The sequence below is a fragment of the Phragmites australis genome, chromosome 3, assembly GCF_958298935.1.
Source record: "Phragmites australis chromosome 3, lpPhrAust1.1, whole genome shotgun sequence".
NCBI lineage: Eukaryota > Viridiplantae > Streptophyta > Magnoliopsida > Poales > Poaceae > Phragmites > Phragmites australis.
This window is the reverse complement of record NC_084923.1, coordinates 35,144,596-35,288,774: the sequence shown is the minus strand read 5'-3', so window position 1 is coordinate 35,288,774 and position 144,179 is coordinate 35,144,596. Positions and strand designations below refer to the sequence as shown.

The 144,179-nt window shown below is 41.7% G+C and overlaps 7 protein-coding genes and 1 pseudogene across 17 annotated transcripts; 3 read left to right on the top strand and 5 right to left on the bottom strand.

The window, feature by feature from the left end:
• Positions 1 to 17,176: 17,176 nt before the first annotated feature.
• On the bottom strand, positions 17,177 to 19,330 carry LOC133910674 (probable 1-deoxy-D-xylulose-5-phosphate synthase 2, chloroplastic; annotated as a pseudogene).
• A 4,259-nt stretch (positions 19,331 to 23,589) lies between these two features.
• On the bottom strand, positions 23,590 to 28,328 carry LOC133911160 (B3 domain-containing protein Os03g0619600-like). 2 transcript variants are annotated; one of them, XM_062353367.1, is made up of 7 exons: positions 28,288 to 28,328; positions 27,700 to 27,855; positions 26,384 to 26,831; positions 26,095 to 26,303; positions 25,492 to 25,852; positions 24,313 to 24,536; positions 23,590 to 23,986 (listed from the first exon to the last, which is right to left on the bottom strand). In XM_062353367.1, the coding sequence occupies exons 2-7, from the start codon at positions 27,841 to 27,843 to the stop codon at positions 23,735 to 23,737; spliced, it is 1,638 nt and encodes a 545-aa protein (XP_062209351.1). In that variant the 5' UTR covers positions 27,844 to 27,855; positions 28,288 to 28,328; the 3' UTR covers positions 23,590 to 23,734. The 2 variants fall into 2 exon arrangements, with proteins under 2 accessions (XP_062209351.1, XP_062209352.1); XM_062353368.1 differs by having other exon boundaries at positions 27,700 to 27,848; positions 28,288 to 28,313.
• An 18,254-nt stretch (positions 28,329 to 46,582) lies between these two features.
• On the bottom strand, positions 46,583 to 52,046 carry LOC133912877 (uncharacterized). Its single transcript, XM_062355830.1, has 7 exons — positions 51,627 to 52,046; positions 50,334 to 50,419; positions 48,829 to 50,147; positions 48,535 to 48,743; positions 47,945 to 48,290; positions 47,636 to 47,868; positions 46,583 to 47,324 (listed from the first exon to the last, which is right to left on the bottom strand). The coding sequence occupies exons 1-7, from the start codon at positions 51,627 to 51,629 to the stop codon at positions 47,067 to 47,069; spliced, it is 2,454 nt and encodes an 817-aa protein (XP_062211814.1). The 5' UTR covers positions 51,630 to 52,046; the 3' UTR covers positions 46,583 to 47,066.
• Positions 52,047 to 70,591: 18,545 nt separating this feature from the next.
• On the bottom strand, positions 70,592 to 77,984 carry LOC133912878 (B3 domain-containing protein Os03g0619600-like). Its single transcript, XM_062355831.1, has 6 exons — positions 77,852 to 77,984; positions 75,250 to 75,697; positions 74,956 to 75,164; positions 74,335 to 74,695; positions 74,036 to 74,262; positions 70,592 to 70,942 (listed from the first exon to the last, which is right to left on the bottom strand). Exons 1-6 carry the CDS (start codon positions 77,981 to 77,983, stop codon positions 70,688 to 70,690), a joined length of 1,632 nt encoding a protein of 543 aa, XP_062211815.1. The 5' UTR covers position 77,984; the 3' UTR covers positions 70,592 to 70,687.
• A 1,604-nt stretch (positions 77,985 to 79,588) lies between these two features.
• On the bottom strand, positions 79,589 to 83,105 carry LOC133911159 (uncharacterized). Of its 10 annotated transcripts, XR_009908608.1 has the most exons (6): positions 82,888 to 83,105; positions 82,466 to 82,527; positions 82,088 to 82,125; positions 81,509 to 81,593; positions 80,494 to 80,758; positions 79,589 to 79,937 (listed from the first exon to the last, which is right to left on the bottom strand). XR_009908608.1 is itself a non-coding variant. In XM_062353365.1 (4 exons), exons 1-4 carry the CDS (start codon positions 82,942 to 82,944, stop codon positions 79,866 to 79,868), a joined length of 252 nt encoding a protein of 83 aa, XP_062209349.1. In that variant the 5' UTR covers positions 82,945 to 83,105; the 3' UTR covers positions 79,589 to 79,865. The 10 variants fall into 10 exon arrangements, 5 of the variants coding, with proteins under 5 accessions (XP_062209349.1, XP_062209344.1, XP_062209348.1 ...); XR_009908609.1 differs by lacking the exon at positions 79,589 to 79,937 and having other exon boundaries at positions 80,304 to 80,758; positions 81,509 to 81,635; XR_009908611.1 differs by lacking the exon at positions 79,589 to 79,937 and having other exon boundaries at positions 80,304 to 80,758; positions 81,509 to 81,632.
• Positions 83,106 to 109,213: 26,108 nt separating this feature from the next.
• On the top strand, positions 109,214 to 110,105 carry LOC133911158 (dof zinc finger protein DOF1.6-like). The gene has a single exon (XM_062353359.1). It carries the CDS (start codon positions 109,290 to 109,292, stop codon positions 110,103 to 110,105), a length of 816 nt encoding a protein of 271 aa, XP_062209343.1. The 5' UTR covers positions 109,214 to 109,289.
• A 720-nt stretch (positions 110,106 to 110,825) lies between these two features.
• LOC133912876 (jasmonate-induced oxygenase 2) lies at positions 110,826 to 113,292 on the top strand. The gene is made up of 3 exons (XM_062355829.1): positions 110,826 to 111,399; positions 112,352 to 112,679; positions 112,815 to 113,292. Exons 1-3 carry the CDS (start codon positions 110,945 to 110,947, stop codon positions 113,079 to 113,081), a joined length of 1,050 nt encoding a protein of 349 aa, XP_062211813.1. The 5' UTR covers positions 110,826 to 110,944; the 3' UTR covers positions 113,082 to 113,292.
• On the top strand, positions 113,118 to 122,224 carry LOC133910673 (probable N-acetyl-gamma-glutamyl-phosphate reductase, chloroplastic). Its single transcript, XM_062352987.1, has 17 exons — positions 113,118 to 113,157; positions 113,250 to 113,390; positions 118,147 to 118,346; positions 118,438 to 118,500; positions 118,585 to 118,668; positions 119,105 to 119,212; positions 119,384 to 119,470; positions 119,603 to 119,653; positions 119,730 to 119,801; positions 119,871 to 119,938; positions 120,057 to 120,132; positions 120,343 to 120,403; positions 120,484 to 120,564; positions 121,136 to 121,215; positions 121,313 to 121,402; positions 121,560 to 121,688; positions 121,793 to 122,224. Exons 1-17 carry the CDS (start codon positions 113,118 to 113,120, stop codon positions 121,898 to 121,900), a joined length of 1,539 nt encoding a protein of 512 aa, XP_062208971.1. The 3' UTR covers positions 121,901 to 122,224.
• The last annotated feature ends 21,955 nt before the right edge of the window (positions 122,225 to 144,179 follow it).

Here is a 144,179-nt window from a genome sequence, read left to right as displayed (position 1 = left end):
AAGATGAAGTGGAACCGACACCACCGTGTCCCCCCATTGAATACCTGGGGGGGGGCGTGGCCATATCTGGGTTTCCTCCAACACGTGGCAGCGCTCCATGACGAATGCCTCGTTTTCTCGTAGGGATGTCCCATCACATTAATAACCCAAACCACTTTCGGCGTATGATAGAGGCATGGGCACAAGACCCTAAACGACCCCCTGCATTGTCCAGTCAGAGCACGGCAGTGGCACGTCTTGTCCCGCCAGGCAAACGCGTGGGATTCTCCAATCCCACACGTAACCTCTACTCTAGCAACCTCAAGGGGCAAGAAAAGCCATATCGAAGGAATTCAGATAACCCAAATCAGTCCCAACACGGACCCAAGAAGTACACCACATCCATCGATGTCCCTCTAACCCGGGGTCCCTACGCCACGCATGATGGCTCCAACAAGCTCCGGGGCAGATCGCCACCACCAGTACGCCATCAGCCTTGGGCTCGCCATCGACGTCCAGGGTCTCTAAAAAACAAAAAAAAAACTTCTTAAAAGACAGAGAATTGCCACCAGACATCCTTGATGCTATAACAGGCTGGGGTTGATTTTTCCTCTACATCCTCTCCCCCCTCCGAAATATCAGGGCCTAAGAATGAGGGGGTACTGTTGGGGGGAAAATAAGCCAGCCTGAGGATAATGGTTGAAGATTACCATCTAGGTCCCTCTTGAGCCTTGGTCTCTAGACCCTTAGTTAAAGGCTCGATCTCCGAAGTCATCAGATCCCTTCGCGGTGCTCCTTCGTACCTGCGAAGCCTTCCCTTGGCTCAGCCGACTCGGTCTCCCGAGGCCTCCCAAAAACCCGACCTCCCGAAGCCTCGGTCCCCCGAAGCCTCAGCCTTCCGGAGTCCTTCTTTTCGAAACTTTCACCTCCCGGTTCCATGCCTCCCGAGGCCCCCGCCTCTGGCTGCTCGGGTTGCCTTCCCGAAGGCAGCAAGGTGAGTCAGCAGGCCTTAGGAAAGATCTACCGGAAGGAGAGCACCGGTCATGCTTTTCCTGCAAGGAAGTGACCAGCATTAAAGGCCTAGGCTAATGGACGCCGCTCTGACACCCCGGCGTGATGGAGGCTATCCTGACACCCCTGATAGTGCGGCGCCGGGCCGCAATCGGCGACCAGCTCGCCTCACTCTATGGGGCAGGCACCACGATAGTTACCATGGTGGATATTTATCTCCACCGATCGGGTAGAAAGTAGTTATCCGGGATAAGGCCCAGTAATTCGATTAGATCCCAGATATTTGTACATTATGATAACTTGTACGCCAAGCTACGCATGGCCCTATAAATAGAGGGCCATGGTCCTCTGGGCAAAAAGGAGGACGAGTAAGACAACAAAAAAAAGACACAAAGGTGAAAACACACCACAAGTCACGTTGTGATACTCCTCCCAGAGTGATCTATTTTTCCACCATCAATACATTCATGGTGTTTATTCCTCTTAAACTTCGTCTCCAAGCTTGAGTCTCCTCCTTAGAAGAAACTCTCACCGTACTTGCTAGGGCAAGATGAACTCTTGCTCCAACAATAGTTTTACAATCATTCCAAGCTCTATGAAATGATGAAGACCGCGATTGGTGGAGAATTGGTGAGGTGGAATGCCACAAGGTTTGGCACAAACTATCTATTTCTTGAAAGCTTTCTACGCTGAAAAGATAGGTTCATGCAATGGATGGTATCTAGTGAGCTGCAGCAGTCTCGCTACATTGTTTATGATATTGAAAGATATGCACATGGTTGCCTATATGGCTTACCATGGTGGGTGTACGTAACTGTCCAAACAATATTCTAATTAATCATTAAATCAATCATTCACCTATCACAATTTCAATGATTAATCAGAATACCGCTCCGGTAGTCCCGGCACATGTTTTGTGCCCAAGATTGAAACACGTGTCTTTCCAACATACCACATCACAACAAAGCTTAATAAAGAGTGAGTAATTGAATTATATTACAAGTTCTTAAGCATCCATAATTTCTTACAATTTACAACAAAAGAGAGCTTGAGGAGACTGAAATTAACCAACTCCTAGACAAAAGAGAATTACGTAGCGAAAGCTAAAACTATAAAGAACTATCTCAACCCAACAACCACCTCAAACCAAACTTATAACTCTACGACTGCTGCAAATAGACAAAAGCAGCCCATGACCAAGAGCGTGACATTTCAAAATGTTTTTACACCCTGTAGGGGGTACAACTTTACCTAGAAGACTCGAGTACCATACGGCTTGAGTGTCCACACAGGTCCACTCAAGGGGTACTCGTGTCAACCTTTCTCAATAAGCCCCAACCATTTGAATCAGACATCTCTCGATGCGGAGCCCACTTAAGTTAACTCCCAGAGCAATCTCAATTGTCTCTTACAAGCTCGCCTGCTCGCACTGTCAATATGCAAGCACAAATGATTACAGTTAAAGAGGTATTTGGCTTATCTTACCATTAGATCGACATGTGGTAACTACGGTAAGTGCTAGAGCTAACTGTAACAACGATCGGTGCTTAAGCGACACAAACGGTCTACAGTGTTCGGATTCCTCTCCCGACCTACCCTCGGGAGCTTCACATCGGAGCAGGAAAAACACGCATAACACCACCCACATCTCGCCTCATCCTCACTACTCATCCAACCCACACCGTCAACCCAACATGGTTATCAATGTGACAGTAATTAAAGCTTATAACTTGCGAACGGGGGTTGAACCACCGCTCGACTTCCGAAGAATCTATACATGGCTAAGCATTTCGGTTAACTTTTAAACTAGACCATTATCAAGTTAAACCTCAGTTCCAAGGAGATGAATCACCAATAACTCAAGATAGGGTATAATGCATCAACATAGGTTCTACCCATATAAAACCCGACGTCGACTCAATAACTTGCATAACGTACACAAAACATATTTTATCACATTAGACACATATGACCCAAATTAATGGGAGAAACATGCTTAGATGCTTGCTTTCCTGCTCAGGCGACTGCTTGATGCTACCCACACAGAATTCACAGAACCCGTGTAGCTCAGTATCACCTTCAACCACACTCGCGGTCACGCTCCGGATTCTCATTCACTAAAGAAGAACACATGCAATGATGAGCATGAATAAGGTGTAATAATGTATGCTACAATATGCATAACAACAAGCTAAAAGTGCAAGACATGGACAACCGCGGTTCCTCGTGCTTCAATCAAAAACACCAAGACGTCAAGAACAGCTCAAATCTTTTGGGAAAATGCAAATGAATTGGATGGATGGGAAGCTTAAGAGCTAGTAATCGTGTGAATACCACATGCGTACCTCGATTCGGCTTCTAGAGGGAGGATTCGATGGAGAAAGAGAGATGGCTTGAGATGGAGGGGGCTGCTTTTCTCCTTGGCCAGTTAGAAACGGGAGGGAGTGAGAGAGAGCACGGTGGGGGGTGAGAGAGACCTGGAAGAGTCAGAGAGAGAGATAGAGGGAGTTGGTGGGGGCTGCTTCCTCGAGAAGAGATGGGGTGGTTGGCCATCCATGTGGGCCCCGTATGCTAGAGAAAGAAGCCTGTTTCAACTGTGAATTCTTTTCTTTCTCTCTCGAATTTCTTTCTCTCATCCAATTGACTTCAAACCAAGTGCTCTAATGCTCTGAAACAAAATTTCTCAAAATTAAATCTAATGCTTATGAAGCATGATTAGGCTTAATTACATAATTATAGCTTTGGGACGTGATAAACCTCCCCCCTCCCCTTAAAAGAATCTCGCCCTAAGATTTGGTATGAGTCAGGGAAGAGTATGGTGACTGGAGGGATCTGTTGATTTGTGCAGTAACGAAAACATTCAGGGAACATCAATATGTCACGCTATGAAGAATAATACTTAAGTAACACTCACAGGTTGGAGAAGAACTCAGAATACGGCACAAAGCCGATCTTCTCATTCCCACGTTGCTTCATCTTTAGAGTGATTGCTCTATCGAACCTTGAGGAACTTAATTAATTGACGACGCATCTTCCATTTGGCTTCATCAAGAATGCGAATTGGATGCTCGCAATAAGATAGATCCGGTTGCAATTCTTGAACTACCACTTCAATGACTTCAGTTGGGACTCGAAGGCATTTCTTAAATTGACATGGAAAATGTAGTGCACAACGGAGAGGGATGGAGGTAGCTCCAGCTGATAAGCCACCTCATGACACTGGCCAATAATCCGAAAAGGTCCAACATAATGGGGCGCTAATTTTCCTTCATTTGGAAGCGTTGTGTTCCTCGGAGAGGAGAGACCTTAAGATAGACAAAATCTCTAATTTTGAACTCTAGCTTACGCCAACAACGATCAGCATAGCTCTTCGAGACATGTTCTTCTGCTTCTTTGACCAAATCCGGGCCTAGCAAAGCTCTTTCACCAAACTCGAACCAATTCAACGATGTTCGGCACTTTTGGCCATAGAGAGCTTCGAACGGCGACATTCTAATGCTCATCTAATAACTGTTATTGTAGAAGAATTCTGCGAACAGTAAGTAAATCTCCCACTTCTTCCTATATGTGAGAACACAAGCCCGCAACATATATTTGAGGATTTGGTTTACACTCTCGGTTTGACTGTCAGTTTGGGGATAGTATACGATGCTATGGAAGAGCTCAGTTACCATAGCTTCATGCAGGCTCTCCTAGAAATAAGAGTTGAATTGAGTGTCTCGATCAGAGATGATATTCTTTAGAATTCTATGAAGGAAAATAATTTGAGTGAGGTACAACTCCGCATATTGCTTGACTAAGTATGTGGTCTTGACGGGTAAGAAATGAGCTAACTTGGTTAACCAGTCCACAATGACTCAAATCGAGTCACACCCGTGAGATGTTTTAGACAATCCAATAATGAAGTCCATACCGATCTCCTCCCACTTACAAGAGGGAATAGGTAATGGTTGGAGTGTACCGGTTGGCTTGATGTGTTCGGCTGTCACTCTCCGGAAAACATCACATTCAGCAATATATTCAGCGATTTCACGTTTCATGCGAGTCCACCAGAATCTGGACTTGAGGTCTTGGTATATCTTAGTACTCCCGGGATTGATAGACAGCAAAGAATCATGAGATTTCTCCGTAATCTTCCTTCTTAACTCTGGGACCTTAGGGACCACTTGCCTTTTCTTGAACCACAAGCCACCTTCATCATCCAAGGTAAAGCAATTGGCTTGCCCCTCCTTGATCTTGTCACGGATCTTCTCCATGCCTTTGTCTGTCTTCTAAGCATCCTTAATCTGGTCGAAGAGGGTGGATTTGATGTCCAAGTTGGCAAGAAATCCCTTCGCACCCATCTTGAGTCCAAGCCTCCTAAAATCATTACAAAGCGTGGTGACTCTAGGCTGGAGCAAGAGACAATTGCATTGGGCCTTTTGACTCACTACATCGGCGACGACGTTCGCCTTACTGGGATGATAATGAGCTTCCAATTCATAATCTTTGATCAGCTCGAGCCATCTTTGTTGTCTCATGTTCAGATCATCATGAGTGAAAATGTATTTGAGGCTCTTGTGATCCATATAAATATGGCAAGGATTTCCCAACAGATAATGTCACTAAATTTTCAAGGCGCGTACTATTGCCGCAAGTTCTAAATCGTGAGTTAGATAATTCTCTTCATGCCACTTCAACTCGTGCCCGTGCTGGCCTGACCCGAAGGGGCCGACGTGCTATTGGGCCGTGCCTGGGCCTCGCAGGAGATGAGTTGTGCGGCACGGTACGACGCGGCAAGCGTGGCCCGAGGCACGGGCCGGACCCAAGTCCCACCTGTAGTTGGTGCTAGTCTAGACATAGGGGGAAAATAGATAATAGATATTTATATTTGATTAATATAAATATAGTAAAAAATTATATAAAATATAAATATGAGTAATATAAAGTTTTATTTTTAAATTTTATTCTCTTACTTAATTTTTTAATGTACCTATTATTTTATTATTTGGTATTATATCACGTATACTGTAGCGATAAATCTGATTCTTTCATCTCGCATCTAACGAAATCTTCTAAAGTTATAATATTGTATTAAAAGTATCTCTTTGCTTTAAGGTATAGGATCAATTCACTAAAAATGAAGTTTTTTTATGTTGAATTATCATCGTGCATGTGTCAAATAAATTTATATTTCATAATTTGTCATTACATCTGTAAAATATTCGCATACAACTAAACCTAGTATGTATTTAGATGCGGATATGTATTTGAATAATCCGATTTATATTCGAATAATTCAATTTGTATTCGCATTCGAGAATATTCAGATTTGTATTGGTATTAAAATATAGATAACAATGTAAAAAATAGATTATTCGATTCATATCTGATCTTTTTACACCCCTAGGAGAGCAAGACTAGCACCGCGCTGCAACCTCCTGGAACCCACATGGGCTTTTAAAAAACTATAGTAAAGGTGTTTGTGTAAGGAGCAGTGGAACAGACTTCATGGTGCCAAATTTTGAAAACGATTTGATCAAATTTCTAAAACTTTGATTAACAATAGTTTTTAAAATATCTAGTTTGGAAATCTTAAAATCATATACGTAGATTTGTTTAGAAAAATACTTTCATAATATCATAAATTCAATAATTTTTATAAATATATTCTAATAAAAAACAGAAATTAAATTTATGTATTGAAGATCGTGTCTTATCCAAAATAAAATACAGTTATGACCCGATGGAGTATTTTAGAAGTACCTCCTACACAAATCTAGGCTTATTGTTATTGTATTTTTCCTACAAAATAAAACTACATGTATCCTAAAACATCACTCACTTGTAACAGGTACGTGCAGTAAATATGGGTGTCGATAATCTAGGCGAAGAGGACATGTTGGCATGCTATCACTGTAGATGGTAGATGGTCAGCGCAAAAAAATGGGTGGATCGCAGATTATTACCCACCTCATCCGAAATAGGTGCCATTTTAGGAGGTTCCTTAGGTCTTAAGATACATGTATTTTGGACTTGGGGCAATATACCATCAAAGTCACATATGAATTGCTTATGATAGTGACGTTGGAGAATACTTCATCCTCTTAAAATAAATGATATTTTAAATTCTTCTACAATATTCAAAATATATGACGTTTTAAGATTTTGAGGTAATTTTAACCTATGTTTTTCAATCTTATCCTCCTTCACAAGTAACGTCCTTTCTAATATAAATCTTATTTCCCGCACAATAAATGATATTAAAAAAGAGTAAGATATTCACTTTATCTTTAATTTATGCTTAATTCTAAAACATTATCCGTTTTGAGATAGGAGAGTATTACTTATTATGTCAATAAATGTTGCTACAACTACAATCCTGGATCTACCATCCAAAAAGTGTTCACTTCCCTTGTCATTGCTTTTAAAATCTTAGACATATATATTTGACAATTTTACCATTCTAACTTTGATGTCAAGTGGCTTATAAAAGTGGTTTGCAAAGGGGTTAGTGGTGGGCATGGTCGGAGGTTGCTAGAGAAAAGCGGGCGTCATGCAAAGAGATGTTACCAGAGGGAAAACAGAGAAGATTAGAGAAAACAATGGGCGTAAGAGAGAGAAGAAAAACACTTTACGTGGGTAAAATTTTTAGATAATAAAGATAATTCTAGCCTTTTACATCTTTCAATACATACAACTTTTGTTTATTCTTATATACTCTCATCCTGGAACATTCCAGAAATCAGAAGATAAGAAAAAAACAAAAGGTCGACAAAATAATTAGCCACATATTCTACGTGGGTAAAATGGACAATATAATCAGAGTAAATTGCATTGTAAACCCCTAAACTTGCACAGTTGCACCACTTAGGGCAGTTCCAATGATAACTCTAATCATTAGAGCTGCTCTTTACTCCACGTACTTGCATTTTACTTTGATAGGTACTTAAACCTACGCGATTGTAGCACTCAATTCCATGTACTCGTATTTTACTTTGGTAGGTCCCTAAACTTGCTTCCGTTTGTCGAAGCATCGATATTTTCTTCTAGGATTCTTTGTTTGAATTTCCGTCACCTCCGCAACTGCTGCTAGACAGCACTACTCCTCCCACGGAGCTAGGACGACGCCGACGCATGCCCCGACACGGTGGTGGCCGTGCACCCTGGCTGAGCCCATTATGGTTGCTCGCATGAATAGCCTCACCATGCTCTCTCTGCTCGCTCACCGCTGGTAGGTTCTGTTTGTTTTCTATTTTTAGTTATGTTTATGCCGCTGTCAGAAGCTAAAAGTTAGAAGTTAAAATAAATGGGATTTTAAAAAAGTGGTTTTTGAAAAAAATCAGAAATTTTTTTCTAAGAAAAATAAACTAAAGTTGAAAAACTCGTTGAGAGACGTTCTTGTAAGAAGTTATATGCTGAAGTCAAAAATTTATTATAAAAACTAATAACTTATTTTTAAAAGTAAATTTTTAGACAAACCAAAAACATAACTTTTTTAAAAAAAACTAAAAAATAAAAACCTAAACAAACAAATCCTTAATATGCTCATCCTCAGCGTCGCCCTACGGTGCGTTGAGTCGGATGGGTTCGGAAACTTCTCTTCTTCTCTTTTTTTTTTTTAACTGGCCCATCACTTGGGCATGTGGAGAAGCTTTATGTTACTGTCTCGTACATTTGGATCGTGAGAATTGTTGGGATGTTCTCATGCATGTTTATGAAAAATTATGGAGCAAATTTTAAAAATTTATAACTATTTAGATATATATTGTAAAAAACTATAATTTTTAGTACTCATTTTAAAAACATATAACTATTTTGATACGTATTGTAAAAAACTATAATTTTCTCGCAGTAGACCCACTTGTCATCCTCTAACAATAGGTGGACCCACGGCAAGAGGATGACCTATTGTCAGAGGATGACAGGTAGAGAAAGTTGCAGTTTTTTTAACATGTATCAAAATAGTTATATGTTTTTGAAATGAACACTAGAAGTTATAGTTTTCTGTAACATATATCAAAATAGTTGTAGATTTTTAAAATGTACTCAAACTTATGTTTGTGCTTTGAGATGAATACTTCAAAGAAATCTAAACTAATTGCTAGTTTGAATGTCCTGATCTGAAATGGGGCTTCCATGTTATGGTCTGTCACCTAGTTGGCATGGCTTTACCGAGGTCGTTTCCATGCAAAAAATTGTAAATAGATTCTCTTGTATACTTTTAGGGTCACTCTATTGCTACAATATTTTAGATATTAATTAGATAGTCACGTAGGATAAAAGATAATGTGATAAGAATTAAATGAAAAAAGAGAATGAGCTAGTGTCTTTCATAAGACATCAGCTTGGCTCAAAAACCAAGAGATGTATATAGCATAAATATACATTGGGGTAACTTATGTCTTATATGATGTGAGGTGAGGAAAGAGAATACATATTAATTATATAAACCATATTTTAAATACAATACATTAGAGTAGTTTATGTCTACTTTACGTCTATACAATGTGACAACCTTTTAGATATTAACTCGTGATGTCGTATTATGAGTGACCTAAGTACTTACTTGGGATTACATGGAATATTAATTTACTATAACTAATCAGGCGCTAGAGAGAAAGAAAAAAAAAAGAGAAACCTCAGGCTACAGCAGATTTTCAATGAGAAATCTAGTTACCATTAAAACACATTCTCTTAATACAATGAACCTTCCCTTGTGCCTGGAGATGGTCTTTCATGCAATGTACTGAACTACTGATGTGTAGTTCTGCAGAACGTTCATTGATCCATACATTCGCATCTCTATGCACTGACTCAGCTCATCCGTTGTGTATTCATGTGTGCATCACTTTCTCACGCTTCACATGACACATAATAACTGTAAATGTTCAACCTTTTGTAAAAATTAATTTTATGCAACAACACCTTGTGCTTGTGGAGAATAGATTATGGGGGCTGCAAATGATGCTCAAGTGACCCTTATAGCGAATTTCTGAAATCCCGGAATCTTTTGACAAGCAAGTTAATGGCTTCACCATACGACATTAGACACCGAAACATACATATGCATCACAAGCTCAGCAATACATGTTACAGTAGCTAATTCTTTCGTAACAGAAACAAAAATATAGATGGTCTAACAAGCAAAGCACTCTGAACTTGGGCACTACAAGATCATGAAATGGATAGACCATAGACAATGTATCACTAGAGTAAGCTGGACACTTATCAAACCTAAAAGCTCTACTACCACCATTGCAAAAGTTGGCGCCAAAGGCTGAAAAGATTGTCGGTCGTAGATAGCGTATCGTCAGAGTAAGCTAGACGGTTTACCAAACCTTAAAGCAGCACTACCGCCATTGCAAAAGTTCGCATCAATAGCAGAAGAGACCCGTCAATCTTCACTTGGCCCGAATGATGTGTAGATTCATCGTGTACTTCCTGGTTTTCAGTAGCTCGAAGAGGCAGAGATCTCCGAGCTGTAAATTGTTGTCGCGTGCACACCGTGCCCACCCTTTAAAAAGCCTTCTGAATTTACATTGGCCATCCGGAACCTGAACGCGACATGCCACTTCCCAACTCTTGCCATGGCGATGAAGCATCAACGTTCGCTCGTTCAATGGAAGATATGCATCAGCATATTGTACGGAAAAGTCCTGATGATAGAGGGAGATGGTTTTCATTATTGACAAGTCAAAAAGCTACTTTCATCGAGATTGTATATTTCTTCAAGGCATCTGGGAAGCTAAACAACCTGCTCGCCAAAGGACGTGCATTTGCAATAGAATATCAGTCCAGGAACAAAATTCCTAACTCACCATAGTTTGAGGTTTTCCAGAAATATTGGTCTTCTTCATAACACACCCGTAGATCGGGATTTCAGAACGAATAGCTCGGACTTTCTCTTTCAGTTTCTTCTTTTGCACACCAGTAAGACAGGTGCGTTGTGGGAGGATGTAACTCGGAACAGAATGCGCTTCATGATCTTCTGGAGATGTCAAATCTCCTATAAGCCAAAAAAAGAGACAAACTTCATGATCTTGTATATGTACATCGTTGCTACTAGGTTTGGCATTGCGACTCTTAACCTGATGACTCGGATGGGGAGCTTGATGAACTTATATTGGTAATCTTACTCCCGTCCATTTGCTTCCATGCTTTCTTTATTGTTCCTTGTGTTTTCATGGGAAGATTAGCACAATTGCTTGAAATGTCAATGGGTTCTTCTCTCCTTTGTCCACTAATAAAATCATTTTCTGTGGCAAAACATGGTGGTACTTTCTCGCAGCCACTAGGATCAAAGATTAGAACCTTCAGTCGAGAGATCCCATCATACTTGAATACCAAGAAGTCCAACATCTTCAAGTCATGGGCTCTAAGAAACGACTTCCATCCAGATTGAAACACTAATCTGCCCAAGTTCTTTGCAACCTGAACGTCAAAAGTGTAACCACCGCGTGATTCAAGTTTAATACTTCTTGCTATTTTGCCTTTGTAAAGTTGCACAAATTTATCTGGTATGACCTGCAGCAACAAGATTAATTCAGAACAAAGCTCATACGAGGTGAGGGAGCAGTATGAAGGCTATTTCTGTATCAAGAGTTTGGTTAATATGACCACAGCTCATTATCTTCAAAGAAAATGACGCACACCATCGCATAGCGAAACACTAAATTAATTCCAGATGCAAAACAGTTAGTAACCAAATAATGCAAAGAGTTGTTCAAATCTAGCTTGATTAATTCAGTTTCATTCCTAGAAGCCTTTTTACTATATTAATGCTGTCAATATATTCGAGAACCAATAAATACTTCTCATCTCATGGTGGAGAGGCGTTCCTGTAAAAATAACAACCCATTTGTCTTGTAACTTGTAAGTGATGTTATTAGCTTTCATGGTTACCAAAATAGAACTTTGATCAGTGGTCTTAGTAACAATATGCATGTTAATATCTAAGGCTAAAAAACAATATGCTAATAGTCATTGGAACACTACAATAGTATGAAGGAATATTCTTGAATCACTAACACAAATTACTCCACTTCTGAGCAGGGGATGGACTCGTCTGACATAATGTCAGATGACAGTTGTCGCTGACATGTGGTCCTAGATATGAGGGCTCATATGTCAGTGACAACTGTCCTCTAACGTTTATATCAGAGGAACCGATTTCCTAAGTAGGTAGTGACTCCACATTCCACAAGCTGGAGAAAGGATACCACCCGAGAACATAGTACACAAGAAAATTGCTCACCAATCTTTTATGAAAATCACCAATCAAAACCTTGAAGAAATGCTTGTCTTGGTCATCGGTGTGATCATTCCAGTCGTAATATGCAGCATCCCTCTCTTTGCATCCCTTACGAGGCTTTCTCATCTTGGGACCACACCTACATCAAAAACGAAAATGTTACTATCCCACTAGAAGTTGGACAAGTCACTACTCGAGAAAATAAATTGGACAGGTTATAGCTAACAGAGAAAGGGTAAAAATAGACCAACTTTTATCTTGTCACACTTCAGGGTACATGTTGGTATGTCCTGTTTACAATTTCACATTCCACTTATTTTTGGAACTTGACCGCATTTTACAGTGAGAAATAAGAGTGCGTGAATGGTCTCAGATCTTTAAAAAAACCTCATTGAAATTAAGAAAGGGTAAAGACAGGGGAAGATATAGAAATCACATAATTCAAACGATGCTTGATCACACGGACTTTCTCAAGACTAGCTATCGTAAGGAGACATCAATGGAGGAGGAGAGCTTACAGTGAATTTTCTGCAGAGCCCGAGTGCGGAAATGTTTTCTGCAGGAGAACAAGTGCTCCTCCAGGCTCCAGCTTCTTGCGCCTGCTGATCTTCAGAGGTCGAGATTACTTGATGGAAGAAAGGAGGAGACCCAGCAGCTGCTCAGTGTGTGCATTAAATATCACCTACAACCCAAGTCCATTTAACGCAGACTGCATCCAGTAGCGTATTTTAAGAGTTCTTTCTTACTCCTTAGAGCAACTCGAATCCATTCTTTATTTTTAATTCCTTATTTCTTAATAGAGAATTCTCTATCTAAATTTTTTCTCTATTTTTCAACACGCTCCAACAAATTCTCTAAATTTATCTCCTATAATCTACTCACCTCTATTTTATTAATATCTTGTAACTAACAAATAAACATTTCATATTTAAATGGTGCTATTTTTGATAGTTATATTTTCAGCTACTCTTACAATGTGTGTACTTGTGTGATAACTGCTCTTATAAATTCTTACAATATGTGTACTTATGTGGTAACTGTTCTTACAATGTGTGTACTTATGTGGTAACTGTTCTTACAACACATGTGCTTGTGTGTCAACTGCTCTTACAAATTCTTACAACGTGAGTACATGTGTGATAACTACTCTTATAACATGTGTGTTTGTGTGATAACTGCTCTTTTAAAGCGTATGTTTGTGTGGTAACTACTCTTACAAATTCTTACAACTCGTGTGTTTATGAGGTAACTGCTTTTTACAACGTGTGTGCTTATGTGGTAACTATTCTTACAACACATATTTACATGTCAGCCCTTACCTTCTCTCTCCCCCCCCCCCCCCCCCTCTCATCTCCTCACCTACGCAAGAGCAAGTGGATAGGGAACTTATCTCATTTGCTAGATATGGGGAGCAAGAGAGGGTAAATAGTGAGCCTCCAAAAATAGGGAGTTGAATAGGGAACTGGTTGGAGAGGTTTTTTTGTCGTTTTTTGCTAAAATTTAAAATAGGGAGGGGGTAGGTAGGCAGTTGGAGTTGCTCTTAAGATCAAATTTTTTACATTTTGACCTTTTTAAAAAATTCTACAAATAGATCCCTATGAAAGTAATTTTTGAAAATAGACTCTTTTGCACGGTGCACAATTTTTGATGTCTTGGTTGAATAGCACGGCACCGTAATAGTTATCTTCTATTTTGACTTGAAAGATCATACGTGCTAACTATCACAACATCAATTGTCACGGCGTCGTGCTATTTAACCATAACACCAAATGTCACGATGTCATAAAAATTGTCTATTTTATGACATTGTTTCCCCATAGATTTATTTTATGACATTGTTTCCTTATAGATCTATAGGTACAAAAAAGTTTTTAAAAAGGCCCAAAATCTAAAAATTCCACCTCCTTAAACATCTTCAAAGTAGCCTTCCTTTATCGGAGATACAAGTCGTTTAGGATAGCGAAACGTGAACATTGACCATTAATTAATAAATAAATATTATATCAAAAATAAAAAGATTATATGTTATGAAGTGGTCTTGCGTTGTCGAACTACCTAATTCTTATGTGTTAATGGTCAAAGTTTAAAAAGTTTGACCGATAATAATCCTGAAACAACTTATTTTTGGATCGAAGGGACTGTTTGTCTAGTTTATTACCAAGTGTTGTCTTAGAATTTTCATCCATTGACAAATTAAAGAGTGCATTAATTTAAGAGTGCAGGTCTTTTTGCGCAACTTTCATGCACATGAATAAAATTTTATCATTTCCTAACCAATGTTCTCATTTGACCCAACTCTAAGCTAATCCCCTTGATAGATACACACTAGACTTAAACTAGTACTAATCAAGTTCTTAATATTTTCTAATTGCCTTGATCTTCACTATCATCATTTCGGTGGCAGAGCCCTTAAATATGTGTAGCAGCACTCCCTTTAGCTCTAGCACACTTCAAATGGTCGGGTGGTGCAGTATTTATAGCCCCAACTTCAAAAGCTAGCCATTAAAAAAAGATGCTCATAATTTGTTAACAAGGGATAATTCGGTGTCATTGTTCATTTCCACTGAGTACAACTCCAACAGTCCCGAAACTAGCCGTTACTTGTATTGCCTTCTTATCAAATGTTCTATTGATTTTTTCATCCTAAGCATGGGAATATGCAGTGTGTATAGTATCCAAACTCATAGCCAAATAATGTCTTTGCGTAAAAAATTATCCTTTCGTCATAACTTTCGATGTGTATAAATTCAGAAACTTGCAATTCGTAATTTTGCTATAACTTTTTGTTCTGAACTCCAATTTCTATGATCTTGATCTCTATGAAAAGCTTATAAAGTGCTCTACAACTTTATATTGATCAATTGAGCTGGAAACCTTTTTTTTTAAAGTGAAAACATTTTTTTAACACCAGAATATCCGATGAATCATGTGCACATTAGAATATCCAATGGGTTATTTTCACTTGCCATCCGTATTTCGGCTATAACTTTTCGCTCTAAACTTCGATTTTGATGTTCTTAGACTCTATGGAAAGCTTGTGAATAGATCTACATGTATCTACTGAAAACTTGAGCTCAAAACCATTTGATTAAAATAAAATTCATGGGACAAGTCTAATTCAATCATCTCTTTGTCCCGACTTCGCTTATTTTTGTTACTGCTTCGATACTTGATGTCTTGGATCTTCCTCGTCTATTAGGACTAGATAACCCTAGTGTACATCACTACTAGACTATTATCCTAAAGATACTAAATCAAACTACTAAACTCAAATCCCTCTTTACAGTACAGTCAAAGGTAACAAACTTATCTACACAAGTGATGCTCTCAACTATATGATTACTTGTCTAAGAAATATTTTTCTTATATGTTCGTGAAGCTCTACTCTAACCTTGCTATTGAATTATTTGAGATGTTTGATTCCCCAGGTACATCACATAGCATCTATAATTTTTTCACACTAGCAAAATGTTAGTTCCATTGATTATGTTGACATTAATCATCAAAACGTACAAGCCCTATGCTAGAATCATCGTCTATCATTGTATCAAATCAAATCAGGCCTTAAAAAATCAGACCAAAATTGTACTCCCTCCAATTACAAATACTTCACATTTTGGACGATGACACCGTCTTCAAAGTATAGCTTGTAGCACCATTTTTTGTATTTATGAGTGCATGAGATGAGCTCTCACTCTTTCCCATTCTTCAATGTAAATGTTACATTCTGAATAAAAATGATCAGGAAACTGGAAGGAGACCAGGTTAAACTTTATAGTGACAACAACAAATGACCATGTTACATACCAAACCATAATTCCATATAAACCATGGTACACCACATCTTCTGCCAGATTCACCAGACTGCAAGCAAAGCATACTGTTGACCTATAAATTACAATCTAACTATGGATGGGTATCATATCTACATTCCACAGAGTACACCAAAAGACTACCGACATTTCAAGACAGATAGGCCTACAAAAGAAATTCACTACTTTCGAATGATATGGACGATCATTGTGAGCCTCTTTTTGTTCTTCAGTTGTTCAAAGAGGCAGATATCACCTATCTGCAGCTTATTGTCCCTTACAAATTATTTCCACCCTTGAGAAAGCCATTGAATTTCTCTTAGTAATACGAAAGCGCACTTGCCACCGCTTGCCATTTCTCTGAAGCCTTAGAATTTGGTCCTCACTTGGAAGATACTGATCGGCATATTTTCTACAGAAGCCCTGATACAGAATTTGAGAAATGTTTTAGACTTGTAGTCAAAAGTCGAAACAAACAATGGCAGAAGATGGCCTCTGCTTCCATCTGATAATTGCAAGGCTCATAAATTATATGGTTATGAATTTACAGACTACATGCAGGTAATTACAACACATTCAAGCATGAAAAAATCAAACTCACCAGATAGAATGGGACTCGAGTAATGTTGGTTTTTACCATGACAGACCCAAATATTGGAATGTCGGAACGAAGAGTTTGGACTTTCTTTTCCACTTTCATCCTTTGCATTTGAGTTAGATGTGCCCAAGATGAAAAGATGCAACTAGACACAGGAGGTATTTCTTGATCATCCTCTGAGGAAGAATCATCTGCAGACTCGGTAGTCCCAAAATAAAAAGAGTAAGCATGATGTAGGGAAGGTAACTGCAAATGAGTTATGCACAATTGCACACAATAGTGTTAGTTTTGTCATTGCTGTTGCCAGATACACCGAGGTGACTGGTTGATGAAGTTAAATCCATCTTCTTGTTGTACTTGTTTGAGCCATTCTTTTGAGAGGACTTTTACGGTACATAATACTTAGTAGAGGGGTACTAGTATGAATATCTAATGGTCCAGATTAGTTAATACTAGCGTTTCTTCCCACCACTAGTATGAGTAGTATTGGAGACTTGTATGACTAGTATAAGGATATTACGGGAAAGAAATTGAATGCCAATGTCATTGCAGGAAGCGGAAGCAGCTGGGGCGGTCGTCGAAGAACCGCTCCGGGAACCGCTTCTGGAAGTAGTTGAGCCCCATGTTGCCACCCATGGCCGCATGGATGACCACCACCTTGTTGTCAACCTCCGCCTCCTGGATCAGCGACTCGGTAAAGTACTACGTGTACAATAGCATTGGGGCCTTTGCCTTGAATTGCTTCCCCGTCGACGGGTCGAACCGGACCACACCGTCAATCCTGTCCGCCGCCACCTCCGCCAGCGGGTACCCCTTCCCCTTCTCCGTCACGATGTGGATGAGCATGAGCCCTGGCGCTGGCATCGATTTCACCTTCACGAAGATGGTGATGAGGTCCTCCACGTGGTGGCTGCTGACAGGGCTGATGTAGTAGAGCCCGAGCTCCTCGAACAGCGATGAGCCCGAGGCGCTAATCATGCCACACGCGTACTCGTCCACCTTGGCGGCGACCTCATGAGTCTACCCACCGATGTGCTTGGTGACGGACTTGGCGGCCTCACGAAGGCGGCGGGGCTTGGTGCTTGACTGGAGCTTGGTGAGCTCACGACAGAGTGCGCCAACGGGCTTGGAGGGTCCGTCGAGGGTGGCGGTGAGGAGGGACACCTGCTTGTTGTCATTGAGCACGATGATCATGTTGGCGTCGAGGTAGCCGGAGTTGTTCATGGCCTCGTAGGCCTGACTGGCGGTCATGGCACCATCGCCAATGACGGAGATGACGTGGTTCTTGCGGCAAAGGAGGTCACGCGCCGCAGCCATGCCTAGTGCTGCCGAGGTGTTGGTAGAGCTATGTCCAGCCCCGAACGTGTCGTGCGCGCTCGCGCTTCGGGAAGCCCGTCAGCCCGGAGGTCTGCGATGGTGTGCATCCATGACCGCCGCCCCGTCAGGATCTTGTGCGGGTACGCCTAGTGCCCCACGTCCCAGATGATCTTGTCCTCCGGCATGTCAAATACGTGGTGCAGCGCCACGGCAAGCTCCACCACGCCTAGGCTCGAGCTCAGGTGACCGCCGGTCTTGGACACCGTGTGCACGATCTCTTGGATCAGAGACTCGGCGAAGTACTGCATAATTACAAAAGTACCCTACCAAATCAATGGTAGGATTAGATTAATACTAGTGCCCCTCTATTGCTAATATTGTGTGCCGTAAAAGTCCTCTCTTTTGAATTCGAGTTGGCCACTGACTCCTTTGCAAAGGATCTCTGTGCATTTGTTGGACATGATCGCAAACATTACCATCAGCATTTGAGGATGCTTTCACGCAACAGCTCGAATCAAATATCAGAACGTCAAATTGAAAGTTTCCATTGTATCTGAATACGAGGAAGTCACCCAGCCTCATGTCATTTAGTACTGACAAATGCCTCCCATCCCTCTTCGAGGACTAACTTATTCGAGTATTTTGCAACCACAGCAGTGCAAGTGTGACCATTACACGCTTTCAGTTTGATTGTTTCCTTGGATCATGTACCTAAAACGTCGTGCAAATTTAAGAATAAAAAAGCATTGATTAAAAGCACAACTCTTCAAGTCTTACGACTTTCTTTTAGACCACGAGCATTCTATTCATTCTGAAGTCTTACTGTACAAAGGAGAATTTTATTCGTCAAGGTATTGTTACCCAAAAATTGAAAAAAAAGTGGACTTTTGGTAAATTTGGTCAGACTTTACAGTGTGTTCAAGAAAACGGGCTACATTACAGTGGAACTACCAAACTTAAATACTGAATCTCAAGTACCGAACTGGGAGCAACTGAGGAGTACAGAAAATTCTACTTGAGATGCGATCTATTAGTAAGAAGCGGTGAAATTTGAGAATGGCTTACCATTCGACGTCGAACATCACCCAGCATAACCTTGAAGAAATATTCGCCCATATCCAAAAAATCCCACCCTCTGCATCTTTCGCAAGAGTCGCTCATCTTATGGTCGAGTCTCACCTACTGAAATGCCGATGGAACCGCTCGGTCGCCAGTCCTGAGAGGAGGCACCGAGGCAGCGACCGTGGCGAGGCACGCGTGGCCGTCTATGGCAGTGGAGCCCATGGCGACCACCGGCCGCAGCCCGCGGAATGCTGCACGCACGGCCGCCGTGCAGCTCAGGAAACAGAGGGGCCGCACCATCTGAGACGCTGGATTCATGCGTAAACGCCATCGGATGGCTCATGGCTGGCACCTGGCACGTGGCAAGCGCTGATAAACTAGTATTCCATTTCTACAAGGCCTTTACAATTTATATATCAAATGGCTCAAATAATCAACATATCAATCATAGTTTCCACTACAGTGATTTCAAACCGACCAAACTATCTCGTTCTAATCATGTGAGGTTTTTCTCGCTGCTCTTGATAATGAGCATAGCTGAATATCCAGTTTTACATTCTACAGAGGCTCTGCATTTTACCCATAAGACATGTTCCATATTTGCCAAGCATACGTTGACTAACGGAAAACACTTAGACACTTCTAAGGTATACGTTAGAAATCCATAACAAAGCCTTTAGAAAGCTTCTCTCAACATACGCATACCTGCTAAGTTTTCACTGCTGCATGAATACTCAACAATGAAAACCCCCTCTTACGTCTTACGGAAGCCCCCATAAAGTACACTCTTCTATTGCATACAACCAAATGGTCTACACCATGTTGAGAGTAAATCAAATTAATCGGTTAGGCTCATCTCATACTAGACTTATGGTTAGGGATGGCAATTTGCCACGTCGGGTCGGGTCCTCGTGGGTTTCAGACCTGACGGGGCTAGGTTTGGGTGGTAAAATGGTCCTGTGGGGCCTGGTTCGGGTTCGGGTTTGGGGAGTTGGGTTTGGGGCCGTAGCAGATATTGCACCCGCAGGTTCCTCGCGCGCCCCGAAGGCTGTCCAAAAAATGGTCCAACCAAATACCTTCACCAACTGCCCGACTCCCCCTGCACGACCCAACTCACCTGCTCAGTCGCTCGCCCCCTGCGGCTCCGCCTCGCCCGCACTCCCTCCACTCGTCCGTGTCGCCTCAACCACGCACGCTTCACCATCGGGCTGCCACGCCGCTTTGCCCTCTGCTGCTCCGCCTTGTCAGCCTGTCTGTTGGCGTCACCGCTCTGCTTAGCCCGTGCGCCCTCTGCTGCCGCGTCGCCTCACCTGCATAGCTCCGTGACCACCGCCTCGCCCACGCCCGTCCGCCGCCACCGCTCTGCCTCACTCGCTCGTCCTCTGCCTCGCCCACGCGTCTTCATGACCGCAACCTCATCCAAGCCCTCCACGGCTCCACCGCTACACCGCCTACCCGCCTCGCCTGAGCCCTTTGCCGCCCTCCCGCTCTGTTGCAGTACACCGACGGGTCCCCCACCGGGTCCCGTCACCCAAGCCCTCCGCCACCCTCCCGCTCCTCTGCTGCCTCTACAGTACGCCGTCAGGTCCCCACCGGGTCCAGGGTCAAGGGGAGTTTTGCACCCGGTAGTCATTTCGGGCCGGGTCGGATTTGAGGTCTTGGGTTCCAGGTCGGGTGTGGTCAGGCTAAACCCGACGGGGGTATACATATTGCCACCCCTACTTGTGGTTGTACTGTTAGCTCGGAATGATTGATCCATGAATCGGTACTTAGATTTGAGCAATACTACCATAAACCCAACTGTACAACATGTACTGACCTTATCCAAATCATTGACTCAAATCCTAATTTCATGTTGTTACAAAAATTAGATCGTCATCTTTTATCATAATTGTATATGACCATTATCATATTCGGTTGAGCCATTATCTTTATCACCATTCCAAAGCAAGGTTAAGCATGACATACCCTTACATAGCTAAAATCATAATTATGACGACAAGGATGCTAAAGGAAAAGGGAAATTAGGGTAAAATATAACTTGGGATTTGGTAAATATTATTAACACGAATGTTTATAAAATAAAACATTATAAAAACTGAGATCAATATAGTTAATAACACAACTTGCCTTAACAATACTCGCTTGAGTCTTCAAAGTCTTGATCATGAAGTCCTTCTAGCTCATCCAGAACGTTAACATCTACTCGCGAAAATAAGCAAAAAGGTAATAAATAAACATCAAGATCAAAAACGAACCAAATCGCACACAACAAGCAATATCACTCCACATATTAGGTTTTTCTAGAAATTTTGGCAAAATAACATGTCAAATTAGAGCTATAGGTGATAAGTTATGGTTTCTGAAAGATTAAAACATGACAAAAAGATTAGATAAAATTATATGATTAGGAATTTTCGGAAGAAATTCTAATTGCAATTTTAACTTTGTCAAACACAACCTTCATGGATCTTGTTTTTGTTAAGCATATTTTTTCGAACAAAATGCTTTAAACGGATCGGCAATCAGACTTACAATTCAAAAGAAATCACATTTTACATATTGAGAGAAAGAAAAGATTCCTTGCATGCATGGCTTGTAGAATGATAGGAAGGTCAGGTGACATGCTTGAGTTGGTTTTGTTGTTTGACTTTGGCTCCGTGAAAGCGTTTTGGTGCATGAAACATCTTAGGCGTATCGTAAGTTTGCTATGCGCTAGAGTAGAATAGACTATATATATATAGTTTCAAACAATTCAAACAAGTATAAGTCAACAATTGCAAATAAAATTAAAATCTTTTGTATATACACCTTTATGCATATATCCTATCTAGGCTTTTAATTACTTTATTCATTTATTTTCTTTGTATAAAAATAAATTTTCATTTATGCTGAAATTGGGCTGTTACATTGCTTCCCTCGTCCCTACTGGTCCGATGCTCCGTGTCTTAGAGCTCGTCCTCGCGCCGCTATGTTTCGTCGCCGCTAGCTTCCTCCCGTCCACATTCCTGGCCATCAAACCCTCAAAACGGATTCTCCATGATTTGAGCCATCCTTGTGTCTCCTTGATTTCAACCGTTGAGCCATTGCCACCGGAATCCCCTTCCTCGCTGCGCATGGCATGTGATCGGATACGACAGGGTATGCTTTCCTTTTTATCGATCTGTTCATGTACGGTTTGTGTATCAACCATGGACTTCTAAACGCAGGGGATTTTTAGGCGTTTCTGTGTTCTTTTTACATCATGTGCACGCGTAGGAGTCTCTTCCTTTTTTTTCCTCTCTCGGCATCACGTTTTCACGCGCAGGGAGTCTAGGCTTTTTTTTTATTTCTTGGCATCACGTGAAAGACAACTCCATAGATAGAATTGTAACTTTGTAAAGTTTTTAAACATTGACTTTTGTTTTTCCATATTTGGCTTAATTAGAATTCTATCAATACACACGATCAATCTCCACTGTTATAATCAAGCCCCACCAATTACAGTTGGTTAGGGTTCTTGTGGTGGAACCTCCTCACTCGAGTTTGAGTCATAGACTCGGAACATGTGCTCATATTTTCTTAAGATTAAATCCAAAGAGGAATAATACATGTACACATAGGTACGTTCAGTGGTGAAAGCGCGTATACCCGTGCTATTTGAGATTATGTCTCCAATCATATTTAGACATGTGCTATGACACATCCATATGGATATGTGTGAGCATAACTGTGATGTGTATGGATGAGTATGTCCAACTTATACTTAAAAAAGCCCCGACAAATTAAATGATCTAGGTAGAGGTGGGTAATAGAGAAGTAAATGTAGAGGTATTTTGGGTTTATTTTTTTTTAATGGCAATGACGAGTAATTTATAAATATATATAGGGATATTTTGCTTTCTTTTTTCTTTGATTAAAGTAATTATTTTGAGGTCTCGAGAGCAAATGAGAAGACTTCTTTTATTAGCCAATTACTAATGTAATAGATTCATCCGGAACACCAATTCTGTTAGAAACCAAAGTGATCCATCTTCTTTCTTGCTGAATTCTGTTATGTATCTTCTATGAAAATTGAGCTTCTGCAATGGCTAGGCCCAAACCCAAAACTGGGCCTAGCCGTTTTAGGAGCCCAGTTTACTTAAAGTGTCATAAAAATCCCAATGAAAAAAAGATACTGTAACTACAATTTTTTCGGGAAGCTTCCTTCACTAGTGAAAACTGGGCAAGGGCCACTGAGTTATCATCCCGTATCTCACAATACTTTTCTAAATATTCTTTCAAGTAAGAATAGTTTTTTTTCTAGGTTCATTGTTCTCCAATAAATTTGTACAACATGCAAAGCATACATGCAGCTGTCCACTAAATATTCTTAAGCACAGGCACTACCATTCTTTCAGCATATATATATTTAGTGGACAGATGCATGTATGCTTTGCAGATTCCTGCACGGATGTATGCCCCACAAGTCTTATTTAGCACATGCTAATGTAACAGATACTAGCTAGCAAAAGATGTTGCATTTGTCAACCTGAGAAACAGTTCATCACGAAGACAAAGCAATCATCAAACATAGAAATTTCTAGGGTCTGTCAGGACTGATGGAACATCATGAGAAACTGTCTTTAACTCCTTCGGGAGATCAGCCACAACCATGGATTAATTTGAGACTACAAAACAAGAACAATAAGCCATGGAGTACCAGCACAAAGAGCAGGGGACACCACTTTCTTCTAATGCAAACTAAAACTGCTCACTGAGAATGATATGGATCGTCATCGTAAGCTTCCTCTCGTTCTTCTTCAGTTCGAATAGACAGATATCGCCGACTTGCAGACTGTTGTCACGAACAAATGTGGACCAACCTCCAGAAAGGAACCATCTGCTGCCGTTACGAATCACCATCTGGGTTTTCCATGTCTTCGACCTGCAGCGTAGTACTACAGTTTGCCTTCTATATGGAAGATTTGCAGCAGCATATCGTGCACCCAATTCCTGATGTTTTACAGATATGAAGTTAGAAACACACCATGGTGGCAGGTCGACTAACTTTGCCATTGAAATAAACTGATTTATCGGGCTCGTATTGGTTAACTCTATATAGTTGATTGTATCAGGGAAATATGTCATTTCCATGATGTAGTAACAAATAATTTACTGATATGAAGGTGAATAGTTTGACATCCAGACGACAAAAAACCATGTCTACTTCAACAAACCAGATGTTAAGATGAGTAGATAGCAAGCACCACAACCTAAAGAATAATACATAATAATTCAAGAAAAAATTAAGCCTTTATCGAAAAAAAAACAAAGCTTACTAGCTCGTGGCGATGATTGACACTGCTCTTGTTCATGATTGCTACATAAATGGGAACTTCACATTTGATAGCTCGTACTTTCTCTTCAACTATCTTCTTTTGGGATTGAGATAGACGGCTCTTGCATGGTAAAATGTAGGGAGGCTCAGAAGGACCACCGAAGTCCTTGTTCTCCAGAGATTTGTGAGATCCATGCTTGTCACTTTCTGAGGAAACATGTTCTTCTGCAGATAGTTTTAAGCCATAAAAAAAGGAAGAGTGAATTGCAAAAAACTACAAGTATTGTACCATTTGTAACACAAAATTACACGTATTATGCCTAGTAACACAAAATTACACGTATTATGCCTAGTAACACAAAACTACTACCAATTTCACATAAAATCTGATTTTAATTAGATTTATCAAAAAATAGTCTTACGTTTCTCCAAAAATCCTAGAACGTTTTTTTACATGTTTCATAATCCATGAGCAACTTATTTTAATTAGATTCAACCAAAAATCATGTGTATAATTTAAACTAAAATTCTACAAAAAGGCTACTTCTATAACTCCTACACAATTGTTAGGGTCTCAAATAAAATCTCAAAAATATGAGAAAATTCAATAATATTCTTATTATATGATGGAATAATTTATAAAATTATCTCTAGCCCTAGGTTATATGATGAAAAAATGAGTTTCTTTGTTAGTATATAAATGGAGCATATAAATAGAGCATTACAAAGGAACTCACTTTTTTACTGTATAACCTAGGGCTGAAAATAATTTTAGAAAATAATAAATCATATAAGAAGAATATTAGTGAATTTTTCCATATTTTTAGGATTTTATTTGAGGCTCTAATAATTTTTAGGGGTTACAAAAATAGTCTTTTTGGAGAATTTTAGATTAAATTCTACATAGTCTTTTTAGGTGAATCTAATTAAAATAGGTTGCACATGGATTATGAAACACGTACAAAAAGTATTAGGATATTTGAAGAAACATAAGACCATTTTTAGGTCAATCTAATTAAAATGGAGTTTTGTGTGTGCATAATATTTGTAGTTTTGTGTGACTAGACATAATACTTATAGTTTTATGTTACAAACGACAAAATACTTATAGTTTTGTGCAATTCACTCAAAAAGGAATAATAAAATATGCTAAGATTGTGGTCATGTTTATCTATGATACCATCGGTTGGTTCCTCCTTAATATGGACTGCTGAAGCCATCTTTGTACTTGATCGACCATGCCATGACCCAGTCCTATGATAACCAATTCCATTCCTGGCATGAGATGCTGTTGCGCGAAGTAGATAGACCACAAATGTGAATCTTCTCCCACCTTTTGTCGGTAAAAGGAGGCAGATATCTTCCTCCTGCACATGATTGTCATGGACAAAGTCTAACCACTGTCCCCTAAGCATGTACATACTTATATCTTTTCGTTTGTAGAATTCGGGATGCCACTTCTTGCTCTTGCCTGGTCTCTGAAGTGTGACATTCGTGCTTTCATGTGGAAAATGTGCAAATGCATATTCCTTGGAAATAGCCTGATTGCACATGGAACATGATGTGGCGCTGTTAACAAACAACCAATAAAACTAAACAAAATCGTTTCAATCATCAAGCAAAATAAAATGTCATTTGTCCACACGTGTTCAGAAGGTTCATGACAACTTAAAGATAGCTGAACTTCCTTTGTAAAATTGGGAGCATGTAGAGCATCAGCTATAACTAAAATATTAATATTGAAAGCAGTGATTTGCCAATTCAACAGGAGTTGTGATCTTACCAGACAAGGACTAGGTGGTTGAACATGGCTCTTCCGCATGATTGCTACAAAAACAGTACTTTCAGGTTGAATTTCCTGTATAAGCGCAATTACTCTCGCCTTTTGTGCTTTCGATAGATAACTTCTTTGTGACAAAACATAATCAGCCCCTAGGGGTATCTGAAGATCATCCGACTCAAAATATTTGTTTTCAGATGGAATATCTTCTCCTTTGCAAAATTACAAAGAGAACTATAAGAATAACATAAAATTCGAGGTAAACATGTAAATAGCTTAATTAACAGTATACCTGACTCCTCGGATGACGAGGATGTTGCACCCATCTTTGCAGTTTTTCCATGAGGACAGGAGCTACCCTTCTGATACCTAGAAAATCTTTCACTTTCTGATGAGTCTGTGGTCTTATGATGAGAGCTGCTTGAAATATCAACAGAATCCACACTTCTTTCCTTAAAACATGAAGTGTTTTGTATGCCAGTACAGGAAAACACTTTCTCACATCCATCAGAATCTAGGATCAAAACCTCAAAACAAGATTTCTCAATGTGACGGAACAGCAAGAAGTCATTCTCTTCTATATGATGAGCATCAACAAATGCCTCCCATCCATGTCGGAGCACCACTTTATTAAAGCGCTCCGTAATTTCAACATCATATAGACTACCATTAGGGGATTTTAACTTGATGGTTCCTGACAACTTTCCAGCGAAATGATTCAGAAATCTGTTCGGCACGATCTGTTGTAACAACAGCAAAAAGTATTGATGTAAATAGAGCAATTCCAGTAACGGTACCTTTGATATTAATATATGATGTAATGAGAAACATATTTGCTATAGTCAGGAAATGCATTCATGAAAGGAAACTGCTTGCACGTTTAGTGTTTAATAGTAGCAGACTTAACAAAATTCATAATAGTAAAGATTGTGGAACAGACCAATGTCTATAACATCACTTAGATATGAATAAATTAGTTTTTTTGTCGAAAGCAAACTGGACGCAGCACTCAATCTTATGAACGATCTGAAATCGGTACAGCAATAGGTGAGCTCTCTATACTATTCTGATTGACAGGTTTTTTTCATTTGTCAGCGTGGGATGTTTGTAAGGTTAAAATTATTTTGAAGAGCATTGCTTGCATGGGATTGATGCAGATGTTATTATCTTTATCAAGCATTTATCAATGGTTTGTGCAAGAAGGGTAAGATACATGAAAAAAATTAAATTCTGTCAAGGGGGGAAAGTGGGTTTTGCCTAATGTCTACACTAATTGTTTTTTTACCGTTTATACTGCTCCTGTTTTAAGGCTTGGAGATGTCATACTTGTTAGATGTTTTTTGAAATGAAACAGTCAGGAGAGCTGAAACTTGTTAGATATTTGTTTAACTGATCAGTCCTGTACGAAATGGTTAGGGGTTACGATGTGGACATTTTCCAAACATTTCCACATGGGTTGTGTGCATTTTTTTGGTAGCTCAATCAAGTTCATCAAAGTACTAAAGCCACCATCCGCATGCTAATGCAAAAGATAATTCATGTCAGACCGAATGGAAAATACAAGATCTGTAGGCACACAAGCAAGATATTGAACTTGTGAAGGCTTACCATGCTACATTTAGAATTGACAGTCATACGCCTAAGGAAATAGTTCATATTTTGATTCTTCTCGTCCAAATGGTCCAAGTATCTTTTGCAACAGTCACAAGATTTCTTCTTCGTTCGGGAACCACCGGTTCTAGTTCTAGCCATGGCACCTGGAATCTGAAGCTCATATCAGACCGATATTCAAAAAGAAGACTCTTCCCTACTGTACAGCAAGTTCCAGCAAACCAAATCTTAACACACACCAAAATAGGCAGTTTAACTCCAAAATATGAGTTACTCGTTAAAATGAGTTTTTCTTCGCCTTGAAATCATTATGTGACTTATAGCAATACTGCATGTCACTTCATATACTTAATTTACAGAGTTAGCATTCTCGCTTATGATTTTTTCAACATAATCTAGCACCCTAAACATAATCTGTTTTTGAGGCAGCACAACAGAAATGGTGCGCTCAGCCACTACCACTCTAAAGTTCCCACCAAAAATCAACCAGAACCAGCACGAAAACACTAAACAACTGAAGAAATCAAAGCTGTTCTTGGCTCTCTTACTTTCTAGCTGCGGATCAGAGAGAAAAGACGCCCTTACCTTTGCAGAGAAGTTCCACCAGATAATGGTGATGCAGAGAAGAAACCTCCAAGCTACTGATACCTATATATACACAAGCCAGCCTTATTTACATGAATATTAAACGCCTAATTAAAGGGTGAAGCATTTTACCAAACAAGGCAATAACTAAGTGCAGAGCTAATCACAATCTCTTCTGAAAAGAATCTCATGGAAAGACGGTTCAGTAGACGCAGGTCCTGGCCCTATACGAGCGGTCTACTTTGACGAGAAGATGGCAGGGAATCTGCACAAGTTATCATGATTTTGTCTTCTAGCACTAGCATTTCTAAGATACACAAGTACATTTAATTTTTTAATAATTGCTAAGAGACAAAAAATTAAGGGTGTACGAATGGGAGTATACTGTGTCGCAGCAGATGAAAAGCATGCATGCCTGCATCAGATCGCTGCTTCAGAGTTGCAACCAGTCACTCCTTGCAAATGCAGTACTAACCATTTGTATGGAGAGAAAAGAAAAAAAAACCTGACGAAAAACAATTTTGGGACTTAGATCAACAATTTCTGAAACATGTCATTTTTTTAATACTAATTCAGCAATATTTGAACCTAGTTCAACAATTTTTAGCTACACAAGGGAAGTTCTCTCAAATAGCCAAAAAAGGAAATTTTCTGTTAGCCAATTCTCACGGAGACCTAACACATGAGCACAAGTTGATGCAACTCAAATTGTTAATCCTTTCCAGAGAACCGGCCAGCAGGCGTCCGTGGCCCGAATACCGTAACGGGCCGTGCCGTGCCGGCCCGCGTGCCGCGCCCTCAGCCCACGGCACGGCCCGTGAAGCACAGTACCGTGCCGGACCGGGTCGGGCACGGTTACGGCACGAGGAGTCGTGCCGGGCCGCTGGGCGGTGGGACTAAGCGGTGGAGCTAGGCCGGCGCGACCGAGCGGCGGGGCAGGGCTGGCGGCCGGGGCGGGGCGGGGCCGGCAGGCGGTCAAGCAACGAGGCAGGGCCGACGGCCGAGGCGGGGTGGGGCGGTGAGGGGACGCAGCGGCGCACGGGCGGGCGGCGAGCGAGGCGGGGCTGGCAGGCGACCGGGCTGGGGCGCGGGCGGCGTGGCGAGGCAGCGCGGGGGCGTGCAGCTAGGGCGGGGGCAGGCTACCGGGGCGGAGGCGGGCTCCGCGGGGAGGCGCGTGGCGCGGGACGGAGGTGGGCGGCGCAGGGCGGTGTAGGGGCAGGCGCCCGGTGCGAGCCATTTTCCGTGCCTGGACCGTGTCCGTGCCGTGTCGGCACAGGTACGGCCCGGCCTGTCTACCCTCGTGCTTGGGTCGTGCCTACAGTGCCGTGCCTCGGGCCGACCCAGTAAGCACGGCCCAGTTGGCCATCTTTACTCCCCATCGAGTACTAACGAGTATTGTTCTGTCAAGGGTAACTTCGTAAATGCGCCTGGCCTGCTACGTCACTGGAGGGCGAGCACGAGCGGCGGCGGGAGATATGACCACGTGATTGGTGTGCTAATAAGGTTTAGGCAAAAATAAAAGTCCACATTATCTCCACCAAAAATATTAATCCGGAGAAACAATATATTATGCCCCTACAAAATCAATGGTTGGATCTGATTTCTACTCCCACCCTCTGTAGGAGAAGAAGCTGTGAAAGTTCTCTTAAAGTGTAATCGCAATATATATATATATATATATATATATATATATGAAAAACCCTTTCTCAATGTACTCGTGTAAATTTGTACAACAAGCAAAGCACACGAGCTGCCTGCTAAATGTACTTAGCTGTCTTATCACAAGCAATACCATTCTTTGAGCATATAAGATAATCGGAAGCATTTCCTCTGATGTAATGTCAGACAGTGGTCACTGCGTGTGGGCTCAGGCGTATGGAACTCACGCGTCAGTGACCACTGCACAACTTCAAAGGATCCCGTCGCAAGGTAACCACCGTTCCTGCACAACTGTAGCAAGTACTAGCTAGCAAAAGAAAAGGTTTTTATGTGCAAGATTGGTACCTATCCTTAAAAATATGGTACTGATCCACAACTTAACCATTTAATTGGTACTGGCTCACCATTTTATGTACCATTCCATGACTTAAGAACTTTTCAATAAATAACTTTCATTATTGATTATTGAATTTGAACAAATAAACAGCCATCATGATTTTCAAGCATTTGTCAACCTGAGAAAAATATCACATACACAAAACAATCACCAAACATAGAAATTACTAGGTTCTCTCAGGATGGATAATGTGCATCAAAGAGTTGCCCACAGAAGTAGGGTTTCTAACTCCTTCCGGAGATCGGCCACAGCCATGGTTTGATTTTCAGAGTACAAAACAAGCAAAAATAAGCTGCGAGGTACCAGTAGAAAGAACAGGAGGGGCACCATTTTCTTTTGCTACAAACTAAAACTGCTCCCTAGAAATGATATGGACCATCATGGTTAGCTTCCTCTCATTCTTTTTCAGTTCGAATAGACAGATATCACCAACGCGCAGACCATTGTCACGAACAAATTTGGGCCAACCTCCATTAAGAATCCACCTTCTGCCACTATGAATCATCATGGTAGCCTCCCATATCTTCCTCCTGCACTGGAGCACCACAGTTTGCCCTCTAGCTGCAAGATGTACCGAAGCATATCTTGAACCTAATTCCTGACGTATTAGGGATAAAAAGTTAGCAGCACATTACAATGTCAGGTTGAATAACTTTGTGATTCACCTAGCCAATTTCTAGGGTTTATACTGGTGGACTCTATATAGTTGAATGTTTTAAGGGTGCAGTACCGAGAACGGTGATTAGACGGGGTGAATAGTCACTTTATAAATTTCTTGCGAAATAGATAACCTATTTCTTATTCACCTAACGCTCCTAAAAAACGCACAAACGAAAGCATAAATTTTAGAGAGACAAAACAAGAAAGAAAATTTCAAGACAACATGACTCTACGGATGGAATATAAACCATATACTATATCTAAGACTATTTTATGTGTCTTTAAGCAGCTTGAAATTTAAATGAAGAACAAAGCAAAAAGACAGTTACCAAAAGAAGCAACTCCCCAAGTTGATGGTACAGAGACAAGAAGATTCAAGACCCTCTCAAATACATGAGTATATGAATATTTATATCTCTAGCAATAAGAAGAATAACTTTTCAAGGTTGAAAAATCACAGCTCAAAGATAAAAACGAAAATCAACAAAAAAAATCACAACTAAAAAAGAAAACTTACAAACTTGCAAGACAACCAATAGAGAGAGACTAGAAGGAGAGGGATTCAAGCATATGGAAAAACACATATAAATTTCATTACTCAAAGAGATCAGCCATATTTTAGACAGATAACAAGGATTTTTCTCTCAAAAACTCTAGCCTATTATATAGTCTAAGCACTCATTTTCCTCTTCTCTAAAACTCAAACACTAGGCTCTAAAATGGGTGGCGCAAGGAGCTCAAATGGCTTGTTCAAAGTCTCTCATAATCCTACCTCTCTATTTATAGGCATAGAAAACTTAATCTTTAAGTTTTATAACTTGTTATCAAAATACTCCTCTTGTAGTACACCGAGGGTATTTTGGTCTATTTCTTGTCCCGTCCATCGAACGGGCGTGACATTTTCACAACTTAGCTTCGCCTCAACGCAAGCTTTATGATGCTGCTACATACTCATCCAATCCTCTCACGGTTTTGAGACCCAACCATGAAACCCTCTGCACGTTTCTCAAAGCGTGACTCGCCACTTGCTTACACCTTAAGCAAGCGCTCTGATATCGACACGTGTACTCCGTCTTGCGATTCTGACTGCTGGCAAGTCTCTCCCGCTCACGATTCCTCGAGCCGCCTTGTCACTTGCACTAGCATCCCTTTCGCTTGACTTTGTCAATATGTTGTCTTCCTCCTTCGTTTCATACTTTCCTTAACATCCACGTGTATAACTAGGATCACTCTTGACTCCGCTCGGCCTCCTTGATCGTCCGACACCAAGCACCCGCTTAGCCTCGATCACCCGCCGTCGACCGCCAAGTTGTATCTGTCACCTGCACATCATAAGACAAGCAAATATATTTCTCCAACTCTAACTCCAGTTAGTTCATAATCAAAATACTCAAACCAAGTTCGAGCAATCCAAAACTCGACAAACAAAATCGAAAACCTTATCAATCATTCATCACATATAAATCAAGACACATTTCAACTTAGTTTCTAAAAGGGAAATATGACATTTTCATGACTTAGATCCGAAGGCGAGCAGATAGGTTATCACTCAGATGACAAAAACATGCCCACTTTAACAAACCAGGCTAAGATTGAGCTTACTAGCATCCGACGAAAATTGTTGTTCTTCGTTACTGCTACACAAATGGGAACTTCGGATTAGATGGCTCGCACTCTCTCTTCAACTATCTTCTTTTGGGATTTAGATAGACGGTTCTTGCATGGTATAATGTAGGAAGGCTGAGATGGACCACCAGAGGCTTCGCTCTCCAGAGTTTCGTGAGAAATCTCATGCATGTCACTTTCCAAGGAAACATGTTCTTCTGCAGACAGTTCTAGGCCATGAGAAAGGAATAATCTAAAATACTACTAATTTTAATGTTTTGCTATGATACCATCCTCCTTAATATGGAATTCTGAAGCCATCTTTGCACTAGAACCACCAGGGCATGGGGCAACCCTTTGAAAACCAGCTCCACCTCTGGAATGAGTTGCTGTTGCGCGAAGTAGATAGACCATAAACGTGGATCTTCTGCCACCCTTTGTCGGAAAAAAAGAGGCAGATATCTCCCTCCTGCACATGATTGTCACAGACAAAGTCTAACCACTGACCCATAAGCATGTACTTTCTACTCTCGTTTCTTTTGTAGAATAAGGGATGCCACTTCTTGCTCTTTCCAGGCCTCTGAAGTGTGTGACATTTGTGCTTTTATGTGGGAAATGTGCAAATGCATATTCCTTGGAAATAGCCTGATCACAGATGGAACATCATGTGATGCTGTTAAAAAACAACAAAGAATACTAAACAAAATTGTTTCAATCGTCAAGGAAAAAAAGTCAGTTGTCCACACACGTGTTCAGAAGATCCATGACAACTTGAAGATCATAGCCAAATTTCCAATATAATATTGGCAGCATGTACAGCATCAGTTATCAACAAAAAGTTTATGTTAAGAGAAGTGAGTTGCATATTCAACATGAGTGAAAGACGAGAAAAGGACCCGGGGGATGAACATTGCTCTTCCGCATGATTGCTACAAAAACAGTTATTTCAGGTTGAGTCTCCTGGATAAACGCCATTACTCTCTCCTTTTGTGCTTCAGACAGATAACTTCTATGTGATAAAACATAATCAGCCACTGGTGGTGCCTGAAGAACATCCGACTCCAAAGGTACGTTTTCAAGGGGGATGCCTTCTCCTGTAAAAAATTACGCAACAAAATATAATAATAAGTGATGCAGAATTCTAGGCAAATAAGCAAATAACTTGAATAACGGTATAACCTGACTCCTCAGATGACGAGGATGTTGCGGCTATCTTTACAGTTTTCCCACGATAACAGGAGCTACCCTTCTGACACTCAGCGAATCTTTCACTGCTTTCTGATGATTCTGTGGTATAATGTTGAGAGCTGCTTGAAATATCAACGGAATCTACACTTCTTTCAACACTTGGGGTGTTTTTCATGCCAGCACAGGAAAACACTTTCTCACAACCATCGTTCGGGGAATATGGCATGACTTTGTCCAAAGCATCGTTTAGACGGCTGTGGTACATTGGCAGCCATGCTTCTCTGCGACAACTCATTGCTAGCCCTATAATCCAGTTGAAATCCGACCTCTTCCTTTTCTCTTTCCAGCGTCAATCGATCTATGGCATTGCTATTATTGCCACATGTGCTTCAGACTTGTCCTTGTTGTTTCTCAGCACCACAGCCCAAGACTTTACAGACTCGACTTTCATATTCTTGCCGCCAACTGAAGCATGTTGATTTCTCTGATTGTAATGATCGATGTGTTTGGAAGACAAGCTTGCACCACTGTTCTTTCATGCTATTTCTCCATGGCCCTGCATGCCTTGCCGACTCCACTCTCTTGGTAATTGGCTGATGTACTGTAGAACCAGAATGAGCATGACATGGTGGCCTTTCACTTGACACCTTCTCTAGAGATATGCGGCAAGTAACTTCACCACGCCTTTGTAGGCATTCATAACACAACCAGTCTGCTAATGATGCATCATAGACAACTTTGTCGAAACAGTATCTACACAATGACGAATCATAAGAAAAGGCCAATCATCATTAAATAAGCCCTATCAACATAATTGCACTATGGTGGCGCACTTGGTGTGAATCATAGTTTTTTTTATAAGGAACAAATTTATTGTTTACCATGCCCATTAACAAGCATAACATAAAATCGAATTTAATAAAATAAAGCATCATTAGGGTGAAAAGAAAACATACTGGTGCGCAGCAGAACACTTGCACTCTCTGCAACATACCAGAAGACGTTTGTAACCAATATCTCCGCACACTTCACACACAGTGTTCTGCATAAATGCCAAAGGTTTGCTGTTATCAAATTATCAATTATACAAGTAACTCACAATACAATCATCAAATTGTTTTGACGATATTCCCATACTGGCTGATAGAGTATCTGTGCGTTACATCAATTGATTACTGAAAAGTATAAGGCTGCCTACAAACAGTAACACAAGGTTCAAATATTGCTCATTGACAATTCTCTTAATACATCCATCTCTTGTGTTGCCACTTAGACTTCGTATATGCCTTTCTTACATCTGATCCACCTAACTACACCTAAGTGGCAATGCTGCCCATAAATTAATATAATTGCCATCATCCTTGACTCTCTTTTTTTGACGAAATTGGCAAGAGTGCTGCCCTTCATTAAGATTTAGGGGGGAAAAATAAAGTGCATGTTACAGGAAGAGCCTGGCAAAGAGCAAAGACAGAAGAAGGTTAACCAACTATGAAGTACTACTAAAAGTCAATGCAGACAACTGAAACCGGTTCAACATGCATATGGTCGAGGCTTTCATGCTGGAAAATTCTCCAGTTTCTCTCCTTCCACAACATGTTCCACCACACGCACAGGATGGCTCCTGCAGTCCTTGTCCTTTGCTCCTTGGGCATTATCGACATGGCTTCATGTGATCATTTCACAGTTGCACCAGATCACACCCAACAACTGAACAATTGGAAAAGGACGGAGCCGAAAGCGAATTTCATCCAGATTGAAAACCAGAGTGCCAGAACCAAACAAACGAACAATGCGCTTCACAACACTAATGCCCCAATCTTCTTGCACAATACCAAAAAACAAAAGAATGTTGTTGCACAATGGGAGCAATCAATACCATCATGATTAACATTTCAATGGCCCGAACGCGAATTCCATCCTGATTGAGTACTGGAGCACCGAAACCAAACGAACGGAAAAGATATTGGAAAAAAACCACGATCACAATCTGAACCACCCAAATGAAAAGCACAATCGGGAGCCCCAAATGGAAAGCACAATCGAAAGAGAAAAAAAAGAAGAACACAAACACAAAATCCATCCATGGAGGGCTCGACCGCACGTACTAACTGATACTATATTAAAATCAGACAAAGAAGATATGAAATTAGTGATAGGTCGTAATATGATCTGTTACTTATATTAAAAGTGATGAGTCGTAGTTGTGTAACCTATCACTTATGACTCTTCATCAGCGACGAATCATCCTAGACTAGTTATAAGTGACGGATCAAATTGTGATCCGTTACTAATGATTAACTCATCAGTGATTGGTCATCCAAGAGAGTCATTAGTGATGGATCAAGTTGTGACTCATCACTAATGACTAACTCATCAATAACGGGTCATCTAAAAGAGTCATTAGTGACGGATCAAGTTTTAACCCGTCACTAATGACCTGTTTTGACCCGTGAGAATAAATGAAGGAATCTTAATTAATCAATCATTAGATATATTAGTCAATCATTTTGATAAAATATTAAATATATTAGCCCATCAACTCTTCAATTTTTTTTTACGTAGTTGTGACATGTCTAATATATGCTTCATAATGTATCGATTATAAATCTAGCTAGTATTAATTAAAAATAATAACTATATAATTTCTTGTATCTAATAGTAAAATTTGCATTGATTTGTAAACCATAAAATATGTAGTAAAATGGTAAAAGCAAATATCATTTTTCTAAAGCAATTTGATTTATAGTAGTGTAATCATAAATATTTTTTATTTTTATTTTATTTTTCTCTTATTTTTTGTCACATTACAAACATTAGAATAGGAACCATTGCATAATTCTGCTCAAGTTTGATATAAGGGATGACGACTATAAACACAAATGCAAGTTTAAAAAATTGTGCAGAAACTTTCTGGGGCGAGAACTCAATCTTCATTTTTGGCCTCGAAAAATTCATCGAACCCAGAAAAGTCAGGGAAAACCAGATGTAACTTTTTTTAGATGTTCGTAGAATAAAAAACATCGAAATCGAAGTCTGTATGCAAAACTTATACCCGTTTAACCAAAGACACTTTGGATCAACCGGTTTGTGTATCTATTGTACAAAGCTCAAAAGTGACGGGTCATAACTGTGACTCACTTATTACACGTTAAAAGTGACAGGTCACAGTTATGACCTATCACTTATAACCTTCAGTAAAAAAGTTAAAATGATAAAATATTATGTTTCCTTCAGAACGCAAGTAAGGATGAAGTGGTAAGACGAAGATGCACGTGAGGGTAGGTCGTGAGTTTGATTTCTACGGTACGCACATTATGAAAACAACTTAAAAAATAACAAGGGACACGTGACGAGTGATAATGGCTCTGAGTTAGGTTAGATTAGGGGAAATATATATATTTTTATTTTTTTTATTAAAAAACATAAAAACCGTTCATCAATTATAAGTGACGAATCATAACTGTGAATCGTCACTTATAACCTTCATAAGTGGTGGGTCATAACTTATGAAGGTTATAAGTAACAGGTTAAATTTTAACTTATGACTGATCATCAGCGATATATTTAAAGTGACGAGTACATGATTCGTCTGTCACTCATGTCAATTATGATCCATCATTTTTGGTGTGGTCGAGCGTCACTGACGTCGTTATCCCCGCCTCCTCCTCCGTCAACAGCATACGGCTCGGGGGACGCAGACGCCAGCGTCGACGAGGTGGTGGCGCCAGCATTGAAGACGACGACATGAGCCGCACCATTCGCCAATGGTTAGGCCACAGCGCCACTGCTCCAGGCTCCAGCTCCAATAGGTGCTAGTTAATGGCTCGATTACAGAATTCAAGTGGAGGATGGATTTTTTCATGTGTCCGTCATCTTGTAAGCCCGTTTGTTTTAGCTTAATTTTTAAAAGTAGTTTTTAAAAGTTGAAGCTAAAAAAAAAATTATACGGTCTATTTTTTTTAAATCTAATATCTTTTTCTACCACAATTCACAAGCTATCTTCTATCAACTTTTTACAGATTGTGACTGTAGAAAAAAATAAAAATGCACATATAAACCTAACGTAATTAACAACAAATGCCATTACTATTTCTGAACCGTTCATTTTCCACCTATCCTTCTATCCTATTCGGTCTCCTCCGAGCTACTGCCCCATCCCAAGCATCACTTGCCCCCTCCCTCCCCCCCCCCCCCACCATCGGTGCCCCTCCGCTCATCGGTCACTGCCGTCACCCTATCCCTACCACCCCCTCTCCGTCGCCACCACCCCTCTGCCCATCGGTCGCTGCCCCCATCCCCTCCCCGCCCCTACACCCACCCACGTTGCGACCCCCTCAGCCATCACCCACGCCACCGCCCAGCATTGCAATTAGCATGGTACGCCTCACATGGGATATTACAGATATTACGCAACTGAAGCAAAGATTCAACCCACCCTAGAATCCATGATGCCAAACTACCCTTAACTTTTTACAATCCAACATTTTAAAATACACAATCTAGAAGCTATTTTTTTTCAAAATCCTGAGCTAAAACAAACAAGCCCTAAGTTGCCTTCGTATTTTTTTTGAACACTAGTACAACTCGTATACCATACTCACACCACCACATGCACGTACACTACTGCAAAAGGGCACATCAATGCCGGTTGAAAAACGGCTCCATCGCCGATTTTTTTAACCGGCACTCTTTACTCGGCACTGATAGTCGACTAGTATCAGTACCGGTTGTGCACTGACATAGTTTCCGTTTTCAGAGAATAAAAAAGAGGAAAATTTAGCGGCGGTGGGAGCAGCATCCGAGCCGCCGGGCACTGCCGGCACACTTGCAAACACAGCAGATCGAAGGCCGCCACCATAGCACATGCACAACACATCCTACTTGGCCGCCGCTCCCACTCGGCTACCGCTCCCACTTACCCGCCTGTCCCGCTCGGACTCGGCCGCATATTGGGCAGAGCAGTGCTGAAGCATGCTATCGGTGTCGAGCTTCTTAGTGGCGGTCAGCAGAGACCGACGGGGGAGGAAATGGTGGGCACGATGTGTTCTATCGAGGGAACTAATGAAGAAGGGTCAAGATGATGTACTGGCTCAATGGAAACACCTGGACAGATGGAATTGATAAGTAACTCACCATGCTCCAAGGATTTAGGAGTGGACTCAAGCTCAATGTGGCCGTCCATGGCAAAAATGAACCGCTCTCTCTGGTTTGGCCTCAAGAGAGAAGATGAGAGTGGACAGAGCCTGCAAAGGAGCACCTGGAGGTCCCAATACGGTAGATCTAGACAAGAAAGAGGCTCATATCAGCCATAGCTAGTTGTCTTGCTCTAGCTAAGATGGAAATGGGGATAGATAGGGCGACAATGTGGTGCCCTAGGCAGTGGGAAGGCCAGCAAATCGGTGGAATTGAAGAGATAAGGTTGGGAACAACTGAAGGAGAAGGAGAAGGCCAGTGGGGAATTGCGAGGGGAGGAGGCCGATGGGTAGGGGTGAGAGAGAGAATGGAGAGAGCCGGCGGGGAGCAAGAGAGGTAATGGAGAGAGCCAACGGAGAGCAAAGAGATAAGGGAGAGAGAGATCGGCGGACGTGAACAGGAGATTCGTGAGCCAAAATGGCAGTGAAATCAGATTTTGGGTCCTGGAGTAGTATCAGTACTGGTTAGTATTATTAATAACCAGCACTGATACTATCAATTCCAGTTTTTAATACTAACTGACATTGATACTACTTATCAGTACTGGCTTTTGTCTGAGTAAATAGTTGGTTGTCTAATGCTATGAACTGGTACTAATATCCTACCAATGTCAGTTTTGACTGAACCGACACTGATGACTAGTTCTGTAGTAGTGGTATTCACATAGTGCCTAGAGAAGGCGGAGATGCAGAGCTTAAAAATTGACGAAGTCACTACATGCACCTCACTGTTGATTGATACTTCACCTACCACCGAAAGAAAATTTCACATTGATAAGACACAAAAAGAGTAAACATGGGTTTGACCCCTCATGGGCAAGGAGTATAATCACCTCCACTAATCATCCAAGCCAAGGCTTGGTTCTCAAGTTGCCCTCACATATTAAGGTTTACCTTAGGCCATCCAAAAGTGGCTCTAGTTTCTCCTCTGGGTGAACTTATGATCAGGTTTCGCTTCAGTGAAACTACAAGCATACTATGTTTTGCAACAAACTTGGAGGATATGAAGGAATGTGAAGTTCCATAATCAAAAAGTACTAAGGCGGAGTGGTGTTGACCAGAACATACCAAACATGATGTCGGGTGTGTTGTGGGCTTCCTCGGTGGTGGCATGGTTCACACGTTCCCTGGCGTAGTTCTGCTAAGCTCAAGGGGTAGATGTTGGGTTCTGCTAGTGACTGGGTGTTGGAGTAGGGGTCTTGGCAGGAGTCTGGTTTTGTCGCTTCTTCGGATAATCCTTGGCATAATGGCATATTTCTTGGCAGTTGAAGCATGGCCAATCTGACAGGGTCTACTGAGCATTGTTCTGAGTTGGGATAGGGGCATTGTTACTGGGGTACTACTACTTCTGGTTTGGTAGGCGAGGAGCAGGTGCTGGAGTCTTGTGTTGGTGCTGTTGTTTGTGACGATGAGGACAGGAGCTACTTCCAAAGTGTTGTCCTTGGGTGGTCATCTTTCGCTTGCGGGAGTCTTCGTGCAAACAACGCCTTCTTCTAGGGCCAAGGCTTTGTTCATGAGGTGTTGGAAGTCAAGGTAGTCGTGGGTGCTCAGCTGCTTCTGGAGCCCATAGATAAGTCCATCTAAGAAGCCCTCCGGCTTCTTCTCGTATGTGTCCACATCTTCAGGGGCGTAACGGGATAGCTGGATGAACTGACTCACGCACTCGTTCACCGACATGGCTCCTTGGGTAAAGCTGCGAAATTCCTTCTTCATCATCGCTATTGTTCCTGCAGGCACATGATGTCTGCAGAACGCGCCTCTGAATTCTCCAAGCGATGGCCTCCAGGTTCCCATGGGCATTGTGGAAAGTGTCCCACCACCCGATGCAGGTCCAGTAAGCTAGTGCACAACATTGTAACACCTTCTTGTGATCGTTATATTGTGAGATGAGAAGCTTCTTTTCCATGTTCTTCAGCCAATCATCGACATCCAATGGCTTAGAGGTGTGCGAGAAAGTTGGAGGCTTGGTCGTCATAAATTTTTGAGGAACTGTCTAAATAATATTGTAATTAATTACTAAGTCGATCATTTACATAATCATGACTTCAATGATTAACCAAAATATTATGCCGGTAGTTCTGGCACGTGTTTTGTGCCCAATATTGAAACACATATCTTTCCAACATTTAACATCACAACACAGCTTAATAAAGAGCGAGTAATTAAACTTATATTACAAGTTCTTAAGTATTTGTAAATTCTCACAATTTACAGCAAAAGAGCTAGGAGGATACTAAAGCTAATCTACCCCTAGACAAAAAAGAAACTATACAGCGAAAGCTAAAACTATAAACAATAAAAGGAGGATGGAGCCATATGCCCTTAGGCTCCATCACAAAAGTACGATCTTTAAGTAGTTGCATACTCATGCCCGTCACCACCATCGATGGGTGTGAAGTAGCCAAAGACCAACTCCTCCTTGCTAGTAGCACCTGAAATAACAGCATGAGTACGAAGATACTCGCAAGACTTAATATATAATGAGTACTTATAGATAATCCGACTTCAAGGATTATGCATTTGGACATTAGCAAGAATACGACCACATGGTTAAGTAAATTGATGCAAAACATAATTTGACATAAACATTCTAAACCACGCTTATGATTGAGAGCAACTATACTGTACCCAAAAGTATCATTCTAAACCATAACCACCAACATAAACATAGATATAACTGAAACTATAATATACATAGGTGTGAATAGAACCATCTCAACATATCCACCACATCATCCCAAATTCGAAACTCTATGACCAATGCGAATGGACAAAACCATACTCATGACTGAGAGAGTGACATTTTAAAATATTTTTACATCCTGTAAGAGGATGCTCGTTTACCCACACGACTTGAGGATCATATGACTCATATGACCACACAGGTCCACACAAGGTGGTACTCATGTCAATCTTTCTCATACTCGAAACTACCCACTTGCACATACCCCTATAGCACCAGTGTTACCGCGAGTGTATTCCGGACACTTCCGGCTCCCCACCACCTTGTTTCTCTTATTCTTTTTCTCTTACACATCATAGGGATACACGATAAGTGTTAGCACGGCGTATGATATTCAGCTTACCTTGCCTTTAGATCGACATGTGGTGAGCACAAAAAGTGCTAACGCCAATAGCACTGACGAACGGTGCTTAAACGATGCAAGCGGTCTATGACATCCAGATTCCTCTCCCGACCTACCCCAAGGAACTCCATATTAGGGAAGGAGAAAACACCCCTAACACTATCAACATCTCGCCTCATCCTCACTACTCATCCAACCAACATCATAAACCCAATATTGTTATCATTATGATAGTAATTAAAGTCTATGCTTGTGAACGATGAAATTATTTCACCGCTCGACTTCTACCGAAGAACCTAAGCATGGCTAAGCAATTTGGTTAACTTTTGAATAAGACAACATTAAGTTAAATCCCAATTATAAAGATATGGATTATCAATATCTCAAAATAAGAGATGTAATGCATCAATATAGGTTCTACCCATACTAAAACCCGATGCCGACTCGATAACATACAAACATACATAAATCATATGTTATCATATTAGACATATATGATCCAAATTAATAGGAGAAATATACTTAGATGCTTGTTTTGTTGTTCACGTGAACGCCTAATGCTACCCACGCAACACTCATAAAATTCTGGTAGATTGGCATCACCTTCACCCACGCTCGCGTCACGCCCTCAGTTGGGCCAGAGGGAGAGGGAGCATGCCACTGGGCTAAGAGAGAGGGAAAGGGAGAGAGAGAGCCCAAGAGGGATTTTTCCTTCTTTTTTCTTTTCTTTTTATTTTGATTCCTTTTCTTTCCTCTTTTCTTATTTCCTTGTATTTTCTTTATTCCATTTATTGAATTATGCAAAAGGGCATTTTATTTATTATTTCATTGAAGATAATTTTGGGCTACAAATTAGGGGTGTTACACCCTAATCCTCAAATTCAATTCAAATTTAGGTGACCGATAGATTTACAAGATCTTAGTCACATGGGATCAAGCAAAATTGTTTTTTATATGGAACTTTCTTTTTTGATATTTAAATTTATTTTTTTCAATCATTTGAGTTCAAAGTCAATGATTCTACTTCAGTGTTTCTTAATATTTGTGTCCAAAATTTCAAGTCGAATTCCGGTGATATGGAGTTGATTATTTATATGTTTGAGTTCAAAGTTCTTCACCTGTTGAGGTAAAAATCTAACAAATATAGTTCAAAGTTGGTGCCATGTTTGAGTTGAAAGTTGCCTGTATCAAATGCATGTTTGGATTAGTTGTGTGGGGTTGCCCGTTGCAAACCTATTTATTATGAGAGGTGCATGACATGTCAACAGAATCTACAATTCTTTCTTGAAAACTTGGGGTGTTTTTTATGCCAGCACAGGAAAACACTTTCTCACAACCATCAGAATCGAAGATCAAAACCTCAAAACAACATTTCTCAATGTGACGGAACAGCAAGGAGTCATTCCCTTCTATGTGATGGGCATCAACAATGCCTTCCATCCATGTCTAAGCACCATCTTATTGTAACGCTCAACTTCAACATAATATAGACTACCATTTAGGGGATTCTAATTTGATGGTTCCTGACAACTAATCTGTTGGGCACGATCTGTGGTAACAACAAGAAGAAGTATTGATGTAAACAGAGCAAGTCCTGTAACTGTACCTTTTGAGATAAATATATGACGTAATGTAAGACATATTTGCTTTAGTCAGGAAATGTATTCATAAATGGAAATTGCTTACATGTTTAGTTTAATAGTAGCAGACCCAACATCGGAAATACATATAATCATGTCATGTACAAAATTCACAACAGTAAAGATTATAGAACAGACCAATGTCAATACCATCACTAAGAAACTAATATGAATAAATTAGTTTTTTTGTCGAATACGAACTGGGAGCAGCACTCGATCTTATGAATGGTCTGAAATAATGAAAAACGACAAGCAGTGAGATCTGTATACTATTCCGATTAACAGTTTTTGTCAAGTGTCAGCCGTGGGAGGTTTGTAGAGTATGGCGTGCATGGATTTATGCAGATGCTATTAACTTTATTCAGCATTTATCAATGGTGTATGCAAGAAGGGTAAGATACATGAAAGAAATTAAATTTTGCCAAGGGTGGAAACTTGGCCTGCCTAATGTCTATACTGCTCCTGTTTTAAGCTTGGACATGTCACATAAACACTCAAGTACTTGTTAGATATTGGTTTAAGGAGATTAGTAGCTGACCGATCCTGTATCAGGGTATGGTCATTTTCCAAACATTTCCACACGGGGTGTGTGAACTTTCTTACTAGCGGGAATCAAGTTCGTCAAAGTACTAAATCCACTATCCACATACTAATGTATCCGTGAAAACCGAATGGAAAAGACAAGATGTGTAGGCAACTAGGCACACAAGCATGATAGTTGAACTTGTGATCGGTAAGCATTACAGCACCAGGAAGAGTTAGAAACTTTGTTCTTTTATGTAAAAATAAACTTTGTTTTCCTTTTTGTTTTCTCTTCTTCTTTGTTCTTTTATGTAAAAATAAACTTTTTTATTATGTATATGATAATCAAGAGGGGCTAGTCCTCCTATTCTCTTTTTTTAAGATTTTATATAATTTGTTTATCCTAATATATAAAGAGATACTTAACAGGGTGGTAGAGTAGTTGTTTTTCATGTATGAGATCGTGAGTTTGATCCCAACATTTGGCAGTTTTGTGATGTTTTTTTTCGATTTTCACGTGTTAACGGGGCCGACAGGTAAAAAAACATTATTGGACCTACCGTGCTGCGGGTCGGCACGGCACGGCCCAATCTTAAATGGGCCGTGCCTGGGCTGCAGCCACGACACGTGGGCCGGCACGGCACGACCCGTTTACCTAACGAGCTGTAACGGGCCGTGCCTAAACGGGCCGTACCTGACCGGGCCCGTGTCGTGCCGGGCTGCCCATTTGGACGCCTCTGGTTACTAAGGCTAGCTCCAGTAGCGTCTGCAAAATCGAGTCTGCAACACTATGCTCATTACCGTGCTGTACTTTTGCCAATCCTGGCTCCCGTATCGGTCTCCAACAGATGCTGTATCACCTGTAGCTGTAGCAATCCTCAATACTGTTCATAGAGTATGATTGTGGAGTCGAAAAGAAGAGGAGAGTAATGGAAGGTAAGAAATATGGTAGCTGTTGGAGATAAAAAAATAGAGAATATTGTAATAGTGTTAGAAAATTTTGTAATAGTATTATAGATAATGATTTTTTAAGTATCTGTTGAAAATGGTTTAATATGAAAAAAGTGGGTGAAAATAAAGATAAGAAAATATGCTCATGTGAACTCAGCCAGAGTTCAGAGAAAATACTGAACGCTTCTGAATCTTTTGGGAGATTTCCTATGCAGATAAGTAAGATATGACCGATCAGGCCTGACACTAGCCAGTGCCTTCTGCATCCCAAATTTGTACTATCTTAATCTCAGACCCGCATTTCCACAAGGCGATTTTATATAGCGCTCATATTTATTTTCTATAGAAAAGTAACTTATTCTTTTATATAAAAGAAGAATATTTGTTTTAATCATCCTTGTTGCACTTGACTTGAGTTCTTGGTACTTGTATAGCAATTTGGGTTAAAAGAACCCCATCCTGTAGTATTAAACTCCACTGAAAAATCGTTAGGCCATTAATATGTGAGGCATAGGAGGAGAAAAGATCAGAAATAAGATCAGGTGAAAGGCACCTTCTAGAGATTTCCTGCATCTCTCGCTGGGAGTTCTCCCATAAGATACTGTAATAAGAAAATAAATGTGCCGCTGAATTTGGACAGAGCATTTAGAATCACTAAATTTATTTTGTTTTCTATAGCCGTACACTATGTTTGAACTTCTCAGCTTTGAAGAAAAGATATCTGATCTAAAAAGTACCAAAGCAGGATCTGATGGCTCGTTTTGTACAGTTAGATCGCACAAAAGTAATTTTGTTTTCTAAAACCTGATGGTATGCATTATGTTTGAACTTCTCATCTTTTCGGAAAAGATATCTAATCTAAAAGGTACCAAAGCAGGATCTGATGTCTCATTTTCTATTGGCCATTTGACCTTGAGATGTTTTTTTTATTTTAATTGACAATATTTAAAGAGCAGCTGTAAAAAGAATTTTCAGAAATTGCTTCAAAAATATTATCACATTTGTTTGCCTAATAATAAGTTTGCATTAAAATATATTGCAACTTCTCCCCTTTTATTTTCTTGTTAGAAAGTTCAAATAAATAAATAAAAACTTAGAGCAGTACAGGTTTCATGGAAACGGATCTTTCACAGAACTCCTCCAGTACCGCCAATTTACTGCACTCCAGGCTCCTAGTTTCCATTGTTTAGACCTCTCGTCCTCTTGTCAACGAGATATAATTATCTAGTCCGTCTAAATTAGCTAGGTTAATTTTAACTGGGATTTGAAAAAAATGTTAAATCTATGCGTAACAGATAATTTAACTCATTAGTAACTTTTTTCGACTATAGTATAAAGTTTATGACAGGCATAGCCTACTGTACATAATATTTACAATGGTCGTTACCGAATAAAACTAGATAACAAAGTATAAATATCATGTGAACTGTCAAAGTATGTACGGAACACAACTAGATAAGTGTATAATGAACTTTCAGAAGATACACCAATATAGCATAAAGTGACTTTTTAGAGTTTCCAAACTGCAGTCTGGGATAATGGCGTTAGAGTTATCCTGAAAATTCTTCTGTGACATCGTCCATCACTACAGTGATAAATCGAAAACACAACTCAAAAAATGTAACATATACTAGCTAGCAAAAATGTTACATTTTTCAGCCAGATAAACTCTTCATCACGTACACAAAGGAATCACCAAACATAGAAATTACTAGGTTCTCTTAGGATGGATAACTAAACATCAGAGAGCTGGCCAGACAACTTGGTTTCTAACATCTTCCGCAGATCAGCGGCCACAACCATGGATTAATTTCAGAGTACAAAACAAGCAAAATAACCCACAAGGTGCCAGCAGAAAGAAGAGGGGCCACATTTTCTTCTACAAACTAAACTGCTCCCTGGAAATGATATGGACCGTCATTGTAAGCTTCCTCTCGTTCTTCTTCAGTTCGAATAGACATATATCACCGACTCGAAGACCATTGTCACGAGCAAATTTGGTCCAACCTCCATTAAGAAACCACCTTCTACCATTGTGAATCACCATCTGGGTTTTCCATGTCTTCCCCATGCAGTGGAGCATCACAGTTTGCCCACTAGCTGGAAGATATAAAGCAGCATATCGTACACCTAATTCCTAATGTAATATGGATATAAAGTTAGCAACACATTATAATGTCAGGTTGAATAACTTGGTGATTAAGAAGTCAATTTCTAGGTTATATATTGGTGGCTGTACAGTTGATTGTTTCAGGTAAAATATGACATTTCTATGGTGCAACAGCAAATAGTTTGATATGAAGGCGACTGAAAAGGTTGGCAACTTTGGTGTTCAGATGACAAAAACATGTCCACTTCAACAAATCAGGTTAAGATGACAGGAACCGCAACCTTGAGAATAAAAATAATAATAATTCAAGACCAAAAAAAAAAAAGAATTGAGCTTACTAGCATCCAACGCTGAGCGACGCCAGCGTTGTTATTCTTCATTACTGCTACATAAATGGGAACTTTGGATTGGATGGCTCGCACTCTCTCTTCAACAATCTTCTTTTGGGATTTAGATAGATCACTCTTGCATGGTACAATGTAGGGAGGCTGAGATGGACCACCATAGTCTTCGCTCTCCAGAGATTCGTGAGAAATTTCATGCATGTCTCTTTCCGAGGAAACATGTGCTTCTGCAGAGAAAGTATTATGCCATAAGAAAGGAATAATATAAAATGCTACTCATTTTCTAATATTTTGCTATAATACCATCGGTTGGTTCCTCAATATGGACTTCTGCACTAGAACCACCAGGGCATGGACCAACCCTTTGAAAACCAGCTCCTCCTCTGGAATGAGTTGCTGTTGCACGAAGTAGATAGACTGTAAACGTGGATCTTCCCCCACCCTTTGTCGGTACAAGGAGGCAGATATCTCCCTCCTGCAAATGATTGTCATGGACAAAGTCTAACCACCGTCCCATAAGCATGTACTTCCTACTCTCATTTCTTTTGTAGAATAAGGGATGCCACTTCTTGCTCTTGCCAGGCCTCTGAAGTGTGACAGTTGAGCTTTCATGTGGGAAATGTGCAACTGCATATTCCTTGGAAATAGCCTGATAACAGATGGAATATGATGAGATGCGGTTAAAAAAACAACCAAGAATACTAAACAAAATCGTTTCAATCATCAAGATAAAAAAGGTAGAAGTGTTCAGAAGATTCATGACAACTCGAACATCATAGCTAATTTTCCCATATAATATATTAATATATTGGCAGCATGTCCGGAATCAGCTATCAACAAAAAAGTTAATATTTGAGAAAAGTGAGTTATCTATTCAACAGTAGTGAACTTACCAGAAAAGGACCCGGGGGTTCAACACTGCTCTTCCGCATGATTGCTACAAAAACAGTGATTTCAGGTTGAGTTTCCTGGATAAATGCCATTACTCTCTCCTTCTGTGCTTCAGATAGATAACTTGTACGTGATAGAACATAATCAGCCCCTGGGGGTGCCTGAAGATCATCCGACTCCAAACATTCCTTTTCAGAGGGAATGTCTTCTCCTGTACAAAATTTCACAACAAACTATAATAATAAGTGATGTAGAATTTGAGGCACATATGCAAGTAACTTGAATAATGGTATAACCTGACTCCTCAGATGACAAGGATGTTGTGGCAACCATTACAGTTTTCCCACGATGACAAGAGCTACCCTTCTGACACTCAGCGAATCTTTCACTGCTTTCTGATGATTGTGTGGTATCTTGTTGAGAGCTGCTTGAAATATCAACGGAATCTATACTTCTTTCTCGAACACTTGGGATGTTTTTTATGCCAGCACAGGGAAACACTTTCTCACAACCATCATTTGGTGAATATGGCATGACTTTGTCCACAACATCATTTTGCAGAGTGGACAAGAGTGGTACATTGGCAGCCATGCTTCTCTGCGGCCACTCATTGCTAGCCCTATAATCCAGTTGGAATCTGACCTCTTCCTTATCTCTTTCCAGCGTCAAGCTATCTATGACGTTGCTACTACTATCACCATGTGCTTCAGACTTGTCCTTGCTGTTTCTCAGTGAGGCCGCTGCCCAGTGTTTGTTTTGATGTGCATCAGCCACAGTTCTATTATCCTTTTCAGACTTGACTTTTGTATTCTTGCAGCCAACTGAAGCGTGTTGATTTGTCTGATTGTCATGATCGGTGTATTTGCATGACAAGTTTGCACCACTGTCCTTCATGCTATTCGATTTGTCTCCACTTTTTTCAAGAATCGAGTTTCCATGATCAGCTGTGGGACTTGATGACTTTAATTTATTTGATCCTAAAACCACATTCTTTGTCTTCATAACTAATTTGAATGGCGCTGTTAGCGATTGTGGGGCTTCCTTCGAACTACAAGCCAACCCTTCCATTGCTTTCAAGAGGTGAGACTGGTCAGTATCTCCCAATGTATAACCCAAGCAATTCACAATCAAGGGGCTAGGCTGCTTAATGTTCAATGCAACAGAGTTTTCATTGTCAACCTGCTGGTTCTCACCATTGTTGCTCTTAGATGTTTCTGTCCCAATGGTTTCACAAGAATGTAATGCCTTCGCACTTGTGTGGGCAGTACTTGTAGCAATTCGTCCTTTTCTATTGGTGCAGTTGCCCATTGGTCGCATATTTGGCTTCTTTTTAGTGTGCTTCTTTCGTGAAGAATAAATTTTATTGAGAGATGCATGTTTAATCATGTATGATTTACTTTTTCTATTTCTCCATGGCCCTGCATGCCTTGCTGACTCCACTCTCTTGGTAATTGGCTGATGTACTGTAGAACCAAAATGAGCATGACTTGGTGGCCTTTCACTTGACACCTTCTCTAGAGATCTGCTGCAAGAAGCTTCACCACACCTTTGTAGGCATTCATAACACAACCAGTCTGCTAATGATGCATCAAAGACAACTTTGTCCAAACAGTATCTACACAATGACAAATCATAATAAGAAAAGGCCAATCATAATTAAACTACAGAAGGTAGCACACTTGGCGTGATTTATCATAGATTTTTCATAAGGAACAAATTTATTGTTGACTATGCCCATTAAGAATAACATAAAATCAAATTTACTAAAATAAAGCATCATTAGGGTGAAAAGAAAACATACTGGTGCGCAGCAGAACACATGCAGTCTCTGCAACATACCAGAAGATGCTTGTAACCAATATCTCCACACACTTCACACACCGTGCTCTGCATAAATGACAAAAGGTTTGCTGTTATCAAATTTATCAATTATACAAGTAACTCACAATATCCGGGTGTTACATCAATTGATTACTCAAAAGTATTAGACTGACTACAAACAGTAACAGAAGCTTCAAATATTAGTCATTGATATGCGCGAGCATAATATGTTTCTCTTAATACATCCATCTCTTGCATTGCCACATAAACTTCTTATTTGCCTTTCTTACATCTGATCCACCTAAGTGACAATGCTGCCCATACATTAACATAATTGCCACCATCCTTGACATTGCCAAATCGAAATCCCTGCCACACCCTGCACCAAGCGCAGGTGCCCGGCCGTCATCCGGTTATGACACGCACCCACCAGTGATGTGCAAACAAAAGGCACTAAGGGCCTGTTTGTTTCAGTTTTGAATTGTGGCTTTCAGCTTTTACAATTCGAAGCTGAAACAAACAGTCAGCTTTTGGTTATAGCTTTTTAAAATTTGTTGGTTGGATTGTGGAAATCTGAGAAGCTGTTTTTTCTCAGATTTTGATAGATTGTGAAAGTCCATTTTACTAAACTATCCATCAAATTTTTTTAGAATCTAAAATCTAAAAGATTTTCACAGTCCAGCTTCTATAAGCTGCTTTTCAGAATCTCTAGCTGAAACAAACAGACTCTAAAACAAATGGACCATAATGGTAGGTTACTGTCCCATGTAATTGGTATATTTGCAGCCATGTCAAATTGTCAAACATCAACTTGGAAAAGGACCCCTTCAGTGCACCACAACAAACCCGAATTTCATCCAGATTGAATGCCAGAGTACCAGAACAAAAAAAAAAACGAACAGTGCAAAACAACAATGCGCTTCACAACCCTATTGCCCCAATCTTCTTGCACAATACCACAAAAAAAAAATATTGTTGCACAATGGGAGCAATCAATACCATCATGATTAACATTTCATGGCCCCAACGTGAATTCCATCCTGATTAAATACCCAAGCGAACGGTACACCAATAATGCGCCTCACAACAGTAATGCCCTAATCTTGCTGCACAATGGGAGCATTCAGATCAAGCCCGGTCTATTGATCCGCTGTCCACGCGCAATCGGTCGCCAAGAAACCATCTTTTTGTGGGCACATGGCCAACCGAACTCACTCCTCCAAAAAAGACAGGAAATCACAACAGCACAAGAGGAGAAATCGAGTACACATACCATGTTCCAACTGCCACCACCTTTCGGTTACAAGAAACAAGAACCGCCTCCGCCTCAAGAACTCCAACCGATCCCAGCTTCGGAATCGAATCTCCAAGAAACCGATTTTTTTTTTTCAAACCAATCCAAGAAACCGAATCCGCCCCTCTCTTTCTCTCTCTCTCAGGAGAAGAGGACTACATGAATGGAGATGGGAAACCACGGCAATGGCTTCCTCCTGTGGCGATTAAACTCTGTTCGGGGGGCTTCGGGCAATCGGGCCGCGCATTTACAAGGGCTTGACGGAGGGAAGCGGCGCTACGGCAGGGGAACAAGGCGGTGGAGAGCAGTCGCGGCGCGCCGTTGGATTCGGCTTTCGACGACCGGGTGAGCAGGAAGAGCTTCTAGGGACTTGTCAAATAATCGGGTCAAGTGGGGCCCACCACGCGCCCGGCGGTTTTGCTGCGGTTACGCGTCGGTTTGAGGTTGGGACGGTTTCTGAGTGAGCTTGTTTGCTTCGAGCCCAAATTAGTTTCGTCAAAATTTTGGTGTCATCTAAACGCAGACAATGTTAAATACAGATGAAAAAATGTTATTTATATTGCAGTCTTGTCAATTTACAGTCAATGCAAAAAAATAAAAGAAAAAATGATTTCAAGCTTACTAATTACATATGACATCTATCGTTGTTTTTTCCTAACAAAACATATTCATGTGCGATCTTTAAAAAATATAATGGTGTAAACAGATCGGAAATTAAATATTCTGTTTAGTAGATAAAATAATTTAAAATTTATTAATATATGTGTTTTGGAATCCATGCAACATTTAGCTAATGTCACTTACCTTTAGCTTCCATCAGGTGGGCTTGCTAGCCTTTGGGCGAGGGTTTTCTAAGCTCTCAAGCCTGCCAATGTTTTTGCAAGGAATTAACGGGCTAGCCAAATTTTCTATTAGCATGCTAAAGTTTGAAAGTACTTCAAACCATAGCCAAATTGCAAGGGTGTGCTCGAATATTGGCAGGGCTAGCGAATTTTTTTTAATAATATTATTTTACTGAAAAATTATAAAAATAATAGCTAAATTAAAAAAATTATAAGAATAAATATATGTTGGCATACGGAATACCGACAAGGGACCTATCGGTATTCTGTATATCGACAATCTACGTGGCAGTATGCTCAGGAGCCTGTCAGCATTCCGAAAGCCGACAGGTTGTGGATCCAACTAAAGAGTGGTGCCACGTAGGCAGTTCGTGCAGGTGGCGGCACATCGGCATTCGGAATGCCGACAGGCGAGCCTGTCGGCACATGGAATACCGACACGCCTGTCGGCGTTCCGAGTGCCGACAGACCTTTATATATTTCACGGCTGCTTATTCGTCTCCCATGCGCGACCGTACATAAAGAGCGGGCGGCGACGAGTGACGACGGCGAGCGAGCGGTGTGAGGCGTCATGCGGTGGGAGGCAGCAGGGTGGCGTGCGGCAGGCGAAGGCGTGCGGTGTGCCGCCGGCGGCGATGTCCGGTGAGAGCGGCGGCAGCGAGCAGGCGGGCGGCTTCAGCCGACGTGTAGCGGAGTCGGTAAGTGTTATTTATTTTTTAATTAGTTATAATTAATTACAAATTTAGAGTAGTTAGAAAATTAGAAAAAAAAATAGTAGCAGTTAGAAAAATTGTAGGTGATTTAAGAAAAATAGTAGAAAAATAGTTTGAAACTAGGAATAGTTAGAAAGTTAGAAATACTTATGAAAACAATAGAAAAATAGTTAGAGACTATTAAAGAAATATCCAGTATAGTACATAATTTAGAAAAATACGGATATGAAATTTAGAGTAGAGTAGAGTAGATATGGTTTGGAATTAGCTATAACTAGAAAATATAGTATAGTTAGTTAGAAAATGTGGAATAGTTGAAATGTTTTAAAATTTTGGTAATGTAGAATTAAAATAGGTTATTTAATATCATTTTGAAAATTAGATATTATTAGATGTATATATTTTTTGTCGATGAAAGAATTGTACATTTGAATTGTTGTGAATTTTCAATAGTTAGACAATATAGGCTAGTTTGATGTTGAATTGTTATGAATATGTAGTATAAATATTTAATAGCCGCAGGATATTTAGAATAGAAATGTAGTAATTATTTTTTAAAGCAATATATTTAGAATGGTATAGTGCGAACTGAAAGAGTAAATTAGCGGTGATTTTGATGGTTATGTAGAATACAAGTGATGAGGTTGAATAGATTTTGTGATTGTAGCCGTTGTATATTGGTTACGATTATTTAACTTGACTTAGTATAGTATGGTTGTTGAATCAGGTATGTCGATCGTAGTGGGGTTTAGGATTTTTACAGCCCTGGATATGTCATCTATTGTGACAGTGGGGTAGATCTGAGTAACTTTTAGTATATGGACACAAATTTGCGTAGTCCGAGAGAGATTCAGCGGTCCCAAGTGTTAGGATGGCTGTATAATTTGCTGCAACTTAGTCCGATATATCAGCGATTGACGGTGAAGGTTCTGATTCCTAGACGTTGAGGAACTGGCTAGCAGCGGGAGCTCTTGGAGGTTACATGTTCGAAGTAATGGTAGCAATTTGTGTCACTGGGGTTAAGACGGTGTTTTTCTCAACACATCCTTGTAGAAGCGAGCGATGTTGCATCGACAAAAGCCGGACCTAGCACCGTAGAAGCTATTGATGAAAATATTATCCTTGAGGAGGTGCAGGAGAGTGTGGTTCTAGAGGTACCCCTATAGACTAGTGCACCGGTTGAGATACAGACTGCGAGAGAAGAACTTAATGACGGGGAAGAAAATCGGGCCGCAATGCATGCTGATCAGGGAGTGGGACGAGGCACTAGCGGATCAGACGGAGGCAGATAACAACGAGTTCTGCACATTTGTGGACTCTGGTGTATGAATTCTGGAAGAACGGAAGAATTTTGCATTGGAGAAGTTGACGGTGAACGATGGACACGAATCGGTATGGGAGTATGATTCCATCGTGGTGATCAAAAGCCAAATATTTCATGACAAGATCCATCCGCAGCATGTAGTGAAGAGATGGTGTTTCTCGGAGAAGAGAGAGTTTAAGGTAGTAATATCTAATCCTTAGACATACGATGTCAAATGTTTAGTTGAAGGTTGCACTTGGCGAGTTCATGGATTCTTGCCAAGGTGTGACACAATATGGGTAGCGTTTATTGTTGAGCTGTATACTTGCAACTTGAGCTGACCTCTGCACCCGCACAGGAATATGAGCACTGATTATGTTGCAAATGTGATGTACCCAATGATTATGAAGAATACTAATTATGCATACTATCAACAATAGATTTGGGTACGAGATTCATATGACATGACATGGAGAGCGAAATAGAAGGTGTTAGAGAAGATGTTTGGCACGTATAAGGACTCATACAACAACTTACCTTACCTGCTAGAGGTTATTCAGGGGAGGAACCCGGGCACTTATATTGCTATTCACGATTTTGTCAATCAGGATGGAGATCAAGTCCTTCAGCGGGCGTTCTGGTCGTTCGGCTGTATGAACGAGGCATTCCGATATTGCCAGCTGGTGATGTGTGTGGACGAGACATTACTCACAGGCAAATAAAGGGGGCAGATACTCACAGCTATCGGCGTAGATGGTGAGAACCAGGTTGTACCTTTGGCATTTGCATTCGTTGAATGCGAATCTATGGATAGTTGGCTGTGGTTCTTGCAATGGGTTAAGAGAGGTGTTGTTGGTAACAGGCCTAACGTGTGTGTACTCCACGATCGTCATGCAGACTTGTTGAACGCTATCAACATATTACAGAGTGGTGCAGATGGGGTATTGCAGTGACCAGATTTGCATAGCCGTTGGTGCATGCAGCATCTCAGAGCAAACTTCTACAAACAATTCAGGAGCAAGAGGTTGATGAATCTTTTTAAGAAGCTATGAAAATAGAATCAAAGGAGGAAGTTTGATGCACTGTGGGAAGAGCTAGATAAACTAACTGCTAAGCATATGGACGAAGTATTGAAGAAGCCTGTTGTACCAAGGGAGGAAGAGCCCAAGGGCCTAGAGCCTTTACCACATGAGCTGCAAAGTGTGACCAGGAGAAGGAAGGGTGAAAGAGAGTTAAGTGTTTCTCCGGCTGGATCAGACACGAACCACTAAAGAAATAGGCCCTCATTAGAGGATTGTTGCACCATATTTACACTAGACTATCCATCGCCTCCTTTGTTATGCATATCCTAAGCTCGAGCTTTCTTCTCAACATCAAGAGAAAAGATTAGACTCTCAACAGAAGTAAGACCCCAAACCCCGAGATCACTTATGCCTCTTGTATCAGTCCCTGGATTAAGTAGCTGATACGCATAATATAATAGTTGTAGTATCATAGCCAAACTTCATACATAAATACTAAGATTTAGAGCACAAAATTACAAACCATACAGTATATGATAAACTATGTTTATTTGCTTATCTATATGTTCTAACTTTATTGGATGTCTTGAGGAAAATGTTCTTAAGTGATATATTGATTTTGGTGATCTTATTGATTATATTGATCATATCTCATAAACTCAATCATTTTTTTAATCTATAACATGTGCCATTTTTCTTCTCTTTAATCTTATGGGCACATGTGTACGGAGAGATTACCTTAACATGAGTTTTTATAGCAAATTATCTTTATTTAATTTCATTCTTGCTATAGAAACTCACCTTCGAGTCTTCATTTTGCTAATGGCTAAAAGTGGACTCAAAACTTAAATCATATCACTTAGTGTTATTGTCATCAATTACCAAAAAGGGGGAGATTGAAGCATCTAGATTCCTAATTCGTGTTTTGGTAATTAATGACAATATGTCTTTTGTGGACTAACATGTTTGAATAAGTTATGAAAAGGTTAATCACAAAGATGTTGCGGAGCTAGAAAATGCATGAGGAAAAACATGAAGAATGGCTAGCTCAAGGCAAAGGTATAATTGTAGGGCATTTTCTTTTACCCGTCAAAAGGAGATTAGAGAAGAGAAATTGACCAGATTGATAGGATATGTGCTGTACTATAAAGAGGGGTTGATGTGCGTCTACTTGAGGTATTTATAGTGCCACAATTGCTCAAACTTGCATTTTATATAGAGTGAAAAATTTAGTTTGAGAGAAACCAAGGAAATTCTCATCTTTGGGATGTTTCTGAGTTCTGGCGGTCTGACCGCAAGAGAAGCCGGTCTGACCGCTGTATAAAACCTCCTCAATGCTGAGTAGAACCCAGTCCCAGTCTGACCACCGGAGATGCCGGTCTGACCGCTGTATAAAACCTCCTCGATGCTGAGTAGAACCCAGTCCCGGTCTGATCGAAGGTTGTGCCGGTCTGACAACCAAACGAACAGAGGAATTTGGACCCTCTGGTCTCTTTAGCGGTCTGACCGCCCTCGGAATAGAGTGCCAGCTCGTGGTCTGACCGTGAGGGGTTGCGGTCTGACCGCCGACCGTGTGTCAGGGTCATCATGACACTTTCTATAGCCATTGTAAAGGCAGTGGTCTGACCGCTATGTGACCTGCAGTCAGACCGCCAGAGTGGCTGAGCTGTCTTTTCAACGGCAACGACCACATTCATGAGTGTGGGCTATAAATAAGAGCTTGGCTGGTTCAAGAAATATAAGCTAGCATTTCATTACAACCATTTAAGCTCTTGCCTTCCTCGTCTCCCTCTCTTGGCTTAGTGATAGCATCTTTGAGAGTGTGAGAGCATCTAGTCCATAATTTTTCAAGAGTTTGAGCATTGAGGCACTAGTGATCCTTCAAGTAAGCTTCATCAACTTGTTACTCTTAGAGGTTGCGGCCTCCTAGACGGCTTAGAGGTTATCGCGCTGTTGAGCCCTTCAAAGAAGATTATGAAGGAGCCACAGCTGTGATTGTGAGAGGCTTGAGCACGCCTTGCTGGAGCGACAAAGTGATACACTAGAGGAATCAAGGTATTGAGTAGTTCTTGTTCTATTTTGGCTTAAGATCAAGTTGCTCGGTATGAGCCCTTTCTCATGTGAGAATTGGATACTTGATAAAGAAATAGTTTGAAATTTGAACTCACCTCAACGTGGATTAGAGGTGATCGGCAAATCACCGATACCACGAGATAAATTTCGTGTGTCATCCGTTAAGCAATTTACTTTCATGCAATTTACTTTATCAATTTATCTTTCTAGAATATAAATTGTTGCATGTCACCCTAGGATCGCAATCCTTGACATAGCTCTTAGTTGTTTTCATATTGCTCTTGTGATCTTTAGTTTGTTTCCTCAAGTTTCGTTGATCGCTTAGCAATTAGTTTAAAAACCGCCTATTCACCCCCCTCTAGTCGGTATCCTAGATCCTATAGTAACACCTAACACTTGGGATTTCCAACATATTATTAGCATGCATGTTTATAAAATAAAATTTTTTATAAAACTGGGATAAATATGATCAAGAACACAACTTGCCTTCTCGACTCAGTTGGGTCTTTAGTGAAGTCCTGGTCTTGAAGTCCATCTAGCTCCTTTGGAACATCGGCGTCTACTCACAAAAATAAGCAAAAAGGCAACACATAAATACCAAGGTCTAAAAAAACCAAATATCACACAACAAATATCATCACATACAAGATCACGCTTTTCCGGATAATCCAGCGAAAGAACTAGTCAAAATGGAGCTACAGTTAACAAGTTATGATTTTCTAAAGATCAAAACATGACTAAAAATATTAACTACAGATGAAATTATGTTTCTAAGAAGTTTCTAAAATTTTCCAAAGTCATCTATGATTTTCTAGAATTTATTAGCATTAACTTTAAATATTAAGCTATATAAAAACGTTAAACATAACTAAAGACATTATTTAAAAAATTATTAAACATTATCATAAATTAATTCCCTATTTATTATTATTTGTAGAATTATTTCATACTAGAAATCTATTTATTGCCCAATAATTAAGTATTGTGACATCATCACAGTAATAAAAGAAAAACAAAGCTGACTGGGCTGTTTGGCTGATGTGTCATGACACATCAGCAGATTTGCTGGCGTGGCAGGATGACGTGGCTTGCTGACTTGGTTGAGAGCGCTGACTGGATTAAATATGAACACGTGACGAATTCTGATTGGTTGCCGAAAGGGTATGGGTTAGATCTAATCGTGGTCGTTGAACTCGAATCGGATGACTGTGAAGGTCAGATGGCTGGAGCAAGAGCAACCGGCGATGGAGGGAGCTCAGGTGTAGTGGCGATCTCATCAGAGCTTCACTAGAGTGGCACTCCACTCAAATATGGTTGACGGTGAGCCGCGCAAAAGAATCAGGAGAGGATGAGCATCTCACCTCGGGCAACCATGAGGTTGGGAAGTGGCGAGGCAGCATGGTGATGGCGTACCGCAACGGTGACCTTCGAGACTTGTTAGCGATGGCGCTCTGGCAGCCAGGAAGCAAGGGCAAGGGCAGAAGAAATTGTTTCGGGTCTTGGCAGAGCTCTAGGACGCTTCGGTGATGGCAAAGCGGCACAAAGGCAGCAAGCTTGGTGAGATTGACTGAGGAGCATCAATGGTGGCTCGTCGGCAAAGCTAGGGCTCTACAGAGCCGCCCTAGCATCAGTGAGTGAGGGAAAAAGTTTGGGATGAACTAGGGACATCGTAGGAATTGCTATATATAGGTGGGGAGGGCTAGAGAGGCCGAGGAAAGCTCGGTTAGAGTTTAGGGTAGCAGCGGCCAAATCCAAGTCGATCTCCTCATTTAAACACGTTTTGTTGTAGATAAAGCCGATAATAGGTCACGGGGCTCTCATGAACTCGATTCGGGAGTCTCTAGATGGTCTATCGTTCGGGCGAGGCGTGGATTAGCGCGGTCGGCTCGGTCTCGTGAAGGAAGCAGACTTCGGCGTGAGGCAGAAGATGGGCACGATAGGCCGGACCGGCTGGTCAACGGCTCAGAGCGGAGGCGGATCAGCACGGTGCGCTTTCAGTAGGAAGAAGCAGCAAGTGGGGGTGGCTAGGCTGAGGCGCGCGCTGAGCAGCCCAGGAGAGGGAAGTGCTGGGATTGCTCCAACGCAGGTGAGGAGAGAGCAGAGAGAGCCAGCTGGCCCGACTTGGTCCAGGCTGAGGGAAGGAGAGGGAAGAGAGAGAGGTGGCGGGCTGGGCTAATTTGGTCAAGTGGGCCGAGAGAGAAGATAGAAAAATAGAGGAAGAGCGATGGGCTTCCACCTTTTCACACAAAAGGATTTTCTATTTTCCTCTCATGTATATACACATGTATATTTATACATGCAACATATATATCACATATATAGCCTTATATTGGCTCACAAAAACAAAATCAATCAAGCAATCAAATATATACACATATATACATTTATATATCTATAATTATTCTTTTATAGGAAAATAGTCCTAAATGTATATATGTATTTATACACATAACACACATACTCGCATATTTGTGTATATGCATAAAGGCACACATACACACTTAAGAATTTAATTTAGTTTTTGCAAGACTCTTTTATTTTCTTGGAAAAGTTTTTAATTTTCTTGGTTTTGAAATTTTGGGCTGTTACAAAACCTACTCCCCCTTAAATGAATCTTGTCCCTGAGATTCGGGCTGATCTCCAACAGGTGAGGATACTCTACCTTTAGCTCTTCGTCTTATTTTCTAAGATTGCCTTGACTTGTTCCTCTGCTTCCTTGAGTATATTTGGTCCAGACATTTGATCTTCTCCAGTCTCACTCTAATGCAGAGATGTTCTACACTTCCTTTCATATAATGCCTTGAATGACTTCCGATCATATAATGCCTCGAATGACTTTCGATCATATAATGCCTCGAATGGGGTCCTCAATAAACTAGACTGATAACTGTTGTTATACCAAAATTTTGCATATGGCACGTTCTTGTCCCAACTATTGTGATTTTGAAGGGCACATGCTCGCAGCATATCCTCAAGTAACTGGTTTATTCTTTCTCTCTGTCCATTTGTTTGTGGGTAATATGCTAAGCTAAAATTCAACTTCATGTGTAGCAACTCATTAAGTTGCTGTCAAAATCTTGGGGGTAAATTGGGTCCCTCGATCCGACACTATTCTCCTTAGAACTTCATGTAAGCACAAAATCCTTAATGTATATAGCTCCGCTAACTTATCTCCTTTATAGATTGTTTTAACCAAAATGAAATGAGCTACCTTCGTGAGACAATCTATAATATCCCATATTGAATCATAGCTCTGACTGGGTACGAGGTAATCTGACTATGAAATCCATCCAAATTTCTTCTCACTTCCATTCAGGTATCTTCGGAGGCTGTATCAATCCAGTTGGTTACTCATATTCTTCTTTCATATGCTGACATATGTCACATACTGCCGCATACTGGGCTATTTCTCGCTTCAAACTAGGCCACCAATAACAGTCCTTCAGATCCTGGTACATCTTCGTACTGCCTGGGTGAATAGTGTAAGCTGACTCATGAGTCTCCTCTTAAGATTATCTCCTTAAGCTCCTTTCTGGTCTAGTACACAGATGTGTTTGCCAAATTATAATATGCCTTTCTCGTCCTTTGAGAACTTTGGGCCTTGCCTACCTTGATGCATTGCTTAACTCCTTGATTTGTTCATTTTATGCAAGTTCTTTCCAAATGTTCTCCTCCAGAGTGGGTTCTATTTCCATAGACAATGCTTCCATATCTACGACAAATTCTAGGTTAATGCGTCGAAACTCCTTACATAGAGTCGGTTGCACTTCTTGTAACGTAGCTATAGTGATGTATACTTTCTGTCTTAACGCGTCTGCAACCACTTTTTCCCTTCTAGGGTGATAATGGATTCCCTCAACCATCTGCATTCTCTTAAGCTAAGATCTGTTTGTGTGAGTATATACTTCAAACTCTTATAAGGGTATATATCTCACATCTTTTCCCAAGGAGATAATGCCTCCATATATTTAAAGTATGTACCATTTTTGCTACTTCCAAGTCATAAGTCGGATATTTCTTCTCATGAGTCCTTAGCTGTCTCAAAGCATACGCTACCACTTGTCTTTCTTGCATCAAAACTTACTCAAATCCTTATCGGGATGCATCACAATTTATGTCAAAATTCTTCTGGGTATCCAGCAACACTAGTACTGGGGCTATGGCTAACTCTTTCTTAAGGTCATTGAAACTTGCCTCACAAGCAACAATCCATACATACTCCTTTTCCTTCTTTAAGTAACCCTATGAATAGTTTTGGCTATCTTAGAGAATCCTTTTATGAGCCAACAATAGTATTCAGCTAAACCAACAAAACTTCATACTTCTATGACACTTGTAGGTGATTTTTAATTTAGCACATCTTTCACCTTACTTGTGTCTACTGTAACTCCTTTGACGGATGGTATGTGTCCACGACATGGCACCTCTGTTAACTTTACTCACACTGGCTGCTTAGCATATAGTTGATGTGCTCTAAGCTTTCCCAAGATTTTTTTTTAGGTGATCCTCCTGTTCTTCTCCACTCTTAGAGTAAATAAATATGTCATCAATGAATATTACCCCAAAATTATTCAAATACTCAATGAAAACTCTATTCATGAGGTACGTGAAAATAAGACATGACGTTAGTCAATCCATATGACATGAATACAAGCTCATATAATCCATATCGAGTGATAAGTGTTGTCTTTGGTATATCTGATGCTCCAATCTTCAACTGATGATAACTTGACCATAGATCTATCGTTGAGAAAGTCAAGCTCCCGTGAGTTGATCAAATGGATCCTCAATCCTTGGCATATGACACTTGTTCTTCATGGTAATGCTTTGAAATCTATGTGCAATCTTTGGCTTCCATCTTTCTTCAAGCAATACATCAGGGAATTCTTAGTCTATTTAAATCTTCTCCAATGTTGATCCTTCCATTTGTATTTGTATTGTCCTCACTATTTTTTATCTGTCTACCATAAGCTCATCCTTAACTCCTTCTCTGTTAACCAGGGTGATTGCCCTTCTAGTACATTCAAACTCTCTTTTGAACTTTGCTTCTGAATCCTTTCCAAAGATAATAGGTTCTTGCATAACCAGATTTGCGAAGAAATCTACACCCCTTATTTAAGATTTTCCTTAAGGCAAAAAGTCTGGTTCTCATTTCTCCACCCATTGAACTTATTATGTAGTCATTGACTAACTTAACTCCTTGCCTCCAATTATGGAACTTCTTCCTTATCATAGTGTTCGCTTCTTCTCAATAGTTCTTGCTCCAAGCATTTGTAGCTAATGACTCAGTGGTGTAGGAGGACATTAGTGGCTTTGTCCCCATGAATTCCTCCAATTTGGACTTATCGTGATGGTCGTGTGACCGTGGCTAGGGTTGAGACTGCGACGGTTCTCAATTGTTGGTCATTGTCCGTGACACTCCTTGAGGGTTCTGAATCTGCATCAGCATAAGTTGCCCCATGCTCATTAGAGGTGAAGCACGGTTGTTGTTGTTCCTAGAGTTGCTCCTTGTGTTTGCCATTTGGTTTAGGGGGGTTATGGGCTTGGTATAGGGACATGAAATTTTGAAGAGGGAAGGATTGGATAAACTTGATTTTCAAAACTTCACTTGATTCATTTATTATCTTTGTTTTTCCTAACTTCTAAGATGCAATTGCGGACAGAGTGCCCACAAGCGGTCCTGCAACCCACATCTAACACTCACAGACAAGAGACCAAGAGAAACCAAAAGCCACAAAATGACCCTAAGTGCTCACTACTCGATCATTGGCTTAAGGGTCAAACCTAACCTCCTAAAAGTACGGCTATCTAAGGCGTAACCCAAGGGTGAGTTGCTTTAAAACCTGAGGTGATAAAGCTAGAAGCGAAGAAGGCTTGACTTCAGATCCTTGTTGCTCTGGATAGAGATTAGTGGCGATGGATCTCCTTGATGTCCTTGTATTTGTCTCTTCTATGCGGTTGCTCCTCGTAATTGTGTAAGTTGACATTGGAATCCCATAGAGTGGCATCTCCTTGAATCTTTACGATGTTCTTACTTCCCAAAAGCAGCATCAACAGCTTAGCTCCAGCTTCCCATGTGTAAAGAGAGTTATGAAAGTGAAAAAAGACTGGGATGAGGAATCTTCAAGCATGTCTTTTAAGATTCCATGTTTCTACTCAACTCCTTGAAGTAGTGTTAGGACTTATTGAGTACCTTTCGTACTCAGTCTTGTTGCTTTCAGATTGTTGAGATGAAGATCAACCTCGACCCAGATGAAGTTAAAGAGAAGAAGTCTAAGGTCAAGTCCGAACCCAAGTTGATTGTGGCATTTGGTTGTTCCACTTTGCGCTACTTCGTTCCATTGTAGGCTCTTCTGCCTGGCTGGTCTATTGTGGATCCTAGTCCACGAGATCATCGTTCGCTCTATTCAGGTAATTATTTTACTCGAAGTATGTATTTGATATCATTATGTTGAATTTTGTGCGTATCAGCTACTTGATCCAGGGGCTGATATAGGAGGCACGAGAGAACCCAAGGTCGGGATCCTTACAATGATAGGCGACGCGCATGGCCTGGATTATATGCATGAAGGAGTGCCAGAAGTTCAAGTTTCCTTGAATGCATTGCTCTTTCTGAACCAAGTAGAACATGATAGTGGACGCGACAGCAAGGAGTAGCAGCACGCCAGCCCTAAGCCGGTCGACCAGCTGTAGCTCATGTCGAGACTAGCTCAAGAAACAAACCCATCTCATCTATGTCCTGAGCCCAAGAACCTTCCCAAACACATATTGACTTCATTGATTATAATCATTACAATATCCATACCTTAATTGATAAATCATCTTGCAAAAGACCTTCAGGGATCGAAGAACCAAATAAAACTCTACGGCGGATCCTAAGCGTAGTCTTCATCTTCACTGAATAGTATGCATATGAAGGCTTTAACAAGAATATGGCTAAATGACTCTTTTGCATAAAATAGCATTTAAGTAAAACAATTTGAAAAGAGATAATAATTAAGTGAATAGCAAACCACCTCAAGATTCCATCCATCTTGACCTAACCAATTGACCACCTCAATCAAGGTTCTAGCCACCAAGATTGAACAACCAACACCTCAACCATAGCTCCCATTGCCAAAGTTGAACTACAGACAAACTACCTCAATCATGATTCCCTACCATCGTGATTAACCCACACCTCAACTATGGTTTCCACCGCTACAGTTGACCACACTAACTAAACCATCAAGTTATAATCATGGTAGGTTTTCTATATCGCTCATGACCGTGAGCACTACTGAATATTCAGTTTAACTCTGTAGAGGTTATACATTACCCACAAGTCATGATTTCATCACTCGCAAGCGAGTGACTAAGTCTCTATTTTGCCTGTGCTGATCAGGCACACTGCACACTATCGAAGTGTGTGGCCAGGAGATCACTACAAAGCCTTTACAATGCCCCTCTCCGCACATGTCTACGCCTTTCGGAAGCCCACTCTTACGCCTTTCGGATCTCAAGACATCGTCCATTCACCACTTTTCTGTCTGATCTACACTATGTTGAGAGTAAGAAAATTACTTGGCTAGGCTCATTCCATACCAGGCTTGTGGTTGTACTGTAAACACAGAAAGGTCACCTCACAAACCGATCTTTAGATTTGAGCAAGAATACCACTTTTCCAACCATACATTTCATCATACCACCTGCTCAAATCCCTATACCATGTTGTTACAAAAATTATTCTATCATATTTTATCATTATTGCATAGGACCATTATCAAGTTCATGGAACAATTATCATGATTACCTTCCCAAAGCAAGGCTAAGCATCATCTACCCTTCCATAACCCAAATTCATACTAAAGTGATAAGGATGATAAAGGAAAAATAGGGTAACACCTAACACTTAGGATTCCCAACATATTATTAGCATGCATATTTGTAAAATAAAATATTTGTAAAAATAGGATAAATATGATCAAGAACACAACTTGCCTTCACTCGACTCAGTTAGGTCTTCAGCAAAGTCCTGGTCTTGAAGTCCGTCTAGCTCCTTCAGAGCGTTGGTGTCTACTCGTGAAAATAAGTGAAAACGCAACAGATAAACACCAAGATCCAAAAAACCAAATATCACACAACAAACATCAACACATACAATTTCCTAACAATCTGGCGAAAGAATGGGTCAAAATAGAGATACGATTAACAAGTTAAGATTTTCTAAAGATCAAAACATGACTAAAAAGATTAACTACAGATGAAATTATGTTGCTAAGAAGTTACTAGAATTTTTCAAAGTCATGTATGATTTTCTAGAATTTATTAGCATTTACTTTAATGTCTAAGCTATATAAAAACATTAAACATAGCTAAAGACATTATAAAAACATTATTAAACATTATCATAAATTAATTTCCTATTTATTATTATTTTAGAATTTTTGTACTGAAAATCTATTTATTACGCAATAATTAAGCATTATGACATTATCACAGTAATAAAAGAAAAAGAAAGTTCACTGGGCTATTTGGCTGATGTGGCATGACACATCAGCAGATTTGCTAGCGTAGCAGGATGAAGTGTCTTGCTGACTTGGCTGAGAGCGCTGACAGGATTAAATATGGACACATGGCAAATTCTAATTGGTTGCCGAAAGGGTATGGGTTAGATCTAATCGTGGTTGTTGAACTCAGATCGGATGGTTGAAAAGGTCAGATGGCCGAAGCAAGAGCGATCGGCAGTGGAGGGAGCTCAGGCGCGGCAACGATCTCGTCGGTGCTTCCCCGAAATGGCGCTTGCTAGAATATGGTCGACAACGAGCGACACAAAAGCATCAGGAGAGGATGAGCATCTCACCTCAGGCTACCGTGAGGTCAAGGAAGTGGTGAGGCGTCCTGGCAACGATGTACCACCGTGGTGACCTTCGGGTCTTGTTGGCGATGGCGTTCCGGCAGTCGAGAAGCAAGGGCGAGGGCATATGAAGTTGTCTGAGGTGATGCCGATGATGGCAAAGTGGCACGAAGGCAGTGAGCTCGATGAGATTGACCGAGGAGCATCAATGGTGGCTCGTCGGCGAAGCTAGGGTGCTACAGGGTTGCCCTCATGTCGGCGAGTTTAGGTAAAACTTTGGGATGATCTAGGGATGATATAGGGACCGCTATATATAGGCGGGGAGGGCTAGAGAGGCTGGGGCAAGCTCGGTTAGAGTTTAGGGCGACAACGACCAAATCCGAGTTGATCTCCTCATTTAAACTCGTTTTGTTGTAGATAAAGCCGATAATAGGTCATTGGGCTCTCATGGACTCGATTCAAGGAGCCTCTAGATGGTCTATCGTCCAGGTGAGGTGTAGGTTAGTGTTGCTGGCTCGGTCTCATGAATGAAGCGAACTCTGGCGTGATGTGGAAGATGGATATGACAGGCAGGACCAGCTGGTCAGCAGCTCAGAGCGGAGGTGGATCCACGTGGTGCGCTTTCGGTAGGAAGTGGCAGGCGGGGCAGCTAGGTTGAGGCATGCGCCGAGTAGCCCAGGAGAGGGAGCCGCTGGCCTGGCTCCAGCCTAGGTGGGGAGAGAGTAGAGAGAGCCAAGTGGCCCGGCTTGGTCCAGGCCGAGGGAAGGAGAGGGAAGAGAGAGAGGTGGTGGGCTGGGCTAATTTGGTCAAGTGGGCTGAGAGAGAAGAGAGAAAAAGAGAGGAAGAGAGATGGGCTTCGGCCTTTTCACACAAAAGGGCTTTCTATTTTCCTCTTATGTCTATACACATGTATATTTATACATACAGCATATATACCACATATATAACCTTATATTGGCTCACGAAAACAAAAATCAATCAAGCAATCAAATATATACACATATATACATTTATATATCTATAAATATTCTTTTATAGGAAAATAGTCCTAAATGCATATATGTACTTATACGCATAACACACATACTCATATATATGTATATATGCATAAAGGCACACATACACACTTAGGAATTTAATTTAGTTTTTGCAAGACTCTTTTATTTTCTTTGAAAAAGTTCTTAATTTTTGGTTTTGAAAATTTGGGCTGTTACAGCACGCGGTGCAGCAGTTGAATCCACTCCTTCCTCCCCCACAACCGGAGCCGTTGCACGCGACGGATGCGAGGGAGCCGTAGCTCCCAAACTGTAGCCCCAGAGATGCTGCTGAGCCGCTCATCGTCGGCACCCACTCTCGTACCAATCCCCAGATCGTGCCCATGCCTACCTAAGGAGTTAGATCCGCACCGCGAGCACGAGATTCAGCGATGATAGCCTCGGTGTCAGCGAGAGGCAGCTAGGTGTGGGGGAATCAAATCAGAGGGGAGCTGATACAAATATGTGTAGGAGGGATGCGACACATGGGATCAGAGGTGGGTGGGGATTAGAAGTGTGGCGGGTGGCGACACAATTTTGCTGGTTCGGAATTGGAGCTAAGGAAAGGGGAAGTGCCTCGGTATGACATGGGCACAAATACGTCGTTTACACTACTACTTAACAGCATCTTGGGGCCAAATAGATGGTAATGGCATGTAAGGGATGAAAATTAGAAGAAATGACAAAGAAGGAAACTCAAATTTATTTGTGATGAGTCCTTGGCAATATTGTCAATGGGCTTAACATGTTTGTCAAATATATGCTTTAGTAGGTCTCATGGATGTAACACATGAAGAAATCATAAAAGTCGAGACAAAGATTGGATTGATTTAGACAAGTTCCAAAAAATATGTACACGCTGGATGGTATGAAGCAAAGGCGTTTGTACACGTCGAATGATCCAACAATGAGAAATTATGCACACCGGAGCATGCCAGAAGTCGGGGTTTAAGTGTTCTACATGTCGGATGGTCTAGTGCTTGCAGTTGTGCACGCCAGAGCATTTTCTAGAAGTGTTCATTTGGTTCGATCAAAGGAATGGAGTTGTACACGCCAGATGTTCTGGTGCTTTTTACTACTGCTAATGCCGGAGCATCCGTTGTTCATGATTTTTTTATGTGCTTTGGATAGAGAATTTTGATTATGACTAACTGGAGATAGAGAGAAATTGGATGCAACTTGACAGTCGACAGTGAGATGATCGGGCTAAGTGGGGTGCTTGGTGCTGGACGATCAGGGAGGGTAGGGCGGAGTCAAAGGTGATCCTAGTTGTACATATGGAGAGCAAGAAAGCGTGAGAAGATAGATGAAGACGTCATGTTGAAAAAGTCAAGCGAAAGGGATACCAATACAAATGATAAGGCGGCCTGAGGGATCGGGAGCGGGAGGAGACTTGCTGGCGATGGAGATCGCAAGATAGAGTACACGTTTATCATCAGAAAAGTTACTTAGGGAGCAAGAAATCTAGATTACTTGGGGGGCAAGAAATAGGAAATTTGGTATCCAATGAAGCTTCCAAGGTCTATAAATATGGGGGAAGGGCTGTGAGTCCTCCTTGAGCTAGCCTTTTTGAGAGTGATGTGCTAGGGTTAGAAGAGAGAAAGAGGAGAGCTTAGACTATAGTTTAGGTGAGAGCTGCGTATCTAAAAATATTTTGCAATCCATCGAAAATAAGGTGTTCCTTTGTAAGTAATGAATATTGTATTTTCTCTTACGCTCGTGTTCATCTCATTCTAGTTTTCCTATCTTGACTCTCTCGTATGATTGCAAGTTTTTCGGTTTGGTTGTGATTTTCGTTTGGTTAGAGAGCTGAATTTTCGTATTGTGTTAAAGTTATTGTTCTTGCTGCTAGAGTGGTAAGAATTAGCTATAAGTTGATCTTAAATCTTCTCTTACCTCTAGATCCATCATCTTGAAGAATTTTTTCATCCGTTGTCTAGTTCTTTGGATCTAAGTGTTTCTTCTTCTATTTGCAAGTTTGTTTGAGCTATAACACTCAGAATGATTTTTTATGAAACCTAGAGTTCAGATTCATCTATTAGAGCTATGTTATTTATGAAGTTTTTTTTGTATGATTTATTGTTGCTTCTCTCGGTTTTTAGCTTCCGCGTTTTTGATTTGAGACGTGTTATGTGAAGATTAAAATAAATCATAGTGAGACACTTATTCACCGTCGCTCTTAGTGTTGCGTGAAGGTTTTTAGTACGTACTTCCATGAAATCAAATCCTATCTTTGTTTCTATCTGTTGAGGTAATCAGCTACGAGAGATTTATTTGTTTGCCGCATCGCCCTGCTACTCTATCCATATCGATCCATGCCGCCGCGCCGACGTTGGTTAAATTGAACCATACTACTTCACCGGTACCGTACCCCGGCCTCCGCTTCCCTCGCCGTACGTCCTTCTCAACGCCGGCGATAACGACAGCCACGCGGTCCTCTCTGACTCAACGTCCGCGAAGCGGCGGCGCTTTGCAGCCGTGTCGACGTATGGCGCGAGGGCGTGGTACCGAGGCCAGATATGAAGAGCGCGGATGCAATCATGCAACATTCTCCACAATCAGCGCTGCAAATTGACTTGTGTGTATGAATCACGATTGTATCCACAGTTTTACTTCTGTTTTGGACAGGAACTTCCCCACATTGCAAACATGTCCTAAATTTTGAGGGTGCTCAAAGTGAAGAACGGGCTAATAGTATAAGTATAAAACATCGTAGGTTTAGTGAATTGTGATGATCTGTTATCACGTTTGATATAATGAGAATGCTTTTCCACTGACGAAAACAGGGCAAGAGCCACTGAGTTATCATCCTGGTTCCTCAATACTTTTCCAAAAATTCTGTAAGGTAAGAATAGTTTTCTATGTATACTCCTGCAGCTGTTTGCAAAATTGAACTAAAGCTCAAGCAATACCATTCTTTCAGCATATAAGAATGTAACACGCAACAGGTAACATGCTAATGCAACAAATACTAGCTTGCAATAGATGTTTCATTTGTCAACATGAGAAATTGTTCATCAAAGCAATCACCATACCTTGGGATTACTAGGGCCTCTCAAGATGGATAGCGCATCAGAGAGTTGCCCAGACAAATTGGTTTCTAACTCCTTCCGGAGATAGCCACAACATGGATCGATTTCAGAGTACAAAACAAGCAAAATAACCCACGAGGTATCAGCAGAAAGAACAGCAAGGCACCATTTTCTTCCACTACAAATTAGAACTGCTCCCTTAAAATGGTATGGACCTTCATGGTAATCTTCCTCTCGTTCTTCTTCAGTTCGAACAGACAGACATCACCAACTCGCAGACCATTGTCAAGAACAAATGTGGGCCAACCTCCACATAGGAACCACCTTCTTCTACCTTTACGAATCACCATTTTGGTCTTCCATATCTTCTTCCCGCACTGCAGCACCACTGTTTGCTCTCTAACTGGAAGATGTGGAGCAGCAAATCGTCTACCAAATTCCTGAAGAATTACAGGCAAAACGTTAGAAACACATAAGTACATAACAATGATAGGTTGACTAGCATTGCTATTGAAACAAACCAATTTTAAGGATTTATACTGGTGGACTCTATATAGTTCATTGTTTCAGAGAAAATATGAAATCTCTATGATGTAATAGCAAATATTTTGCTGATACGAAAGCGGGTGAATAGGTTGTGGCATTCACATGACAAAAGTCATGTCTACTTCAACAAACTAGAGGTTAATGTTAGATATAATATAATCGGGAAAACTACATATCAGCCCCTAAACTTTGGCCTAATCTTTAAATTTTACCATGAAGTATGAAATCAGATATATTTTACTCTGAACTTTACAATACCACTCAAATTTCATCCTGAACTATAAAACCAGATATATTTCACCCTAAATTTTACAATACAACTCAAATTTCACCTTGAACAATACAACTCAAATTTCACCTTGAAACACATAAGTACTCAAATTCCTCGATCTCGGGACCGATGCTAGTGGAGGGGTACCCACCGGAAGTCATCGTTGAAGACCAGAGGGCACCTGACCTCCTGTGGTTCATCGATGATCAATAGTATTATGAACAAATTGGGCTCCAGCCACAGAAGTTCCTGGCAGTATATCTCCGATGAAGCCAGTACCATGGGCGGTGGCGACCGCTGCTGGGTCCTCGGGAATCTCGGCACCATTGTTCTCTGTAGCGTTTTGATCTACCGTCATCAGGTCATTGGGTGGGGCTTCGACTCCTCAAGCCATGAACACGAATCGATCTGTTCAGCTACTCTAACTGTCGACCGAGTTGTCATTGCCACTCTCCTGATCCTCGTCCTCATTGTCGGTGTCTATACACTGGAGAACATTAGATTCCTTAGGATCCCAGTCGAGATGTCCCACCTCACAGCATGCGTCCAATGGGCTAAACTCAAAAAAAACCAGTGTGGCCCAGTCTACCTTGATCATTCCAACAGAAAACCATAGCTCCAAAGAGGATCTCAGATCCAGCGGGAGGTGATGAGTAGATGGCTTCCGTTGGCCCGAAGTGGTTGTAGAAACCGTCATTAGAAAAACTAGCGTGGATGTGAACTCAAGACATGATCAGTCCTAAAAAGCAGAAGAAGGCCCCTACCTGGTGCACCAACTGTCGAAGATTAGTTCCTGACAATATGTTCGTAATTAACTGGAGTATCTTTGAAATCAGGGATTAAACACGAAGCAAGACACGCGATGTAGACAGGTTCGGGCCCCCAGTTAGAGTAATACCCTACGTCTTGTATGGATGATGACGTATATGTATTCTCTCGAGTACAAGCAGTGTGTCTAGACCTATTACAAGAAGCAAAATTGGATCTAATCTAAACTAAGGATGACGTCGCTGAGTATCTCCTATGGTCTTGGTCCTTGCGTTAAGTTGCAGATGTGTGTGTTCCGTTCTCCCTCCAGGGGTCTAGGTTCCCGCTTTATATAGAGCTGATATGCCACCTTCTATACAGCCGTAGTCGATAGCAAGTCCTTCATCTTGTCCACCAAGACAAAGTAGATGAATCTGACTTGGATATTAATTGTTCTTGAGTTGGGCAACCAATCGAGACCTTCCTAGTATATGTCTTCTAGATTTTCGAGTGTATCAGATACCACAGATTCAAATATTGTCCAAAGTTGTTAGACATGCACACGATATATCTTATTTATATACGGTATACTCCTTATACGTATATACCCTATAGTTAGATATTCGACAATTGTCCACATTATCAAAGAGAAGCTTAACCAGAACAAAAGCTTTGTTCCTGGTATTGGAATGTCAGTGGATTAATTTCCCAAACTGAGCATAGACTTGATACAGAAAACTCAAGTGCATATAGCCAAAAGGGTATCCGAGCAAAAGAAACCATACAATTCTAGTGTAAGAAGAGTTCCTAAAGTTCGTAGCTGCATCATGCTTGACATGATACACTCAATGACATGAAGGATCTCACGAACCATATGATCGCGTTGAAAGACATCACACATTTGAAAAAGACCAACTCCATGAGGATGAGGACAGCAGAACTAGACATGCAAGTGTCTGTGCTCAACAAGATATTGACGGATTTGATGCATGAAAACTGGAAAATCATCAACATCAACATCATTATCAATAGCAACAGCGATCGCCCACTCTTCATGCTTCCTGATCGGATTACCCACAAGAGAGGTAGATGCCTGAGCCAGCCTATCTTCTGTGCCTTCTTCAACCACCATCTCCAACGGAATGAACATCAGGGGGTCGACGGCGAAGTTCGCCATGGGCCACCTTGCAAGAACAATGTCAGCACTTGGATGAGAGGCGGTGGTGCTTGGGGATGCAATGCCAGGAACTGGAGGAACTCGAGGAAGGAGGAGTGGGGTTTTTCCTTCTTGAAGAGGCTAAGGGGGTGGGCAAGGGGCAAGCAAAGCGGCATGAGAAGGAGAACCGCTTCGATGAGTAGTCATATGAGTAGAACTACCTTAGGGAACCCATCTGAACCGTTTATTGCGCCCAAGTTTGAGACACACCCTCTCAAAGTGACCATATACAAAGCAACAGAGCTCAGTTGATTATAGTGGTTATTTGAGGATTTTGGTCTTTCTTCTACTGCACCTACTCCTCTTTACTCAGACAGTACATGTGCTATCAATTTGCTTGAGATCCGATGAAGCATGAGCTCACCAAGCATATTGGTATTGATGCTTCTTACACACAAATACATGTACATGATGAGGTGATTTCTCTTCCATATGTTCCTTCAGAGCTTTAGTTAGTTGATTTCTTCAGAAAGGCAAAGAGTACAACTCAACACATGTTCTATCTCTCAAAACTCAATGTGGTTGATTCCCCATGTGTTTGAAGAGGGTGTTAGATATAATATAGTCATTTGTGTAATATCCCCATCATATAAGGGGTTATTTATATATTGTCATATGTACATGTACAGGTATATATGTTGGTTCAAGATCTCCCAGGAATACAAGTTGTTATTTCTAACAGTTAAGATGACAAAAAACATAATGCAAAGAACAACAAATATTCAAGATAAAAAAGGAAGAAAGATAACTTACTATCGTGCCATGAGTGACACCAACATTGCTCTTATTCATGATTGCTACAAAAATGGGGACATCGGATTGGATGGCTCGCACTTTCTCTTCAACAATCTTCTTTTGGGATTGAGATAGACAACTATTGCATGGTACAATGTAGGGAGGCTCAGAAGGACCACCAGAGTCGCTCTCTAGATCTTCGTGCAAAGTTTCATGCATGTCAGTTTCCAAGTAAACATTTTCTCCTGCAGAAAATTTTAGGCCATAAGAAAGGAATAATCTAAAATGCTACAGATTGTTATGTTTTTCTATGATACCATCGGTTGATTCCTCCTTAACATGAACTGCTGAAGCCATCTTTGTGGTTGATCTACCATGGCATGAGCCAACCCTTCGAAAACCAGCTCCACCGCTGGAATGAGTTGTTGTTGTGCGAACTAGATGGACTGTAAATGTGAATCTTCTGCCATACTTTGTCGGAAAAAAGAGGCAGATATCTCCCTCCTGCACATGATTGTCACGGACAAAGTTTAACCACTGCCCCTTAAGCATGTACAGTCTTTTATCTTTTCTTTTGTAGAATTTGGGATGCCACTTCTTGCTCTTTCCTGGCCTTTGAAGTGTGACATTCGTGCTTTCATGTGGAAAATGTGCAAATGCATATTCCTTGGAAATAGCCTGATTATAGATGACATGATGTGAGGCTCTTAACAGACAACCAAGAATACAAAAACAAAAATCGTTTCAGTTATCAAGGAAAAAAAACAAAAATCATTTGTCCACAAGTGTTCAGAAGGATCGTGAGAACTTTTAGATACCTGAATTTCCCTTATAATATTTGGATGATAAATTTACAGCAGTACAGCATCAGTTATCAACAAAAAGTTAATATTGAGAGAAGTAAGTTGCCATTCAACAGGAAGGTGTTGTGATCTTACCAGATAAGGACTAGGTGGTTGAACATGGCTCTTCCTCATGACTGCTACAAAAACAGTACTTTCAGGTTGAATTTCCTGGATAAGCGCAATTACTCTCTCCTTTTGTGCTTCAGATAGATAACTTCTTTGTGATAAAACATAACCAGACCCTAGGGGTGTCTGAAGATCGTCCGGCTCAGAAGATTCGTTTTCAGATGGAATGTCTTCGCCTGTACAAAATTACACAACAGATTATAGAAATAAGTAACGTAAAATTCTAGGCAAATATGCATGTAACTTAATTAACATTATAACCTAACTCCTCAGATGACAAGGATATTGCAGCCATCTTTTTAGTTTTCCCACGATGACAGGAGCTACCCTTTTGATACCTAGAGAATCTTTCACTTCCTGATGATTCTGTGGCATCGTGCTGAGAGCTGCTTAAAATACCAACAGTATCTACACTTGTTTCTTGAAAACTTGGGGTGTTTTTTATGCCAGCACAGGAAAACACTTTCTCACAACCATCAGAATCGAAGATTAAAACCTCAAAACAACATTTCTCAATGTGTTGAAACAGCAAGGAGTCATTCTCCTCTATGTGATGGGCATCAACAAATGCCTCCCATCCATGTCTTAGCACCATCTTATTAAAACGCTCTGTAACTTCAACATCATATAGACTACCATTAGGGGATTCTAATTTGATGGTTCCTGACAACTTTCCTGCGAAATGCTTCAGAAATCTGTTCGGTACCATCTGTAGTAACAACAGCAAAAGGTGAAGATGTAAATAGAGCAACTCCTGTAACGACCAGAGCAACAGAAAAGGCGAAAGCATATAATGTAATATAAGGCGTATTTGCTATAGTAGTTTCATGCATTCATAATTGGATATTGCTTACATGGATAGATTCAATAACGACCAGAGCAACAGAAAAGGCGAAAGCATATAATGTACCAACCAGGGAACGGAAAACCGGTGATAGCCAGCCACCGGCTGCCAGATGTAACGTCCTGGACTGTTAAATATTGTCCCAGACGGTAAGAGATGATTTCATAACAATTTTAATGCAACCATAGTGCTAGTGGTTATGAAAGTTCAAAGTAACACAATATTTTGAAGAAACAATGTGTCAGAAGAACAAGGTAAGAATTGCCAACCGGATAGACTGGATAAATACTGCCAACCGGATAGACTGGATAAATACTGCCAACCTGATAGACTGGAAAAATACAGGTGACCGGCTGTATCGGCCGGGACCTGTAAATCTTAGTAAACCGGTTCTTGGATCCTTGGACCGAACACCACAAAACATTATTCATTACACGCACAAAATTCCGACTAGCAGAAGATTGTGGAACAGAGAAATGTCAAAAACATCATTCGGAACTAAAATAAATAGATTAGTTTTTGCTGAAAACAAGCTGGGAACATAGCTCAATCTTATCGACTATCTAAAATCATGAGGCGTAACTATCAATAAGCTGTTTACTTTCGATAGACAGGTTTTGTCAACCATGGTAGGTTTCGTAAAATAAACATGTAGCAATGCATTTTTCTGTAGCATCGCGCTTACTGTAGCAGCAGGTTAGAGATAAGATTAGTTGTTAGGGATCATATTAGATTAGTTATAGATAAGATCTATTAGTTAGTCTTAGAGATAATATTGATTAGTTAGTCTTAGAGATAATGTTGATTAGTTTAGATTGTTAGGACCAGCTCCTATATAAAAAAGAACATAACATCTATTATAATCAAACAAGATAAATCAATCTAAGTTTATAATCCCTTTTTTCTATGTCTCCCTCAATATTCTATCTTCCCAATCTATGGTCTAGTCCCTCCCTTAATAGCCGACATCGTCTGGCTATCCTCTGGCAGATGTTATTCCTGATTGTTATTTCAGATTCTATGCCTAGGTGGTATCTTCTTATTCAACCTTTTCGAGCAAACGTTGTCACTTCCTTTATTTGAAAAAAAGGGGTCTAGAACTACAGTGATATGATACCTTCTTCCCTTGGTCTGGGTAGGTAGGTTATGTAGGCTACAACTGTTCATAGGTACCCTAACAACTTAATTCAGCATTTATCAATGGTATGTGCAACAAGGTAAAGATACCTGAATCAAATCAAGTTTTCTCAAGAGGGGAAAGTGGAGCTTTGCCCAATGTGGGAACGTAGAAGTATATTCTGCTTCTGTTTCAAGGCTAGGCGTGTAACTGAAATACTTTTTAGGGAAAACAGCAGGGGAATCCGCTACTGTGGTACATATGTAATAATATAAAAGAAAGAGGAAATAGAACAGTAACAGAGTCACTACAGGGAAAGGCTGGGCGTGTAACTGAAATACTTGTTGGATATTTGTTTGAAATGGGATTAGTTGCTGATTGATCCTGTCATATATCTAGATAGAGATGGGGTTATTACAAAGATTAAGCAGTTCAAAAAATATATATCTAGGATGAAGACATCATTTGACATTGTTTCCATCAGCTGCATTATCAATAGTTGCTGCAACAGAGGTAATGTGACTTGGTGTATTTTCAGTGTACAATGATATGGTAAAGTATGGTCATCCTCCAATCATTTCCCAAGGGGGAGGGTGTACCTAAAGGATTATTAAGTGGAAGTCACAACTAACAAGTACAACAGAAAAAGGTTGTTGCCAGCCTTTTTGACATAATTTTACTAAGCTTTGCATTATGTCTATCGTTATGATGCATATAGATTTAAGGGTATGTCGCTTTACTATGCTCCGTTAGCAGGTACCACCATTCATTTATAACTTAGCTCGAATCAAGTTCAAAGCACTAAATCCACCATCCACTTGTCAATTCAAACCATTCATCAGTGTAAAAACCAAACGGAAAATGTAGGCACACAAGGAAGAGATTGAACTTTGAAGTGTTACCATGCTATGTCTGAAATTGGCAGTCATACGCCTGAGGAAACATGTCATATTCTGTTTCTTTTCTTCCAAATGATCCAAGTACCTTCTGCAACAATCACAAGATTTCTTCATACGGGAACCACCTCTGGCCATGTCAACTGGAATTCGACAGCTTATATCAGATCCATATTTCAATACAAAAAAAAAACTCTCCTGTGTAGCAATTCCAGCAAAACATAATCCTAAACCACGTTAAGTAGGGAGTTCGCCTCCCTAAAGATGAGTTTCTTGTTAGAGAGAGAGTGCATGCTACATCGTATACTGATTCTACAGCTGTAACATTCTTGCTTATGCTTCAGTTAGCGAAACAATATATGCATTACGCTTGCAGCAATCTAGCACCCTAAGTATAATGTGTTTTGAGGCAGTAAAAACGAAATGGTGCGCCATGCCTTACCAGTCTACAGTAGCCTTAGAATCAATCAAAATTAGCATGTAAACAGCTGAGGAGATCAGAGCTGCTCTTGGCTCTCATACTTTCTTGCCGCTCAAAAGAAAACTAGATGCCCTTACCTTTGCCCAGAAGCTCCTCCAGTCTCCAGACAATGGTACTGCAGAGTAGAAACCCCAAAGATTCCGAGTCATATATACACACAAGTCAGTATTCGTTGCATGAACAGTAGAAACACAAGTGATTGATGCACTCTGTCCATCGTGAAGCATCTTTTCCAAACAAGGCATCCAGCAACCGAGGTAATGATATCTCTTTTGAAAAGAACATCATTGAGTGACAGTTTAGTATATGTGAAGTCTAGTAGTCTACCTTTTCATCAAAAGATGGCAGGGAATCTGTCATGATTTTCTCTCAAGTCCACGATACGCAAGTAAACTATTTCTAATTAATTAAGTATTAGGTTTGTAAGAAATGGAGACATGTGAGTATACTTTAGCGCAGCAGATGAGAAAACTTGAAGAACTGAAATGATAATATTGCAAAGGAAATAAGGTACCTTCAAAAGTTACCGTTTTGTAAGCATGGCTGCATCAGATCTCTGCTTCAGACTCGCAACCAGTCACTCCTTGCAAATGCAGCACAGTACTGATCAATTAGTATGGAGGAGAAAGAAAGCGGAGGACGGATGTTATTAATGGGGAGAAGTGGGAGGGGCTAAAAAAATCAGAAACTATGCTCATGTGCACCAGTCCAGAGAGAACTGACGCTTCAGAATCGTTCGAGTCCAGAGAGATTTTCTGCGCAGTTGAAACTACGCAGCTGAGAGCAGAGTAAGATAGACCCGTGAGGTGTGACATTAGACCATCCTAAAGAGTTTCCTTCGCTCACAAAAATTCCTTTGGCTAATGTTTTAACAGTTTCTCTTTATAGTTTTTACCACAAAAGGATTTTTAAATTCATTACTTAGAACGAAATTCTCTCCTTTTTTTTTACGAATCTCTTAAAAAAAATTATAGAAGATAATAGAAAATAAAGAACATAGGAAGAGAAAATAAAGAGAGAAATTAAGAAAAAAAACAAAATATAGGAAATATGGTTGGGATAGTCTTAGCCCCTGATGACTTTGCTTGGGAGTTTCCCAATGAGCTACGGGTTCACTGGCCGGTTTTATCGGGCATGGTGGCCTGAGCCTGACTGCTCCGTGTTAAGATCCACACGTATAGGATATGAATGCCAATAAATGTTGATGAATATGCCATACTTTGTCAGGAAACTTCTGAACAATTTCAACCAATTTCATCAGTTTGATTCGCATCCGGAGCTACTGAAACTCTACTTCCATACTCAATAATCGGAAACAAAAAAGAGGTTACGGAGCTTGTATCCTAACACTAGCACAATGGAGTAATACTTTCAGCTAGCAGAACCTCCATCTACCTTAACACGAACAGCACGCCAGCTATTTTGCTCCCAGACTGCCTACTTCGCCCAACCGCCCGAGGCGTTGCTCATAAGAATCGCCGTCACCGTGAAGCAATGGGAGCGGAATCAAGCACGGACGGGGTGAGACTAATTTCTAATTCATCTGGGGCACAATTCTGTCTCCTTTCTTGCTGCATTCTGCCAACTTTTCTCCGTAAGTTTCCATATCTCCTGCAAAATTTGAGCTCCTGAGACGAAAAAACCCTTCCCCTAAGAAAAGAAAAAAAAAAGACAATACCGTAACTACAATTTTTTTTTTATGCTTCCTTCACTAATGAAAACAGGGCAAGGGCCATTGAGTTATCATCCCGGTATCTGAATACTTTTCCAAAGATTATGTAAGGTAAGAATAGTAAGTATACTCCTAAAAGTTTGTACAACGTGCAAAGCACATGCTGACATGCAGCTGTTTGCTAAATTTGTACAACATGCAAAAATTGCACAAATAATACCATTCTTCGAGCATATAAGATAACCATGTCATTTCTGCAAGCTGTACCATAAGTCTTAATTAGGACGTGCTAATGTAACAGATACTAGCTAGTGAAATAGTGTGGAGATGGGGGAATACTCCGCTTGTTTATTCCCAATAGAGCCGGAAGTCTTATATAGATGTACAAGATGCTAAACTAGTAAGAGATGAGCTATAAATAGTAAGGTATCAATCTCTCTAAACTAGAAAATTATAGCTATCTTTTCTATACATAAAGATCATTTCTATACATACGGATCCTTGCTATACATGGAGATCATTTCCATTCGGTCACGATGGGTCCAGGCGGCAGGGTGGCTGGGCCTGGATAGTAGATATTCCAACACCCTTCCGTAGTGTCAACTTGGAGCTTCACGGATCTTGAGACTGGAGTGGAAATCTTGGAACACCACAGTTGGCAGACTCTTGGTGAATATATTCGCGTACATAAGTGTTGACGGGACATGTAGAACGCGGACATCTCTGAGGGCCACCCGTTCACGCATGAAAGATGTATTTTCTACAGTTAGGGAATGCATCCGTAAATGCAGATTGCTTAGATTGTTAACTAGCAGACATGACACCAGAAAACGTATACTCATGTCATGTACAAAATTCACAATAATAAGATTGTGGAACAGAGCAATGTTTTGTCAGCATATGAATAAATTAGTTTTGTCAAAAAATAGCTGGGGCTGCACTGACTTATCAAAGGTCTAAAACCATGAGGCACAACAATCAATAATAAGCTTTACATACTATTCTCGCTTACAGGATTTGACAACCATGAGAGGTTTGTAAGGCTAAACAAATTTTGATGAGCGTCAAGTGCATGGGATTGATACATATGTTATTTTGTTTATTCAGCAGTGATTAATGGTGCGTGCAAAAAGGCTTCGATACATGAAACGAACTAAATCCCATAGAAAGGGGGGAATTGAAGCTTTGCCTAATGTGCGGCGACATACAAGTCTATTGTGCTGCTGTTTCAGGCCTGGACATGTCACAGAAACACTAGAATACTTAACAAATCTTTGCAATTTGCATTATATCTGTCACAATTATGCTTATAATTGTGGGGGTGTTTCACTTATCTATGTTCAGTTAGCAGCTAGCATCATTCAGTTCTGGCTAGCTCGAATCAAGTTTACCAAAAGTACTAAAAGCCAGTATCCACTTACTAATACCAACCAATCGATCATGTAAAAGGAAATGGAAAAGACAATGTATGTAGGAACACAAGCGAGATATCAAACTTGTGAAGGCTTACGGTGCTATGTTTAGAATTGGCAGTCATACACCTGAGGAAGCAGATCATATTTTGATTTTTTGCATCCAGATGATCCAAGTATCTTCTGCAACAATCACAGGGTTTCTTCATTCGTGAACCACCACTTCTAGCCATGTCAATTGAAATTCGCAGTTCATATCAGATGCAAATTCAATCAAGAAAGAAACACTGCTGTACTGTACACCAAGCAAAACAAAATCTCAACACCACATCAAATAGGTAGTTTGCATCCCTAAAGATTAGTTTCTTGTTAAATGAGTATTTTTTTCCTTGAGACATTACATGAGTTAGAGAGGTAGTGCATGCTACTTCCTATACTGAATTTACGTTGGCAGCATTCTTGCTTATGCTTCATTCAGCTAAACAATATGCATTACGCGAATATGCAGCAATCTAGCACCCTAAGTATAATCTATTTCTTGAGGCAGTATGAAAGAAATGGTGCACCATGCGCCTTTAAAATCAATCAAAACTAACATGTAAACAGCTGACGAAATCAGAGCTGATCTTGGCTCTCATACTTTCTTGCCGCTCAAAAGAAAGACTAGATGCCCTTACCTTTGTCCAGAAGCTCCTCCAATCTCCAAACAATGGTACTGCAGAGAAAGAAACCCAAAGTTACCGCTTCATATATATACACACAAGCCAGACTTCGTTGCATGAACAGTAAACGCCAACCGCAGAGGTAATCATGCCTCTTTTGAAAAGAACTCCATGAAATCATAGTTCAGTAGATATATCTATTTACATCATGAAGCATCTATTGGCACTATACGAATAAAAGATGGAAGAGAATCTGCAGAAGCTGTCATGATTTCTTCTCCTCGAAAGTAGCAAGCCAGTAATAGATTCCCCAGCACGAAATGTAGTATTCTGTGGCGCAGCAGATGGAAGAATTACTGGAAAGAAATGGTAATTGCAAAGAAAATAAGGTACCTAAGTTGTCGCTTCGTAAGCATGCCTGCATCAGATCGTTGCTTCAGAGTTGCAACCTGGCACTGCTTGCAAATACAGTACGTCAGTACTGACCATTTTGTATGGAGAGAAAAGAACGGAAGCATTTGAGCCTAACTGAACGCGCCATCACTTTGTTTCACCTCTAAAGATACTGAAACTAGTTCCATACCCAATCTTGGGGTCATAAATTTAGAGACGGGAGCTAAAATCGTCATGTAAAATGTTTCAGAGAGTATTAAAATGAGGTAATCGAGCAGATATCCTGATTCCTGTCTCACACTAGCATAATGCGTGCCTGTCTCCAATTTGCTACCGGGCTGCCTACTTCGCCCAACAGTTGTTCCACATGCAAATCGGCCTCGTCGTGAAGCAAAGAGAGCAGAATCAGTGCAAGGCCGGACCTGGATTTCGGCAGCTGGCTTTTCCGAGCGCCACACGAGAGCAGTGGGCGTGGGCATCGAAATGAGAGGACGGGCATCCCCGTCTCCGGCGCCCTGCACTCCCCGGGCTGGGAGACGCCCACGGCCCTGCTCCTCCCAGCGAACGCGGAAGACGGTGGCGGGAGCCCGACGGCCGCACCGTCTCCCTCCGCCGGGCACAGCGCAGTTGTGGTTATTGAATTTTGGTAGTTGATTTTTATAATAAATTTTTACTTTTCTAAGCATAACTAAAAAACAAAAACCAGCTCGAATATATTTTTTAGTTTTTAATTTATTTTAGCTACAACCGTTCCTTCAACTAATAAGAAAACCAGAAGCCAAAACACAAGGCTAACTGTTTGGATAGTTTTTAACTTTTTTTTGAAAAAGCTAAAAATAAACTATCCAAACGGAGGGTTTGAGTTTTACTCACAGCTGGTTTGGAGAAATTTTCAAGAATTGTACTATTTCGTATGAAAATCCTTGCTCGTTTGGATCCTATAATTAAATTCCAATTCATATTCCAAATGGAATTGAATCGTCTAGAATTTAATTGAAGTACAATATTCTTGCTTGTGTGTTATTTTTTAATAAATAAAATTTTATTGACTCTTAGCGTTACATCAAGATGATACAAAATATATAAAAGTTCACTTTCAATTTTTATATAGCTCAGATGCACGCAGTCATACAATGAACCAAAAGCAAAGAAACAACAAAAAGACAGACACCTAGCAGTCTATTAAGGTCCTCCTATCCAAAATCTAGGTTGTCATTCAAACAGGATAAACATATTCTTAACCACCCGCACCATAAGAGAACATGCCATCTTCACCATATGTCGGTGCTACTGCAACATAGCCCATATGCGAAGCCAGCGCATACCAGTAAAGATAACCTGTAAAAAAGAGTTAATTTTTATTTTATTAAAATTCATATCATTTCTGTATAGCCACATCGACCAACAGAATGCTATCGTTGCTACCATAATTTTGTCTTCTTAATGTTTACTAAGCCCCTAAAACCAGTTACCAAACATATTTAGAACACTCCTAAGTGAGTAAAGATTAGGAACCACTTAAATGATAAACCATACAGACTAGCAAAATGAAATTAAAAAGGGAAAAATGCAAAATCCCCCTAAAAGTCACTTGAATTTTGACTTCCCCTAAAAGTTATTTTGTTGCAAAAAAAAAACCCCCAAAAATTTGACTTTGTTGTAAAAAATCTCCCCCCCCCCCCCCAAAATTCAAAAAAATCACAAAAAATTCTTAAAAAAACTAGAGATAATTCTAAGACTTTTTGTGAATTTTGTTTCAAAAATAATATCCTTTGCATATATTTTATGGAGATGAAGTTTGGAAAAATGAAAAATGTGCATTTCATTTATTAACTCATGTTATTTTAACTTTGTCATGTCTACCATTATTTTTCCTACACAAATCATTGTTTTAATTAAACTAATAAAAGTGGTTTCACTAATTTTGGGGGTGTTATGGATTAGTTATGAATTAATCTATCTGCAACATATTTACTCAATCTTGCACGTTACAATAACTATTTCAAGATTTCATGTATTTTTAGAAGATAGAGAATCATGTAAGAAGACTAAAAAAATTGGTTTCATAATTTTTGGATTAGTAAATAATTAACTATATATTTAACTCGAATTAATAAATGAGCTGCACATTTTTCCTTTTTTTCAAACTTACTCTCCATGAAATATGATGCAAAGGATATTATTTTAAAACAATCACATAAGGTCTTAGAATTGTCTCTAGTTTTTTAGAACTTTTGTGATTTGTTTTAATTTTTTTTAATTTTTAGGGTTATTTTTGCAATAAAGCTGAACCTTCGTGGGTTTTTTTGCACAAAACAACTTCTGGGGAAAAGTCAAAATCCAAGTGACTTTTGGGGGTTGCATTTTTCCCAATTAAAAAAGAGATACTTAATCGTCTCATTCTTATGACAGAAATAATATTTCTGACTATTGTGTCATTGTCTCTTGAAAAGATTATCTTTTGTTATGAGGACCCCTTTTTGAAGGTACCAAAATAAGATCTTTATCTTTAGATGTATTTTAATCTTCTAGATTTTTCTTGTTCTGTAGAGGTTCATCTATATTAATAAGAGCACGATAGAGGGACCAAACTGAGAACCTACCATTTTGGGTCAACTTCCACTGAAACTCGTCGAGTTCAGATGTAAGGTTGATGTTGATAAGGCGAGAGAGCATGTCGCCCCCCGCTATCAACTTAGGACTGCTTAGACTTCAACAAAAAGCAATGTTTGGTGGAAAAGATTACAAAACACTAGCTATCATGTCTTATTTGTTACGAGCTATGTTATAAAGATCAGAATATTGGCTGCTCAGATGTGAGTTACCAAGACATATATATTCCCAAAACCTGATCTCAAAGCCATCTTTAACTATGAAGATACCAAAGTGAAAAAGATGGCATTTCACCTTCATTAACCTTGCCCAGAAGTGCGAATCACCAGCCTTCCAGCTAACCTATGAAAGGGGTATGGACCATAAATATTTATTATGAAGAAGGTTCTACCACACCCATTCCTCGGAAACTAATTTGTATAAGCATTTGCATAAAAGAGCGTTGTTTTTAGCATCAAGATTTTGGATCCCTAAATGCCCTGATCTTTAGGTTGGCCGAGGACACTCCATTTTACTAGTCGATATTTTTTTGTGACTGTCATTTTGCCAGAAGAATATGGAACAAAAATAATCCAGCCTTTTGAGGACCCCGTGAGGGATCAAAAAGAAAGACATCATATAAGTTAGGAGACTACTAAGCACAGAGTTGAGAATGACAAGTCTACCTCCCAACGATAAGTACTTATAACATCCTGAGTTTTTAACATGTTAATTAATTAAAAATTTCATACCAAATTAAAACTTTTTTGTGATTAATTAAGTCAACTAAAATCAAGAAAAAATACATACTCAAGTATATTAACTTGACTAGGTATTCCAAACTGCACTAGGGTTATTTTCAAAATGATCCCTGCATTAAATTGGTTCGTATGCATTGTTTTATGGTTTTTATGTGGAGATTTGATATTGAATGTCTCTCAATTTCAAATCTATTCTTAGATTCTATTAAGCCCAAATTCAAATTGCATTCAAATCTTTTTGATTCAAATCATCTTCGAAACCTCAAGATCCAAGTCCAAATCACAGTCTAAATATGCTTATTTGAAATTGATTCTAATCCAAAGTCAAGTCCAAATTCAAATGCCTCAATTTGAATTTAAACTTAATTCATTTTTCCTTTTTTCCTTTTTGTTTCTCCCCAGGCCAAATCTCCCTCCCATCTCTCTGTTCCAGCCCACAGCAGCTGGCTCAGCTTCATTTCCCTTTCTCCCATGCATGCAGGCCATCGCAACCACACGCGGCCCAACTCCCGCATCCTTGACCTGCTCGCCCGCACGCTAGCCTTCTTGCTAGCATGCACGCCTGCGCGCGAGCTCAGCCGCCCACGTGTCGACCATCCACACCTACGCCTCTGTTGTCTTCCTCCCTCCTCCAATGCGACATAGTGTCACGCTATCCCTTGCTACTGCGCCGGTCACCTTTCCCAAAAATATCATTGAGACACCCTTTGCGCTCTCGCTCTCTCTCTCTCTCTTCCCTCTCCGCCCATGATCGCGCCACCCAGGCCACTGCAGCCGTGTGACTTCTGCATAGTGCCCCCATACCGCGGGGATTAAGGTGGGAGCCGCCTCGCCACCTCAACGGCCACTCAACCCATCGAGGACCTCGTGATGCAAGCGTTGCACCACCTCACTACTTCCTCTCCTTCTATAAATAGAGCCATCGGTCCTCTCCCCCCCCCTTTCTTCCAATACCCACTGCCACGCCATTTTCATTCCCAAACGCAGCTCACCGTCGTCGGTCCACCACTCACGTGCTGCCAAGGAGCCCCAGGAGGACATTGTCATCCTAGTGCCGCTCTCCGTCAACCAAAAGCCCGACAGGAGGCTGTCCGAGCCTTCGACCGAGCCACTCCGTCGCTGCCTCTTCGACGAATCGCCAGTCACCGCCCTTCCCATCGCCATCCTTGCTCTCAGTGAGCCTCCCAGTCCCCTCACAAGCCCTCTTAGTTAGCATGTAGCTGTCACCGTGTTTCCTTCTCGTGTGTAGCCATGTGCCGCCAAGCTTTTGCTCAGCCGCCGTGCTTTAGATCGTTGCCGATGTGCCTTATACTTCTGAGTATATGGTCCGACCGTCATGCCGTGTAGCCAAGAGCCATTGGCTCCTTTTTCTTGTAGGAAGAACGCGCCTAGACTAGGGGAGGTGCTGCCCATTTTTCTTACGCCACCGTCGTCTCCTCTAGTACCCATCTGGTGTCGTTCCCGCCATCGGTCGCTATCAATGTGCCCCTAGCCAAGTTCTCCATCACGCGTAGATATCCGACATTAGCTTCCTGCTATGGAATGCTGGCGATAGCGCGTTCCCAGCGAGTTCACCGGCGCGGCTCTGTCGAATCGCTCGTCGTCAGCATGATTTTTCCCCCATCGCCGCTCACTTCGTCCGCACGCCCACACGCGCGAATGGCCAGGCTGCCATCCGCGTCCTACGCAGCTCGGCCGAGCTGACAACCTAGCTGCCCACAGTCATGCCCAGTGGGCTAGCCTAGCTTTGAAGCTTGCTAAACCGGCCAGCCCAACCTGAATGGGCCAGTACTGTGTAGCCCAAGCCTGGCTCGGCCTATCCAGGCCCAGACCTGGCCCAATCTGAGCCCAATTCGGTCCAACTAGGTATTGTTCATGTGGGCCCCACCAGTTACTATTTAATGGGTCCCACATGTGGTTCCCACTCATGAATAATGTCATTTCATATTTTCTCAATTTATATTTGATTAAATCTTTCGGGAGTCATCACTTCTCTGTTCTGGCTCCGATTTTGGCGATTATTTCGCTGAAATTCATCTAAATTCGAGATCTATCTATCCATCACAGTGTGATATCCATTATGACTCATTTGGCTTTCCATTTGGTGTTATTTGATTCTTTCCTAATATAGCTTATTAATGATCATAGTCACAATAGCAGAACCACCATAATTCTACAAGTGCTGCGCGAGAAGCGTTAGGAGCGAGGAAGATCCTAACTACTACCAAGATCTTGAAGAAAACCTCGGACAAGGCAAGTCCTATCTCTTTGATAATATTAAACCTATATTTTCAAATAATGTACATGATCAACTAAAATTTGACTTATTATCGCATGTGCTATGTATTACGCTTTTACAAACTGCTTATAGTAGTTAACCCTATCAATCAAACAATTGTCATACTTTAACATGTCCTCATCCAGAATACATATCACCCTAAGATTTACCTGTCGTTATCTATATTAACGTCAGATGACGTCTTGATATCTAGCATGCTTAGGATTTAAAACGTCTCCATGAGACGTCGCTTTTAAAACACCTATCCCTGAAAATAAGATTTTTTGTTATCAATGATAACTCATATATCATGATTCCTTGATGGTTGTGAATTCTGTGATGGTTGTGAAATTCTTGATGTCCTTGGGATATGATGGGTGATGTGTAAAAATGGGTGAAAACTTTTTAGCGGGGCAGGTGAGTAGTACTCTGGATGAGGATGCTCCTAGAGGCTTGAGTCACCTCTGTGCTATTCATTGCCAGAAGATACGTGCCTCGGTCGCTTAAGGACCGAGTCATTGCGTCGTCTGGCCTAGCCACCCAATGCAACCATACGTCCTGAATGGGCAGGACTTGACTTCTGCTTCATTAGACTGAGTTGTGCATGATACTAGGAGGCTGAGAGCAGTGAGCAGTTAAATAACCATCTGTCCCTCTGTTTGGAGGTTTCTAGAATCGACCTAGGCTTAAAAAGGGGCTGGCCTTCAATACATAGACTCTTGCACTTGGGGGTAAATCTCGTAGAAAAGCTCGACAGAAAAGGTGATTGGAGTGTCTCGGTATGAATCGCTCCTCCGTTTGCAACAGGTGGTGGCTAAACATATCGCGTGGGTACAATGTGCAACCTCTACATAGTGTAAATCTATTCGAATAACCGTGTCCACGATCATAGACACGCAAAAGCAGCAATCGCGTTGACTAGACTCTGGGTGCATGTGTCTTGATGAGAGAGTGTGTGGATTAAATATCCGTGTGATGAGGTTCCTGGCTCAATCTGCCAGAAGTTGTATGGTACTAGAGGTACACCAGAGGTGATGATAGGGACTGCAGAGTGAGGTGTGGCCCCTCCCAGAACCGAAAAATCTCTAGATATAGCTTGTTACCTTGTTTTGAACTGTTTAAACTATTTTGAAGCCAATCATAGATCATACAATTGGATACCTATATAAATTGCTTTACGCTTAAAACTAAACCATAAAGTCTTATCCTTGAATTACCCCCTTTATAAATCTATCAACACCTTGAAGTAATATAGGGCTTACTGAGTAACTTCCGTACTCACTCTTGCTGTTATTCAGATGAGAAAGCCGATGTTGACTTCGTAGGAGGTGAAGGCGAGGATGATAATAGTCTTAGAATTCACGTTCGTACCCTATCTGCTTGTGGCTTGGGCTTCTATTTTCCGTTGTGTCTTGTTGGCCGCTCGGCCAGGTTTGTAATATATAGTATGGGTTGTAGCCTTTTGTACTATGAACCTTAGTATTTATGTACAAAGTTTAACTATGATACTATAACTGTTGTACTGTACGTATCAACTACTTGGCCTAAGGACTGATATAGGAGGCACATGAGACCCTGGGTTGGGGTCCTAGAGTACTTGCCCATCCAACTACTCAGTCTTTTTTTTCATATCTCTCCTCAACTCCTTTCCAATCTGGATTTTGGAGTTTGCGGTAATAAATAGGTATTTCCAGATAGTGCAAAGGGAACTCACCCTTAGCACATCCGAAAATTTCTCCGTAATGGCTTACACTATCTTTTCCTTCCCTAAAATAGAACAATTCTGTAAGATCCCATTTTCCCAAGATCTCCTATGTCTCATGTATCAGTTTCTAAATCAAGTAGCTGATATGCATAGTATAACAGTTATGGTATCACAGTCAAATTTAGTACATAAAGTATTAAGGTCACATAGTACAAAATATTATAAACCATATTGTATATTACAAACCTGGTCCAACGGACAATAAAATCAAAGCAGAAGATAACGACCCAAAGCTACAAGCGGCTAGGGTGCAAACGCGACTTCTAAGTCTACCTTTCATCCTCGCCTTCTCCTCCAGCAAAATCGGCTTCAATTTCTTCATCTGAATGACAACAAGAGTGAGTAGGAAGATACTCAGCAAGTCCTATACTACTTCAAGAGTTTGATAGATACATAAAGGTAGTTCAAAGATAAGGCTTTACGGTTTAGTTTTAAGTGCAAAGCAATTTATGCAGGGACTCAGTTGTATTCTCTACTGTTAACCTTAAAATAATTGGAGTAGTTCTAAACCAGGTAATAAGTCATATCTAGGGGGGTTTTGTTCCTAGGAGGGGCTACACCTCATACTATAGTCCATATCATCACATCTAGTATACCTCTAGTACCACTCAGATCCTGGCGGATTTAGCTAGCAACCTCATCTCACAGATATCTAGTCCACATATTCACTCATCAAGACCCTGAGTCTAATCAAGCGTGACCATGCTTCCACATGTCCATGACCGTGAATATGACTATTTGAATAGTTTTATACTTTGCAGAGGTTGTACATTGTACCCACGCGATATGCTCAGCCTCCAACCGTTGCAAGCGGAGGAGCGAATCAAACCGAGACACTTCAATCACATTTCATGCCAGGATTTTCTACAAGATTTACCCCCAAGTACTAAAGGTCTTGTACTGAATGCCAGGTTCCATTTTTAAGCACTTGCCGGTCTCTGCACATTCAAACAGAGGGTTAGATAGTCACTTGACTGCTCATTGCCCTCAGCCTCCTAGTATGATGCCCAACCTAGTCCGGTGAAAGAAAAGTAAAGTCCTGCACATACAAGACGCATTGTTGCACGAGGGCGGCTCAGCATGACGGTACAAGATTCGGTGCTTAAATGGTCAGGGTATGTATCTTTTGGCAATAAAATACCACAAAGGTAACTCAAGCCCCCAAGAGCATCCTCGACCGAATGACTACTCTACCAACCCCCGCCAAAACAGTTTCACCCATTTTTACACATCTTCCGCCATATCCCACATGACATCAAGGATTTCAGAACTATCATGCAATTCACAACCATCAAGGATCCATGATACATGGGTTAATTTGATAAATAGTGAATTGATATCTCCGAAGAGATGCATTTCAAGGCGACGTTTCTGAGGAGAAGTATTCAATCCTAAGCATGCTAGATATCAAGGTGTCGCCCGACATTAATATAGATAACGACAGGTAATTCCTACGGTTATATGTATTCTAGATGATAATATTTTAGGCATGGTAATTGTTTGATAGGATTAACTACTATCAGCAATTTGAAAAAGCGTAATACATAGCACATGCGATAATAAGTCTAGTTTTAGTTAATCATGTAGATTATTTGAAATCATAGGTTCAATATGATCAAGGAGTCTCCGATGTTCTCTTCTAAACCTTGATCAAAATCTAGATCCTCCTCCTTCTAACGCTTCCCACACAGCACTCACAAAACTCTACTGGTTCTACAAATACGACTACGATCAATAATGAACTATACTAGAGAAGAACAAATAATACCAAATGGAAAGCCAAATGATCCCCAATGAATATCACACTATAATAGATAGGTAGATTTTGATTTTAGATAAATTTTGGTAAAAGAATCGCTGAAATCAGAACCAGAACAGAGAAGTTATGACTCTTAAAAGACTTAATCTAAAATTAAATAAAAGAAATGAAATGATACTATTCATGGATGGGACCCATTGTACAGTAACTTGTGCCCACATACACAGTAACTGGTGGATCCCACTTGTACAATACTCGGTTTGGTCCAAAATGGGCTCGGATTGGGCCGAGCCGAGCCTGGACTTGGGCCTGAGCCGTATAGTGTTGGGCTGCACAATATCCGGCCGACTCGGGTCGAACCGGCTGGTTGTGGATTGCGGGAGCTAGGCTTTCCTAGTAGGTTAACCGCTATCGGGTCGATCCACGACTTGCTTAGTCGGGCAATGTGGTGCGAGATCGGCCCTACCATGCGCGTGCTACGCGCGGGTGCGCTAGCCTATCCGAGCGGCGAAGGGGATCGGCCGGCTGGGAGCAATGGAAGTGGAGCCACAATGGTGAGCTTGAAAAAATCATGCTCCCACCAGGGGTTCACAAAGGCAGAAGGTCGGTGGGCTTCTACACACGATGGCAAACTCGGTTGGGGGCTTATCGATGGTGGGTCGTGGCAGGAGGGGTTGAGATGGTGGCTGGAGCAGAGCTGGGTAGTGGAGCACAGCTAGGGCAGTGGCTAAGCACTAACCGCATGCAATTAACACCCATGACCTACGTCTATGGTTGTTACATAGCAACACGGCATGGAGGCCGACTCAGCAGGGGGATTCGAGGTCACTGGCGATGAGCAATAGCGCGGCAGCAGTGCTGTGGTGACGGCGAAGTAGGGAAATAGAGAAGGGAAGCCGGGATACTCTATTTATAGAGGGAGAGAGGGCACGATGAGGCAGTGGGAGCACGACAACGTGGCGTAGGGAGGCGGCGACGATGAGAAGGTGTGACACGACTTCTCTGGGGCAGTGGCAGGACTGTACCGGTTACGCATGTGCGTGGACACGGAAGTCAAGTGACGTCTGTAGTGAAAATAGCCCTATTAGGTTATGATTGTGATTTTGGTGATTAATGACAACATAGTCATTGGGACTAACATGTTTGTCAAAAATATATGTTCGTAGATCTCATGGATGCAATACATGAAGAAGCCACCGAAGTCGGCACAAAGTTTGGTTGAATTGGAAAAAGTCCTAGGAGAAATAACTACACCGAGTGGTCCGGTGCTCTGAGTATTTGCACTCACCGAAGCATCCCTGTCAAAGGGGGGCAGAGGCATGAAAACCTCACTGGATAGTCAGGTGACGAAGCAAGGTAACACCACCGTACAATAAATAGTGCAAAGATGAAAAAGAAGCAGAAGACCCCACCGGATAGTCTGATGATTGATTTGAACACACTGGAGGCAAGCACCGGAGCATTGTTGAAAAAGGGGAGAATGTAGTGACCTTATTGGATAGTACGGTGATGATGTGATAAGCACCGGAGAAGGCACCAGAGCAATTTACACAGAGAAGATGTTGGCTCGGATGGCTAAGGTATACTCAGCAAAAAGTCCGATGGTGAAGATGGAGTATACACCGGAGTATCTGGTATTCACAGAGGCTTGAGTGGGGTTCCAACGGCTAGTTTGTGAGAGTGTACTCACCGTATGATCCGGTGTTAGTACTATTGTTCTCACCGGATCATCCGGTGTTAACAGCTTTTTAGAGCCGTTGGGTTAACAGCTAGTGCGCAAGTTTGAGGCTATAAATACCCCTCCACTCAGTCATTTGATTGTGCTGGAGTCCAGAGAAGTTCATGTATACCTGAGAAGACATCCAACCCACCAAAGTGCTTAAAGTGATCATTTGATTGTGCTGGAGCACAAGATTAGTGAGTGATTAGTGATTAGTGCTTATAGGCCCAGAGAGTGAGTTGTTAGGTAATTGCTACCTAGAGAGTGGATCAAGGAGTGATCCAATAGTATACCTCTTTGTACGCCAGCACCTTGGAGTCTTGGTGACTCGCCGATAAGCTTGTTGACCCTCTGACTTGGTGTGGAGTAGCGACAAGGCGATTGTGCGGGGATGCGGAGACCCTTGCCTTTGTGGCTCAAGCTCCTAAGTGATCACGGCAGCGAGGAACCGGAAGAGAGGCTAGTAGTGAGACCTTGCCTTGATGACTTGGTGGCTCATCCAGGTGGAGGCCTTGTCTTTGTGACTTGGTGGCTTAAAGGCCGTGACCAGGTGCTGACCGGGAGCATATCCTTTGTGGAGCTCCAACATGGACTAGGGGTGACATTCAGGCCATTGATACCACGGGAAAAAAATCCTTGTGCCGAGTTTGGTCTCTCTATCTTATTTACGTTTCCGCATTTATTTACTTGTAATTTACCTTCTTAGATAGGTTGCAAGCGCTTTGTTTGGTAGAGTAGACACATTAGATAAACTTAGAGCACATTTAAATAGAATTTGATATATATTTATCTTGTGTTATTTTTGGAGCCAAAATAGTTCTAAGTGTTCTAATTCACCCCCTCTTAGGACTTCACCGATCCCTATAGCGTCAGACGGCTCGGGCGGTGCGCTTGAGAGAGGGGAGAGAGAGCGAGAGCACAGGCAAGTTGCCGGCGCATTGAATGCGCCAGTCATCATGGTGACGCGGTTGGACAATGCGGCGGCATCACGCTGGCGGAGGGAGACGACGGTGGGATGGAGGGAGGGAGCGGGCGTACGAGCAGATGGCCGACAAGTGGATGGCTACGCGTGCGTGGGCGTGTGCAGGCGGGCGCGTTGGTAGGGCCGCGTAGGCGTACAGGGAGTGGGCCGAGCGGGGCGTCACGGCCCAGGTGCACTGGCGGGCAACGGGGAAGAGAAAAGGAAGCCGGGTCGGCTGCGCGTTGGCCATAAACGAGAGAGGGAGAGAGATTTGGCCCGAGGAGAAAAGAAAAAGGGAAAAGGAAAAAGGAAAAGGTTTAAATTCAAATGGAGGCTTTTGAATTTAGTTGTGGAATTGGATTTGGGTTTGTCAAACATTCAAATTGGAATATTTGAATTGTGATTTGGATTTAGATCTTGAGATTAGGAAGTGGATTTGAATTTAATATGATTTGAGCTGAAGGGAAACTAAGAGTATATTCGAATTTGAGAGACATTCTAATTCAAATCTCCACAAAAAGAATTATAACAACAATAAACCAAATGCACATGAATCAATTAATGCACAAAGAAGTTAGACATTAAGGTAGTGCATTTTAGGATACTTAGTCAATTTAATATATATGAATATATACATACTAGTACATATATATATATATATATATATATATATATATATATATATATATATTCTTGATTTTATTTGGTTCACTTAATTAAAAAAAATAAATTAGAGTAAAATTTGCTATTAATTAATATGCTAAAACTCAGTATGTTACAAATTCGTCCTTATGAAAATTGATCTTTAAGCCAAATAAATGCTAAAAAAATACAGAGAAGACGTTTCAAGTTTCTAATCTTTTCTAAGTCATGATCCATAAAAATGATTGTATCATCCGCATATTGGAGAATCAAAAGACCCCCTGAACAAGATGAGGAACTAAACCATTTACTTGATCTGCTCTATTTGCTCTTTCGATCAAGGTTGCCAACATGTCAGCGACAATATTAAAAAGGATCGGTGAAAAGGGATCCCCTGATGCAGACCTTTTTTGGTTTGGAAGAAACGTCGAGTTGAATTGTTAACTTTGATGGCTACACTTTCTCCAAATATGAAGTGTTCCACCCAAGAACACCATTTTGGTGAGAAACCTTTCATCCAGAGGCTCTTTAGTAGAAAAGGTCATTTGACTTTATCGTAAGCCTTCTCAAAATCAATTTTTAATACTACTCCATTTAGTTTCTTTTTGTGGAGTCCATGTATGGTTTCATACAGTATTCCGACCTCTCATAAGCATTGTTTGGGTGGGTTGGATTATGCCGTCTGCAATGCTATTTATGCAATTGGTTGCAACCTTTGTAAAGATTTCGAAGCTCACATTCAATAGGCATACTGGCCTATATTGTTGAATATGACATGCATCTTTGGTTTTGGTAGAAGGATTATTTCTCCGAAGTTTAGGCTAAAGAGCAGAAGATCTACAGAATGTAGCTCTTGCAACATCGTCATCAAGTCATCCTTGATCACATCCTAGAATACCTAGTGAAATTCTACTGGAAAACCATCGGGGCCGGGTGCTTTGTTGTGTTCCATTTGGAATACAGCAGCCCGAACTTCTTTTTCTATAAAGAGGTTGTAAGAATTTTATTTTCAGCCTCAGTTACCTACGGTATGTCCTCAGTCCATGATTCACTCATGGAAAAGTTATTCGGCACAGAAGGACCGAATAAATTTTTATAATACTTTGTTATGTATTTGTTGATAGTGAAATTTGGCACTACAATGAATTAGCCAAATTAGTGGGAGTCAATTATTTAAGATTAATTCAATTCGGGTCTTAAGAGAATAATTAGCCGAATAAAATAAGTACTCATGCATTTATTAGCTAATTCGGTTGATTAGTTGATTTCATTAGTAATTGGTTTGCTAATTGAGTTGTTAGTGCAATGGTTGAGCTAATGATGTATTAAGGTTTTTATGTGGCCGGTTAATCCGATGATCAAGTGATTTAAATAGCCAAATTAGTAGCTAATTTAATTAATTTGGTTGCCAAATACATATTATAGCCGAGTAGAGAAATATGTTGTCGTACATGTTTGTTCGTCTAGTTAGTGTTTAAGTTTAATGATTAAGTAGCTCATCTATAGTTACTAATTAAGATTAATCAAACAAAGAGAGAAGAGAGTTAATGTCCGGTCAATTAAAATCAACAGTGTTAATTAGTTTGGTTGTTTATTTGGTTCAACTCTTGGTTAAATTGAATTAGTCGTGATTAGTGAGTTAATGAGCACAGAATAGAGATAAAAGGAGGGTTTCCATATCGGCAACAATGGCCGAAGAGAAGATGTTTTGTCAGTTTGGAAAGATTAAAAATAGCTCTAGTTCAGCTTAATGGGTTTAAGCATTATTAAAATACATCTACACGTGAGGATATAGCCAAGCAAATTCGGTTAAGGTTTATTGTTAGAATATTTTATCAATAAAAAATACATATGCTCGGCTTGATAGATTATTTAGGAGACGTTTTGGCCGAGTATACGTGGCTGGGTACAGATGTTTTGGCCGAGTACGTGGCTGGGTACAGATGTATCCCTTCGGAGCAATAAAAAAGAGAGCTAGTGTTCGGCTGAATAGGAAGGCACGTACCCAGTTTGGAAAGGATAAAAATGTTTCCATGTTTGAAAGAAAGCAACCGGATTGGATTTCGGTTGGAAACGTGTGCGTTGATGACAATGGCCGAGTAGAAAAATCCTGAATCGGTTTGAGAGATGGGAAATAGAAAGATTTACTCGGTTTGGGTTTGATTTACTCGGTTTCTATTTAAAGATATATGTAGTCCTAGTCTAGTCTGGCTCATGTATGCCCGGTCATTACTTGACCGAACCAGCTAAAGATAAATTTGTTTGGAGGAGTCCTAAATATAGAAAGCAAAGTCTAGCCACTCTACAAATATGAGGGGTTACGGCCGATTCAGAACACACAAATCAATCTATAGAATAATGCTTTTATCTTTCTTCTTCTTTTCGTATGTTGTGAGTTATTCCTTGGATTGATTCTTGAATTGAAGCTTGGAATCAGATAATTTCCTTGACTCTGACGCTTTGTCAAGGGTATCTATTGTTTTTAGAAGTTCTATATATTTGCCACTCGTATGTGTAGCCCATCCTCTGAGATGGCGTCTAAGTACACTCAGTTTGTTTGACTATTTTTGGGTTTGTGTTTGTCCTTATTCGTTCGGCTCCGAACCTCCTTAACATGGTTCACAAAATCTTCTTGGGCAAACCAACCTAGTTCTGACTCAAAGGGTCTATGACCACTTTGCTGGGTTGGGCCTCCTGTATCAATGAAAATGGGGGTATGGTCTAAAACTTCTGTTTTTTTCGGCGCTTGCACGGTAACTAATAGTTACTTAATTTCTCTTTATATGCGCATTAACACATGATTCAGTTTCTCAAACATTGGTTTGTGATAGTTATTTGTCTTGGTGTATTATCTTTCCGTTAGGTCAATTTTCCTTAGGTCTAAGCTGTGAATAACAACATTGAAAATAGATGGCAACCGTCTTGAGAATCTCTTATTATTAATTTTTCACTTAAATCTCATAATGTTAAAATCCTCTCCAATCAACTGAGGATAAGGATTATTCCAACATACATTTATCATTTTTTTTCTTCCCGAAACTTTGTTTTTAGGTTATTCTGTGCTGGGGTGTCATGGAATTTTCGTTGCCACGGATCAAATTTCAAATGTTGTTTGGATATTGTAACAAGAAAACTAGCCTCTGAAATATCCAATCCGGTTTTGATTACACTCTCCAACGCTTCCAGGAACATAGAGACGGACGGAGCCGACTGAGAGAAAATCATCCCACCAAGGCTACCTCTGCCTCAAATGCTACGACGCAAACTGTCCGCCAAGCACCACCCCTCGCCGCTTCCGAGATCTCGGCCATGGTTCTGGAGGAGGATGAGGTACCTTCTAGAGGGCGGCGGGAGGTGATCGGCGGCACAAGGAAGGAAGCACCTGGCGGCGGAGGAGACATGAGGAGTCGCTGCGTCGGATCGCACGAGACCCGATCGGGACGGAAACTTCATGTGCCTCCCTGGAATTTGGCAGCAATTTTAGATTCCAATTCGACATGGACCCAAACAGGCTGGGCTTGGAATACAAATCCAATTCCACCCTTGCCTCTTGCATTGTGTAAGATTGGCTCCGGAGATGCGTCAAAGACATAGCAACAGGAGTTCAGCACAAGGGAACCTTTACAATTCAAATTCACTCGAAATTGATCTGTTTTTTCTTCTTGAAATTCAAAGACTTCAGCTTGAGAGGATGCGTGTAGGCACATTCGGCTTACCCTCGCCGTAGAGGCCTGCCACCACAACGCGCCAGCGTGGATGCATCTGCATAAATTGGTAAATATAATTTTGAATTAACACCTACTAATCGGCAATTCGTGCATTCGCATAGGCTTGATGTATACGAGGTACTCTTTTGTAATTTATAGTATTAATAATTGAATCACTAGACTGACAGGTGTAACGGAGAAACTAACAAACTTCTTGCCTGACTACGGTTCAACGAATTGGATCTAGTATGCAGTGTTCACTTCTACAACTCTATCCCACTAAGTCGTAGATCTATTTCTTTTTACTACTGTTAAAGATAGAATTTTGCATTTGTTTCTATAGTGTTGTTGGAATCCATCCTTATCTCTTTTTTCTATAAATTTCATTCCTTGAAATTTGGTACTCCTATACAATTATTTGAAAATTGACTTTCTAGAATTGTATCCACGGGTTGGAGAGGCAAATAAAAGTGTTGTTTTTTGTTCAAAGTTGTCTTTTATTACACTTTTAGTAATATTTCTTCAAATTGTTGTTTTTGAACCAAAAGTGTCCAAAGAATCGATTTCTTCAAAGGGAGTCTGTGTAATACCCGGTAATAATAATAATAATAATGTGATCTTCTAAACTGTTGCTCGGTTGGATGATCGGAGACCATGGATACGTAGATCTTGTCAAGACAAATTCATTTTACTATCTAATGTCACATTTGGGCACTTAGTGAATCTGTAATGAGCCAAATAAGTTTAGACCGCTGGTTAAAATAAAAAAGGATAAGCCTTGTGGGATTAGCTCCCACCTGATCCCACCCGCACTAGTCTCACTCGTCTCGCCCCCGTCTCCTCTGGGCCGCCGTCGCCGCCCCCAGCCCTCTGGCTGCGACTGCCACCGCCGCCTCCGACTACTGGCTGCTACCGCCGTCTCGGCCCTGTCGTCGCGCACCCAGCCTCCCACCTTCGCGTGCCTGGCCATCGGTTGCCGGCCGACACACCGCCGTTCGTTGGTGTAGGGAGGGGAGCAGGGGGAGGGCGTGGTGGGGAGGAAGGAGCAGGGGGGCCGACTGGCCGGTCAGCCAGATCAGAAGAGAAGGAAGGAAAAGAAAGGAAGAAGAAAAGGAAAGAAAGGAAAAGGGAAGAAGAGAAAGGGAAGAAAAGAAGGAGGAGGAGGAGGAGGCCGTCCACGGGTTCGCTAGTTTTTCCTCACCGATTTGCGGTTCCACTCTAAAGGTGACTCCTCCGTAGTCTTTAGATGCTTGTAGGAGATTGGGTTTAGTCGTCAGCATTGTCGGTTAAATGTATTTTTGGTCCGGTTAGTGAGTAGGGCATCAATTAAATTGGAGGCCTAACCGGTGTTGGACGCGAGTGTATGTCTATAATGGAAGTTGTAGTTCATGTTATCAGCGTACCGATGGCATTGGCATGGTTCTTTTTGGGTAAGCGGTTTAGGTGCTTTTGGCTTCTTCTTTTTTGTGTCGGTGTCCAGCGAGGTTTAGCCGTACGTTGTGACTTATTCTTTGTTCTTTGACTGAGCTAGAAAAGGTTCTTGCTCGGCGTCTAGCAAGCTAGTTGGTAGATGTCTTTCTGAAGCCTTCGGTTGTCAAGAATGCTGCGTTTTGGGCGTATAAGCGTGCGCCTTCTTTTACTTCATCGTTGCGGCGTCTTTGCGCTAATTGTGTGTTTGTTCAGGTGGTTCCGCCTCGAGTCGCGGCTAGTGCCGTCTTCATCATTGGTGAAGGCAAGCGAATGTCTACACTTTAACCTGTTGTTTGGTTTCCTGCATTCTTTTAATTATGATGCATTCATCTAACCTGAATAACTGATTATGAGCTGGTTATTATGTTGTCTACCTTTCAGAAGTTTACTCGATTATTGATTTACGAAGTGCAGTAAGTATGTTATGCCATTTGCAGTTGTTCATTGCTGTATTATGTAATTCTTGAAGTCTTAAGCATTTTTTCTTGAAGTTATGTTATTGATTATGCATGAAGCATGTCATACATATGCATCTCATGCATTGGAAGTTTGCAGCCGTCTTCTGGCCGCGATTGTACCGGTACAGCACCGTATGTTACCCGAGAAGGGGTACGGTGCACACCCTTACGTTACCCGAGGAGGAGTAAGGGTGAGAAAGAGCATGTCATGTGCATGTTTGTGCATTCATATGAAGTTCATTGATTTATTCGCATCAAGGTCTTACTTCCTTTAGTTAGCTCGTATATATGATGCGGCTGTGAAGGTTTATGCCAACATAATGTTAAAATAGTTAATGTTGTTGTTGGACTTGCTTAGCCTTATTTGTTTCTCTTGTTGTTGATAGACTGTTTCGTTACTAGTTTCTATTTTTAGAGATGATTGCTTATTTAACTATAGCTAAATAGCTCTTTAAAGCAAATTCACTTGCTGAGATTTTTGAATCTCACCTGTGCTTTCTTTCCAGGTTCACTTTGAGGTGTCAATCGCTTGCGAGATGGGTAGCTACACGTCGCCTATGCGTTCACCTTCTCCTTTGGGCTAAACTTGTTGTGTTGTTAGATGATGACTTTTGTCCTATGATGTATATAGTGAGTCTGTGATGGTTAAGTTGTATGGTTGAGGCTTGTATGCTAGGATCTTTATGTTGTTAGTGGCATAATCTATAATATGATCTGTCTATATGTGTTTTGTTGCCAGTTATACCTCCAGTTTCAGAGGAGGTGCTGCCGAAATTTTTTCTTTAAAGTTCGGCAGATCTGTAGGTTGGTCTGAATGACATTCCAGGTTTGTTTTGGTTCCCAGGGTGTTACAGTCTAAGTTGTGTTGTTAGATGATGACTTTTGTCATGTGATGTATATAGTGAGTTTGTGGTGGTTAAGTTGTATGGTCGATGCTTGTACCTCGTTTGCTAGGATTTTTATGTTGCTAGTGTGATAATCTATAATATGATCTATCTATGTGTGTTTTGTTACCAGTTATATCTCTAGTTTCAAAGGAGGTGGTGCCGAAGTTTTTCCTTTAAAACTCGGCAGATCTGTAGGTTGGTCTGAGTGATATTCCGAGCTTATTTTGGTCCCCAGGTATTACAGTCTGAGTGTCAAAAAGAACACTTTTTGTTACACCTTGAAAAAAGAAATTGGAGAGTCAACCAAAATTATTGTTTTTGTTACAATAATAATAATATACAACAATTTTTCTTTGACAGTCAGTTTGCTAGATCATTTTGGTGTTTAGTTCAAATACCTCTGAGGCTTGAATCCTCCTCGAAGTATAACCTGCATATGATTGGGGATTGACTTTTGTGAACAGGATCAAAAGAAAAGAAACAAATATTGGTCAGGGTTGCCGAAATGAAATTGTCTATGACAAAAAGAAACATATTATTTTCAGGTAGGTTATCTTCAGTACAACTTATTAATTGTGGCATTGGCCATTGCAGCAAAAGGAGAAGGAAAATGAGGATACTTCCAAGGCATGCCACCCCTTAGTGCGTCTCCAATGTGCAGGAAAACCTGGTCCTAAGTATTTAATGCAGTCTTAGGACAGTTTCATACACTGTGAAAGTTGGTTCTATCTAGAACCCGCTCCCATGCATAAGACCTCGTTCTAAGGAATGAAAAAATAGTATACTCTCTCTTCTCTCTCTTCCTCTCTCACAATATGGCAATAATGTGGGATTCAGTTTAGAACCAATGTAGGTTCTATACATTGTAGCTATTTGTGCAAGTAAAATCAAAATCACCGTGGACCCCACATTAGAACCAGGTTGGAGATGCCCTTAAAGGTCATTGTCATAGAATTCTTCACCAAGCATGAGTGCATATTTAGTAATAAGCTATGTCCTACTTGAATTTAGTTTCAATCATCATGTAGCTTATTATTTTCTTGAATTGTTATCTTTCACTACTGCAAAAAGACATATCAGTGCCGGTTGAAAAATATTCACTGTCGGTCTTGCAATCGGCACTCTTTACTCTGCACTGATACTCGGTTAGTATCAATATCGGTTGACCACCCAACACTATTACCATTTCCAAACAATAAAAAAGGAGAAAATTAGCGGTGGCAGAAGCAGCATCCGAGAGTCAGCTCGGATGCCTCTCCCGTCGCCGCTCCCTCGCCACCACTGTTGTCGCCACTCCGTCGCCGCCATTGCAGCCACTGTTGAGCTCTCCTTCTTCCTCACTACCCTCCTCTGCGCCTCCCCGTGCCCCCTTCTTCCCTACCAGCCGAGCTCAAACCTGCCACTGCCCCGCCACCGTTGCCGTCGTCGCCGCCGTTGCCACTGCTGTCATCGTTGAGCTCCCCTTATTCCTCACCACCCTCCTCCGCACCTCCCCGTGCCCCCTTCTTCCCTTTCAGCCGAGCTCAAAACCACCACACTGAGCTCCACATACACATTGCAGCCCAAAAATCAAATCAAAACAAAACCGATCGGACCACCGCCCCATCTCTGCTTTTCCCATCTCCCCACCATGGCTGCCTCTGCCTCCGCCGCCGCTGGGGATGGGCTACAGTGGAGGGGAGAGGAGCAGGGCCGGAGGTAGGGAAAGAAGGCAGAGAGTAATCAAGAGAGGAGAAGGTAGCAGAGAGTGAGAGCACCGGAGGCGAGGATATAAGGGAGTAAGAGAGCCGACACGAAGAGATAAAGGAGAGAGAGAGCTGGACGGGAGGTCGATCGAGCCAAAATCCGATTGGATTACAAATTCGGGTCTGGACAGCCCATCAGTGCTGGTTCCAGCCACGAACCGGTACTGATAGTCCTTTTCAATGCTAGTTCTTAGCGGCTCACTCATTTTTCACACGTGGCAGATTAAGAACCGGCATTGATACATCTTCAGTTGTGGTTAATGTTTGACACTGATGGGGTGCTACTTTTGACCGGTTATGTAGTAGTGTTTGTGATGCAATAGTGCAATAAGTACTAGGTTGCCTGCATCAAACGATGCTTAGCTGAACCTACCAAAGACTCTTAGTTGCACACGTAATCTATCTCTTCTTGAAAGCGAATAAAATCTATCTTTTTTTCTTTCTTGAACCTAACTGGGTTAAGATTATGGTAAAGACTAAATTTCTAGCGTGCATTATTTTGTTGTTCCGCCCGCACACCATTTTTGTCATCTGATTGCAATTGCCCGTCCATGTGCTTCTGCTCCCGTCCACATGTTGCTCCTCCCCTCACTCGCCCTCTCCCCTTCCGTAGCAGTAGCCGCTCGGCTTCGGCGCCCGCCTTGCTGTCATGGCCGTCCCCGACGTCGCGGTTGACTCACTAGAGTTACCAACCTTGCCCGCGACCTCTGCCTCATCTACCTCGCTCCAGCGCTCCCTCACCTTTGTTACCGCTAGCAAGATGAAGGTGTGTCCACCGGTGCACAACCCACTGAAGGACCGCCCAACCGGCCACCTCCTCACTGTGCTGGCCCCCTCCCCTTTAACATCCTCGCCGTTAGTGACTGGGAGTTCCTCATCCGCAACTCCAGTGAGTAGGTCAGCCAGCCCCTTATTTTTCTTCTCTTCCCTTACCCACTGCATGAGTTTTGAAATTGCCTACTGGATTGTGTAGATGAGCATGGAAAATGCAATAAATTGCTTCTAATTTTTAGCATAGTTGCTCACTAATTTTAAATTTGTAAACGACACAACAAAGGCAAAGGGGAGGGCCGCCATCGTCCCCATTCTCACGATCTCTGAGGTGGTGGGCATCGGCACGCCTAAGCCCCAAACATGGTGGCCACGTTAGTTCCCTCGCCAGCATTGAGTAATTTTCCAAGTTCGTCATGGCCGACGAAAACGAAATTGCTTCCCGAATTGCACGCATTTGCTTCCAAAAAATGTGTTAACTTGCTCCTAAATTTTCTACCGATTTGCTTTTCTGATTTGAGGTTTGAAATTCATGCTCCTCAAATTGTTCACAAAGATGGAACAACTTGCTTCTTGCGTTTGTATGGTTTGTTTGAAAGAAAATGCTACAAATTTCCTCTAAACTTATACTGATTTTTTATTATATGATTATTGTGTTTGTATGGATTCTTGCGTTTGTATGGAACATTTTTGCTTCTTGCGTTTGTATGCATCTGTACCTACTTTGCCTCAAAGGTTGCTTACATTTGCTTTTATGTCAATCCCTTGTTTTTTTGTGTTGACATCACACCAATATGTGCGAGTGCTTGAGGGAAAGAGAGAGACCGAAGTTTGTTCATGAGAAAGCTAGTCAGGCAACTAAGAGACCGTAGAGTTATTTTTATCATTTTTAGATGTGCGGAGATTTTCTTTCCTGATTTGGGTGTGCGAGCGAAACATAGAAATCCTACATGGCCAGAATTTAGCCACGTCCATGTAGCCGGTATGCAAATAATGGATTCGTGCTTTGTTTAGGGCTGAGCTGGCGAATTTAGCTCAAATGTAGACTAAATCTTAAAATTTTGAGAGTTTGGAGTGGAATCGGCCTAGAGCGGAGGAAGAGGATTTTACTGGGGTAGTAGAAATACAGGGCCCAACATAGAGGATAAAGAGACCAAGCCAAGGATAAGCAGAGGACGGAGCCGATCCTATAGAAAGAGTTCATGTCACATGCCTGCTGGTCCCATCTTTTCTGCTCCATCCTTCACCTGTTGCGTCGATGGTGCGGATCACCTGCCCTTTTTCTGTATGCTATGCGATTCGTGTGTCATCACGTATACGTCAGAACACTAGTTAACTAGCGATAATGCCGAACTGCCGTGATTGATTAAGAAGCTGATTCGCTGGTGGTCGACTCGGATCGGCTGGGTTTGCCCATCTCCGGCTAGCCGGCGCTCGGCAGGGAATGTCCTGCCTCCTACCGTCCTACGTCTGTCTCCCGTTTCGCATGCCATCCGAGCAAGCCAGCGAGCCGGGCGGGAATATAAAACAGCATGCAGCTCCAAGCGCAGGGCGCCAAGAACGGCTATACACCGGTAGCTACCAGCAGCTACATGCCGACCGCTATGCAGGGGGACCCATCCATGCATGGCGTTGGAATGCTAGCTACCTTGTCTGTCTCAGGCGTGATCGATCGCGATGGCGACCGAATCGGCGCCTACGCGTTCAGGTACAGTACTAGGCTGCTGCTGGCCGCATCGGAGTCGGCGCCGGCCGGCCGGCGTATGTTGGCGTTGTCACGGCGTGGCGTGGCATGAGACAAGTCACCTGCAGAAGCGGCCGGATGTGACTGGGCTCGTCAAAGGCTGCCACATATGTTTACGCCCCGGCTGGTCCCGCATGCGGCCGGGCTAGGACGGAATGTAATTTTTACAAGATTCAATTTTATAGGAAAATTTATTTTTTAGTCACGTATATTTCTTCTTCCTCTCAGTTATATGTGTCAGTCGTTAAATTAGAGAAAGATAATATAAATCTCTGTAGAAATCTTTTGATAAAACATATCATAAAATTTCCTTCGAACACAGTCATGTCATGGTGCTCGGTCGTGGTCGCAGGTCCGGGGTGCATGGTAGTGACAAGAACACATCAGCTGAGTCGGCCAGCGGTCAGTCTTCGCGCGCATGAACCGGTCAAGGATAGGGCTATACTCCAGTTGGATCGATTTAGATTGGTGCCTGTTTGCCACCGCCTTGGTTCCAGCACCAGCTCGTCTTGTTGTCCCCGCTTATAGGTACTAGTAATTGGCATGCACATGTAGCAGGACAACAGGTAACTCCGTAAACATGGAACACACAGATGGCGCGTTCATTAATCTGGCTTGAATCAAGGTTTACGGCTGATGCATGATGCCATGATGGCTTCAGTCAAGCCGAGCCAAGTGCGTACACCTGATGCATGATGCCATGAAAAACAAAAATCAATTCGGAAAGTCTCACCTTCAATCGAGGATTATGGGTGTTGCACTAGCCCACCGACAATATGTTACGGCACCGGGGTTTGGATTCGAGGCTGGGTGGCCAGTTTAGAGGGAAGGCTGTGGCCAGAGTGTTAGAGATAATGTATATCTATCTGTGTTAGGATCGGTTATGGTGTTTGAATCATGTATGTGTAAGATAGAGACAGAGTCTGATAGAGTTTGAGCGGATTCAAACGCCTAAGCTGTTGTCTCGTGTGATTGATTCGGAATGTGTAAATCGGCTGTTTTCCAGCCTATATTAACACGCAATATGTGGTCTATACGGAGGTAGACATACCTCATAATATGACATCTAGGATGGATCTTTTTCAAGATAAATACTCGATCCTAGTCTTCTGTCAATATTGCATCTCGTGGTAATCAAAGTGGTCATAGCCATGATCGAGGATGTGGCCATGGCAATTTCTCAAACGGCAACAGGTTCAACAACAACAGTAATAGCAGGAGCAATGATGGCATTAGTGCATGTCGACCCAAGTGTCAATTATGACATAAAAACGGATGCACAACGGTAAACTATTGGAATCGCTTCAACCCTGACGTTGTTCCAGAAGAACAAAGTGTTACAGCTGTGATAAATTCTTATGAAATGGACACAAATTGGTACAATAACACGGGTGCTACAAATTATATCTAGTGAGTTTCATAAGCTGATTGTTCATGACAAATACACCAGTAGGGATCAAACCAAGATCGTAAGTGGTGCAGGTATAAATATTAGTCATATTAGACATGTTGTTCATACCCCGTAACCAAATAATAAACTATAGCATAACGTAACCACTACATTCACTTGCGTTCACCGACGATAAAAATAGGAACCAGTTGCGTCCTGAAGCAGCACCCCCTGAACAAGTGCATAAGTTAGCACCAAAAAGCCGCAATAACAAAGGCAAACAGAGACACGATCCTACGCCTGGGAACCCCACATACAAGGTGATAACGAAATGACGGAGAAGCTTCTACCGCTTGACTAGTGCGACAAAGGGCGAGATCCTCCTTTAGATAGGTCGAGATCCGAAGAACCAAAAAACAAAACGCCACATGAACCAACTTTCGACGGACGACAACATTGTTTTATCAAATACTCCTAAACCACTCATCCAAAACGAATAAGACAAGCACCATCGGAAAGATACGACCAGACCTACACCCTTATTTCAAGCTTATGATCGCATTCGACACCGATTAAACCTCAAACTTCATAATTACATTGTTGTCTGCTAGGCGGATCATCGAACCTGAAACCAACATTGAAAACGTCTGTTCCTAACTATCCACCAGCATCTAAGGACTAATTAGAAGTCACCTTCGTGATGAGGAACATGAATCGACGATAGATTCAGTGTTTTCCAGCGAAAGCTCATCCTCTTTCCCTTTTCTTCTTCTTCTTTTTTTTCTTCTTCTTTCTTTCTTGGCCGCCCCCTTCCTCCCGATCCCCCCTTTGTGCCCCCACACCCCCAGCAGCCCCTGTGCCCACCGGCCAGTGTTGGTGGCCAGGCGGCACAGCTGGGCAATGCAACGCGGCTGGGGCAACACAACTGGGCAGCGGGAGGCGATGGTGATTGCAGCCAGGCGGTGGCTAGGTAGCGGTGGTGTCACAGCACAGCACAGGTAGCGGCAGCCACATCGAGCCACAACACACTACAGCGGGAGGAGCCGCGCGACTGCCGGCCGTGGCGGGGCAAAGGCGGTGCGCAATGGCTAGGTGGCAGTGGGTGGCGGACTCCAGTCACGAGCTCCAGGGGTGACTGGGGTGGTAGGCGCCCCTTTGGTCAAGGGTGTCAGGCAGCTCTGGGTGGAGATCAGGGTGGTGACCGATTCCCCCACCTCCGGTCTTATCTTTTTTCTTTTCATCCAACAGTCTAAATTTATTGAGCTCACCATGGTTTCACCGAGTGTCCAAACTAGACATTCGATAGTAAAACAGAATCGTCTCGATGAGATCTACGTATCCGCGGTCTTTGATCGTCCATCCAAGTAATGGTTCAAAATATCAAAATTTGTACTCCTCGTGGATCACGCGGTCAACAAAAGAATTTCACTTTTTTCCGGGTATTACATCACCAAAGCCACAAGCCACAGGAGGACAATAGGTGTGCCAGTGGCATGAGAGATTAAACATTGACCTGATACCATCGGGTTAGCTAACGGCATATTAGGCGACGGGAGCTGGGATCGGAGACGGCAGAAGAGGGAAGGGGGCGGGGCGAGAGAGTGAAACTAATGAGAGGTGTGGCGCATGGAAGAGAAGAAAGAATGCATGGACACAAGGAGAGAAGAAATCGCTAGCTCCCTTGGAACGTCGGTTTGAATTTGACACAGAACATTAGTTTCAATCCAATGCAAGCTTGCAATTTTGTCTGTTGTTCTACCGGATGATGAACAATGGATGGATAAGAGTGCAGACTAATACAGAGTACAGAAACAAATCAGCAGGTGGTGGCCACTAACTAATCAAGAAGAATTATTCCTTGGCCTACGACTGCAAGGAAAGCTACTGTTCGATCGACGCAAGATAGCTAGCTAGGCATGCAGGGGCACCCTCAATCCACTGTCCTAACTGCGCCCTACGTACTGGACTCGGCAGCCTTCTGTCACCATCCGTACCCATCGTTCTCTCCCTATCTCTTCCTCTGCGTGTCAGCTAGCAGCATGCACGCGTGTATATATACCACCCTTCGGCCGAAATCCCAACACAGCAAGCAGAGACGGCAGCAAAAACACACAAAGACGACCCATCATATCTAAGAGCAAGATCATCCTCCATTGCACCAACGCCACCATCAAATGGCAGGCCAGGTAATGGAAGCTCAAGCGCCGCTGCAGCCTTCCATGTCATTAGCTCAGCTGCAGGCCAACTGCAAGAACGACCACCTCTCGACGACGACGATGGCCACCTCCGGCTCCACCACCACCACCACGGCGGCCGAGATGGCCGCCTACCTCCAGCACCTGCAGACGGCTGCGGGTGCGGCCGAGGGGAACAACTACAACGGCGGCGGCGCACGAGGGGAGCAGTGCCCGCGGTGCGCGTCCCACGACACCAAGTTCTGCTACTACAACAACTACAACACGTCGCAGCCGCGCCACTTCTGCCGCGCCTGCCGCCGTTACTGGACGCTGGGGGGCTCCCTCCGCAACGTCCCCATCGGCGGCTCCACCCGCAAGCGCCCGCGCCTGGCGCATCCTCCGCCGCCGGCGAGGCGCTGCCCTCCGGCACACGTCTTTGGTGGCGCCGCGCTCCCGATGCCTCCCCCGCCGTCGCAGGGCCTCCTCAGCTCGCTGTTTTCGCTCGGCTCGGCGCCGCTGCTCGAGGGGCGCGGCGCAGGGTTCGACCTAGGCCTCGGGCTGCCAGCCGGGCCCTTCGGCGCCGGCGAGGTGGGCATGCAAATGCAAGGCCTCGGGCTCAGGGGTGGTGGCGGCGGCCCTGCTGGGGCGTCGGTGCTGCTCTGGCCCACCGGGCTGCTGGACAACGAGAGCATAGACGCGTGGAAGGTGCCCGGCGCCGGCGCGAGTGCAGCAACGTGGCCGGATTTCCCTGCGGCGGCGACAACCGCGGCACAGGCCGCAGGGCTGCTGCACGGTGGGGCCCAGCTCATGTGAGAGGGGCTGTAGGCGTTCATGGCGTGCTTGTTTCCCCATATAGGAGTATAGCAGTATAAGTACGTAGTCGTGTAGTAGTAGTAGTAGTAACCACTAGCCACTTAGCCAATGGTGTGTCTGATAATTTGTTCAAGTACTGTGCATGTCTTGGTTTGTGTCGTGTCTTGTGTTCTGGGCTTCTGGCTCCAGTGCCTATGCTAGAAAGAAAGGTTCCTTGTTTGCAGTTTTGGTCCTGCTAGGAGTAGAATGCATGGTCTTCCTTTGTGCTAGAGGTTTGTGGTTGCACTATTTGGCCTAGTCCTACTCGCTTCTCGTATGCATGTGAATGTTAAGCTTGTGGTCTATTATCACTGTTCTCTTTTACTTACCGTTTAAGACATTAACACAGTTTTTAACAAACATGTTTAACTATTACTTTTGATAAGTACCCTTTGATAAAAATTGATAATATTAAAGTATTTTTTTTGACAAATTCACTACTAATATATGTTAAATCCTAATAGTTTTGTGTATATTAGTGATTAAAGTTTTTAAACTTTAACTACACGTATTCTAGCATGATATCTAGCACACACCGAACAGCAACCACATCAGAACAGAAAGTTTGTTTGTTGTTCAGAGCAGCCATCACCTTGTGGCTTCTGCATCCCCGGACACACCACACGTCAGCACGGGAACCGAAACCCATCTAGATTCATTGAATCTAAACCTGCTCGAACGTCCCTTTGAATCATCTCATCACCACGTCCCACACACTGCTGCGGCCTAGCTAGCTAAGACACACAAACCCGGCTCAGCTCGTAGCCTCGTACCACATCACCAGCAACAGCTTGATCGACATGGGCGGCCTCTCGATGGACCAGGCCTTCGTGCAGTCCCCCGAGCACCGCCCCAAGCCGACCGTCATCGAGGCCACAGGCATCCCGGTCATCGACCTGTCCCCTCTTGCCGCCGGCGACGCGGCGGGTGTGGACGCGCTGGCCGCCGAGGTGGCCGCGGCGAGCCGGGACTGGGGCTTCTTCGTGGTCGTGGGCCACGGCGTGCCGGCGGAGGCAGTGGCGCGGGCGGCGGAGGCGCAGCGCGCGCTCTTCGCGCTGCCGGCTGAGAGCAAGGCGGCTGTGCGGAGGAGCGAGGCGGCGCCGCTCGGGTACTACGAGTCGGAGCACACCAAGAACGTCAGGGACTGGAAGGAGGTGTTCGACCTCGTCCCGCGCGAGCCGCCGCCGCCGGCCGCCGAGGCAGACGGCGAGCTCGTGTTAGAGAACAAGTGGCCCCAGGACCTGCCGGGATTCAGGTGATCGAATTATATCATCTGCAACCTCGCAAACATGCATGGTTTCTGATCGCACTGTATTGTTGTTTCTTGCATAATGATCGTCGCGCCGATTTTGTTTTAAAAAATCCTTGGTTGATGTAATATAAGAATAATAACATTTAAGCTAGCAAGATGTCTATATTAATAACGTGACTAGTAACAATATTTTATTTAGATAATATTTAATTAAAAATTAGTCTCTTAATTTTTTAACAAGGTTGGTGTCATTTAGTTACAAAATATATAAAATTAGAAGATTTCATAAAATTTATGTTAATAGAAAAGAAAATTATTTATGCTCAAAATTTACACCCGAATCGTATATATTTATTGGTTCAATTCATATATATTTTGATCAACTAATAAAATCATACGTCAGATATAGGCAGCTCGATCAAAATTAAAATAGGTTTATCTTTCCTGCTTGATGCGACGATGATGAGTTATACAATGCTTCTTAATCTATTATTTTAGTAAGAATTTTGTGTTTTCATTATCTTTTATTATGAACTTTAGCTATTGTTTAATTGTATTTTACATGTACTTTTTATATTATTTGATTTTTATAATAGTTTGAATTTTTCTAAGACTATATTTGATATGGTCATCTTTTTTTCTATTATAACCCCAATGTCAATTCTTATTAATTTTATTTTATCTGGACTTTTTATTTAGAAATTTTGCTTCTCAAACGAAAATCGAACTTCTAATTTTTCATAATTTTTAATTTCGAATATACTAATTTTTCATAATTTTTAATTTCGAATATAGCTATTTATTATTTGTATTTGATATGAACTCTTTTTCATGTGTTATATCAAAGATACAAATAGATTCTGTTGCTGAATTTTATGAACAATAGAAATAGGGATTTAGAACTGAATTCTCCTTACAATTTCACTGATGTTAACTTAAACGAAAAACCGTGCAGAGAAGCGCTGGAGGAGTACGCAAAGGCGATGGAAGAGCTGGCGTTCAAGCTGCTGGAGCTGATCGCCCGGAGCCTGAACCTGAAGCCCGACCGGCTGTTCGGCTTCTTCAAGGACCAGACCACGTTCCTTCGGCTGAATCACTACCCTCCCTGCCCGAGCCCCGATCTCGCCCTCGGCGTCGGCCGCCACAAGGATGCCGGCGCCCTGACGATTCTGTACCAGGACGACGTTGGTGGCCTCGACGTCCGGCGGCGATCCGATGGCGAGTGGGTTCGTGTTAAGCCTGTTCCCAACTCGTTCATCATCAATGTTGGCGACCTCATTCAGGTACAACATATTGCATGCAAGATATGCAGCTTAGTAATATTTGTTGACTTTCTCATTTTTCTCTTGTGTCGTTAATGTTTCGCGAATTGCTGTCGACTACTTCAACTGAACCTACACATGTTCTGTAACGGTCAGGTCTGGAGCAACGACAGGTATGAGAGCGCGGAGCACCGGGTGTCGGTGAACTCGGCGAAGGAGAGGTTCTCCATGCCCTACTTCTTCAACCCGGCTAGCTACACCATGGTGGAGCCGCTCGAGGAGCTGGTGACCGAGGAGAACCCGTCCAGGTACAACGCGTACAACTGGGGCGACTTCTTCAGCACCAGGAAGAACAGCAACTTCAAGAAGCTGGACGTGGAGAACATCCAGACCGCGCATTTCAAGAAGGCTCTCGCCGCCTAGGATATACCATAGATCCATGGTGAGGGTGAGACGACCATGTCGCCATTTGTGGTAGTACAAATAATGTGCGTGCTCTGTAAACAGTATGGCCTTGAGCACATGTGTAAACTAGACAAGTAGACATGGATGTGAATGTGATGGGTAGTTTGATTTGTTTTGAAATAACAGGTTCTGGTTTGCAAAATCAAATCGAGATGGTTGCTCAAGTTTCGGAATATATTTCTGAAATTGTACCAGAGACATGCTTAGGATTTCTGTTTGGAAGAAAGCCAGGCCAGACATGTCTTGGGCGGCTGGGTCGTGGCCCAGGCAAGTCATATTGGCAGCAATTGCAGCACACATGAGCAGAAGCACCTGAGTCCTGGACTGGAGTCTGGAGAAGGCATCCGTCACATAATTCAGACTAGGCTCAACGCCTCTGCTCTTGTTCCCCAACTTGTCCTTCTCGATCCTACCGCCAATTCCACTTGTTAAACTTGCATCTAGCTGACAACAGTAGTACATTATGACAATATGAGCCACTGCCGCATTATCGTCACATGACCGCTCATGGTATCGGAGATTCAGAACTCAACTGAACACATCGTATAATCTTGGACACATGAGCTTGACAAGCAAACTACACCAGAAGGAACCACCAAGACTCACTGAATCTGTGGAAATCATGAATGCTGAAAATTTGACATTATTATGAAATTGGTAAAATTGGCAAAGTATTTGGCATTTAGATTATGTACATGGGTTAATAATATGTTGCTTGATATGCTCGTGATAGCATAACGATATTTGTGGTTTTGATATGTGCAATACACTCGTGTGAGTGATGTTATACGCGTTGACGTGAGTCAAGTTTGCGATAACTATGCTCGTGATGTCATGTGTGTCCTGAAAGAAAACATGATCGGTGATAGGATCGGAACTAGATTTAGAGAGGAACGGCAGTCAAGAGGTCATATGAGACATTCAGACAAAGAGCGGTACATATGAAGATGAATTACACCGTAAGAGAAGCTTACTGAAGAGTTTGAGCTTGCTGAAAAGTTTATCATGAGTTAACGTGTCATAAATTGGTGACTCTTCAATACTCGAGATCTTTACTTTCCATATAGTACGGTCAAAAACATAGAGAAGTTTGATCGTCCTCTTATAGTTAGAGTAAAACAAAACCCAGCAGATCTAAGGTTACTCACAATTTCATCAATACGAGCAAACATAACATCCAAAGATTCGCCGAGCCCTTTACAAACATTTGATATTCTTAGTTGTAAGTGCTTTGACATCTAGTCTTAATCTGATTAGTGCCTTCATGAAAGACACTCAAAGTAGTCTAAATCTCTCGGACAGTGGGGTGCTAAACCTTGTCAAACTCATTCCGACTCAGACTAGTGAACAAAATATTTCTGGCCTTGTCGATTTGAAGCTGAGCTGTGCGAGTAGCAGAGATCTTATAGTTGGAATCAACTACTTTTCATATTACACTTCTTTGGCTTAGAAGATAAGTCTCCATGCGTGCCTTCCAGTACGAAAAGTCTCTTCCATCGAACAACGGAATCTTCCCACTTCTGTCAATGTCGCCTACGGATCACAAAGCCAGTTAAGATCAATAAGTGATCAAACCGATTCTGATAACAATTGTAGTACTGAGAACGACAACTAGAGGAGGGTGAATAGATAGTCTACTCCTTATTCACCAAACACTCCTAAAAAATGCACAGACGGAAGCATAAAATTTAGAGATAAAAAGTGAGAAATAAAGTTACAAGTCAACATGACTCCACAGATAGAATATGAACCATAGGCTCTATTAAGATTATTTCATGTGTCTTTGAGCATGAAAGCTTAAAACTTGAACGAAGAACAAAGCAAAAAGACAGTCACCGAAAGAAATAATTCTTCAAGTTGATAGTATAGAGGCAAGAGGATTCAAGACCCTTTTAAATAAATGAGTATATAAATATTTATATCTCTAGCAACAAGAGAACAACTTCCTAAGGTTCAAAAATCGCAGCTCAAAGGTAAGAATGAAAATCAACAAGAAAATCACAACCAAAAAAAGAAAAACTTGCAAACTTACAAGGGAACTAATAGAGAGAGACTAGAATGAGAGGAATTTAAACATATGCAAAAATATAAACTTTATTACTCAAAGAAGTCAACTCTATTTTAGACAGATTATAAGAATTGCTCCCTCAATAACTCTCACCTATTACCTAGACTAACCATTCGTCCTACTCTCCTCTAAATTCCTAGTACTCGGCTATCAAATGAGTGGCACAAGGAGCTTAAGTGGTTGATTTATACTCTCTCATAGCCCTACCCCTCTATTTATAGGCATAGAAAATTTGATCCCTAAATTTTTTAGTTTGTTACCAAAATATCCTTATCTTGTAGTACACTTCTACCTACTACCGAAGGTATTTTGGTCTATTTCTTACTTCATCCATCGAACGGCCGTGACGTATTCATGACTTAGCTTCGTCTCAACGCAAGCTTCGCGATGATGCCACATACTTCTTCAATCTTCTCACGATTTTAAGGCCCAATTGTGAAACTCTCTGCACGCTTCTCAAAATGTGACTCGCCACTTGCTTACACCTTAAGCAAACGCTCTGATATCGATACATGTACTCTGTCTTGCAATCCTAACCGCCGGCAAGTCTCTTCTACTCCTGATCCCTCGGGCCGCCTTCTCACTTACACCGACATATCTTTTGCTTGACTTTATCAACACAGCGTTTTCATCCTCCATTTCATGCTTTGTCTGACCTCCACGTATACAACTAGGATCACCATTGACTCCGCCTGACCTTCTTGATCGTTCAGGACAAATCACCCGCTTAGCCCCGATCACCCGTCAGCGACCGCCAAGTTGCATGCGTCACCTGCACATCATGAGACAAGCAAACACGTTTCTACAACTCCAAATCTAGTTAGTCCATAATCAAAATACTCAAACCAAGCTCAAACAATCAAAAAATTGACAAACCAGATTGACAACTTTATCAATCACTCATCACATATAAGCCAAAACATATTTCAACTTATTTTCTCAAAAATTATAGTTTTACGATAAAATTATTAATAAATCTGTAGTTTTATGAAACTATTACTTAAATATATAGTTTTACGATAATTTTTATCAAAATATATGTAGTTTTACAAAATTTATTGTATCATTTATATACAAACATCGAAGGATATATTATATGCACCAATTACTACTCTTGATTGCGCCCCAGCAACGCGTGGGATACCAGCTAGTTTTGAATATTTTTACTTGAAAACTCATGTGTTTGTCTTGTATAATTCAGAAGAACTCGAGATCACTATGTACGAATTTTAGCTACTTTCGATGTTGTGTATCAACCTGGAGTATTTTGGAGAGATTCAATTTATGCTTTTAGTCTCAGCATGCAGGCTGTTTTCGTTCAGAGGTTTGTAGTTAGGGAAAAATGCAAACTCCTCTAAAAGACACTTGGATTTTGATTTTCTCCTTAAAAGTTGTTTTTGTTAAAAAAAACCCTAAAGGTTTGGTTTTATTGCAAAAACACATCTAAAAATTCAATTTTTTTAAAAAAAATCACAAAAAAAATCTAAAAAAACTAGAGACAATTCTAAGACCTTTTGTGAAATTGTTTTTCAAAAATAATATCCTTTACATCATATTTCATGTAGAGTAAGTTTGAAAAAAAAGAAAAACGTGCAGCTCATTTATTAATTCAAGTTAAATGCATATTTAATTATTTACTAATCCAAAAATTATAAAACAATTTTTTAAGTCTTCTTACATGATCCTCTATCTTGTAAAAATATATGAAATCTTGAAATAGTTATTGTAATATGCATGATTGAGTAAATGTGTTGCAGATAGATTAATTCATAACACCCCAAAATTAGTGAAACCACTTTTATTAGTTAATTAAACAATTATTTGTGTAGTAAAAATAATGGTAGACATGACAAAGTTAAAATAACATGAGTTAATAAATAAGCTGTATATTTTTCTTTTTTTTCTAAACTTCCTCTCCATGAAATATGATACAAAGGATATTATTTTTGAAAAAAAATTTCACAGAAGGTCTTAGAATTGTCTATAGTTTTTTTAGAATTTTTTGTGATTTTTTTATTTTTTTTGAATTTTTGGGGTTTTTTTTCAACAAAGTCAAACTTTTGAGGTGTTTTTTTTGCAACGAAACAATTTTTAGAGAGGAAAGTCAAAATTCAAATGATTTTTGGGGGTTTTTCGCATTTTTCCTTGCAGTTTTCACTCTGGTATTGCAGGCTCGCGTAGCAGGCAGGCAGGAAGCAGAATAGGCCTCAGTGGGCTCCGTTCCACTGCTTGGGCCTGTTAGAGTCCAAGTAGCATTCGGAGGGATTGTCTTGATTGGAGGCAGCGGCCACCGCAGCTGATGCCTGTTGGCGGCACACATTCTCCTCGCAATCGCGACGGAAGGGGATGGGCTCGACGGCGCTAGGCGCTGCGGCTCCGGCGCGCGCCAAGTCTTTTGATTTGTGCATTTGCATAGGGGGGCGTGCTAGGGGCTTGCACCAGCGGGCTGTCGTATCCCAAGTCGGCACGATACTACGACCACGATAAATCAGGTATACTTACAGTAGATTTATGTAGAACACTGATAGTTTGGATAGGGATTTAGAGTAGCACTAGAGAGTTCGAAGAGAAGGAGGCAGGAAGGTAAGAGAAGTCATGTGCGTTATCGTTACCCTTTCCATCTACCGGCCGGGCATTTAATCCACATCTAGGTCATAAGCCAAAACTCACATCTACAAGACCCAAAGCCCAATCATCAAGTCCACCGCGCCACATCGCCAACCAAGTCTTCCTGCTCTTCGGCCGCCTCACAGCTGGTCGTCGTGCTGGAGTCCACAGGTGCGAGGGAAAGAAATTTTATAAGATTCATTTTTTTAAAGACTTGTAGATCTAACGTGATACAGGTCTTCTACTTTTCTTTTGCACACGTAACGGTTGGATAGAAAAGGAAGGACGTGATCAAAATCCTACCAGTATCATTCGCCAGGAGTCTTATAAAATTTTCAACCAATTTAGAGTGGCTAGGAGCCGGAGGCGGAGTCCTGGCTGGGGCGCTGCCGAATAGACGAGTTGGCGCGGCAGCCGTGCTGTGGCTCGCGGCGGAGCAGGCTGGCAGTGGTAGCAGTGAAAAGGGCAACCAACGCTTTGCGATTTGGCATTTGCAAGGGAAAACCATCATTGTAGATAGTCACAAAGAGCGTTTCTTTGGTCCAACTGTAACATTGTTCCAAGTTTCAGCAACTACATTATGTGATTCTTTGAACTTGACACTCTTAAGCACTGAAATATATTTTTTCTGATGTGTAGAATGGAGCCCTTGGATCCAATTCGAAACATCGCTCTGGTTTCAAGCTTAGGACAACTCATAAGGTGAATTTTATTTTTGTGTTATTTTTCCCAAATAAGATTAGCCAGCTGTGCTCGAACTACTAATGAAATTGTACTCTATTTTAGGTTGGACTCCCATCACTGTGTGTGGGGGCATTTGTTGCTTCTTCAACACAGAAGCAGTACTCAGGGGACGCGGTGCACATTGCAGTGCTAGGGGCCAGCGGTTAGGTTATCTTCAGCAAGTTTGGTTTCCAGTGTTACAGTACTTGCAAAATACTGTAGCACTCGAATTTGTTCTCCATCCGATATGACATCCAGCGCTACAGTGTTGAGGAGAGAGAATCGGTATTCCAAATTTGCTGAAACACAGTAGCAACCGTAATACTGTTCATAGGGTTCGGAGGGAATAGAAGAGTAATAAAAGGTAGGAAATATGGTAGCTGTTGGAGATAGAAAAAATAAAAAGTATAGTAATAATGTAAGAGGATGCTGTAATAATGTTATAGATGATGAATTTTTTAAGTATTTGCTGGAGCTGGTCTTATAGCTCGAGCTGAGGTTGTTCCATAACTATGTCCATTTTATATGAAGATTTTCGTCTTTGCTTCCGATTGCTAATGTGTTTAATAACTTTTTATAACAGATTGTTCGACTTCTGGCAAACCACCCTCAGTTTCATATAAAATTGATGACTGCAGATAGAAAAGCTGGTGAACAGTTTGGATCTGTATTTCCTCACTTAATAGCACAGGTAAGAACTTTTCTTCTCTTCCTCCTTTCGTGATCCTAGCTTAGTAATATCAAGAAACAACTGAACCTCTGGGTGGTACTACATTTCTTCATACCAGAGTTGATATCGTCATAACATATTTGCCATGTTTGTCAAAACTTTGAGTATTGTGAATTTTATTTTGATTCACAGGACCTGCCAAATTTGGTTGCAATAAAAGATGAAGATTTTTCAGATGTTGATGCTGTTTTTTGTTGCTTGCCACATGGGACAACTCAGGTTGTTTATTGTTCTCATGCATTACCTGAAATTCTTCGTACCTATTGCTGAATAGTATAATGCATATACTATCATAGACTCCGTTGTGTAGAGGAGCATAAGATTTTTTTTTAAAATTATAATTTTTTTCAGGAAATTATCAAAGGCTTACCGCGGCAATTGAAGATTGTTGATCTCTCCGCGGTATGCTCTACGCAGAGTCGCAGACTTTTGATTTATCTAAGTGTCTTGGTTGTTGTTGAACAATTATTGTTTACAGGACTTCAGACTACGTGACATCAATGAGTACGCTGAATGGTACGGCCATTCTCACAGGGCACCAGAACTGCAGGTTTGTTAACTACGTTCCTCTTCAGAATTGTCCATTAACTAGCATTCTTATTCTATTTTGCTCTTCCAGACACGGCACTTGAATTATCATCAATTATTCTCAACAATATGTGCCATCGTTTTCTTGCATGATACTATTTAAGGTATAAAATTGGGCTTCCATAGTGTATTGCCTTTGGTTTTTGGATGGTTCTGTTTGTGCCACTATGCTATATTTCTACGAATACTTTTGTGTGATTTTTTGTTTATTTTTTAGGAAGAGGCTGTGTATGGTTGCAAATCCAGGATGTTATCCCACATCTATTCAACTTCCTCTTGTTCCTCTGATAAAGGTGAGGTTTAATAGAAGTTTTTAGTCATCCTACACTTATCTGATCATGTTTGCAAATTTAGACAGAATTCTCCTCGGGCTGTGCCATCAAATTGAGTACAGACATAATCTCCTATTTTTCTAGCACGGAAACTTATGTGACAAATATTAGTATTTTATTAGTATTTTCAGTACCAAGATCTTTCCTTAGTATTTTTTATTTGCTTGGCAGGCAAAACTGATCAAGTTGAACAACATTATCATTGATGCAAAATCTGGTGTTAGTGGTGCAGGTTTGTATTTATTTGAGATAATCAATTCGTTTTTCCATAAACAATAAATGATCTGGTTTCTAATACACGCGTCATTGTAGGACGTGGGGCTAAGGAAGCAAATCTTTATACTGAAATCGCTGAAGGTATCCATGCTTATGGAATAAAAGAAAATTTTTACGGTGGTCCAAAATTAATATGAGCTATCTATTTTTAGAGTCTAACGGTCCAGATTAGTCAGTATACTACTCATTTCTCACCGGTAGTATAGGGAGTATATGTGAGTAGTATGGTAGTATTAGTATTGTTTTGAGGAGAAAAATACGTGACATGAAAGTAATTAACTGTAGTTATATGTTTTTAAATAGAGTAATATTTCATTGCCGTTTTAACATTTTAATCTGCATTCGACATGAGAGTTCATTTGCTACCCATCGGCTAGAGTTAGCGACCGACGTTTGCGGCGTCGATCTTTCTATTAGCAAAAGCATGGTAAAATTATCACAATTACCAAAATATTCAATTACGTGAATCGTCGATTAGATTTATATTACCTCCTACCTCTAGTAGTATGGACCACCGTAAAAGAGCTCGAATAAAAAACCATCGGCACGGTAATTCTTGTTCTCAATGGACTCCTTTACCCTTTCTTTTTGTAAACGAATGAAACTAGTTACAGAATGTTTTGCTTATATCTGTTCTGTTGGTGGTAGTATTTTACCTCACTGACAAATGAGATATGAACAATGCTAGTTCCTGAGATTGAGCAAGGACTTTCGGATGCTGCTGAATCAAAAGTTACTATCAGCATTACTCCAAATCTGATATGTATGGTAAGCACTTAATTATGCATACCCTTTTATTTGCTAACTCCTTATTCTACATTCTCTTTTGTAAAATTCAGTTATTGAATCTGTTGTTGTTGAACAGAAACGTGGGATGCAATCTATTATGTATGTTGAATTGGCATCTGGAGTGACTGTCAATGATTTGTATCAGCACCTCAAGTCTACTTATGAGGTTTGATTGTCTGACCATGTAGGCTACTATGATAGCTTAAGCATGACCATAAAACCACTGAAGAGAATTCATCAGTCTGTTGCATGATTTTGCAGCGCGTAGAGAAATATCAATTCTTAAAGGCATCAGAGTTTATTTGTCATTTGTATCTTTCCATGGCGAAGAATTTGTCAAGCTGTTACGCCGTAACAGCGCTCCTCAGACGCGCCATGTTGTGGGATCAAACTACTGCTTCATGAATGTCTTTGAAGATAGAAATCCTTTGAGGGCCATCATCATCTCTGTCGTAAGCGCCTTCAGTCCATCTTATCCTGGAGAAGCATTTAGCAAAAATAATATCGCATACTAAAGAGATCCATAATCCTTATGTATTCTGCTTCAACTCTGCAGATAGATAATCTTGTGAAGGGAACATCTGGTCAGGCTGTGCAGAACCTCAATCTGATGATGGGATTGCCTGAGAACATGGGGCTTCAATACCAGCCCCTATTTCCTTGATGTTGTCAATACTTCATCAGTCAGGGCAGCGCTTTGGAGTTCGACTAGCCATTACAACGTGGTTACTGTCCAGAGGCAAAGAGCCCAACATCAGAATGTAATCAAGTCAAGCTTGCTCAAGAACGATGCTTGGTTTATGCTTTTTAGTTTTTAGAAATTAGCAATAATTTAGCAGTGCAGTGATAGAATTAGCTGAATGGCTAGGCTCCAAGAAATCTTTAGCCTATATACATCCTGTACTGCATTTTTGTTTGTTATTTTCATCATGGAATCAATATTAAATGTAAAACACAATTCTGAGACATCAGCCACCCTCGGCATCACTGGTAGTTAGGGTGTCTTGTTTATTATGTTTTACTAAATTTTAGCCCACTACTGCTGTACTTTATGAAGATTAAAGTGTCTCTTAATTTCACATTTCTCAAATTTTTTCTTGTGTGCACTACACAGATCCTTAGCATTGCTATAATAATGAAAGCCACCAGTCACAATGTAACTTTCTCCTCTAGATCACTATAGACGCCATAATTTTTGTTTGAAAGTCAACTTTGAATCTCTAATCAGTTCCCACCAGTGCATGGGACTTGTTATAGCGTAACTTTCCTTTCTAAATTATCATAGTGAAAGTGCATCTATCTTTTATATGTGGTTTTAGTAATTAATGACAATACCTATAGATTAACAATAGTGTTGAGTTTGTTAGTGAGTTGTTTCATAGGTGATGCATAGAGGAGACATATGTATCAAGTTGAATGAGCTTTTAGTGATGTTTATAAGAAGAAAGAAAAGCTCATATAAGATTAGCGATAAGCGTGAATACTAAATTACTTATGGTGATCAAGTAATTAAAGGTATGCCATTGTCAACAGAGTTTTATTGACTAACCTGTGTGTTTTATGCTTAAGAGTGAGTTAAGATTAGAATACATAAGAAGGCATAAGTTGAATTGAAATCCAATATGCCAAGAGTGAAGAACAAGATTGGACTCCATATATGATAAAGTGAATTCCTTGAAGATGTCGAATACAAAGTTGTTTTTCTATAGTAAGATGGAGAAGGGCAAACAAGACTCGGCTGCAATGGACCATTCGTGGTGAAGGGCAAGCAAATGGCTTGACGTCGCAGGACCAAGGCGGTGGTGAAGAGTGAGTGGAGGCTTTGCGCCTATACTGTGCGAGGTCATGTGAAGCTACCGGTGATTCACATCAAGCACATGAAGAATCAAGAAGAAATAGAGTGAATACGATGTAGAAGTTAGCGACCCTCAAGGTTTGAAAGAAAGAAGCGGTACTTGAAGGTATTTAAAGGATCAAATTGGTTCTAATGAGTTTTACTTTTGAATTTGAGTATAGGTATGTCACACTATTAAGAGGGATGCAACGTGAGCTATATGTCGTGTCTCAGTATTCAAGATTTTCTAATCAACCCAAAATGAGAGTTCGTTTTATGAATCCGGTGCGGAAAGTGTGGAAGTGTCTGAATTAAGTTTTGGGGTGTTCCTAGTTTGATCAAATGTGGTTGGGATCATGAATTAGTTGGGATATGTAGCTATCTGAACAAACTTTCCGTATAGTCCAAAATCATAGAAATTGGACTTCAGGATCAAAAGTTATCGTCATTTTCAGAGGGTTAGCTGGTGCTGAACTCGAACACTCCAGGCTGACCCGGATATTCTGGGTTTAGCTCTGAGCTAAGTGGTCTGTTAGGGCTTGAGTGTTTCGCTCGGATACTCCGGGTTGACCCAAATACTTTAGGTTCTGGTGTTCTGCCCGAAGTCTCCGGGATGAGCTCTGGCCAGGGTTCTCGGTTAAGCGTTCTAGTGTCAACCCGGAGTCTTAGGATTGACCTGGCTACTCCATGTCAGTACAAAAAGCTGTGTAACGGCTAGTTTTTGGGGTTGGGTATATATACCCTCTCAACCCTATTCTTTGTTGTTGCTTCTTGGGCACGAAAGAAAAACATTCTAGAGCTAAAAGAACTCATTCACACTCCATTTTAGTGTGAGATTTGAGAAAAAAATTGAGTTGGATTGAGAGATTGCAAGTTTGAGTGCAAGTGAGAGTATCTCTAATCTTGAGCACTTGAGTTCATCGGTAAAAGGTTTTCAAAGCTTTTGTTACTCTTGGGGCTTAGAGCTCCTAGGCGGTTAGGCGTCGCTGGCGAGCACCCAAGGTTGTGGTGTACTGCGGAAAGTTTGTGAAGGCTTTGATTTCACCTCAGGAAGGGAAGAAATTAAGAGTGAAAAGTCAAGCTCAAGTGTGACCGAACTTGGAGAGGAAAATGGTTGAGAAAGACCTGGTTTAAGTGTGACTGAGCCCCTCAACGGAGATGTAGGAACCTCTAGAGGAGGTGTCCGAACTTCGAGAAACAAATCTTGTGTCTCCTCTCTTGTTTCCTTGTTCTTTAGTTCTTGCTCAATATTTATGCATATTACTCGATCTCCTTCTTCATGTGAAATTGATTGTAGGTTTTTCGTGGATCTACTTAGAATCATCACTTATAGCACATGACTTCATTTGGTTTGAGCTAAAATTCTTTAGGCGTACTTTAATTTCAGTTTCAAGTTCATTCTCTAATGAACCTGGAGGTTCTGGATTTTACCCGGATACTCCGGATACTGTACAGTCAAATCTAAACCCGGAGTATTCGGTGAACAATATTTTTAATATTTTCAACTAGCGTTTTCTTGCGTATCTTATGCTAGTTTTGAATAATCTTTGTCACCCTAGGATCGTAACTTTTACACTTATTTAGGGTGATTGTGCACTAGTTTAGCCTATCATATTTAGGATTTTCACTTGTGAAAAAATCGTTAGTTTATTTTTCGCTGCAAGTTTAGGCCAACGGTAAAACAGAACGAATTTTTGTAAAAACACCTATTCACCTCCCCTCTAGGTGACACCATTATCCTTTCACATAGTACCATGGATTTTGTGTAAGACAAATTAGATCTCATATCTTAAAATGTTTTAACAAAGCTAGGTCCTGATAGCATGGTGAGCATGTTAGGCCACCTCTATTGATCCACCTTGGCTTATGTCTTAGACAAGAAATATACATCCACGTATGAAGAAATCTGATGTGACAAGTAATTAGATGAGAAAAGAAAATGAGCTAGTGTCTTATGGAAGAAACAAGCTAAGTTTGAAATCCAAGAGATAAAAAATAAGTAAATGTGTATTGGGAGTTAGATAGTGTCCTCTGTATATGTTCTCATATTTATCAATTGGTCGTAGAAAGCTCTCTAGATTATATCTAGACATTATGCATCAAAAGATTGTTCATTATCGTGTATTTCTTATGTTCTCCCTCGTCTAAAAAATAGCTACAAACATCATGCATTGGGAGTGGCCTTAGCACCTTAGAGCAAGTTTTTTTTCTTTCGAAAAGGGCAGGGAGTTCCCGCAATTCACTAAAGAAGAATAGAGTTGACCTAGTTTATAAGAAAAAATGGGCCTAAAACCTTACAACCGCACAATTTATTAGAAGAAAAAATCGACGAAATCCTTAACAATGGCAAGAAATGGTTGGGACGACCACCTAGAGTGACACACCACCACACCTACAACTAACAACCGGTGGAGTCCGACATAAGTCATCGTTGCTAAACTTGTCGCTAAAGTGACAAAGAAGCTCTGACTTTCCACGACAGACCTAAGCCACTAACTCCTCGATGCCACACTCAGAAACATATTGTAGGATCGAGAATGACAACTAGAGAGGGTGGGGTGAATAAATGCCTTACCAAATTCTTTCGAATCGGATGACCTTCTTTGTTTCACACAACACACTTCAAACTCAAGCTGAAGCAAAATCTAGAAAGAAACACGTAGCAATCAAGAACGCAAATGAAATCATGGCTCTGATGATTGTATATGAATACTAGGTTCCATTGAAACCAATTCCACGAGTCATAGCTACAAAAGATTACAACTTGAAAGAAAAAACATTTTGACGCAAAAGGAAAGATACCAGAGGAAGAAACTCTCCAAGTTGATGATTTAGAGGTAAGGGAATTCAAGACACAATTTTTTACCTTAGTACGTAAATTTTATGTCTCTAGCAATGAGAAGAATGACTCCAACAAGGTGGAAAATTTTAGCATAAGTATAAAAACGAAAATCGCAATCGAAAACCGAAAAACTTGTAAACTTGCAAGGGAACCAATAGAGGAAAACCAGAAGAAGGTGAATACAAGCATGAGAAGAAAAATAAACTTCATTACATCCAAAGGTCTTCCCTATTTTAGATAGATTACAAAAAAAAAAAATTCTCACAAAGCTCTCACCTAATACATAAGCTAAACATTACTCTTCTTCTCCTTAAAACCCTAGCACAAGACTCTCATATGGGTAGCTCAAGGGGCTCAAGTGGCTGGTTCAACCTCTCTCATAGCCCTATCTCTCTATTTATAGGCCTAGGTTTCTTGATTCTTAAGTTTCCTAACATTTTCCTAAAATACCCCCCTCTTGTAGTGCACTTCTACCTACCACCGAGGATATTTTGGTCTATTTTATCCTCCATCCATCAGACGATCGTGGCGCCTTCATGAATTAGTTTCATCTCGACGCAAGTTTCGCAATGATGCCACATGCACTCCACCTTTTCACGGTTTTAGAGCCAAATCGTGAAACCGTCTTACACACTTTTCAAAGCGTGACTCACAGATACTTGCTTTGATCTTAAGTAAGCATCCCGATGTCAATGCATGTACTCCATCTTGCGATCTTAACCGCCGACAAGTCTCTCCCGCTTTAGATCCTTCAGGCCGCTTATCACTTGTACTGGCATCCTATTCGCTTAACTTTGTCAATACGCCATCTTTATCCATCCTTCCATGCTTTGCTTGACCATCATGTGCACAAATAGGATCACCCTTGACTCTGCTCTACCTCCTCAATCGTTTGGCACCAAGCACCCCGCTTGGCCCTGATCATCTCGTCATCAGTCACCAAGTTGCATCCATCACTTGCACAACTTCATACAAGCAAACACATATCTCCAATTCCATTATAGATTATTTCATAATCAATATCCTCAGTTAAAACACATCTCAGAGAAATCATGAATGCCGGATGGTCTAGCACGCACACCTCTTGAGCGTTGGACCATCCAGAGTGTTCAACTTGTCAAACTGGCAAGTTTTGCAACCTCTCTACACAAAATGCTCCGGCGTCTTCTTCGTCCCATCACCGGAACATCCGGCGCGTTCAACTTCTCCAGACCACGGTTTTGCATCCTCTCTGCAAGAATTGCTCCAGTGATCAGTCTGGCGTTCATACACACTATCACTGGACCATCCGGTGAGCACTAAGCCCACCAGAGCTAATCTTACAGGCTTTCTGCCAAAAATATTGCAGTGTTCAATCTCTCCATCACCGGATCATCTGACATGTACTTAAATTATTGCTTCTGAGTTTCATTATTCAGGCGTGTACTTGGTCTAAACCTCGGACCATCTGGCGCATTCATTTTTCACAGTGCCGGATCATCCGGCGTGTACAATTCTCATGTACTAAGAAACAAGAAACATCGACTCCAATTCTTCCGCGACTTTGGTTAGTCATGAACATCATTGCAATACATATACATGCCTATGCAATTCAAAAATCATCAAACTAAAAAAATACACATGTCAATCACTCATCACAAATAACTAAGACACATTTCAACTTAGTTTCTCACACATCAACCACCAAGACACCCACACGAGAGAGCTTGCCGCATGTCATCATTGCCAAGGGTGCGATGTAGCAGCTCCGACTTCACACAACAAACTTCCTCCACACATGCCAGCCGTCCACCACGAAGAAGATGCAAGTCTGAGGGTGTAAAGGCCTCGCCGAACATCCCACCGCAACATGCCCCTACCCAGGTTAGGTGTGTACATGGTCTCCGCTGATCGGATCCACAGAACACCCCAGTCGATAGCCACTGTACCACAGTGAAGGATTTTCACGGCGACGCCTTCAAGAAGGGCAAGATGCCAATGGCATCTTCATCGCCGGTCTAGGAACTGGACTAGGTTTTCACCCTAAAAATCCAACCGGGTGGGAAGGGGAGGCACTTCGACAAACACCTCCATGGAGGAGAATGACGCCTGTTAGCATCGTAGTCATCGGCACTGGTAGAAGCTGGGCAAGGTTTTCGCCCCGACCTCCCCTGATCCATCTACTGTGAAAGCATCCCGACCTTGACTGCTCTGCCTTCGCAATGGCCACCATCCTCGCAGGCTCACCTTGCCCTGAGGCCTCACAAACGTCAAAGGCCTCTCGCGGGCCGAATCTGGGGGGAGATAGGCAGATCCAGCAAGGGGAGGAGATCGCACGCCAGGTAGCCGGCGATGACTGTGCCGTGAGGGGACCATTAGCCACAATAGCACGCGCAAGCTGGCCAAGAAAGGGTGAGCTTCGGTCATGTCCCCTCCACCCACCGTGCCTGTTGCACTGTGCTATCACACACAGCCCTTTGCACGCCTTGACACGCACCCTGCAGCACCACCATGAACTCTGCAACCACTGTACTACGGGGGCGGCCCCAAACACGCACGCTCCTTCCACCCATGCGCGTCACCCGGCGGATCCGAACAAAGCCAAGCAGATCCGCTGAGGCACCGTTGATGAGGCTTTGCTGATCAGGCTCATCCAGATGAGCCCTTCCATATCCTGCTCCTAGTTCAGCCCCATGAACAGGAACACGTGGTTTGACGAGCTCGTCTGTACAATAACCTGGCGCGCGGATCAAGTCCACGCGCCGCTAGCCTACTGCAAATGCCATCGAGGGCACGGTCGGGCGCCCTCCTGCGCTGAAACGCTGACCCCGGTGGTCCCATGCCTAAAGTCGATGGCCCGCATGCCGCAGCCAAAGAAGCCATCGGACATTGTGCGCCCGCACGCTATCGCTCAGATCCGGATGGCGGAGCGCAAATCCAACCACCAAAAGCATGTCCGCACGCAGATGTCGTCGGAGACATAAGGATCCAGCCTCCCATTGCGGGAGGAGCCCGTCGAGGGGAAAGTGTATGATCAATTACACTCTAATAAGGCAATCAGAGGGGAGGGGTGAATTATTACGGAAACTAAATTCAAGAATTAATTCACCCAAATCGAAAAATGATTTAAACTCAGTATTCCACTCGAAATAGACTGTACATGCTCTAGTAAAAATAATGTAAAAAAGATCCACTAGTCCGATTGCCATCAAATTGGGAAAGCTGAAATTATATTCAAATACAAAACTAACCCAATAAGAATAGAATTAATCAGATATGTGGATAATGAATTATACCTAGTGGAAGCAGACTGTATCAACCAGAATTGAGTAGATTAAAACCTAGTCAAGTTGACCAAAAAGTTACTCGAGATCAAACCAAACTCACTCAAAATTTTCTCAGATCGAACACTAGATACTCTAGTAAGGTTTTGGATGGATTAAACCAAGATGAAACTTGATAGAAACACAAAATTAATCGAAAATCAATACTAAGTACGCAGAATATAGAACAGAAAGAAAATTCCGAATTAGCAACTCATCAACTTACGAAACTTTTCATTGCATATATGAGTTTACAAGATGCCTCTCCAAAGCATCCAACAAGGGTTTCCACGAAATACCAATCCCTAAATAGATCTACTCCTTAGATCAAAGTCTAAGTTCTCTGAGTATGTTCTCGTTCTTGGTGCTGGCGCACCTCGTCCTAAGACACTCTCAATATATAGCCTCCCAAACTAACCTTGGTTTGGAAATAACCTGGTCGTATCCTACCTAGACATAAACCATACCAAAACACGTCCACCCATAACCAAATCCAATTCGTGCTCGAGTTCAACTCAGACTAGCACTTGATTCCTTATGGGACTGGACTCTTTGACCAATCAGACCATAGCCTGACCTTGCCATGTACTCGAACAACTCCATCATCCGAACACACAATCTAGTTGCCCACGACCTCTCGTATGTCTGCCTTTCTCCGTAATGCACCTAGTCTCACACATGCAACATTGTCTTCACGTACATTGTTCTGTAGCCCGAATGTCCTGCATGACATCCTTGATCACTACGACCTCAGTTCCTCTTGAATCTAGTTGCTGAACCTCAGTTCCTCCTTGAACTTAGTTCGTCGATCCATCATCGACCACGTTTGCATTCGAGCAACACATGCACATGAATTAAACAACAAACTAGTATGAACACAAGTCCTTCCCGACTTAACTCAAGATCAGTTCACGCAACACCACACGAACTTCAAGCAAAACCAACATGCTAACATAAGCAATCCCAACTACTAATAGCGCATCAAATCGTCTATACTATCCAAGCATATCCAAACAATATCTTAGCAACTCATAAACATCATTCTAATATCATTATGCTAAATCACTTTGTTATGCTAATTTCATCATTCAAACTAATTTTTCATCACAAAACCTCATAGAAAGCCCTGTGGTCACCCTCCTCACCACTGCGCGGGCTTTCGGTAGCCGGCGACGAGGTAGGAGGGAGGAGGAGAGAGGAGGTGGTGGCGCCAGGGACATGGAGCCATCTGAGTCACCCTAGGAGCGACACGGGGCATGTCAGTACTGTCAGCCAAATTACTAAAATCTATTTATATTTCTCATAGCAAGTTTAATAATATTTACAAGCTATTGAAAACTTTAAGATCAACCACATCAGCAATAGACAACTTTATAGACAAGCACATGCAACAATTTGTCTCTGCACAACTCTTATCAACAACTATTCTATTATTTCATGGGTTCCGCCCCACCCATAGTCCCCTCCCACCAGCACACTCACCATGGAGCTCACCGCCTCTTGGAACTCGCCTCCGACTCCACCGAGGTCGCTGTGCCGTGATTGCCTCCGCCGCACAAGTCAGTTTCCAAATCGCCTCCAGCTTCATCCAATTATTTGTGAGGTTCGCAGCTTAACCTTGTGTAAGAAAGTTAAGGAGCTGCTCATCTTCTCTGCTTAAAAAATTCCATCTCTCTCGTGGAAGGAAGCACATGCTCTAATTAAGAGAGGAAAAGAATAAGGTGGGTTCGATTCAAATAATCGACTTGTTAGGGACTGAAATTGGGACTAAAATCCTCTGCCATTTTACACAGTGCCCTCATTCATCTCGTCACTTTCCCCATGCAGCCCACTATCTCATTCTCTGCATTGGGCAGAACAATGGTGTGTCCACTGTCTCACATGAGCGGCGGCACGATGTGTCGCACAATGTTAGGCGAGCAGATGTGGTGGCCATGGGCAAGACGACATTGAGCTTGTGTTCCGACCGTGAGCTCCAGGCAGCAACAGCAAGAAACACACCGACGGGAGCTTGTGCCTGCTACAATGTCGCGTGGCAACAATGGCACCACATCTGGTTAGTGAGCTCATTTTTTGCTTGAAAGCATGCTGAAAATTTCAGTATTTGGATCGGAGCTGCTTTTTTTGAAAGGGGATGGGGGATTCCACATTAATCTTCAGAAAAAGAAAAATTGGGCATCTTCTCACATTAATCTTGGGTTTGAAACTGATAATAAAAATAAACATCACTATCGGTTCGTGGTTCCAATACCTTAAAAAAAAACTAGCTGGCTCCACATGGCCGCACTCCAGCCGTCGGGCTTGGTCGCATGGTCGCCTGCGGCCGCTCGGCTGCAAGCTCGCACGCGCTCACCTGCGGCAGCTAGAAAGTCCGGTATGAACGTGCGCTTCGACCGAACACCCACAAGCAGGATGAGATCGGATTATCAGAAGCGTTTTATATGTCCCTTCGCCTTTTCTTCTGACTAACTAGTTAGAAAGCAAACAGCATGAAAAACTAAATGCATCCAGAAAATGAGTACAAGCACAGCCAGTAGCAAAGCTATCTCACACAAGACCACCAAATCTAAGCAGATAGTAAAGGATAGCATGCATGTAAAACTTGATATAAGTAGAAGAGCAGAGGGACTGTAGAAGGGGCGAGCTCATCACGTCGTAGTGGAGCAGATTGTCGTCGCCGACGTCCACAAGGAAGTGGTTCGCATGGACCATCACCTTCTTCCTGCAGGTCCGAGGGCCTGGGCGAGCAGAGTGCACAAGCCCCTTTCCACATCCGACGTGGCCTCCGCGGCAGCGGCCGCTCCCTCCTGCGAGCCGGCAGCGGCCACGACCACCGCTGCAACAGCTTCTGCGGATGCCGAGGAGACCGAGGCCTGTGCGGACCACTACTGCAGAAACCCCCTTCACTGCCGGCTCCAAAACCACCTTCACTGCCGGTTTTGGAGCTGGCAGTGGGCAACGGGCAGTGATAGTTGTGGACTATCACTGCCGGCTCGGTGGACTGGCAGTGAAGGGCCTTATCACTGCCGGCTTAAGGATTCAGGCGATAGTGATACCTAAGGCATCACTGCCAGTTCAAGGATTCAGCCGGCAGTGATAAACCTAAAATCATTGCCGGCTGAAGGATTCAGCTGGGAGTGTTTTGCCTCTCCTCCCTCCCCTCCTCCCTCTCTCTGTCCTCTCTGTACTCCCTCTCACTCCTCAATCTCTCCGTCTCTCTCTCAATACATGCATACAATGATACATATATTTAATGTAAATCAATAATAAATGCACCTCATTAATACATAGTAATGAACACATATTTCAAGTCATAGGCATCGACAAACACACATATGTACATAATAGTTCTCACAGGTCACCCCTGAAAAGTCGGTCGAGTTCAGCCAGTCCAGTATCCCTCTACCTGTACCTCTACTTCCTCTCCCGTGATGTGGACCGCGTCTCCGCACTATCAACTGTTGGCGTGTGTACATCCGGGGTCACAGGGGGGGGGGGGGGCGATGGTGGGGAGCGTTGGACCCGGGCACGCCTGATCGACCGTAGCGTCACCTAAGCTCCAGGCTCACCGGCGTGTCAAAGACATCGAAGTCTGACGCCTGAACGCCTCTACGGTTTGAGCCTTCAGCCTCCTCCGCAGCACATTGACAGGCCACCCTCTCATCCTCCTCCTCTTGGGCACGCTTACGGGACGCAGCTTCTTACTCCTCCGCAGTGCACAGCTGACGGGCCAACCTCTCATCCTCGTCCTGGGCACTCTTCCTGGCCGCTGCTTCTTACTCCTCCTTCGCATCATCGTTGGACGGCCATCCCATCGATACCAACTTCGCACCATACATAATAATTCTTATCATTCATTAATAAATAGTAATTAATGACATACATTAATATCATTTTATTTGGCGAAATATAATACGTTGTCAAGCCCCTTGGTAGCCTTCCTCCTTGTCGCATACTCTCTACTAGAAGGAATGGTGTCATCTGAAGATCTGTGACGCGTGGACGGCACGATCGGTTCATGAAACTCGCCGTTTGGGTTGATAATATGTTCTAAGAGGAACCCAGCGATATGTTCTTGAAGGGCATGTATTTCTGCATGTTGTAACGTATTTGTGCGTAGTTTCGAGTGCTGGGTTTGAAGAATCGAAAGAATTAGTTCTTGAACACGTATATAAATTGAAAAGAATGTATCGATATGTTATTAATTTCATACCTCAAGGTCATTGAACCTAACAACGTCTCCGTCCGGGCTGAATGCGTGCATGTTAATAACAACATAAAACGCACAGAGATTGTTGCCGGCTGGCTGCCTCATACACTTCAAGAGGGAAGGATTCGTCAGTGGAATAAATTGAACCTTTTTATTCAGTAGAAGATGCAAGACATGAATATTCCCTGCGTACCGGAAAGTCAGTTTTTACATCATATTGCTTCTTGAATGGAAAGTAGATGATACTCTTTTTTCGGTATCTTGTGTACACCCTATACGTGAATATGAATACCAATTAAATTTAGATGCAATCGTCGAGAAGATTAAATGATTGAGTTAACCTATTTAGCATGTCGATGAGGTGTTGGTAAGTCGTCTGATCTCTCTTTTGTGAGTCCAAGACAATGATCTTGCTCAAGTCTGGGTGGATGATAAGGAGGATCCAATGAAAACTGCAGAATATGTCACCATAGCAAATTAGTACTAGAATCGAGCTGTCCATAAAATGAGGATGCCCTGGCGCGCAAACACGTACTCATAATTGTAGGGTAAGAGTATGAATTTCTTGTATTGGTGGTGAAGCAGACACTTCAATAAGTAGTCCTCGGTGAAGTCTGGATTCTCGCTTATAAGTTTCTGGTTCACAAGCCCAGGATCGATGATTCCTACTTTCTTATCGAAGTCTTGTCCGCATGCTTGGATATCCATTCAACGAAAGAGAGAAGTTAGCTATGCAATTTCAAGGTACAAGATCATATAACGTGAATTATATGCATAAGTCACTTACAGAGTCCACACTCTGACTATAGCCACGTCGAGGGCATCTGCCTTATACAATTCATACAAGTCCTTGAAATACACCCAGAAGGAGCCATCCCCGTTGAGGAAATAATCATATGTATATCTTACGGGGAACGCCTAAAAACCCTGTCTGGAATGCTCCAAGTACCATTGATGTAATCGGTGCATTTGAGTTGTAAGGTTTATTTCTATATCTGGTTTGACCAAAGGTTTGGTTAACTCAAACGGCCATGTAACATCCATCGTTTGGATATCCGCTCCCATAGTAAGCCGTGTTAGTTCCTCTACTGTTATTTTTGATTCAGCTACGAAGTCCGCAATGCTTGGAGCATCCTTAATGATTGGGCTTGACTTGCTCTTGGCCTGCTTCTTACTGATGCGTTCATAGTCAGTCGGTGGCTTTCTTGAAGCCGCCCCCATCTGTTTAACTTTGGCTATTTTTGTGAAAAATTTCACGGCATCTTTAGGCACAACAGGCTTCGGTGGAGGTGGTGGAGGATGGAAATGAGATGTGACACTGGCATCCACAATCTTTTTGGTTTCCTCAGCAGTGAGTGAATAGACATGCTTGGGTTCCACAACTTCTTAGATACCACCGACTTTTTAGATGATGTCGTTTGCTTGGATGCTGTGGAACCTAATCGTGTTTTCCGAGCTGATGGCTGGGTTCTTGATGGTGCTGGCTTCTTGAGCGGTGGACTTCTTTGAGGCGATGGCTGAGGAGGTGGACTTCTTCTAGGAGATGGGTGAGGAGAGGGAGATCTAAGAGGCGACGATGACCCGAGGTGTACTGGAGAGTAGAGGTTCTCGGGAGCTATCCCTGGTGGAAACACTATGTAGGCCTTCTCCCACACGATGAATGTGTGCTCGTTCTCTCCTATAGTGTTCGCCCCCTCCTCTGCGGGGAAGTCCACCTCAACATGGCAGTACTGGTCAACTGCCTCGTCTAGTTCGACGACAGCGTAGCCCTCCGATATCGGACGTCCGTGCAATTGTTCATGGGAGCCACGGGGATAAGCCACGCCAGAAGCCACCTTGATGGTAATGTTCCTAGCACCAATGTGTAGTTCACACGGTGTCCGTGCTATGATGAGGTCCACAGGATAAGTGATGGATTCAGCTCCCGGAACTCCCGTAGACGCACAACTACTCTGACGACCACCGGGGCTGGAGCGCGCACCATTAGGAGACGCTTTCGGCCGTTCTTGTTCGCTCACAATGGCACCCCATTGACGTATGAGGGCTTGGGACACTTCTTGTGCTATTTTTTCTGCTATATGTTCCCTCTCCTTTTTTAGTGCTTGTTCAAGCATTTTCGTCATCCTAGTTTGTTCTTCTGCTCGTTCTGCATCTCGCGCTGCTTGGGATCTCTTTCATCTCTTGTAACTGTTGACGTCGCCTGGGAATCCAAATTTCCAACCCATCACCCCAACGCCTCGTGTGCGACCACCGTGCTCCTTATTTTCCAAGTCCAAGGTGAGCTGGTCCCTATCCTTGTCTGGCTTGAAAGAGCCTTGTGAAGACTGCTCGTGGGCTTTCGCAAGCTTTTTTGCAAGATCTTGCGTCGCTTCTAGATCTTTGGAGGTCGTAAAGGATAAGCTTCCATCAGACAAGTAAGAAGCACCCCTCCCAAGAAGGAAGTGTGTCGATTATTTGATCCAACCCTCCGTCTTAGGCGTGACACCTCTCTCTCATAGTTCATCTAGCTATTGTTGCCACTGCCTTTCTTTCCCCACATACCCACGACTGCGACTCTGTGAGGGTACATATTCTTCTTTGAGTTTGCTTTGTTCACCTTACTCAACCTCTATGCTTCTTCCGACAACTTGTACTTCGCAAAGGCTTGCCAATGATCTTCCAGTTGCGGCCATTTGTGGAAATCTGACGTTGTACCTTTCTGCACATACATTCTGTTCAGTGTCCCCTTCCAGTCCTTAAATGAAAGGCCCATGATCATTAGCGTCTTACGCTTAACTACTTCCATATCTGTCTCTTCAGGGAAGTCAAACTTCTCTAATATATTGGGCCACAAGATGTCGTTCTTGATCAAATTAGGAACCACGTGCAGATCACCTCGTTCACTAGTCCACAATATGTAGCTGATGGGCACGTGATCCTTAACAGCAATCCCACAGACTGACTTGTATGGCCCCAGAACTCTCTCTGATGTAGTTGGCTCCCCTGCTGATGAGACCTCCGTGATCACAAATCACCCCGTAGTCATCTTCGAGGGACAACGGACACGATGCCGCTCCTGGGATTGCTCATTGTCGTGACCCTCCAGAGCGTCAAGCATCTGCGCATAAGCGAAAAAACTATTGGGAACAACAGATGCATTCAATTACTTATGAATTACCTCATGTCCTCCACATGTGTCTATTTGGTCCAGGTTGAGATAGTGGCTCGGGCTACCTTCTTCAATGTTTGACGGCGGCACTACATCTCCTTCTAACACCTGGCCTGGATTGGTGGTTGGTGATGCCATCACTTCCTGGGAGTTCTACATACGATGACGACGAGCGGTTGAGTATTCTACATATAAAGAGCAGAGGAAGGAGGAAGATAGAGATAAAGCTGACGAGGGAGGGAGGGAGGTTGTCGAAAGAGTGAGATAACCATGAAGGAATCGATAGGTTACGACCACATTTAACCAAAAAAAAGTCGCACCTTACAAAGCAAAATAGGCATAAAGGTACTGACAGTTGACACATTTATCTTACAAGTCACATCATCTTACATAGCAAAATAATGATGATTACAACCAGAACTAGGATTATGACATCTTTACATGTGAAATCACATTTCTTATTTTCAATGTTAGCCAATTTTAGCTCAGCTTGGATGACTTGACTGTTGTATGCCGCAACAGCTTCATGTTTGGACTTGTATCCTTTGTAACATGCTCCTTTGAATCCATTAACTTGTGCGTGGCATTCCTCCCAACTGGAGAACACTCCACTTTGCGGACCACGATGAACAACATAACATGTCATAGCAGTCCTAAATTTCAGAGAATATGCAAAAATGATATACTACAAACCACACTAACACCAAAAACTTTTACCGCAAAGAAAATATAGTGTTCATGTTACATTACAGCACAATGGCTCTAGCAAATGGCCTTATTAGGACTTCAGTACTGATTACCTGTTCGGAGAGAAAGCATTCTTCTCAAGTCAGCAGTTATGTGCCAGTCCTTCTAGTTCATAGAGCAGCTTATCTCAAGACGAGCTTGACGCCCTATCTGAGATTGACCTCAAGAGTTTTATTTTAGGTTGGGCTAAAAGAATAACCTAGAGGTCAACCTCAGATAGGGCGTCCAGCTCGTCTTGAGAGAAGTTGCTCTCTGAACTAGTAGGACTGGCACATAAATGCTGACTTGAGAAGAATGCTTCCTCTCTAAATAGGCCATGTTGAAGCATCCTCGAGCCATATCATCATCGCAACTATATATATTTTCCTATCACCATGCCACCCTCTGTACTTCTTCTATTTTTTCTACATGCGTGACTCCAGCCTTGTGCAATGCATACATGAGTAGTATGCAATGCTTGGCAATGTGATAATAGCATGCATCAAGCAAACATCAGTCGCAATTAAATACATGTGCTATGAAAATAATCACAATGGATGAAAATAAACTGCATCAGTGAAGAACAAACTGCATCAAGCAAACTGCCAACTAGTTTTTGAAATACGAGCGCAACATACATGCCCAAATGACCTATCACAGCTAAGGTAGGCAAGCAATCAACACTGTGAAAAGGGACCTGATCTGATACCAATTCGGTCTGTTAACAATGAAACTATGATACATTATCATCTAGTTCTACTTCATTAATCACAAGGGTGTTTCAGCACAGCTCATAGTTCACCCAATACCAAGTTCTGCCAATGCGAGCGCAACATACATGCCCAAATGACCTTGCTATATTCAGCCAAGGTTGGCAAGTAATCAACACTATGAAAAGGGACTTGATCTGTTACCAATTTGGTCTGTTAACAATGCAACTATAATACATTATCATCTAGTTATACTTCATTAATCACAATGGTGTTTGAGCACAGCTCATAGTTCACCCAATACCAAGTTCCAAACTGACAGCGGTCGGCGAGGCACCCAATACCAAGGAGGGCGGGGGATTTACCTTTGCTCTATCGGTCGGCGAGGCGGGCGGCCGCGGACGACGGTGGCATGAGTGGGACAACGGTGTAGGGGACAGAGATAGCAGTGTAGGGGACGAGGGCACGGGGGACGGCGGTGTGGGGGACAGTGACAGCAACCTTAGCTCCGGGATAGGGACGGTGGGGCTCCGGGGATGGCGAAGTCGGGGAGGATGCGGCGGGGACGGCAGTGTCGAGGAGGAGCCGACGGTGTCGAGGAGGCGGCGGTGTCGCGGAGGGCACATGCAGGGCTCAATTTTTCTAAGTGTCAGAGGGAGGAAGTCGATCAATATAATATAGGGGAGGGCTTTCACTGCCGGCTCAATTTGAGCGCCGGCAGTGAAAGGGTACTTTCACTGCCACCTCAATTTGAGCGCCGGCAGTGAAAGGGTACCTTCACTGCTGGCTCCATATGACGACCGGCAGCGAAAGGGTACTTTCACTGTCAGCCCAATAACTTCACCGGCAGTGAAAGTTGTTTCACTGCCGGCCTAATATGTCCACCGGCAGTGAAACCCCTTTCCCTACTGGTGGCTTGGAGTGCAAATGTTTTTCAAAGTTTCGCACGCGCGAAGAGACTCGAACCCACGACCTGCATAAGTAAGACCGAACAAACCGCTGCGCTACTCAAGTGATTTCGATTTAATTTGTACTATCTATACTTATTAACATTCTGTTGACCTAAAATCCTAATACATATTTATTTAAATTTGAACTTGCTATATACCAAAATTATGTTTTGTATATACCTAAATTTCCTGGTTCAATTTTCTAATACAATAAATAAATAAAATAAATATGTTCATAACTATAGGTAATTCAATATAAGTTGAAAATAAATATGCTCATAACTATAGGTAATTCATTAAAAATTGAAAATAAATATACTCATAACTATAGGTAATTCAATAAAAAATAAAAAATAGTAATACATAGCAATAGTGCTAACTTGTGCTATTGCTAATTCATTATTAAAAATCAAAAATCAATATTCTTAATAATAAAGACATCTTCCACCATAAACTAGAAACTGAAGGTTCCATAACAAAAGTGAGGTATATTAATTGTATATAAAACAAATTCATACATAGTAATTAATACAATTTAGCTACTTTGTGTTAACGATTCGCCATTCATTATGATCACGGCGTACATAGGGAGGTTCGTCGGTGTCTTCCATGGGACCTAGGTCCACGTTCTCTCCGAAAGGAGGTAGCGCATCGAATTGATTGTAGTCTTCCTCGTCAACAACATTCTCCACTCCGACAATCCTTCTTTTTTCTTGAAGAACCACGTGGCGCTCCTCCTTGTTAGCCGGTCTGGGTCCTTTACACAGAACACTTGCATAACATCGTTCGCAAGTACGAATGGTTCTTCTCTGTATACAATGAGTTTTTGGGCCACTGTAGTCATACGGTACTTGTCGATCTTCACACCCCCTGTGAGTCTGACCCATTGGCACTGGAAAAGAGGAACCTTTAACACTCCATAGTCGAGCTCCCAGATCTCCTCTACGAATCCGTAGTAGGTCTCCCTATTTCCATTGCAGTCGTAGGCATCTATACGGACACCGCTATTTTGCTTGGCGCTCTTATTATCCTGAGCTCTTGTATAAAATATATAGCCATTTATGTCATATCCTTGGAATGTGAGGATTGTAGTTGACGGTCCATGAACCAACACAGTCAACTGAGCACACGCTATCTGCTTATACATCACCTGTCTACGTAACCATGCGCCAAAATGATCTCGATGCTCTCGCGTGATCCAAACATCGGACTTCCTTGGGTTTATGGTGCGTAGCATCTTCTGGTGTTCTTCGACATATGGGTCCACTACAACTGATTGTTGCAGAACTGTGAAATGTGCTTGCGTGAATGAAACGTGGTTGTTAGTGCGGAATGAGTTTGCACCAATTGTCCCTTTCCTCTGTAGCCTCCCCTCATGACGAAATATAGGCACACCAATCGATTTGAGATTCATGTAGTCGACGTAGAAATCAATGACCTCCTCGGTTCTCCAATCCTTTCGGCCGATTTCGGTTACGATCATATTTCTTCAGAACTCCCATGAACCTCTCGAAAGGGTACATCTGATGCAGAAACATGGGGCCAAGAATCCGTATTTCTTTCACAATGTGAACAATGAGATGCATCATGATATCAAAAAATGATGGAGGGAACAACGCCTCAAGCTGGGATAGAGTCTCGACCATGTCTTCCTGCAGCTTATCTAGCTTGGTCAGATCGATGGCCTTCTGTGATATCGCGTTGAAGAACGAACGTAGCTTTATGATTGGGTTTCAGACATTCGACGGCAGAATACCTCTAATTGTAATTGGAAGCATCTGTGTCATCATCACATAACAATCATGAGACTTCATGCCAGTTAATTTTAAATCTTTCATGTTTACTAGTCTCTTTATGTTGGCGGAGTAACCCGATGGAACTTTGATTCCATGCAAGCACTTGCACATTGCAATTTTCTCCGCCTTGCTCATACTATAGCTAGCGGGACCAAGATATTTGTCGCCTTCTTCCATATCTTTAAGATGTAGATCCTGTCTGAGTTTCAAACATTTCAGGTCCTTCTATGCTTGGAGTGTATCCTTTGTTTTGCCAGGAATGTCTAGTAACGTACCAATCAAGCTATCACAGACATTCTTCTCAATGTGCATGACATCGATTGCGTGTCGAACCACCAAATCCAGCCAATAAGCTAGTCATAAAAAATAGATTTCTTTTTTAACATAGGAGCTCTAAGATTAGACTTCGGAACCGGTGTACTCCCGTGTCCCTTTCTAAGGATAACCCTAAGTCCCTTTACCATATCATAAACCTGTCTCCCAGTGAGATGCTTAGGAGGTGATCGAGTCTCAACTTTCCCATCAAAAGCTCTCTTGTTGCTACGGTATGGGTGATTCTTGTGAAGAAATTTACGATGACCTAGGTACACCATTTTTCGGCTATTCTTCAGCCACAAGCTCTCTGTTTCATCCAAACAATGCACACATGCACAGTAGCCTTTGACAGTCTGGCCCGATAGGTTGCCAAGGGCAGGCCGATCCTGGATTGTTACGAACAGCATTGCGCGTAGGGTGAAGTTCTCTCGTTTGTATGCATCCCATACCTGCACACCATCGTTCCACAATATTACAAGATCTTCCATTAATGATTTCAGGTATACATCGATATCGTTGCTAGGTTCCCTCGACCCTAGTATCAGCACCGGCATCATAATGTACTTCCGCTTCATACACAACCAAGGAGGAAGGTTGTAGATACATAGAGTCACAAGCCAAGTGCTATGACTACTGCTCATGTTGCCGAATGGATTCATCCCATCCGTACTCAACCCAAATCTTATATTCCTCACATCTTCTGCAAATGGCTCATTGTATTTCCTATCGATGTTTCTCCACTGCGTAGAATCAGCGAGGTGTCTCAGCATTCCATCATCCTTGCGCTCCTCGGCGTGCCACCGCAACAGTTTGGCATGCCTTTTGTTCATGAATAAACGCTGCAACCGGGGGACTATAGGAAAATACCACATCACCTTGATGGGAGGCCTTTTATTCTTTCCTTCACCATCGATATCATCACGGTCATGCTTGTACCGTGATGCACCACAGACGAGACAAGCTTCCAAGTCTGCATGCTCTCTGTGATACAACATGCAATCGTTTGAACATGCATGTATTTTCTGCACTTCCAACCCCAATGGGCACACAACCTACTTGGCCTGGTATGTGTTTTCTGGCAGCACATTTCTCTTTGGAAGCAATTTTTGCAAGAACAGTAACAACTCTGTGAAGCTTCTATCAGACCACCCGTTGCTTGCCTTCAATTGTAGCAGTGAAAAGCACGGTACACAACTTTGTGTGCTCCCTCTCGCAGCCCGGGAACAACGGTGTTTTAGAGTCCTCTACCATACACTGGAACTTTTGAAACTCTCTTTCATTGGTGAAGTTTCCCTCCTCATCGCACAACATCTGCTCTAGATCATCGGCGTCGGCGTCAGCCAACATCTCCTCTAGATCATCATCGACCAACGTATCTCTAGAAGGGGGCATATCGGTGTATTCATCAGCCGGCATATCGGTGCACAAGTCTTCGTCTTCTCTGCTAATGTATTGCCCTTCCTGTATGATCTCAGCTTCACCGTGCTCGGTCCAACGAGTATAGCCAGGCATAAAGCCCCTTGGCATCAAGTGGGAATGTATCTGCTGGGTGCTGGAAAACTGCTTCTTGTTCTCGCAATCGACGCATAGACAACACATGTATTGAGACTGTGTATTTGACTTGTGCGCCACGGCTTGTACCAGAAAATGATCCATGCCGTTCTTGTACTCTGCGCTCACACGGCTCGCATCGTACATCCATGTTCTGTCCATCTACAATTATATCATTATTGTAAGTCCAAATTCATAACATCTAGAAAATTTTACGATCACCAACAAATAAATTACCTCGTCATCTCCTACCAGCAAATAGCCCGGGTTGGAGGAGCCGCCTTTTGTATGCTTTCATGTACGCTTCCGATGAGTATTTGTTGGTGTCATCCCTAGAAATTTTCTTTATTATTAAACTCTTTTGTAGGACTAATTAAGTAAAAATAAAAAACGCTCATACATAAAGTTTATATATTAGAGCTTGCTAATTAAATAAAATATAAAACATATAATTGGATCTTGCTACATACCTAAATATGATGGAGAAATTTTCTAATTCATTAAAAATCAAAATAAATACGCTCATACCTAAAGTTTTCATATAGGAGCATGCTAATTAATTAAAATATAAAAATATAATTGGAGCTTGCAACATACCTAAATATCATGGCTAATTTTTCTAATTCATTATAAATAAAAAATAAATATGCTCATACCTAAAGTTTCTATATAGGATCTTGCTAAATTAATTAAAAAATAAATATACTCAAACCTATAGCTAATGTAAATCAATAATAAAGACACTTTCCTATATAGAAACTTTAGGTACTAATTGAAGCTTCCGTATAATAAATGAGATATAATTGCATCTACATTGTCTTAAAACATCATGACCATATGTGCATCTCCATCTTTTCAAAATCTAGAGCAATTTAGCAAATAAAATTCAACTAGAAATAGATTAGAGATGAAGTTACATACCTTGTAACACCTAGGGCATGAGGATTCCTCAAAATTTTGAAGCCACTAAGAACTTGGTGACCAAAAATGGCCGCCATCGAGCAAACAAAGCTCCTCTCTGTTGTGTGCTCGGGCTTGGGGAAAGAGAGGGCGACTTTTATATAGTCGAGACATCACTGCCGTCTCATATAACAAGCCGGCAGTGATGCCCTGCTATCACTGTTAGTCGGTGGATTAAACCGACAGTGAAGATGGAGCAGGACATCACTGCCGACTGTTGGCTTGAGCCGGCAGTGATGCCCTTATCACTGTCGGTTCGTAAACCACGATGATTATATTTTTCCCGCGCGACTTATGAACCGGCAGTGATTCCCCATCACTGCCGACCCATTAGGAACCGGCAATGATGGACCGGTATATATAGGGGTTTATATAGTAGTGAACGCTGAAGAGGCGCCATGAACCAACTGGTGCGGAGCCAGAGCCGGAGACTTCGAGGGTGGAGGCGCCCGGATGGTGACTATCACAGGAGCGATAGATAGGAGGGGAACACGCGAGAGAGAGGGTAGGTGTGGAATGGTTGGACTTACAAATTTCACGCGAACGGACGCAAGCCGCAAAATGGAAATGTACAATTTACTCTAGTAATAATAATGTCA

Excerpts from the sequence above, each read along its gene's own strand:
- LOC133912878 (XM_062355831.1), bottom strand. The coding sequence starts at position 77,983 with ATGGCCAGAGGTGGTTCCCGTATGAAGAAATCTTGTGATTGTTGCAGA. Across the intron at positions 75,165-75,249 it reads CTTGTCATCTGAGGAGTTAG|GCGAAGACATTCCATCTGAA; the intron begins GTTATAATGTTA and ends AATTTTGTACAG. Across the intron at positions 74,696-74,955 it reads AACCACCTAGTCCTTATCTG|GCTATTTCCAAGGAATATGC; the intron begins GTAAGATCACAA and ends ATCTATAATCAG.
- LOC133911158 (XM_062353359.1), top strand. The coding sequence starts at position 109,290 with ATGGCAGGCCAGGTAATGGAAGCTCAAGCGCCGCTGCAGCCTTCCATG.
- LOC133911159 (XM_062353360.1), bottom strand. The coding sequence starts at position 82,944 with ATGCCCACGCCCACTGCTCTCGTGTGGCGCTCGGAAAAGCCAGCTGCC. Across the intron at positions 82,126-82,887 it reads AGCCAGCTGCCGAAATCCAG|TACCATTGTTTGGAGATTGG; the intron begins GTCCGGCCTTGC and ends CTTTCTCTGCAG. Across the intron at positions 80,759-81,508 it reads CCAATTCTAAACATAGCACC|AAAATACATCTTTCATGCGT; the intron begins GTAAGCCTTCAC and ends CCCTAACTGTAG.
- LOC133912876 (XM_062355829.1), top strand. The coding sequence starts at position 110,945 with ATGGGCGGCCTCTCGATGGACCAGGCCTTCGTGCAGTCCCCCGAGCAC. Across the intron at positions 111,400-112,351 it reads CAGGACCTGCCGGGATTCAG|AGAAGCGCTGGAGGAGTACG; the intron begins GTGATCGAATTA and ends AAAACCGTGCAG. Across the intron at positions 112,680-112,814 it reads ATGTTGGCGACCTCATTCAG|GTCTGGAGCAACGACAGGTA; the intron begins GTACAACATATT and ends TGTAACGGTCAG.
- LOC133910673 (XM_062352987.1), top strand. The coding sequence starts at position 113,118 with ATGTCGCCATTTGTGGTAGTACAAATAATGTGCGTGCTCT. Across the intron at positions 120,565-121,135 it reads AATAAAAGAAAATTTTTACG|TTCCTGAGATTGAGCAAGGA; the intron begins GTGGTCCAAAAT and ends GAACAATGCTAG. Across the intron at positions 121,689-121,792 it reads GGGCCATCATCATCTCTGTC|ATAGATAATCTTGTGAAGGG; the intron begins GTAAGCGCCTTC and ends TCAACTCTGCAG.
- LOC133912877 (XM_062355830.1), bottom strand. Across the intron at positions 48,291-48,534 it reads AACCCCCGGGTCCTTTTCTG|GCTATTTCCAAGGAATATGC; the intron begins GTAAGTTCACTA and ends ATCTGTTATCAG. Across the intron at positions 47,869-47,944 it reads TATTGAGGAACCAACCGATG|AAGCACATGTTTCCTCGGAA; the intron begins GTATTATAGCAA and ends CTTTCTCTGCAG.
- LOC133911160 (XM_062353367.1), bottom strand. The coding sequence starts at position 27,843 with ATGGCTAGAACTAGAACCGGTGGTTCCCGAACGAAGAAGAAATCTTGT. Across the intron at positions 26,832-27,699 it reads TCAATTCTAAATGTAGCATG|ATCGTGCCGAACAGATTTCT; the intron begins GTAAGCCTTCAC and ends TTGTTACAACAG. Across the intron at positions 23,987-24,312 it reads TCAATCATCGCCACGAGCTA|GAATTGGGTGCACGATATGC; the intron begins GTAAGCTTTGTT and ends GTAAAACATCAG.